At 34.1% G+C, this 116,941-nt stretch overlaps 4 protein-coding genes and 3 long non-coding RNA genes across 8 annotated transcripts in view; 4 read left to right on the top strand and 3 right to left on the bottom strand.

Annotated features, from left to right (window-relative positions):
- Window positions 1-174, top strand: part of LOC125053129 — a 9,990-nt gene extending 9,816 nt beyond the window's left edge. Inside the window, exon 2 of the long non-coding RNA XR_007117532.1 lies at window positions 1-174. This exon is cut by the window's left edge and continues 401 nt beyond it. This is a non-coding gene — a long non-coding RNA (uncharacterized LOC125053129).
- A 10,300-nt stretch (window positions 175-10,474) lies between these two features.
- LOC125053367 (ATP-dependent RNA helicase DDX54) lies at window positions 10,475-20,982 on the top strand. Its single transcript, XM_047654709.1, has 13 exons — window positions 10,475-10,792; window positions 11,035-11,214; window positions 11,371-11,554; window positions 11,853-12,199; window positions 13,138-13,348; window positions 14,204-14,322; window positions 14,802-14,915; window positions 15,184-15,375; window positions 16,021-16,134; window positions 17,524-17,660; window positions 17,788-17,923; window positions 20,085-20,226; window positions 20,782-20,982. Exons 1-13 carry the CDS (start codon window positions 10,601-10,603, stop codon window positions 20,955-20,957), a joined length of 2,244 nt encoding a protein of 747 aa, XP_047510665.1. The 5' UTR covers window positions 10,475-10,600; the 3' UTR covers window positions 20,958-20,982.
- Window positions 20,983-24,170: 3,188 nt separating this feature from the next.
- LOC125053366 (phosphatidylinositol 4-kinase beta) lies at window positions 24,171-81,756 on the bottom strand. Of its 2 annotated transcripts, none has more exons than XM_047654706.1 (11): window positions 81,233-81,756; window positions 42,983-43,871; window positions 33,787-33,987; window positions 32,989-33,255; window positions 32,094-32,264; window positions 31,495-31,584; window positions 31,110-31,253; window positions 28,766-28,944; window positions 27,470-27,581; window positions 26,376-26,517; window positions 24,171-24,691 (listed from the first exon to the last, which is right to left on the bottom strand). In XM_047654706.1, exons 1-11 carry the CDS (start codon window positions 81,319-81,321, stop codon window positions 24,510-24,512), a joined length of 2,466 nt encoding a protein of 821 aa, XP_047510662.1. In that variant the 5' UTR covers window positions 81,322-81,756; the 3' UTR covers window positions 24,171-24,509. The 2 variants fall into 2 exon arrangements, with proteins under 2 accessions (XP_047510662.1, XP_047510663.1); XM_047654707.1 differs by lacking the exon at window positions 81,233-81,756 and adding an exon at window positions 43,967-44,230.
- Window positions 50,216-51,284, top strand: LOC125053368. Its single transcript, XR_007117565.1, has 3 exons — window positions 50,216-50,517; window positions 50,849-51,023; window positions 51,268-51,284. It is a non-coding gene; the product is annotated as an uncharacterized LOC125053368 (long non-coding RNA).
- On the bottom strand, window positions 79,979-80,345 carry LOC125053369. The gene is made up of 2 exons (XR_007117566.1): window positions 80,184-80,345; window positions 79,979-80,099 (listed from the first exon to the last, which is right to left on the bottom strand). It is a non-coding gene; the product is annotated as an uncharacterized LOC125053369 (long non-coding RNA).
- A 397-nt stretch (window positions 81,757-82,153) lies between the features above and the next one.
- LOC125053189 (MKI67 FHA domain-interacting nucleolar phosphoprotein-like) lies at window positions 82,154-86,614 on the top strand. The gene is made up of 8 exons (XM_047654430.1): window positions 82,154-82,364; window positions 82,430-82,567; window positions 82,646-82,823; window positions 83,079-83,179; window positions 83,385-83,446; window positions 84,593-85,180; window positions 85,634-85,737; window positions 86,518-86,614. The coding sequence occupies exons 1-8, from the start codon at window positions 82,284-82,286 to the stop codon at window positions 86,598-86,600; spliced, it is 1,335 nt and encodes a 444-aa protein (XP_047510386.1). The 5' UTR covers window positions 82,154-82,283; the 3' UTR covers window positions 86,601-86,614.
- Window positions 86,615-90,755: 4,141 nt separating this feature from the next.
- Window positions 90,756-94,663, bottom strand: LOC125053202 (protein AAR2 homolog). The gene is made up of 5 exons (XM_047654449.1): window positions 94,368-94,663; window positions 93,722-93,924; window positions 93,004-93,225; window positions 91,961-92,087; window positions 90,756-91,358 (listed from the first exon to the last, which is right to left on the bottom strand). The coding sequence occupies exons 1-5, from the start codon at window positions 94,568-94,570 to the stop codon at window positions 90,938-90,940; spliced, it is 1,176 nt and encodes a 391-aa protein (XP_047510405.1). The 5' UTR covers window positions 94,571-94,663; the 3' UTR covers window positions 90,756-90,937.
- Between the last annotated feature and the right edge of the window lie 22,278 nt (window positions 94,664-116,941).

The raw sequence follows: 116,941 nt of genomic DNA on the forward strand, positions 1-116,941 counted from the left end.
GCATAAATTGGTCTAATATCTAAACCTGAAACAAAAGCGTAATTATTGTATACTATAGATTTTATATAAAAGTTATTAAATTAATTTTAATATTGCCATCCAAAGCTTTAATATTTATAATTATAGATAAGAAATGTAATAGTTAAGACATACCAATATACGAAATTATCAATTTCAAATTTTTTATTAACTTTCACTTAAATCTTATATCCTTACTAGCTGACCGGGCAAACGTCGTTTTGCCATGTACATCATTTTATAATAAAAAAATAGGGGTTGATCGTAGAGGGGTGAAAGTTAGGGGTTGTATGTATTTTTTAATGCTGTATCATAAAAAAAAACAGAAAAAAATATCTGAAAATAAAAAAAATATATTTAGGGGTGGACTACCCTTAACATTTAGGGGGATGAAAAATAGATGTTTTCCGATTCTCAGACATACTCAATAAGCACACAAAATTTAATGAGAATCGGTCGAGCCGTTTCGGAGGAGTTTAACCACAAACACCGCGACACAAGAATTTTATATATTAGATTATTCTATCGTATTCGAAATCGTTTATAGAATCTTTCAAATCAAACATCAATGCGAAATTGATTGGTTAACGGTCATTAAAATGGTAGTGTAATAGTGAGCAGGTTCTAGCCAGGAGTGGGTTGCGCATTCGTGAAGAAACTGCTAACTCGGTCGCGTGTAATCACGACCTTCATTAATTATACATACCTAAGTTTCTCTAATTCATACTATATATTATTACTAGCTGCCCCGCGAACTTCGTTTCTCCTTAATTTTACTTAGCCTATCTTTTTAGTAACTACCAACATGGAACATTTTGCTATGCTACCCCGGAGACTGTTCGATTTTCCGGAATGAAAACATTTTAGGTTTTTTTGTGAATTTTTCTGTAAGTATATAAACTTCAGATTTCAAGTCTTTAATTACAAAATAAAAAATAGTGATTGATCATAGAGAGGTGAAAATTAAGGGTTGTATGTATTTTTTTATGCTATATCATAAAAAAATTAAACAAAAAACAAAATTTTAAAAATAAAAATTTAGGGCCGTTTCGGAGGAGTATGGGAATGAAAATTGTGACACGAGAATGTTATAATATATTGTTGTTTTCGACCAAACACTAACCGATCATAATTTAATTAAGGATTATATATTATATAAGAAAATAATATAAACACTATTGAATATGAACTGTGAAAGACATGATACTTACAAAACAAGTAAAGTTTAACTGTGTCAAATTTCACATTCGCGAACAATTCTCTTAAAACGACACAAAGTTTTTGCCTTCTCGTATATAGATTACCATTATTATAATATTTAACGAATTATTATAATTTAGTTAACGAATTACATATGTTAACGGACCTTTTTCATTGTCCGTTGAGATATCAAAAGTTCTATTATTTGTTAGTGCCTATAGTGTAATTTTTTTTTTCCTAATTAATTTTGTATGTTTGCTTTATTGTTGCCCTGTCAATGTTATTCACTTATTGTTCACTCTTGTCAATTCAGGGTCGCCTGTTAGGTTAGTGTTTATATATAAATAAATAAAAAAAATATGTATCGTACGTCTTTTAGAGAAAGATTATATTTTAGAGAAAAAATCACGTTCTACTTAGGAAAAGAAGAAAGAAGAGAAGTCTCTTAATCGGGTCCTAGCAACTAGAACATTCGCCTCTAATGGCGAATATTTGATAAACATGTTCTCCAGATCGACTCAGACACGTCACACGGCACTCATTAAGATTGATTCGCTCACCATTCGATAACTTTCATACCTTTTTAGAGATGTTGCTTGATGTTGACTGGTTCAGAATTACTTGGTCGATGTTAAAATAAAACTCCCTAATTACTTGTAGAGAAGAGGTGAAGATGGAATAGTGAATGATGAATGATATTTATTTACAAAACTGTGTACAATTATACTTAAAACTTATCCTACGCTTACAACTAATATTGACATGTGGTGCCAAGATGCGGAGCGTTGATTGGTTGCGCAGGTACCAGAGTAGACGATAAAAATGCGGCGCGGCAAAAAGTTGGCCTTTTTCTGCACGCAGCCGTCGAAGCGTACGAACGTGTTCTTCACAGAACACTTCGATATCGTAGCCTTACGATAACGCTAAAAACTGTCCTTTTCAGGACAAATTATCGTATCACGACTAAACGTCTAACAACTGTCCTTTTCAGGACATATTATTCTTGTTTCACGACGAAAACGTTTGACAACTGCCCTTGTCAGGGCAAATTACCGTGTCTTACGACACGATGAAACTGTTCTTTTCAGAACACACGACCGTAACTATTCTGATATGTTCTTGTCTGAACACATCACTGTTTCAATACGACACGTTAATCAATCACCTACAGGATTCCCCCTCTAGCGAAGCGTACCGGCAGGCGTATAACGCGGCCTCGGCGAGTTGTCCTTGTAGGTATTGTGTTGTTCCCAATGTCTTGTTGTTTCAGGTCGTTGTCGTTTTGATGTTTCAGGCTGTTATCGTTTTGATGTTTCAGGTTGTTGTCGTTTTGATGTTTCAGGCTATTTAATGGTCCATGTGTTTCGTTCGCACTTGATGTGATTTGCTTGTTGCAGGTACTCGGTATTGTATCAGTGGGCACATCTGGCTCGGCGATTGTGTAGGCGGGTTTGAGTCTATCAATAGAGATCTTTGTTTCACGGTTAGGTAACTGCAGCGTGAATATCTTGCTGTCTCGTTTTAGCACGCGATAGGGTCCGTCGTAGGGTGCTTGTAATGGCTTCTTTACGGCGTCTATGCGTACGAAAACGTATTCACATGTTTGCAGGTCGCGGTGTACGAATATAGGTTTTGTGTTGCTGTGTGGTTGGTTAGGCATTGGTTGCAAGTTACGTATTGCGTCGCGCAGCTGATCGATGTAGGCAGAGTCCATAATGACGTCATCGCGGGTCGTAGATAAGAAATCACCGGGTAAGCGTATGTTGCATCCGTAGGTAAGTTGGGCGGCGCTTACGCCGGTGTCACTTCGCATAGCGGCGCGTAATCCGAGTAGGACGGTTGGTAGCTCGTTGATCCAGCTTCTTGCGGTCTGTAGTCTTGCCTTTAATGCGGCCTTAAGGACACGGTGCCATCGTTCGATGATACCGTTACATTGTGCGTGGTATGAAGTTGTACGCGTTTTTTCGATTCCGAGTAAGCGAGAAAGAGATGCAAATACTCTGCTTTCGAATTGGCGTCCTTGGTCCGTTGTTATTGTAGCAGGGCAACCGAAACGGGAAATCCAACCTTCGTATACAGCTTTGGCGACGTCTTCGGCTGTTATTTCGCATAATGGGTATGCTTCGGGCCATCTCGTCGCTCTGTCGATCATTGTCACGAGGTATCGATGACCGGTGGCCGCGGTAGGTAGCGGACCAACGATATCGATGTGAACGTGTTCGAATCGTTCGGTTGGTGAAAAAATTGATAATGGACTTGTTGTGTGGCGTTGTATTTTGGCGCGCTGACACTGTAGGCATACTTTTGCCCACTTGCCGACATCTGCGTTCATTGAGGGCCAAAAGTAGCGTTGCGTAATTAATTTCCTCGTGGTCTTTATTCCAGGGTGGCTAACGTTATGTACTGCGTCGAATGCGGTACGTCGGTATTCTTCAGGTAGGTACGGACGTATGCATGAGGTTGAAGTTTCGCAGAGTAATTTGATGTTTGACGCGGGCAGGTTAACTTCCTTGAAAGATAGGTTGCTCTGTAGACTGAGTGCTTGCATTGTATCGCTATCGCGCTCTTGAGCTATTGCAAGTTGATTGTAGTCGATCGGCGATGGACACGTGATCGCGTCAATGCGTGATAATGCGTCTGCGGCTGCATTTTGAGACCCACTGACGTGTCGTATATCAGTGGTAAATTCGCTGATATAAAGTAGTTGTCGGGTGCGTCTCGGTGATTCGCTGTTTGTATTTGATTTTGTATAAGCGAAAGTTAGCGGCTTGTGGTCCGTGTATATTATGATTTCTCGTCCCTCGAACATTTTTCGGAAATGTTTGACAGCCATGTAGATGGCGAGTAGCTCTCTATCGTAGGTACTATAGCGAGTCTGTGCGTCGCTGAATTTCTTCGAAAAATAGCCGAGTGGTTGCCATGTGTTGTTCACAAATTGATTTAGTGCGGCACCAGCTGTTTTGTCGCTCGCGTCGCTGAATATAGCAAGCGTCGCATGGTGAGACGGATGAGCGAGTAAAGCGGCGTTTTTTATGCTCTCTTTACATGCTTCATACGCTTGCGTCGATTCAGCGGTCCAGTCGATCTTAGTTTTGTCACGCTTCTTGATGTTGTGCAGGTAAGTATTTAGCGGCGCTTGTATGGAGGCTGCGTCTTTGACATTTTCGCGGTAAAAGTTTATCATACCGAGAAAACGTCGCAGTTCCTCTACGGTTTGTGGCTTTGGGAAATCTGTGATAGCCTGTACCTTTTCTTGGGGTGGCTGTATTCCTTCCGCCGTGACTTGATGACCGAGGAATTTGACAGTTGGCTGGCCGAAAACACATTTTGATGGGTTGATGGTAATACCGTATTCTTCTAGTCGCTGTAATACGGTGCGTAGGTGTTTTCGGTGCTCTTCCTCGTCGATTGACGCTATCAGCAGATCATCAACGAAAGGGAATACGAAGTCGAGTTCGCGCAGTACTTCGTGAATAAAACGTTGGAATGTCTGGCCGGCGTTCTTTAGACCAGGACACATGCGCGGAAACTCGAAAAGGCCAAATGGTGTGATTATGGCGGTTTTCTCCACATCTTGCTCGCTGACTGGCAGTTGTTGGTAGGCGCGGTTGAGGTCGAGTGTGGAGAAAATTTTCTTCCCTGCGAGTTGGTAAGTGAAATCACGTATGCGTGGTATGGGATACCGATCGGGCTTGGTTATAGCGTTGAGCCTTCGGTAATCGCCACACACGCGTAGGTCTCCATTCTTCTTTGGCACGACGTGAAGAGGTGATGCCCAAGGGCTTTTGCTTGGTCTGCATAACCCTTGATCAATCATTCTCTGAAATTCCTTTCTGACCATTTCGTAACGATGCGGCGCAATGGGGCGTGGCCTGCAGTGTAGAGGCGGTCCATTTGTTTCAATGAAGTGTTCGACGGAATGTTTAGGACTAAGCTTCATTGAAGTGAGTCTAGTTGTGCCTGGGAAATCTGCTAATATGCTGTGGTAATTTTGCCCAATGTCTATACTGCGAACTGTAGGTATGCCCGCAGTACTGAGTTGAGCGTTAGTTACCAGCTGTGTTTTCCCGTCGATCAATCGTCGGTTTTTTACGTCGACAATGAGGTGGTGGTACTGTAAGAAATCTGCTCCCAGGATTGGCTTGGACACATCGGCTACGACGAATTTCCATGTGTATGGTCTTCGAAGGTTAAGATCGAGTGTGAGTGACTTCTCTCCGTATGTAGGAATTACAGTGTTGTTGGCGGCGTAGAGTTGAAACGGCAGTGGTTTTTCGCGTGAGCCTTTTTTCTTTGGTAGCACGGAGATATTGGCTCCTGTGTCGACCAAAAAGGTAAGTTTCGTTACCCTGTCGGTAACGAAAAGGCGGTGTGATGATTCGGTAACGCCAGTTCCCGCCGCGGCCAGCGTTACTTTTAGTTTTCCGACTCGTTAATAGGCTTGACACTGCATGGTGGTGCGCATTTCTTCGCGTCCATACCGTAGCGATGATGGTAGTAGCAGTACGGCATCGGAGATTTTTTTCGGCTTCGGTCTTCCATCTGCGACTCTCGTCGGTTTTCATTGTGATGTGGAAATGCGTTCCGCGAGCGTGATAGGAAACGGTGGCGAGGGCGACGGTTGCGGTAGTTGTCGCGAGGTTGTGCTCGTAGCTCAGCAACTTCTGAAGACAATCTTCTTATTTCACCGATGAGTGTGTCGATGGTTGGCTGTTGCGGATGAGGTGGTGGCACGCGGAGCGACAGTGACATACCGGAGACTTCTTGGCTCGACGGTGTTGATGAAGTTTGACGCTCTGCACCGGAATTTTCTGTTGTCGACATCTTCAATGTTCTTGGTGTTCTTCTCGGGGTTGTTCTTCTAGGGGTTGTTCTTCTCGGGCTTGTTCTTCTCGGGGTTGTTCTTCTCGGGGTCACCACTTTAGAGATGTTGCTTGATGTTGACTGGTTCAGAATTACTTGGTCGATGTTAAAATAAAACTCCCTAATTACTTGTAGAGAAGAGGTGAAGATGGAATAGTGAATGATGAATGATATTTATTTACAAAACTGTGTACAATTATACTTAAAACTTATCCTACGCTTACAACTAATATTGACATGTGGTGCCAAGATGCGGAGCGTTGATTGGTTGCGCAGGTACCAGAGTAGACGATAAAAATGCGGCGCGGCAAAAAGTTGGCCTTTTTCTGCACGCAGCCGTCGAAGCGTACGAACGTGTTCTTCACAGAACACTTCGATATCGTAGCCTTACGATAACGCTAAAAACTGTCCTTTTCAGGACAAATTATCGTATCACGACTAAACGTCTAACAACTGTCCTTTTCAGGACATATTATTCTTGTTTCACGACGAAAACGTTTGACAACTGCCCTTGTCAGGGCAAATTACCGTGTCTTACGACACGATGAAACTGTTCTTTTCAGAACACACGACCGTAACTATTCTGATATGTTCTTGTCTGAACACATCACTGTTTCAATACGACACGTTAATCAATCACCTACACCTTCATGGGTTGGATGTCTGATACGAACGTACCACAAGGTAATATCCTTTTAGAATTATAGCAAATACTAAAACTGCCAAGAGATGTAATCTAAAAATGAACGCAATGCGTAGAAATTGATAAAATATTTTTACATGTTTTTTTATGTAAAGGACAGAGGACTCATCTGATGTTAAGTGTTACCGCTCGACACTTACATTTCCAGAAGGCACGCAAGTGCGTTGCCGGCCTTTTAAGAGTTGGTACGCTCTTTTAATGAAGGACCCTAAATCAATCTCTAATAGGTAATATCCTTTTAGAATTATAGCAAATACTAAAACTGCCAAGAGATGTAATCTAAAAATGAACGCAATGCGTAGAAATTGATAAAATATTTTTACATGTTTTTTTATGTAAAGGACAGAGGACTCATCTGATGTTAAGTGATACCGCTCGACACTTACATTTCCAGAAGGCACGCAAGTGCGTTGCCGGCCTTTTAAGAGTTGGTACGCTCTTTTAATGAAGGACCCTAAATCAATCTCTAATAGGTAATATCCTTTTAGAATTATAGCAAAAACTAAAACTGCCAAGAGATGTAATCTAAAAATGAACGCAATGCGTAGAAATTGATAAAATATTTTACATGTTTTTTTATGTAAAGGGCAGAGGACTCATTTGATGTTAAGTGATACCGCTCGACACTTACATTTCCAGAAGGCACGCAAGTGCGTTGCCGGCCTTTTAAGAGTTGGTACGCTCTTTTAATGAAGGACCCTAAATTAATCTCTAATAGGTAATATCCTTTTAGAATTATTGCAAATACTAAAACTACCAAGAGATGTAATCTAAAAATGAATACAATGCCTATCAATTGATAAAATATTATAAATGATTTCATAGTAAAATATGAACTATAAAAAGATATCATTAATGGCGTCCGGATTTCAATTTAAAAATTCGCCGACAAAGCAGCAATTGACTTTTTAAATTCTGCTCTAATAAAAAGAAAATCCATTTGATTGAAAAGACGATTAATTAAAATGTAGATTAGTACCCAGTTAGTTACCATGGTTACGACATTATTTTAAAATTAAAATAATGGTAACTATGGTAACGATATGGTCGACGATATTTGTAAATTCTCGTAATAATAATCCCTTCTGCTGGGCTGTGCCACTATAGAGCAGGGAAATCAGTGTCGAAAAAAGTGTTAGATACTAATGGTCTAAGATCCCGATATACAACGACCTTCACCGAGATGCTTATTTAATGAAACGTATTTTATATTTAATCTAATATGTCAATAAATATAATCCATATGGATTGCCTAGCAAATTTCAGTCCAGAGTATTTTAATTAATATTCAAAAAAAAATATTTTTTTGAACATTTCACCGGTATGATTATTAGATAAATTCTATACCAATCGAAAGTATGAAGCCCATAGACTATGCAAACGTTAGGTTATTGTTATTAATCAATTAATTATTTATGTGTATATTTTTTATGTGACACTAAAGTATACATACATCTTTAGTACAAAAGAAAGTTATAGTGATACATATATAATACTACCCTGATTAAAAATATTGATTGAAAAAAATTTAAAAAATTTACTACATGCAAATTATAAAAAAATATATTTTTTTTAAATATTAATTAAACATACTCTGGACTGAAATTTGCTAGGCAACCTATATGGATTATATTTATTGACATATTAAATTAAATATAAAATACGTTTCATTAAATAAGCATCTCGGTGAAGGTCGTTGTATATCGGGATCTTATACTATAAGATTATTGTCGATATGCGACAGGTTGACTGCAATTGCATATTACACACATGAATCAAGATGAGGCGAAAACTAAGTTCATAAGTTCTTATTAATTTATGTTTGGTCTTTCTAGTTGGCGAGCTCAAGAAGATTCTAAACTGCGTTTTTTAATGTTTGAAACAGTTTATTTTTCAAATCAATCCCCGTTTATTGTGTTGTTTATGCAAAACTTGTTTACGAACTTCCGTCTTAGAATTCCTCGTATCATGATTTGCTAGCATAATAAAATAATTTACGCACAGCAGAGAGGAAACCCACAAAGTATTATAACACAAATAATGTTGTGTCACATAATAAAATTATTTAAAATGAGTGTTCTAATATAATTAGATCCCAAAATGTTATATACTCCATAATTAGTAATGACAAAAATTTAAAACGCCTCGAGTATCGAAGTTTGAACTCGACGTCAGAGGTAGAATATTTATTATCTACTGCTATGATATGGTAAGTAGGAACAGTGCGATTATATCGTTTGATTTTTAATCTATAAAATATAATATGAATATACGCGGCGCAATTTTTTGCGCTACCTCCACTATTACCAACACACTGTATTTTGCAGCAACCGTTCTGGGACCTTAGTCAAGATGCCTTAACAGTAGTGTATGTAAAAAGTCAAAAACTAAATTTGTATGAAAACTTTTCCACACGAACTGTTATTTCCATACAAATTTTGTTTTCGACTTTCTACATATAGTGCTTTTCATGAAAGAAGTCCCGCGGTGATTTTTGGAACTAAATTTGACAGGTCGGCAATGTTGTCATTCGTCGATGTTATCAAGTTCGTTTGTTGTGGTAGATTTTTGTGAATTTTTAACTAGCTTAATGCATTTTAAAGATTGATTGCAATGCCAAAAGTTGTAAAAAGTTCGGCTCGAGAAATTATATTAAAGGTGAAAGAGTTCTGTGAAGCAGAACATAAGAATCAAGGTGTTTTAATACCACTAAACAATGTTCGGAAGAGAGTTGCCGCCATAACAGGTACTTTTTAGAGTTGCCATTTAATAATTTTTTGCTGTATTGATGGGACTTTTATGATATAAATTCGTTTTTGCGACAAAATTGAACAAATACATAACGTGATGAAACTATACAATTTCATCATAAACTTAAAGTTACTATTATTTTTAACTGTTCATAATTTAATTGCAGGTGTGTCAAAGAAAACTGTAACAAGAATTACAAACGAAGGTATAACAGCGGCGTGTATTTCGAAAAAAATTGTATCCCAACAATTATGCATTAAAACTCTGAATAAAAAATTGTATTGCTTTTCTTTACCCTATTTTCTCATCTTTTCCCTGTAAGTAGGTAGAACACCGCTAATATAAGTAAATAAAAATATAATTTTTACATAACATAAATATTGTTTGATCGAAGTGTGCAGAAAATAGTATTATTTGATAAATTACATCTGCTAAATGTAAATAAAATAGGTAAATTTTTTACTCATAAATGGCAACATTACGTCATGCGATTGCAGCGCCGCGTCTGGGGGACTTCTTTCATGAAAAGGACTATACACTACTGTTATGGCTAATGGCATCTTGACTAAGGCCCCTGGTTTAACGGCTAATGTCATAACTGTATGGGATTGACATTAGCTCAAGTGACCATTTTCATACAAAGTCAAATGCTTTCTGTGGGCCATCCATGCGGCATGCCGGTATTTATAGTCTAGTCCTTATAAATTTATAACAAAACCATAGACTTAGTATATACTGGCGTATATACGCCAGTATATACTAAGTCTATGAACAAAACATACCCATAAACTCCAAAAAATAAAATAAAATAACAAAACATACGATTGTCATAAATGACAGAAAAAACACTTAGTAATGACAGCAACGTCAACATCGATGTCGCTGTCACTGAACTCTCCACAGATGTCATTCTAGACAGACAAATGACAATAAGTCAACTATCAGTTGTCACTTACATGCTCGGGACGGTGGCGCACGTGTTCTATTTATTAAAATTTTAAAAACTATCCTTATTTCTAAGATCAAGATGTAATATGTTCTTTATGTGCCTTAAATAACTGCAAAATGTCACTTCCTAAAGAAGTAGAAGATGAACTGCCAGGGTTTGAAGCGCCCACGCAGGAGATAGAAAAGAAAGATGGCCCAAGCAGTAAAAAGAAAAGTTCAGGAGGCTTTCAGTCGATGGGATTTAGTTTTCCTATCCTTAGAGGTATTGCAAAAAGAGGCTACAAACAGCCTACCCCTATTCAAAGGAAGGTAAGTGGACATAATGCATAACATTCATAATAACCTTGCTTTCAGAGTGCCCAATTATATGCTATCTTTCCACTGATATTTTTCTTTTTAGCGTACAATAATACTAATATTTGTATACAATATTAGTATTATTGCTGAAACGCAAGGTTTAATTTGCTTTGGTCCAGCTAGTTATAGTTTTTTGATTGTTGTTTACATGAAACCTATCTTCATAATAATTACTGTGTTCAATCTGTTTTCAGACAATACCATTAGCTTTGGATAATAAAGATGTTGTGGCTATGGCTCGAACAGGTTCAGGCAAGACGGCATGTTTTGTTCTGCCTATACTGGAAAAGCTTATATCGCCTAATCATAAAACATTACCTGGTAAAAATTTAAGAGCCCTTATATTCTCTCCTACCAGAGAACTGGCTTTGCAGGTAAATATCTATTTTTTGGTCAATTGACTTCCTTAAAATACATGATGTAATCCTGAAAATAATTGTTTGTAAAATTCTAACCACTAATTTGTTACTTTCTAATTGTAAAAAGCTGGATATAGTAATAGTATGATCATTTATTTTATTAAATTTCAGACCATCAAGTTTGTGCGAGAACTAGGAAAGTTCACAGGGCTAACATCAGTGGCTATACTTGGTGGAGAATCAATAGATCAGCAGTTTGGTTTAATGTCAGGAGATATACCAGATATTGTAGTTGCAACCCCAGGTCGCTTCTTACACATTTGTATTGAAATGAACTTAAAATTAGACAATATAAGTAAGTATTATAGTATATGCTTCAGGATAATTTTAATAATAAGTTTGAGGAGATGTAATGTGATAATAATATACTAAAATGTAGTTGTGAATTTTGTCAATATTTGTAATATAAACAAATTAATAAGGTGAGAGGTTTTCATAACCTAGTTGTTACAGAGCATTATCTATCTATCTATATATGTAGATGTAAAAGAAAATACCCACCATCTGAATCTCCTACTTTTATAAAAATTCTAAAATGAACCTTTCAAATTAGTTTTGGGATTCCCTTAAACATATATCATCTTATATTTCAGAAACGGTAGTATTTGATGAAGCTGACAGACTTTTTGAATTGGGTTTTGGTGAGCAACTACGTGAACTTGTTGCCCGTTTACCATCAACTAGGCAGACATTGCTGTTCTCTGCAACTTTACCAAAAATGCTGGTAGAGTTTGCTCGAGCAGGTCTTAGCGATCCTGTACTTTTAAGATTGGATGTGGATTGGAAGTTACCGTCTACTTTATGGCTGGGTTGGATTATAGTCAGAGCGGAATTGAAAACGGCGGCATTGTTATTACTTTTGGATAAAGTGTTGACGTCTAATACACCTCAGGCTGTTGTGTTTGCTGCAACAAAACATCATGTGGAATATTTACATTTGGTGAGTTTGCAAGTAAATACAGTCGAATATTAGTTTATAGTTGGGATATTACTGCCTATAGCAGTGTTTCCCAACATGGAGCAATTTGATTGTTAAATACATAGGGGGCTATTTGAAAATTCCCTAAAAAAATTTGGTATTGGAATTTCAGTTTTTCGTTACATGTTTTAAAAAATTACTTACTGTAACGTTAACAAGAGAGTGAATAAGAGTTTCTTAAGTGAACAATACAATATTTTAATATAAAAAAGTATGTATGATACATAGTGGGGGAAAAAGTTTTTGAAAGACTAAGGTGGCATGGCAATAAAAAAGGTTGGGCAACACTGGTCTAGAGATTGTGGTACTTATGTAAATATGGCTGAGTTTAAAATAGTTTTGTGTAGATTGCAATAGAATGTGATTACTGATAGTGGGAATTCACAATTAAATTTCATTTTAAAAAGAATAATATAGATATAATATAGAGCTGCGTTCTTTTTGTTTCCATCATTTTTATTTGTAAAACCTATGGTTGTATTACCATAATTACAATTGGTTTATTTTAGATTTGTTATGACATATTTTTATCAGATATTCTAAATTATATGTCCTGGAACAAATTCAAATTCAAAAATCATTTATTCACGTAGGTAACACAATGTACTCTTGTGATTCGTCATTAAAGAAATAAATATTAATGCTTCTAATTTTACATTTACTGCCAGTTCTCAAATCAAGGGCGTAGAACGGAAGAGAAGAACTGGCAATAACCTCTTATAATAACTAATAAATTTATGTTCATGTAGTTAATAAAGGCCTGACATACGACTTCTATGTCTCAAGATATTTCTTAACGGTTTTTTAAGTATTTAATGAACACAAAAAGCCACTGCCGGAGTTCAAATTAACTTGAATGACAAAGCCATGCTCACAACTGAAACAGTATATTATTTCAGATACTCCAAAAAGTAGGTATATCTTCCACCTATGCATACTCTGGTCTGGATTCATCAGCTCGTAAAATAGCACTTGGCAAATTTACAAATAAGAGATGCTCAGTTCTCATTGTAACCGATGTGGCCGCTAGAGGATTGGACTTGCCATCTTTGGATACGGTCATAAACTACAACTTTCCAGCTAAGCCAAAGTTGTTTGTGCATAGAGTTGGTAAGTGATTTATTTGTAGCTTTAATCAAAATTCAGTAAATAATAAGTTAAAGGACTGGCAAGAAACTCTCCACCATTCTTTTTAGTCTCCAAGTTTTGAGTCATACAAATTGTTTGAACTGGAGCAAATCAATCCCGAGGATTAGGAACATTTAAATTTATATATTAAATAATCAAATTTATAATAAGCTTCATTGATTAATGTACGTTTAACGAGAGTTTTGAATTTATTCAGTGATAATTGGGTTTTTGAATAAAAAAAAATATTGATTTTTTTAATGTATTTTACAACTTTATTGTTAATAATATTGATGTTTAATGCAAAAAACTTAAAAAAAATTTTTTTTCAATTCATTATAAACAATTAAATATTGATGAAATTTAAATAAAAATCACGTGACTACGCGCCATGAATGATCGATCACCATGTCGTGACGTCATAATGTAAAAGCAATTTAACAGTACAGCGTTTACGGCTATTAATATATATATAGTATATTTAATATATTAAATATTGAAATTAATTAACAAAATTAAATAGATCAAAACACTGTATTTATTATTTTTCTATCAACTGCAATGAGTGAAAACTAACATTATGACATCACACGCGCTCAGGTTTGTTCGGCGTGTTTTCGGTACTGGATCCAAAAATTATTTATTATTTTGAAATAACTTTTGAATTATTGCGAAAAAAAATAAAAAAAATAGTTTTGTTATAAAACTTATATATGATCTTTCCCTTTATCACAAAAAAAATATTTTTTTCAAAAACCCTATTCTGTAATTCCGCTTAGAAGTTTGTGGAAACGAATACAAACATAGAGAAGTATCAAAAGTTCTACTAACTTCTAGGTAGAAGTGCGCGTGCTGGTAGATCAGGTCGCGCCTTCTCTTTGGTCGCCGCTGAAGACGTGGCACATTTGTTAGACTTGCAACTTTTCCTTGGAGCTGAACTAATTAATCCCTCACAGGTATTTTGAACCGTTTTAATTTAATATTATTTTTTAGCGAAATTAAGATTTTATTACAATATTAAAATTTGATGGTTTTTGATCTTATGTATTTCAATTTTGTAAATAATATATTTGCATTTCTGTAAATAAGGGAGCGTTCAAGTATTACGTCACGCAATTTTTGGACAATTTTTTAACAATAACGTGTAATTCAATCCCCGCCCCGCATCGGAACGTTTTACAAAATGACCCCAAAAAAATTCGTTACGTAATACTTGAACGCTACCTAACTATAACAAAAGCTGTTTTGTATTAAAATAAAAAAACCAATAACACATGCGACTTAGGGAGACACCGTAACTCGTTCATACGGTGAAGTAAAACATTGTGAGGAATGTCCTGCCTTAGACCCAAAAATTCGACGGTGTCACAGAAGGCCACCTACTTCCTACACTGGTTTTCTTTATATATAATATATTTGGCATTTAATCTGTTAGGTAAACGAAAATGGAACAGCTTGTCCAAGCGGTGTTTGGGGTTCGATGTCGACCACTGCCTTGGAACTGCGACACCAGGACGTCATGGCTTGGGAGAAGAATCACTCGGAAATAGTATGTTATTAATATCAATATTTACAGATCTTATTAAATATATATTTTTAAATTATATCTCTATTAAATATATCAGTGTTTGTATAATACCCTCAAGCTTGTGTGTTTTTTCAAAGTTTTTTAAAAGTAAAGCATCGTTTTTTCAAAGTTTTTTAAAAGTAAAGCATCGTTTTTTCAAAGTTTTTTCAAAGTAAAGCATCGTTTTTTAAAAGTAAAACATCGCTTTTTCAAAGTTTTTTAAAAGTAAAGCATGAAGTTTTTATTATAGGAAGATGCAGCGCGCGTGTGTGGTCGTGGTTGGCAACAATACATAAAATGGCGTGAACCAGCATCAGCTGACGCCAACAAACGAGCGAAACTCGTCAACTTACCCTCTTTGGTTCATCCGTTTCTGTTGGAGGAGGGACAGGATGCCGTGGTGGAGCTGGTTGACAAGATCAAGAATTTCAGGCCTAAAGGGGTAATTATTAAGGAACAATAATTTTAGGGACCGTGTTGTTCCTGGCATCAGACCCATCCCTGAGTACGTAGGTTCGAACCCCGGCTGTGACTTGAACCGATGGATCAACATTTAAAACTCGCTCGTACGGTATTCGAAAACATTGTGAGGAAACCAGCTTTAGACCAACGTGTCAGGCACAAAAGACTGCTCACCTAATAATTTTTTTTTAATATTATGAAATCACATATGAATGCAACAACAAAATAGGTTTAAAATTACGTAATTTTTTTCGAAAGAGATAATAAATTTTTAAAAATCACAAAAATGCACACAATAATAATATATTAAATGATAGTGTACACTAAAATACTGTTATTATTGTTGACTTTTAATTAATTAATTTATTTTTATTTAGATAGACAATGAGTTATATAAAATATGCCCTTGTAAAATATAATACTAAATATTCGTGTGTCTGTGCGTACGTATGTGTTTATGTGTGTGTGATTATTTATTTAATAAATTATTTTGTATATCATTATTGTAGGAAGCCTTTGTTATATTAATAATGTCAAATTGAGAATATATAATTTATATTTTATCTTTAACGTAAATATATTGCTATATATGCTTCTCGCATTTGACTTATGATTACCGTTTCAGACAATTCTGGAGCTGACAGGCAGAAACGATTCTCCGATGTACCTCGCTATGAAAGCCAAGCGACGGGTGCACGGGAAGACTGTTCAAAAGACGAGAGAAAATAAGGACGGAATGGTAATTTACCAATGTTTATTACATACTACGAACTTGGTTATCTGCCGCGCTGATTTGTGAATCTAAACCATCCAGGGCGACACCCAAACGCATACAAAAAAGTCATTTAAATCGGTCCAGCCGTTTAAGAGCAGTTCAGTGACATACACACGTACAGTAGAATTATACATATATGTAAAGATTAGTGGACCCCACAGACGTTGTCCTGCATGATATTACAAGCTATTAGGATATTAAAGTATGAAAGTACCGACTGCAGCGCCACCTGCCGGGCTGATTTGTGAATCTAAACCATTCCCAGATCCCCTTGAACACACACAAAAAATTTCATCAAAATCGGTCCAGTCGTTTGAGAGAAGTTCAGTGACATACACACTCACAGAAGAATTATATATATAAAGATAATAATAAATTCGAAGTTCCAAGCAAGTCAAAAAAGACAAAACTGGTCAGATTTTGTTGGGCCATACAGCCGTTGACATGCAATTGACCTGCCCTGCGATTCTGTAACTCACTTTTTGAACGACCGCCGATGCGAAAACCGCTGTGTGAGTTCGAAAAGTGAGTTACAGAATCGCTGTTAACTAATCGAGGGTTATTTACATAAATAAAAAAGTGCGTGCGTACAAAGTACACATGTCAGAAGTGAAACTTCTTTGGCAAACTAATTTTTAAGTCTTGTTCGTATTTATACAAATCTAAATGATTTTCGAGACTTAGAGGGAGGGAAAAAGGAAGATATGTTAGGAATTTAATGAATTTAATTATCATTATAATATTAAGCGTCGAAAATTTAATTATTATTTTTTTAAATTTATTTCTTCTATAATAAAAAAAGACGTGGCATTTTAATTTACAATTCGTCATTTGAGGTTTCAATAAATTATTTAGCATAAAATATAAAATACTAATATTTCATAAATTCTCTTTAAGAAATTTTAATTTTAAACGAAATTTTCTAGAAGGTAATTCACCCTTCTCACTCTCTCTATCTCAATCGCTCTCTCCCTTTTCTTCGACCAAAACGCTGCATATCTTCGTGACGTTCCGTAAAAATTTACCCTCATGCACCTATACAAATTTCACTTCAAAAAGTACCTTTTTAGTAGCTAATTAGTAAAAACTGCGGAGCTGTGTACGTTCTTTGGTCGCTTTATTGTCGTTAAAGCGACGTTACATGGAGTTTACACTGTATATTATATACAAAGTTTTAAAATAAAGGTTATATAAAAAGGTTCAAACATTTATGAAAGGAAAAAATCAATGAAAGTTGTTAAATACATTTAACTAAGTAATACCTAATATGGCTGTTGTGTGTTGGTTTGAAAATGAGGGTGTGCTCATGGTGCGTGTCATTTAGTTTTAAACACATTAAATATGAAATTACAGGGTGACAATGTTCTTCAAGAAAACTCTCTGACAACTGTAAATAAACCGGAGATAGGAAAAGGCAAGAGGAAGAAAGAAGTTGTTCGAGATGAGAATTATATTCCACACTTTGCAAGCGATCAACACACTGAGACCGGGTAAGATTTGATTGGTTCTAGTTCTTTTTGACGTAAATTCTTTTAATTATGACTTATGTAAATTTGAAACATTGGCGATGTATAGTATATGAAAAACCCTTGAAAATAATGTTATACTTGCTTTCAGTATGTCGGTGAACTTCTCTGCCGGAGCTTCTCAAGCCGAACTAGACATGGGTGTGGACTGTGGCGAGGGAGAAAGAGTGAGAAAATCTCAGATGCGTTGGGACAGAAAGAGAAAGAAGATGGTGCACGTTGATCCCGTACGTATACGTTTACTTATATGTTTTTATAGGTTTAGGTTTCATAAAATAGTATATGCTAAAATTTTCATAATATGTATTAATAAACACATTTCCGAATCAAATGTCTAGTCTCTTCTGACAATTGCCAACCATATTGTAGATCAGCGAGAAATTAAATAAAGGGATTTTAGGACCAAAGAAATGTGTTTGCGTCATACGATTTTAAAACTCGCTTATGCATATAATGGTAGGGGAGCCCACGATGCTAAATGGGGATTTACTCGAGCGTCGTAGAGACCTATTGGGATGCAAAGCTTAGATAAAAAGAAGAAAAAAATGTTATATGATAAATTCCTTTTCATCGGTGGGGGAAGCGGCTATAGATAGTTAAATATGTAAAAAAAAACTGTTGCATGGACATCCTCGAGCGCGTCAGATATTGATAGCATCTATGCCCTACGTATTTTTAATAATGTACGTATGTTAATCTGATCGTTTGCATGATGCGGGTGGTTGTATTTAAGGGTTGAAAATGAAAAAAAAAAAAAAATTATCGAGCGCGTCAGATTTTCTAAGGGAGTGTTAAGTGCACCAAAAAAAAGCTCTCATTCACTAATCTGACGATTTCGATGGGACGCAAACCCACAGCCATTTTCTTAATTTGCAAAAAAAAATCGCAATTTTGAAATACTCAAGCGCGTCAGATTTAGATATATGTGGTTCATCTTTATGTTCTAAACGTACTGTCTCATAATCTGACGATTATCTAGAGGGATTCGCCTGATCTGACAAAAAAAATTTAGAAAAACGGTTCACCTAAAGGGCCATCCCTGCAACTTCCCGCTAATTCCATTCCTGGGCGCTTAAAATTGATATTTTGAGCTCGCTGAGTTCAAATAAATAACATTTCGATGCATTTGAGCTCTCCCAGCTCGAAAGTCTGATAGAAGTTTCATAGAACACTATTTTTGGAATTTTCAAACCGCAATTTCTTTTGAATGGATCAAGCAATTTTCACGCGGTTGACGGCATTCGACGCAGTTTTATCATCCTCATAAGTAATTTTGCAATTTTAATTGATCGAACCACAAATTTCGGAGTAATCCCGAAAAAACACATTTTCGGGTTTCTTTCGTTCACGATATCTCTCGAACGAATCAACCGCTTTTGACCAGCTTGGTGGCGATCGACGTGGTTTTTCAAGCTCAAAGGCGGATTAGTTTTTGAAGTTGATCGATAAAGAAACCACTTTAAAAAAAAAATTTTCTTATTTTTTTAAGATTTTTCAAAATTTCTCAAAATCTATCGGTCCGAATCGGTTCAAATTCACAGGAAATGTAATTTTGAGGGAAATATTTAGAACGCCGTTTAGTAGATTCCGATCGGTTTAAGGAAATGTAGGCATCACGCAGCTGCACGCATTTAACTTTATCGACGAATTTTTGTTGCTTGCGGCTTGCGGAAATCGTCAGATTATATATTTTTCATTATTCTTGAATTATTTCCTTCAAAATAAAAAAAAAATTAGCTACGCTCGAGAATGTCGAGATGACGTTTTTTTTTTACAACTTTGTTGCCCTCCCCTTTTTTTCCGTCACTCTCAAATTGTCAGATTAGTGGAATATACACTTTTTAGGATGTAATTAACTCACCCTACCTTAATCTGACGCGCTCGGGAATTTCTGATGGTCAATTTTTTTTTACTAAACTGATCCTGTCTCCTTCACGTGCGGCTTTATATATGGGCCTCATATTTTGTGGAGGTACTTAACCGGGTACAAGGTATCCCCCTATATATTAATCTGCCGCGCTTTAGTAAATCCCGAAATCCCCTCTTGGGCTCCCCTACCATAAGCAATATGCTTGTGTGATAATCACTTGGACGTACATAATGTAATATAATTAAAAATGAATCGTAATAATATATTATGTAATATGTCGCTAAGGTCATCAATTCGCGTATTTAAAAAGATTTTTTTTTAACTCTGATAAAGGTTTTTATCGAACGAAGAGAAAACTTGGAAAAGTTGCAAGCAAAAACCTAAAAACCGGTTTTATTTTTGTGTAATAGGAAAAAGAAAAGTTTAGGTTTCGGATTACGGTTGCCCGTGCAAAGTCGGGGCAGATCACTTGTGTAATATAAAGTTGAATTTTTGTAAATGACTTATTTGTATTTAAGGACGGTGGTCGCAAAATGATTCGCACGGAGAGCGGCGGTCGCGTGCCCGCGTCTTACCGAAGCGGGAGATACGACGAGTGGAAGAGACGGAACCACACCAGCGAACACGACGAGGATGATACGCGTGCTAAGAGCAAACAACGTGAGTTGACAAAAATGTTATTTAATTTTTTTTTTAATTTTTGGTTCAAGATCAAAAAGAAATGCGTGGCACTAGGGGACTGATATTAACTCAAGTTTTTTTTATATTAATTCAATCTACCACTCTACCAGACTCAGACTTACACTCCTTTATAGTCTGTCTCACTCTAACGCGTACCGGCTGCACCGGCCGCGCTTACGCTACGTCACCGATCTCGTCAGAGAGATGCGAATACGCAATATGCGTTCTGTCCCACTCTAACGCACCTGCGCTACGTCACCGATCACGCCAGAACGATGTGAGACGCAGTATGCGTTTTGTCCCGCTTTAACGCGTATTGGCCGCACCAATATTATGTTATCGTGTGTTAGGTTTTTTTTTGTTACGGAATATCTTGATTCGGTCGCCGCGCTCAAAACCCGCGATCTATGCAATAGTTTAAAAATCCAGTAATCGAGTCTAAAATATCTAATGTTTGGTCCCTATGGCAATCGTACCATAAATGTTGGTAGCATTTTCTCGCTGTATTGCGATACTTATTGTTGTATATTTCAGCATCTGAATTCCGTCCCCGCTGGGTGAAGCACAACGAGCGCATCGCCAAGAAGAAAGTTGACTCCTCGTCACGAGAGATGAGGGACAAACAGCAGATCGTCAAGGAACGTCTCCGAAGGGACAAGGTCAAGCAGAAGCTCAAGTTCAAATCGCGTGGCAAGAAGAAAAAGAAGTGAAATTGAAATAAATATATAAATATTATATTTCTGTTTTATTTGTCTTAGATTAAGACATAGTTGTGATATTTTCGATACGATTTCAGTGTCTTACAGCCATAAGTTCTGTTAAAAATGAAAATTCATTTTTTTATTGAAGTTGTGTAATATTTTTTTTAAAGTCTCAGCAAAAAATAAAAAAAGATTCTATTCGAAATGGCCACCTTTAGCGTTTATACAGACTATCTGTTTGGCCACGAATCTATGGATTTAGCAGTGATTCCAAGGGAAATTTCGCCATTGCTTGGTCCAAAGATTTTTTAAAAGACTCAATGTCGCCGTGTCCTTTAGAGCCGGCTATTCCCTCTAAAACTGACCATAATTTGAACTCTAAAGGGTTGCGGTCTAGGCCAGTCTTCAGCTCATATAAGCCAGGCTTGGGAAGTTCGTGCCTTGTGACCAGGGAATCTTGCTGGAAAGTCCACGGTATATTTTTAAAAAGTGTATCATTTAACATTGTCAGTTTGTGTCCGCCACTATCTTTGGCGATTTATAAAATTTATCCTATTAATTTACTTTTATCTACGAAGCCTTTTTCTGTACATAAATTCGCTCCTTCAAACTAAATTCATGAGGAATTATACAAGGACTTCTTTCATCTCAATAAGGAAGTCTTGGTAAAAAGAGTAGACTTTAGCGTACCTTTTTTATCCAATTATGTCATTAAACCCATTTTCATCGATACAAAACTAGACCAAGTAAAAATAAAAATCCCAATTGGATAATTGATGTTTTAATAAAGGCGAACAATAAAAGATCTCCAAATTCGTAGTATAATCATTATATTAAAAAAAAAGATAAACATATTTAGTTATTTACCTACAATTATCTGTACACGGAGATAAATAACATGCAATAATCAAATTTCAGGAGAAACATTAAATTTGGACTGAATTTATTATTGAGAAAACCTATTTACAATTTTAAGACAAACATACAAGATTATATAGGGTCGATTTTTCAATCATGCCAATATGAAATTTGTATAGAAGAAATTTTTAACCTACCTACATAATTCATCTACCCGCATAATTGGAAAATCGGCTCTTAAGATAAAATATCGAAGGTACATACTTAAGCTATCTACTCGTCAGTCGACACATACATAACGATACATTTCGAGCACGCACTAAAAAAATTGTTCCAAAATTATTCTCATTTATAAGCGTACACTGACCACATTACAACAATTTAATATTCTCTCAACAAGATTTCACCTAATCACTAGTCCAGTCGGTATGTTTAGCCGTAATTAACGAACATATATACATTAAGAGATCGGGTCTTTCATACAGAACCGTAAAAGTAGAATCGAAACAAATGATTAATTCTACTGACAGAAATGTTACTAGCCGTTGTATTTGATGGGACCAAAGATTCTGTATGAATTTATCTAAAACCCGAACTAAAATCTCCACAGAAAATTTGTTAAAGCGGCTAACTATAACGCTCAAATCCCTTATAATTACAGACCTCTGAACTCTCCTAATACAATTAACATTAGAACCACAGCAACATTAATTTTTTTCTAGCGGCTTCAAAATAACTGAATAAATTCTAGGTAATATGGAATATTCAAGAAGTTTTCCGTGGCATTAAGTTCCGAGGCCAAGTATGGGTGTAGTCAACCATTTCGTTTAAATGCTGAATATTAGAATCAACTATCCAAAATCAGCCGTGTCAATATAATAATGGAATGATTGTATGAACTTCATGTCGAAATAAATCTAAAATTGGAAATTCGGAAACTAGTTTAAATAGCATTTTAAAGGATAAAAATCGAAAGGTTAATTGGTGTCTTGGACATATCCTATCTATATAAATATTTAAACTAATTCGCACATACAATTTACAATAAAAACTTAAAGATACGATGAAACTAATCTAAACCATTCCATGCCTGAAACAATCAGTCTTGTCATTGCGAAATATATTTACACTAACATTTTCAGAGGACTTTGATACAGAAAAATGTTGATTTTGTTCTAGATGAAGGGATTCTGACTTTAACAAAGACTCTTATATGGAAAATAAATTTTTTATTTTATTTTACTTTATTAAAGAATTTCAAAGACTTTTATATGGAAAGTGTTTTACTATTGACAAATATTAACATACAATATTTTCGCAAACAATTCTATTAAAGTAGGAGAATTGACGAACAATGTCTAAGGGAGCGTTCAAGTATTACGTAACGAATTTTGGGGGGAGGGGGTCTTTTTGTAAAACGTTACGATGCGGGGCGGGGATTAAATTACGCGTTATTGTTAATATTTTTTTTGACTCACACCACATAATAGTAACTAAATAGTCACTAGGTGGTCACGAAACGTTTTACTATACTTGGGTACTGAATAACGTTATGGCGAGTTACATGGGGGGGGGGGGGGGGGTAATAATTAATAATAATTTCCTAAAATTGCGTGACGTAATACTTCAACGCTCCCTAAAGATTAAGAAACGAATCGTGCTAATACTCCCGTACGTCAAAAACGATTTTGACAAATAGGAATCATATCGCGCTAATAATTAATATTTTTATTCACAATGACGTATGCATTCCCAAATTTGTATGACTTTTGGGTACACCACGGAACTATTCCGTGATTTTTACCAATCATTCTGTCTTTATGATCAAACTCTGTCGACGCAATCTCTATCTCTTTTCCTCGTACATCGGTTGATAGAGAGAACAATTACGCTCATCTAACGGAACTACGACAATGGACGGGTCAAACGATTCAAAAAAACCAGGTCCCAAGATCCAAAACATATTTTTATATTTACGCGCCACTAAAGCCTTTAAAACATCCGTTTTCATGTGATGACGTCATTCAAACACGTTCGAAATAAGAAATGCCATTAATGTCTGACTAAAGTTTAACAATCATAATGACGTCATTGTAATTGAAGAATTTAGGAATAAACGTCAATTAAAAATTGCAATAGGCCGATATTATGGCACAAAATTAATGCAATTATGAATCTACGATCATACGGTTAATTATTATGTGATACAAATTATTATAACTATTGGTATATAACTGGGTTAAAATAATTTGGTTAAATGTTTTTTGCAAATCTTCTACCTTTTTAAAAAGATTACGGAATTCTCTTGAATAACTATTGCTTTGAGTAGCATTTTCTTAATACATTGTATAATATATAATATTAAATTTAGATTTCTAAACAAATTATGACATCCAAACAATTTAAACATTCAAATTACCTATCATAGTCGTTATCTGGAGAAAAACATTAGCGCACGTCATTACGTACGCGCACACAACGACCGCGATTCAAAATTGCTATTCATACTAAATACGTACGTATACGTCAACATGACGCACTTGTACGTATACTAGATATAACGTATACGTACACCACGATCGCTATTCATATCTACGAATCGTCTTAAATATGTACGTATACGTGGACATAACGTACCCTTACGTATACGCGTATAAAACGTATACGCACGTACACAACGATCGCATGTTTAACGAATCAATACTAAAGTATCCCATTGGTGTAGTACTGGTAGTTGTCGTAAAGACGAGTCGAGAGCGAGTTGAGTGCGTCACTCACGAGTCGATCGACGAGTTGTCGAAGTTGGGGCTCCGTTCGACCCACGTGGAATCGGGAACGGAAGTTCGACACGGAGCTGCTGCTGCGAAGACAGGCTAACTGACCACCTGGAATGGACAGAAGCAAGAATAGTATAAGATCCCGATATACAACGACCTTCACCGAGATGCTTATTTAATGAAACGTATTTTATATTTAATTTAATATGTCAATAAATATAATCCATATGGGTTGCCTAGCAAATTTCAGTCCAGAGTATGTTTAAATAATATTTAAAACAAAAAAAAAATTTATAATTTGCATGTAGTAAATTTTTTTCAATCAATATTTTTAATCAGGGTAGTATTATATATGTATCACTATAACTTTCTTTTTTACTAAAGATGTACATATATATACTTTAGTGTCACATAAATAATTAATTGATTAAAAACAACCTAACGTTTGCATATTCTATGGGCTTCATACTTTCGATTGGTATAGAATTTATCTAATAATCATACCGGTGAAATGTTGATTTTTTTTTTTTTTAAATATTAATTAAAATACTCTGGACTGAAATTTGCTAGGCAACCCATATGGATTATATTTATTGACATATTAAATTAAATATAAAATACGTTTCATTAAATAAGCATCTCGGTGAAGGTCGTTGTATATCGGGATCTTAGACAAGAACTCTTATAAGGACACCACAGAATTATAGAGATTTACAAACTATGACTTAGCACTAATTTGATTGTGAATACACACATTACACATGTGTGATGGTAATAAATAAATCAGTGGCGCTACAACCTCTTTAGCTCTAGGCCTCAGATTTCTGAATCTGTTTCATGATCATTTTTAAATCAAATAGGCAAGTAGGTGATCAGCCTCCTGTGCCTGACACACACCGTCGACTTTTTGGGTCGGTTTCCACACGATGTTTTCCTTCACCGTTCGAGTAAATGTCAAATGCGCACATAGAAAGTCCAGTGGTGCACAGCCGAGGATCGAACCTACGACCTCAGGTACGAGAGCCACTAGGCCAACACTGCGTGTGATGGTAATGTGTATATTTAAAAACATTTTTTTTTTGTTTTTTTTTTATTATAATTATTATTATTTTGTGGGTTTCTATGTGTGTCTTTCGTTATTAATAAACGTTCTGTGTATGTCTATGTCTATGAATACAATTTCCTCACGATGTTACCCTTCATTACCGTTTGAGCTTGTGTTATCAGCTCTTTGATCGACCAGGGTTGAGATTCTCACTGTTATATCACTAAGCTAAGCCAACTGCTAGAGCAGTGTTGTGTAAATAATAATATAAAAATGTGGTATTTGGAATATTGTAATACCAACTTTGTGGCATCGAAAAGCACTCATAACGTTGAGTTATGTATTTGTGTTTTCAATATTATATATACCTTAGGGAGCGTTCAAGTATTACGTAACGCAATTTTTGGAGATTATTGACCCCCCCCCCCCCCCCCCCCCCCCATGAACTCGCCGTAACGTTACAGTAACGCCGATACAGTACTGTATCCAAGTCTAGTAAAACGTTTCGTGACCACCTAGTGACTCTTTAGTTACTATTATGTGGTGTAAGTAGAAAATAATATTAACAATATTAACAATAACGCGTAATTCAATGCCCGCCCCGCATCGTAACGTTTTACAAAAGGACCTTCCCCCCTCCCAAAATTCATTACGTAATACTTGAACGCTCCCTTATTTAAGATAAATATTCTTTTAAATTAATTTCTACAGGTTAAATTTAGATTTAGTATAAACTCTAAGTCTTACTCATTCTCATGGTGTCGACAAGATGCAATATCTGGTCGCAATGCTTCCTCGCCGCAATTAATCCACGCAGAATCAGAATCTTGAAATACGCGAACATATCTGAATTCTCGCCGTCCATTACTTCGACGAATTCTGGTGTCAGCTGAAAAAAATTGTATTTAGAATTAATAGGTCTAATCTGAAGTTTTAGAATGCAAACAGCGAGTACAAAAATCGTTAAAGGTATTGGCCAATCACAACGTTCCTTTGAGTCGACGTACGAAGCTCTGATTGGCTGATGATGACGGTCGATGTTATTGGGGCAATTTTTCTCTCCGAATATTGTAGCAGACCTTATAAGTCAATTATTGTCTATTCTCGCAATGTATAATGTAAAATTACATTAGGTTATACATTGCGAGAATAGAAAACTCCATGGGAATTACACTATGTTCAATTGTTATTACCCATTTAGCAGCTAAAATCACTTAGTATAATGTATTACTAGGTTAAAATAAAACATTTGACATATTATACTGACTTTTAATTCCGCAGAATTTAGACATTTCATAAGTGTTGCTACTAAAAAAAGTCCTCCACCGAAAAAGAGACAAATTTTTTATGTTTTACATACAAAAAGGTAAATCTAAATATTTACTTACTCAATGACCTAATACAAAAATAACAATTATTACAATATATCGAATTATCTTTAATTACCAGGTTTAGTTAACTTTAATTACCTTTAAAAAAAATGTTATATTTACTTGGGTGGTTTTTACTGTTTGTGATGAAACAGGACGTAATCACCACACACCATTAAACCACTTTTAATGTGGAGCACCGCACTTAATAAAATAGATACATTAACTAATAATAACATGTATGTATAACTCAGATGTTCAGATTCGTATTGAAATTGAAAAATGTGCCCGGCCAAAAAGGTTTGCTATCACTGAAATGTCAAATAAGGATAGCTGTCAGAATTCTGCGGGATTAAAAATCATAGTATAGTAGATTTTTTCACTTTCAATAAAAAATACGATATAAGGATACAAAACCTTCCTTTACATGTGTCTTAATACAGATTTTTTAAAAAGGAATTCCGTAATTACCTTAAATGGCGAACTCTCGAATCCCAAATTTTTCGGTGAGATGGAGAATATAAAGCCAAAATCAATGTGGATTATGTGTCCAGCGCTGTCCAGTAAAATGTTGCCATTATGTCTGGAAAAAAGTTAAATAATTAAAATAGAAGGCATCCATATCCACAGCGAACATATTACTATCTACTAACATTTAGCAAGTAAATACGAACATTCGAAATTGCACTTAAGGATATGAAATCAAAAAGGCTTTATTATTATTATTTAAAATAAATCGACTTTAGATTATTTGGATTTTACATCTCCCATTTCAACAGGCCGAAGTGAAATATGCACAACAAAAAAGTATAATAAATACTTTTACGGACTTAAAAAAAGATTATCATAGACTGTATTGATTATAGGTGACATAGGCTCCAAGCACGCGTGCTGTATTTCGTAAATATATGTATGTTTGTCCACATTTCTCGGGACTAGATGAGAGATGATCGTTTGATTATATCAGTTTAGAATTTAGGGTCAGACTAACGGTCTAAGTCTGTAACAAAATCTGTACTTTTGATATATATGTATATTTATTCATTTTTGAGCAGTGTTGGCAGTGACTTCAGCATACGATTCTCTTCCCTGAGGTCGTATGTTCGATCCCCGGCTGTGCATTAATGGACTTTCTATGTGCGCATTTAACATTCCCTCGAACAGTGAAAGTAAACATCGTGAGGAAACCGGCTTGCCTTAGACCCAAAAAGTCAACGGATTATATATACATACTTTTATTACGTTCTCGTCCTAAAATGAATGATAAAAAGATTATTCAATCTAATAGGCAAGTAGGAGACACGCCGTTGACTTTTTGGGTCTAAGGCAAGCCGGTTTCCTCACGATGTTTTCTATTATGGTAAATAATAAATGATATCGTTTATTTAAAAAAAAAATCGGTTGTCTGTAAAGTCGGTTTACTGACAATAGTTGAACGTGACAACGTCATAAGAAAATACTGATGGAATGGTTGCATTTTTCAAAAGATTTTTTTTGTTTTGTTTGATAAACATTTTGTATTATAGAGAAGGAGGTAAATGGAAATCACAATTAAATTTACATTTATTTGTACGCATAAATACAATTATGTCAAATCGTGCCTCTTTGTCGCTCGTTCTGCGCTCTCGCTTGCACTTCAAGCCTTAAATGGAACGCCTCAGAGGTAACGCCGCATGAGTCATGTATTTTCGTGCGTGCAGTCGGCTCCATCGAATTATAAGACGTTGTCACGTCAAAAATGCCTTCAAATCAGTGTTTAATGTTTACCTGTCCTTAAGCTGCAGAAGGTAGCTGGTGAGGGCGTAGGCAGCGGCCGAGTGCACGAAGTTCCTTTGCGCTCGGAGGAATCCTTCGCTGGTCCCGGGACCGTGCTCCAGCTCTAGCCAAGCCCGAAGCGTCTTCCCCGATTGCTTTTTTATCTGGTGTAGCGATACCGAGTTCAGTACCTGTTGAAAAAAAATGTGGTTTCATTCACCCTCCTAAGGTACATGACGGTATAAGGATATAACTATATAGAATAGGAATTCATGTTAAAAGGTTGCCTGAAAGAGCTCGTAAATGCGGTAAAGCCGCCCGTTGCTGTATTTATTCGTCATACGTGGTAGAAGTAAAACCTTCAAAAATTTTGATAAAGGTAATGAGACGAATGTTATTTTAATTTTTAAGTATAATAGCAATTATTAATTTTGATAAAAAACAAAAATATTAAAAGTTTTATACTTAATAATGTATAAATTAGTAATTTTTTCACTATCTAAATGTAGTATTAGACTTTTCTTTAAATTAATTTTGATAAAAACTAAAATAATTAAATTTTGAAAGTCGCTAAAAACTCATTTAAATAAAATACTGTTTTGACCGGATTGAAGTTATGTATTATTATAAATTTACAACTACATTTACATTTTTGACATTGAGTCACTATTTACAAACTTACCACTAAATGACTGCCTAGATATCATTGCAAAAAGACTTAGAGAACAGAACATGTCACCAGATTATGTAGATATTGTAAAACACTGTCTCACATCAGGATACTTAATGTGGAAAGATGAGTTCTATGTGCAGGTTGATGGAGTAGCCATGGGTTCTCCAGTGTCACCTATAGTCGCTGACATCTTCATGGAGGACTTTGAGGAGAGAGCTCTGGCCAATGCCCCGGTTAAACCTCGACTGTACAAGAGATATGTCGATGACACATTTGTAGTACTCCCCAATGACAAAATATCTGCATTTCTAGCACATTTAAATTCAATACACAAGAACATTAAATTTACTGTTGAACAAGAAAACAACAACCGTCTGCCCTTTTTAGACATTTTAATTATACGCAAAGCAGATGGCACACTAGGTCACACAATACACAGGAAGGCAACCCACACAGATAGGTACCTCAATGGTGAATCCCACCACCACCCTTCACAACTGCTTTCTGTCGGTAAATGTTTGTTTCAGAGAGCCCAACGTCTTTGTGATGATACCCACCTCGAGGAGGAACTACAGCATGTCAAACAGGTGCTACACCGAAACAAGCTGCGCATCCCCCGGCTACATCACAAAAACAAAAACAAGACACAAACAGTTCCCCGCCAGCCAGCCTACTTGCCATATGTAAAGGGAGTTACAGATAGAATTAGCCGGATCCTAAAACGAGCTTCTATTCATACAATTTTCAAGCCGCACAAGAAGATTCAGCAATTCCTAAGACCAATCAAAAGTAACACCCCATTGCAAGATGCAGGTATATACAAACTGGATTGCGACTGTGGCCTGTCTTACATAGGGCAAACTAAACGCAATATGTCCAGCAGACTCAAAGAACACATTGCAGACATAAGACATAGACGACACACAAAATCAGCAGTCTGTGAACACATACTAGATAGGCCTAATCACTACATACGCTTTGACCAACCGAAAGTACTTGCGAAAGAGAAAAGATTCTTCCCAAGATTGGTACGCGAAGCCATTGAAATCAAAAAACACCCCAATTTCAATAGAGAAGACGGCCTAAAATTGTCAAACACCTGGGATCCAATAATATCCAAATTAAAATCTCAAAAAGAAACACAATCCGCGAAAATAGAGGACACCGTGAGCCATTTTTGCCAAAACCCTCCATCTTTTAGTCGATACCAACTCCGGGGAAATAAATACAGATAATTCAACTTTCTCTGCAGCTGTGATACTTTTTGACATTCAACATCTTTTGTCTTCAGTCACCGTGACCACGCACGCTGTAAAGCACGCGAAACGTCGGATAAATTTAAAATTATGTTAAATAGTTGTAAATTTATAATAATACATAACTTCAATCCGGTCAAAACAGTATTTTATTTAGTCGCTAAAAAATTGAAAAATTGCATTTAATTTTATAATTGAATGAAATTAATTTATTATTAAATTTTTTTGCACATCTATGTTTATTTTTAATTAAGATCAAATACACACTTATTTAAAGTTTATACAATGTATAATGTTGCCTATCTCATTTTCTCCCTCGTTAAATCTTATAAATTTAAGTGTCGTTTCTTTTTACTGTCGCTCTTTTCACTTCAACAACGATCAAGAAACAAGAAGCAAGAACGCAGAGTTTCTTATAGTAACTCACCGGCTGTATGAGTCCAGACTCCTTATCGAGGCAAATGATTTCATAGGGCCGTAACGTCAACGGGACTCTCTCGAGATCCCACACGGCTTGAAGTCGGCGTAAGAGCTGCGCCGCCAACATCTCTTGACGTAAGTCGTCACCCACCTGGGAAAATTGATTTTTATTAAACGTCGCAAAAAAAAAATTATGTAAAATAATTATAAGTTTATAATAATACATAGCTTGAATCCGTTAAAAAAGTGTTTTGATGGCCTCGTATGTCCAGAGAACCAAATATTACAGGAAACGAAAAAAATGTTTCATTTCGTCAAAATATTATAATGTGTTTTTGTTAAAAATATTTGTACGTAACGTATACGTCTTCATTCAGTGTAAAATTATTCACCTTAACAATGCATCCAAGAAGCCTCCATCCAGCCAAGTAGCCGTATGGAGACGAAGATCGCATTCTAGCCAATTTGCTCTCCCAAGATTCCTGCAAATACAAACAAAATATTTATTTATACACGAATATGATAACTTTAAAATTTGTCCAAAAATCAAATTAACAAAAGATTAAGATAATTACACTTCGAATAAAAATAATAATAAATAACATATAATGAAACTAATGAGGTAACATTAAACCTTTTAACTTTAAACGGTTAAACCTACTTAGTTTTTGAAGTCGGTAAAAAAACTAAGCCGTAAAGAGAAAGTTTTCCGTAAGGAAATAGGATAGGAGATATTTATTGTGTGTTAAAATTTCTCAATGGATAGAAAGATAGAGACAGAAGTCTATTCGTAAAAAGGGAGGAGTTCTCCGTAATGTATAGATTAATTGAACTTATTAACAGTAATTAATAAGTTCTATTACGAATTACATGTCATTTATTTTACTATTACTAAAAGGTGACGTACGCAAAGCTGTGCTATGACAGAGAGACAGAGAGAGAGAGAGGGAGAAAGAAAGATACTTTCTCTATGAGAAGAATGTTCACCAACCTTAAGGGCCACAGCTGACGGATCAGCAGGGTCATGTTTGAAGGTATTCGGCGGAGCAGCGGCAGTCGCGTCAGCCAAACGACGCCTCACATCACCAGCACCCACGGCCATTGACTCACGAGATCCGCATGAGGAGGTCGACTGTATGGACGTCACTGATAACACTGACAGCTGGAACAAATTCATGGGCTTTAGAGTTAGGAAGCGTTCAAGTATTACGTAACGAATTTGGGGGGGGCGGGGGTCCTTTTGTAAAACGTTACGATGCGGGGCGGGTATTGAATTACGCGTTATTGTTAATATTATTTTCGACTTTCTAGTACTTTACACCACGAAACGTTTTACTATACTTGACTTAGTGTTACATGGGGGGGTCAATAATCTCCAAAAATTGCGTGACGTAATACTTGAACGCTCCCTTAGTCTTTTGACCAGATAATGATAAATTATTTTATTCATTTCTTTGTTTTAATTTGATGATTCAATGTTTGGTACAAACTTAACAAACTGCTAGGTAAGTATTGACGTAAATTAATGTGTGTAATTTGACCGAGTCTTTGGGTCATATCCGGCTCGAAGGACCAAGTATTACTAAAATAATAAACATACTCTGATAATTTGAATACTATTTCCTAATATAGTTTAATTATTGTGATCAAATTAATCGGAATATTAATTTTTATAGCATTCTCTATAATGTAATAACCCAGTATATATAATAAATGGTACTGTCATTAGATGGTGTTACAGTAAATCTTTACGTAATAGGTTTTTCATGAAATATGTTTCGTGCAACTTGTGTTGAGGCAAGTGTGGTCCAAGATTGTGATATCGTTTATATACATATGTCAGTAATGTGAAGATTGAATTAAAATTCTTGAAACTGCTTTAATACCTGGGAAACACAATCAGGCGCCGGTGCTCTCGTATGATACTGCGTGCTTAGTTCGTCATCATCATGGCTCCAGCAATCGCTATTATCAACGTCATCCATCGCCGAGTACATCGAAAGCACTGGCCACTCTGGCACTAAGTTCTCTTCGCTTTTCGTGTGACGTATTGGTGGCGAGTGGGGGGCAGGTGGCGCGGGTGGTAAAAGGCGAGGGGGCAATGGCTCGTGCCCTTCCGTCTCGAGTACTTCTACGTACATTATGTAGGGTGCCTGGAAAGTAACAAACTTTATTAATCTACTGCGTCTATGATTAAACTAGTTTTGTCTAGAGAAGGGACAAGTTCTCATAACCGTCGAGGATGTATGGAGTGTCATGAAAGTGGATGAAGCGAGAGAGGTATAGATGTCAGGAGACATACCTCTCTCGCTTCATCCACTATCAAGTGGTCACTGCCTACCCCTTTGGGAAAAATATTTATCATAATATCGAACGAAATGTAAGAGTTGATTGAAATTTGACCATAATTTTGATAGCTCTGTTAATATCACGAAAATTTCAAGTATCTGAAAATATAAATGTTGCAATTCTACCCAATACTACAAAACCACTAGTAAATTTTAAAACGAAATAAATGTCCACACAAAAAAACAAGCATAAAAAATGTAGAACATTTTCATTGAATATTGTTTCTGCCAATCCCCAATTATCCGTCACACAGTTTAAATTGATGGCCTTTAGTTCGTCCCTTAACTAAAACTATTATAATAATCTATACAGAATAACAATTTAAATGTCAGTACCTTGTCCTTGCTATTAAGCACTGCTGCAGCATGAGGCGGTATCCTAAGCACGCAGTGTGGCTTCTTATGCAGTGGCAGCCAAACTCGGGCCGGTAGGTTAAGGTCGAGAGTGGCCAGTTCAGCGCGAAGTCGGCCATTCCTTCTCTCTTTGTCTGCTACGCTTGCGAGACGACGACCTATGTTTGTAAGGGCCGTCAGGAACTGAAAAATAAATTATAACTTAAGTGAGAATAGTTTTATAATATTTTTCAATACCACCAAATAAACTGTAAAAGAACTTGTACGAAATAAAACTACAACAATGACATGTATGCCTTACTTAGGTGATGAGATCCTAGCACCGGTAGAAATAATACTATTATCAGTTGCGCTACAACCTCTTTAGGTCTGGGCCTCAGATTTCTGAATCTATTTCATGATCATTTTTAAATCTAATAGGTAAGTAGGTGATCAGCCTTCTATGTCAGACACACGCTGTCGACTTTTTGGGTCTAAGGCAAGTCGGTTTCCTCACGATGTTTTCCTTCACCGTTCGAGCAAATGTTAAATGCGCACATAGAAAGTCCATTGGTGCACAGCCGGGGATCGAACCTACGACCAACACTACTCCTACATAAATAATAACTTAGTGTTATAATTAAATTATTACATCACTTCCCCGTACAATATAATGTGTGCAATTTCAGCGTATTTGTTTGCCAAATCTTTTGTCACATTAAAAAGAATTGACGCATGCGGAGAAGCGAAAACTTATCAATTCTATATTCGAATTTGAATCATCAGAACGTTGAAAGATTACAAAAACCAAATCTATTTTGAATTAACCCTGAACATTAACTTTACGCGAATTCATAGGAAATTAATGAGGCTTACAAATATTTTGTCACGTTTCACTTTACAGCTTGCATGGTTGGTGTTGGTTGAATAATATAATTATGTATTTTACAGAATAAAATCAAAACTAAGAGACTCAATACATGTACTATATTAGCAAGATATAAAAAGAAATTCAAAGCCCTCGTTAGACGGAAATTAATCAATAAAGCGTTTTATAAATTTGAGGAACACTTAAATTATCCTAATCCTTGGGATTGATTTGCTCCAGTTCAAACAATTTGTATGACAATACTTGGCGATTAAAAAGATTGGCGGAAAGTTTCTTACCAGTTCTTCTTATCCGCTCTACGCCCTTGACTTGCGAACTGGTAGTAAATGTAAATTTACAATTAATTTAACTTAACAATTCAAAAGTGTACTTGGTTATCCACTTGAATAAAGATATTTTGAGTTTGAGTTTATATGCGAGATCATTCATAAATACAAATAACATTCAATGAATATTCGCAGAGACTAAATCAAAGGTGACGCAATGTTTAAATTAGCTGACCTCAACAATCAACAACTGTTTCGTGGGAAAAGTGGAAAGCGTGGGTTTGCTACTGAGAACATCTTCAAATATATTTTATATAACTCATTTGTTTTTTTAAGTATAACGAAATACTCCAAAAAATTATATCACTTATATTACGCTAGCCCTTATTTCTAGCCTCTAATTCTCTCGCGCAATTATTATTTATGTAGAATACATATTGCGCTTTTATTATCTTTTTATATATAATTCTACCGCACGTGTGTATGTCACTGAACTCGTCTTAAACGGCTGGACCGATTTGAATGAATTTTTTGTATGCGTTTGGGTGGCGCCCTGGATGGTTTGGATTCACAAATCAGCCCGGCAGATGACTCTGCAGTCGGTATCTAGATTATTTATCAATACTGCAACAACTACAAGTCTCGAATAGCTTAAGTTTCCTAATTATATTTATCGCTTGCAATATTATGCAGGACAACGTCTGTCGGGTCCGCTTGTGTATTTATAAAATGTAAAGTTAGAAGCATTTCATATACATTTCTCTTTGACGTTCATAAGTGTACATTGTGTTACCTATATGATTAAATGTTTTTTTTTAAATATTTCTCTGTGTACGTTTTTAGTTCTAATAAAGGTTAAAGGTTGGTGGACTCAGTTTCCGCACTTAAAATCTTATGGACTTTACGGTAGGTCCGTTGCGCGTAAAGTCCTGGCTAACTAAACCAGCCTAGCTCCTTCCAGAAGCACAGAAGTCTCTTGGACACATCGCAGGCTTCACGTAGCGACCTCACTGCTCCGAGGATTTCTATACAATTTGAATTCTCATAATTGTATAAAAATTAGTTATGCGGCTAAAGTTATTTTGTTAAGCTTGTGTCTATAACAAAAATCCAATACATTTTTGACCTACTGGAGTCAGATTGAATCTTACCGTTGAGGTTCAAAAGGTGTAAGGTTATTCACCTTAATTAATGTCACAACGATATTTTCAAGATTAAACAACTGTTCTTCCGCATCCGATTTCGATAATATATATATGTTTGTATATATTTTAAAATTATAGTTACATTTTTTTTTAATATTTAATGAACATATCAATTTTAAGTGTAAAATGCTTATGTTCCTATGAGCCTTTCTACAATATCAAGATTAATAAATTTACGTAAATAGAAATGCTTAGCCTCGGTTGAGTTATTATTTTATGTGCATACTAAATGAAGTAGATTATTTTAATAATTAATAATAATAATAAATGCCCGTTTATTTACCAATCATAACAATATACTTCTTAGAATTTTTAATACATTATTTCATCTTGTTATCCTGTATATTCTATATCCTAACTACCTTCGGTTCCTTCGATCTGAACTTCTTTACGGGTAAAAGCCTCCTCCATCTTTCTCCAACTGATTCTGTCTATGGCTTTCTTTCTCCATTCGCTTTCTACCACCGCTTCGATTTTAATAACTATTATTACTAAATCATAATTGAAGTGCTTTTAGTATACGTTATGTATTATTACTTTACACCCTGGCATCTTATCTAAGAGACGGGTATTGGGACTGCGGCAGAATTGCTGCATCTGGCACAAGACACACTACACGAGACTGATGTCCCACCTCCAGTAATGAAGAGGCACCCAAAAAGAAGATGCTATAATTAGGGTTCTAAAATATCCGAACCGTACTACGAATCGTAATCGCATTTGAAATTCAAAAAATCTACGAATCGTTACAATTGTTATTGGTATAAACGCGCGGGCGTTAGTCATGTCATGCTTGATTAAAAGCTCAGTACATTTATAATTCTAAGGTTAAATTTTCATTGCTAAGTTGCATTATTTGATAACACCAAGGTGAACATGGTAACAGACTAAATTAGTGATCTCATAGTGTGATATTAACCGGAACAATCGTTTCGTAAAATTGTTTGGGCATTGTTTTACGCCTGCAATCTTTAAAATAATATAACAACGATATACCAAGTTGTAGATCTCCGAAGGATCACCAACTGGGAAGATGTAATGACCAGAGCCAAAAGGCTTAAATGGTGATGGACAGGGAACCTGCTCAGAGGCCAGAGAGCAAAATGGTCGAAAAAAGTCACTCAATGGACACCTCGCTACAACACCAAGCGAAAGAGAGGAAGACCATGTGCGCGGTGGGCTGATGACTTTAAAAAATCCACTTGTCCTCTGTGGTTAAGACTTGCCAGGGATAGGAAGTACTGGAAACAGCTGGAGGAGGTCTTTGTGCCACAAAGGCAAGCTGTACGAGAGGACAGCTGTGCAACAAAATCTTCTTAAAAAACTATTTTTATATACATTTATATTTTGTAATCTTTCTCTTGTATTAGTTAAAATAAAGGCGTTGAAATTGAAGTTGATATAATCAATATAATACGCCGACATTTTCTCTGGTGCATATATGTAATATTAAATAACTATATAAAATTCCAGCAGCAGTACTGTGTTGGTCTATTGGCTTGAGCGTGCGACTCTCATCCCTGAGGTCGTAGGTTCGATCCCCGGCCGTACACCAATAGAGTTTATTTTATGCGCATTTAACATTCGCTCGAACGGCGAAGGAAAACATCGCGAGGAAACCGGCTTGCCTTAGACCCAAAAAGTCGACGGCGTGTGTCAGGCACAGGAGGCTGATCACCTACTTGTTTATTAGACTGATTAAATTATCATGAAACCGATACAGACATTTGAAGCCCAGACTTAAAAGGACTCGTGCTAAAGATTTTTATTTACTATTCCAATAGTTTTAAACTGCGTGCAAAACGTGAAGGTTGTTAAATATTCTAGTTATCTACGATTCAATTTGATAACAGAACATTATTTTTAGAAGTTGAATTGCTAGATGTGCAATTATTACTATCAAGGTAATTAATAAACAATGTTTTCATATGCCACGGTTTTTTATTCTATTGACGTCAATGTTATGGTTACAGTATTTCCTTATACAACACAACTAGAACAAGTGAATGATTTTAATTGATTTCTGTTCTAACTTCAATATTCTTTTCATAGTTTTTTGTTGAATTTTTCGAATTAACTCTGCATCTACTTTATATTATTTCTCAGCACTGTTCATTTAATTTTACATACAGCTATTTTTGTACTCTTCATTGTGGGTATGAAAAAGTTAAATCGGTTCCGATAATTAAACACGTATATTATAAAAAACCGAATTAACAATATCTTCAAAGTTTTTACCAAAACGTTCTCTTAAAACTGAAACTTCTTTTAAAGTCTTGTTCATATTTCTTCAAATCTAAAACTCTGGATTTTCGAGACTTAGAGGGAGAGAAAAAGGAAGATATGATAGGAATTTATGTCATTAAATTATTAAAAGTGTCGAAAATTAATACAATTTATAACTTTACAATTTTTTTTTATTTCTTCGATAGCAAAAACACGTCGCATTTTAATTTACAATGCGTCATTTCAGATTTCAATAAATTATTTTGTATAAAATATAAAATACTAATATTTCATAAATTCTCTTTACGAAATTTCAATTTTAAAAATAGAATTTCTATAGGGTAAGTCGCCCTTCTCACTCTCTCTCAATAGGTCTCCATCGCTCTCTCCCTTTTCTATCTCTGTGACGTTAATATTATTATGATTGCGTTTCATCCGTAAAAAAATTACCGTCATGCGTCTAAAGAAGTTTCACTTCAAAAATATTACAATTGTAGTATCCATATAAACCATACAAACGTTATCCACCATACATATTTGAGTTATGCCAAGTGTCCTAATTAATACTATAAACGGTATGACGTATCATTTCAACGGAAGTGAATTAATAACAATGATTAGAGGAATGTGCTGTGATTAACACTCTGTATAATACTGGTATCATTTAAAGCGAGTCTGACAAATGCAGTAGGTACATTATATCAATGATGTATATGTCACCGTAAAATTGTAAAAACCGTTAGATTGTAATCTATCTCGCGAGATTGTAAACTGTCGAATTCGGTAGTTATATGAAATTGTTGGGAAGTAAAATTAATCTGTAATTGACCAAAGAAGTTTGAATGATAACTAAGTTAGTGTAGTACAATCTACCGAATAATAATACGTTAAATTGTAAGCAGTACGCTGAGGTTCACAATCTTTTGACAGTTTATAATCTCGCGAGATAGATTACAATCTAACGGTGTTTACAATTTTACGTTAACATATACAAAATATTGTAAAAACGATTTTAAAAGTATAGAGTTTCTTACCCATTCTTCCCCATATGAAACTACCTTTTGGAAGGGGCAACTAGTCATTTTTTTAAATATTTTTAACTTGTCATTTTGACTTTCAAAAGTGCCTAATTGAAATAATTGATTTGACTTTGACTTTTATATGTCAAGTTTTTATATAAATGATTTTACATTATGGACATGAATAAAAAAACCTAGTAGCGGTACAACCGACAGATTTATTTATCAGCCTTCTGTGCTTGACACCTTCGACTTTTAGGGTCTTAGGAATTCCTCACGATGTTTTCCTTCACCGTACGAGCGAGTAACTAATAATCCCGATATCGAATTATATTTCGTAATTCCCCACAAATATGGAGCCTTTGAAATTACAATTGTTTTTTTTTTGTGTAATTTTTAACAGTGATAGGTATGATAGAGTAGCGAAATCTGTTCTTACATTTTCGTGTACCCCAGCTGGTGAATCCAACATTTGAGCGCAACGAATTGTTAGCGAATATAATCTACATATTAAATTATAAATAATGTTGATATAAAAAGCAGTTAATCAGACACGGAAAACGCTTATTAAGCGAAGGTTTTAGCTCTTTATAATTTCACTTTATCCAAAATACTGTAAAATTTGAAAGTCTATGTTTAATTTCGTATTATGTAAATGTATTTCAATGAGTATTAGCCTACAACACAATACATAAATGCATCTATTGATTTGCTTAGTAAGGGGAAAAGCCCGGGGAATCCCCACAAGCGAGGCTTAGTTATTGAACGATAGCCCTTACCACCAGCTTGAATATATATAATCCAGCAAGTGCTAGTTCAGCGTTCAGTTGCGGTTTAATTAAGGAAAGGTTCCAAAGGCACAATATGGAGTTCTTAGCTTGTAAGTTTTACACTGATATATCATGTACTAGTAGACTCGGCCAAGCGTTGCTGTGGCTAAGATTTTTGTTATATTACATAGTAGTAAACTATTCAAGAGAAACGGCAGGAGAACACCAATCCACCATGCTTTTTTTGGTGGTTATGCCATTAAATTGTAGCTTATGTGAAACGATGGTAATTATTTTGATAAGAATCAATACCTAGGTACGAATAAAGAGCCTTTTCTAGTGGTGGTATTTAAAAAAAATAATAATAAAAGGACGCTTATTGTGACGTAACTATAAAAGATAGAGACATGCTATCGCGACATTTTTTAGAGATAGTGATGTGTCATGAAAAATTGTAGTACATCATTTTGTTATATCATTAATAGTTTTCGCAGCGCACACGATTAAATGAAGTTTTTTGTTTATTTTTTACACCTTGGGTTAGATTATTCAAGTTTTAGTAAGCATCCCTAATTTTTTTGATAATGAAACATAGCCTATGTCACTCGGGAATAGTGTAGCTTGTTCAGTAGTTTCGGAGCCTATTCATTTCAAACAAACAAAAAATCAAACCTTTCCTCTTTATAATATTAGTATAGATGATTATCACCTTGAGAACTAGGGAATCGGGTTCGTTCCCGGTCGAAGCGCCAATTTTATTTTATGTTATAGTATCAAAACCGCCTTAGTGCATATATTTAACTAATACCAAGGACGCTTTATTTAAACCAGCTACATATTGTGGTGTAGTATTTAAAGTTAGCAATTTCTATAAAGTGAAAACATAATTTTGCAACAGATAAAGATTTCAGAGTAAAGCACGTCTTAGAATAAGAATTAGATAATGTATTACGCAAATTCTGTAGAACAATGTTTCTTGTAAAAAAATTGAGCGTTACTTTATTTATCATATTGTTTTTATTGATGGTGATCAGCCTGTGTCTGACACGTCGCTGACATGCTTTTCTTACTGTACGAGAATAACAGCGATCGTATCTGCTGTAATTCAAACGAGTAAACATTTTTTATTGAATTGTGTACTTCCATAAAAATACAGTCGACTCTCGATAATTTGACACTCGTTAATTTGAATCTCTCGATAATTTGAAAAAAAAATCCGGTCCCTTGAAAAACACTCGATAATTTGAATAAAATCAATAGAAATTGGTCCCTTCGGTAATTTGAAGTTGAAAAAGTATTATCTTGCTCGCCAACATGCGATAATTTGAAATCCAGTCTTCCCTACTCTCTATAATTTGAAGCGATTATCATGCATGTACCTGTCGTTTGTTTGCATACATGCACAGACTTGTCAATTGTTGGCGACACAAGTGACGATTACTTTGCAGCTCTCACCACTATCAAAATTTCTTTGGACAATGATAAACTGAAGTCACTCACTCAAAAAAAGATTACAGACTTCTTTTTGAAATAAAAATTTGTGAATAATGGTTATATGTAATAATAATTGTTAATACATAATAAAAATATGGAAATAATAAGTAACAAATTTTGATCAAATTCTTATTTCCTTCAGTTGCCCCTCCCCCTCGTGCTTATTCAAACACTTGTTATTTTGAACTCTTGATAATTTGAAATTTATCTCTGGTCCCTTGAGTTTCAAATTATCGAGAGTCGACTGTATCTACATTGATATATTTGATGCGATTTTAATACGTTTTAAAGTCAATTTGTATGGCATTACTCCACATTAAATTTGCTATACACTACTATACACTTATGTATACAGGAAATATTGTATTTCGTTACGACTATTTTTGCTAGATAATGTTCTATTCAAACGCTGGCATTTGCCACCATTTGGGCTTGCAGCATCTTTTGAGACTACTTACACTACTTAGAAGCTCCAACACATACGATTGGGATTATATCTGCTAAGAGTGAGCTGAGATCTAAATTATACTCTTGTCTACTTTCTGATCCTATCTACTGGTCCTCCTTATCTCGGACACTTAATTACCAAGTCTCAAATCAAACTATGTTACTGTTCAGAAAATCGGCCTCTAAATGATGATTAATGTCACATAATGTAAGAAAATAAACTTTTTTTTTACCAAAATCTTTTTAGAGTAGGCGATGGCCCCAGAGGTCATCGACTATGAAAACTATGTCTAGTGAAATCGAATGCCCCACCCAGTGTTGGTCACTGAGTTTATGACCTAATTATTGGTAGAGTTTTATATTTCATAATTGGGTCATTTATTATTATAAACGCAAGCCTTCATTAGCTATAGCATGTTTTGTCCTTATCACTCGTTTTATGAAACTGCAAGTGACACATTGTTTCCGTTAACAATTTATTATATTTTAATAAACTCGCTTTCTATTAAAATTACGATTGCTTTATCAATAAAAAGATACCGTTATCACTCACGTCTATTAAGGGATGTCATTGAGATAAGGATAATTACCTAATATGTATGATATTTAAATGAATTTGTAAACAAATACTTTAAACGTTCCGGTTCTAAATTTAGGGAAGGAATGTTACAATGTAAATCAAAACAAATAGTTTACTCATGGGTACAGGGAAATAACATTTAATTATTTGTACAGCAGTAAATATACTGGCTATTTTAATACATTATTTGCACCATTTGTATTCAGGATTAAAATAATATTTTCAAAGAAAAAAGACAAATATTTTACGATAAGTTAGGGTATTCTAAAGTTTTCAAACTGTCTAGACTAAACGCTAACTCACCTGTGTCTGTGGCGTTAGTCGTGGCGCTCCACAGGAACATTGTTCCCCGCAAAGACATCCGTTATCGAACGCCCGGCCAGACGCCAAATCCCCTAAATGTCTCCCAGATGGTGTTGCTAGTCTCAACGCTGAAGCATCCGATTGCGATCTATGGTGGCCTCTCCTCGCAGCCGGCCGTATCTCCTCAGCTAGTATCGAATCCCTTAGCTTCGTCGCTCTAGACCTCTTGACGTCACCTCCGAAAGCGGTCAACAGCCACGCAAGCCGAAGTGAAAAGTCAGCACTTTGTTTACACCGATGCACTAAATACGGTCGCAGTAGTTCAGCGACCTCCCCTAACTCTATGTACATTGTCGCTAGTTGCGGTAGATAGAAGTCGACGTCTTCGTGAGGGAAGGAAAACAGTTTGTTGGCTAGGTAGGTTTGCACACCCGGCTCTTTCGAGTTAAAGAGATATGATATCGCCATACTCATGTCGAAGAGTTTACTTTCGAATAGCCGCAGGAGAAAGTCTTTGTGGTTGGCCGTGTCGATTGCGGACACGGTTGCCGGAGCCTCGACGGCTGTATCAGGTGGATCGGGTGGTTTATCTGTGTCTTCTGGATTGCCGGAATCGAGGCTTTCTCGCGATCTGGCCGCAGCGGGGGTCGGTCTTTCTTCATCGTTGCCATCGGGGGGTGTGTGAATGCCTGAGTCATCGGATCCGGCGGGAATTTCAGGCGGGAGGGCGAGACGGGGTGCAATACGGCCCATGTCCCCCTGAAAGCGGGCGGGCCCCTCCGGCGACGTGGGTGTCATGTCCTCTGGTATCCGTTGTAGAACGGAATCCAGAGACCTGTTCCTCTGATGGCCGCATCCTGCCGGCGGCCCACTCGCGCCCGTCACATGCCTACGGACAAAATAAAATAATTTTAATCACATTATCACTAACACTTCACACTTCGTTCACGTAACTCAATTAATACTCTGATTATTGACATGTACCTATATTTACTATCAAGACTCTTATAGAAAGGGTCTTCATAATGACGTATACCGACAACTATAATCTTTTTCACCATTTGTGTTATTAATTTTTATCACACGTCCGAAACAGTCACTAATTGTTGATTAATCATATTAATTCACGCCCATGATAACAGATGTTTGCGTACTCTAAGCACTTAGAACACGCGAAGTACGTAATCGAATAAATAAAGCCGCAATCGCAAGTGAACGTCCGACTCGAACGCGAGCGTACAGTAAACTAATTTACGCAACAAAACAGGCACGCGGCGTCGCATACCAAAGAATAAAGAGCTTATTACACTACGCGATATTCAGACAGTCTTACTAAGATTTAGCATAATGTAATAAGAGTTAGCAAGTTAGCCTGTCTAATTAGACCGACCGAATGGGTTCGGCGGTGCTTACTTGCTTACTTGCTGAATATCGCGTAGTGTAATAAGACTTAGCACGCTTAACCGTTCAGTCAGCGCGTGGCAGCCGCAGAGCAAAGACGTTCGTACATGTTTGTTTTCTATGGCCGCGTGCACCATGGCATGTTCGCAAGAAAAAAAAGTACTTTTCAATATTATCAATTTGTACCGAGACATGCCATATTTATGGCTGAATTATTGATCGATTTATTAATAATTGATTTATTGATGACCTTAGGTCTTGATAGGAGTTGCCCGTTGCCAGGAATCTTAAAGTAACTACCAATCTTTGTTTTGTCAAACTGACACTTTGTCTAAGAACCGTATCTTCTTTTTGAATGTATGGAGTAACTAATTTCAATAGACATTCAAACTCGGCAACTCCTACTCTAAGGTAGTTTCTTAAGTCACATGGTTCCAAAACACTCAGTATTTGCATATTTGATAATTTTTCTCGCAAAAGTAAATACTCTTTCACCCATATTTTTCTTTTATTTTTGAAGTTATACTTCTTTAGGCGCGTTATGAAAAATTGATGAGAATGAAATTTTACGATGCGCGCGCACCGTGACACAAAATTAACAGAATGAAGTTGCCCACAGAAGATGCTACGGCATTGGACATAATTTAAAAACAACATTCGAATAATAATAGAATTTATGTTAGACTTAATGTAAGAAAATAATAATAAATATTTATTTATTAAATTTTTCAAATGTAAACTGAACTTTATTGACTATAATGACTCCTTTTCCAGTCTTTGATTACTTAATTGTAATTAATTATTTGTATGCAATAAAAAACTATTTTTAATAATGCCAAAGAAGTATAACTTCTTACGCGTGTACATAAGTACACGCACCCTTTTTTGTATTTAAATTAATAGACGCGGCAAGAGCTATGGCGATTCTGGTGCTTTGAAAGTTTTCCCATCGCGAGACAACCGTCACCGACTACGTACGCTTTGCAAATGAGTAAAATGAGTTAGCTTGCGATATTCAGTCCAGTGTAATAGCGAGCTTGACTAGTTAGATTTTAAGACAGTCTTACTAAGACTGTCTGAATATCGCGTAGTGTAATAAGCTCTTAAGGATCACCTCGATTACGTACTGCAACTAAACAAAACCAAAGTACAAATAAACAAAACATTAAGGTAATATGAATTGTAGACCTTTGCACTTGCCACATAGACAATTTCCACAGTCCAAGAAAACATTCATTTAATGTAATGTATATTTAAGTAAATAGTACATAGCCTTGTACAGACTTGCTCAATTTGAACGAATGTTAATTTGTTAAGCATATCACGTAGCAATGAATTTTTTCTCAGCTGAGCAACGGCTATGCAGTCATGTATGGACCTGGATTTCATACCACAAGATCGTATAAGGACTAATAAATTGACATTCATTGATTGAACTTGCAAATCGTTCTAAAACGGCTGCATAGTATTTATGTGATGAATATTAAAATATACAAAATATACTGTTAACTGAGTGTATCAAATCATTCTCACGTACAATCCAAATATAATTTATGTAAACGGGTAATAATAAAGACAAAAAACGTGTGTGTACTTCTTTGGCGTAACAAGATAAAAAATTTATTCTACGTTTGTAGAAAAAATGACACTAACAATAGAAAAATCAAAAATGTGGACTATAGCTAACTTCAGGGTGTCGGTTTTTTGTGTGTGCGTGCGCATAGTAAAAATTTACTCTCATACTTTTTCCCTAACGCGCCAAACGAAGTATAACTTCAAAAAGAATTTTCAATGGACACCATTCTCAAATCAAGGGCATAGAAGGGCCGAGAATATCCGGCACTCTTCGCCATTCTTTTTATCGTAGTATTTTGTTTTACAAGATACTTGTATGCTGCAACAATTACACCTCTATATAATAATATATAGTAATAGAACGGCAATGTTTCGATCTATTCTTAGCTTGTTTACGGCAGACATGACATAAGATTGAAGAAAGCACGGAGAAAGCGGCCAATGACCTCAAAATAATTTCAACAAGTACACTATCAAAGTATGTTTCTTGACCCGACCGAACTTAACGACCTAGGGGAAGTATTTAGGATGAGTTAACCGTCTATGAAACGAAGTGCTGTTTATATTTAGAACTTTATCGAGCGGGCATATGTTCTTCCTATGCACAGATGTGCTGATGACGAACTAACGGCAATCATTTAAATAATACAAACTGGTTAGTCATCAATTAAACGTAAATAATTTGTCATCTTAAGATTTCAGAGGAAATATATTTTGAGCTCATGACTTATTAATTATAATTAGTCGCCTAATTCGCCTAATAATCGGTTACCAATTAGGTCAGGAAAGTACTTCTGGATAAACCTTGACAAAAAAGTTTGAACCGTTTCTATATAACTGATAGTTCTATATGAATTGCTCATTATTAAATTTATGAGAAAACGGAAATTTACTCAAAATACATATACTTTTATATAATTTATATACCAGTGTTGAAACTAGAGTGAAGGGTACTATGAGTTGTGCAAGAAACGTCGGTTTTCATATCCTGTTAAATCAAATATTTGTCGTAAACGTAAGAAATGCACATACAACTTTCTAGAACATTCAAAGAACCTACTTTGCATTTATAATTTAAATCGAATTGCGTTGAATTTTATTAATTATTAAAGATGTATTCCTCTACTCGGTATTCTGATAAAACGACACCACTTTTACTTTAAACTTACATAATTTAACATCGGTTTTAAATTTCTGCATACCATGAAGATCACATCAAATTCATAATAAATGTACTCTAAATCCACCCATATAAAATTAACTGGATTTCTTTTTGTACGGTGTCATTGTGTGTTATTTACTTTCGCATCGGCGGTCGCTCTCAAATCAGTCGTGAAGCAGTCATTTTATGATTTGGCATTCTGATAAGGTGGGAGCTTGTTGTTAATTGTTTATCAGTATTATTTAAAAGTGTTATTATATAAAAGTGAGTTACAGAAACGCAAGGCAGTAAACTCGCTTTTTCTCAAAGACTAAAACGATTACAAGTACCACAAAACATAAACTAAGCTACACAATGGTGTATCAAAAAAAAACCTAATAAGAAATCGTGACGCTTAAGAAAAAAGCTTCATTAGTGGTAATATAGTCATATGCAACCTTCACGTTGCGTGCCAAACAATAATATTCGCCAATTTCATATACATACATAATGCGAACGAAAATTATGACTCTATCCAATTAATAGAAATAATTAAATTAGAATTCCAAACTAAACAAAGGACAACGGCCCAGACAAAATCGTTATAGTAACAAATGGAAATGATATTTTGACGACATATGTGATTATAAGTCGGAATAGCTGTCTAAATATTAAATTACAATATCGTAGAATTTTACCATGTTTTTACATTGAAAATATAACTGTTTGATGAAGTACATAGCATTAACAATAACGCGTAATTCAATCCCCGCCCCGCATCGTAACGCTTTACAAAAGGACAACCCCCCCCCAAATTCGTTACGTAATACTTAACGCTCCCTTACGAGCTGATACATTTTTTATCTGAAGGGATTTCCAACTATTAACTTATTACGGTTTTAAATTATTGAAGCAAACAGTTCTATCTTCTTATAGTGCCATCTCCTTGCGAAGGTTGGCGATTATCATGGCTTGTAACGATGGATGCGCTTCTAAACAATGACTTGGTGCTTTGACCAAACCATTGTCTAATGTTTTTCAACCAAGAAATGCGTCTGTGGCTAGATCTTCTTCTACCTGCCACTTTAACTTATATGATTAATTCTATACATGTACTAAATATACGAAACATCTTTTTCCTTTAACAAAGCCGCAGTCCATACCCAATTTCCTATATAAAATAGAACATTATATAATATTCGATAAATAGTAAATAAATAAGCGACTTTAATACATTTAGGTGGACGCATTTGCGCGACGTAATCACAATCGTAAAAGTATCAATACTTTTTATTTTAAATATTGCCAAAAAGAAATTCGAAACAATAGTGTGCTATGAGAGATCTGACCCTTACAAAAACATTGTTATGGATTATTAATTACATAAAAATGAATTGACTACAATGGATGACATTCAAAGAATTGGCTCAGTAAACGATAACAGATGGCATATTGATTTCAATTAGATTGTTTGCGCAGGGGCTACCAATGGGGGTTCTAAAGTTTTATAATAAATTAATTATAATTTATATTAAAACTAGCTGCCACCGCGAACTTCGTTTCTCTTTAATGTGATTTTATTTCTTTGCCATTTCCTGCCATTTTTATTATTACCCAGGAGACTCTTCGGTTTTTTTGAATGAAAATTTTGTAGGTTTTTTTGTGAATTTTCCTCTATATAAACCTCATAGTTCAAGTCATAAGATTTTAAATAACAAATAAAATTAAGGGTTGTATGTATTTTTGTATGCTGTATCATAAAAAAATAAAAATTAAAAATTTTGGGGTGGACCACTCTTAACATTAAGGGGTTTGAAAGATTAGTAGCCTATTCTCAAACTTACTGTGAATATGCATTAAAAAATTCATAAGAATCGGTCGAGCCGCTTCGAAGGAGTATGGGTAACGAGCATTGTGACACGAGAATTTTATTTATTAGATAATTTGTACACATACACCAAATCGTGCTGCAGTTATAATACATGTATGCAACAAACGTGGCTTGTAAGATTTTATCTGATCTAATCATATTGTTTACGAACGACAAATCGATTCTTTAAGACGTACATCGTAGAGTATCATTCAAAAAAATGCGTTATGACATCAATGTTTACAGAACAATGTTATATACAGAAATATTTTAATATAGGTTAGTACAAACGATGCAATGATATACTTAATAAGCAACCATGACTGCATTTTATTATACTAAGGTACGAACACGGTACAAGCGCGTGATCTTATGAAGGGACAAATCACCTTTAACGGCAAAAACCGTTTAATGAATTACTGCCGTCAAGTTTTCTAATTGAAAATTTAACGATTATATACAAACCGAAGTCAATTAATGTAAATGATTATTTAATTATAAATTTGACGCCTAAGATGAAAATAATAGTGTGGCATTAAAACAAATGAAGAAAACTCTCAAAATTTTAATATGATGTCTTTGATTTTACATAAATAATTAAATAATATATATAAACACGAATTTATTGCATTATTTTTATAATTATGTAGTTGTTTCGTGTGTGAGGCATTGTGCTCAGCCAGAGATACATCAAGTTGAGAGATTCGATATTATTATAATAATCAGTGGCGCTCTTTGGGTCTGGGCCTCAGATTTCTGAATCTGTTTCATGATCATTTTTAAATCTAATAGAGGCAAGTAGGTGATCAGCCTCCACTGCCTGACACACGCCGTCGACTTATTGGATCTAAGACATGTCGGTTGCCTCACGATGTTGTCCTTCGCCGTTCGAGCGAATGTTAAATGCGCACATAGAAAGAAAGTCCATTGGGGCATAGCCGGGGATTGAACCTACGACCTCAGGGATGAGAGTCACACGCTGAAGCCACTATGCTAACACTGCTCTTTCCATCATTCGATATTATTGATGTTGATAATATTGAAGTTGGTTTTTGTATAATTTCGCTGTTATTGACAATTAAACGACTTCTTACAGTCGAGTGGTCAACTAGAAACTGCAGGAGTCTTTCGAAATTCTACCGAATCTTCTTATTGGTATTCGGGGTCTCGCAGTATATCATTCAACGTAAGCTAGGGCCAGGCCATTTAGAAAATTCTCTTTGAACAGAACAATTTCTTGTGTACAAACCATAGACTTAGTATATACTGGCGTATAGACCAACAAAGCGAGCGAGGGAGAAGAAAATCCCTTACGGAAATTTGGCAAGATAGAAAAGGATAGCGAATCCAATGAAACTGTGACTGGTTTTGAATGACAGGTCATCACAAGTCGGCACGCGGAGAAACAACCCTTTAGTATTTTGGATTTTTTGCGTACATCGTGGTTTATTTTCAGTAAATCTAATTGTATTCAACAATGGTTACATGTTCTGTGAGTAATTGTGGTGTTAATAATAGAAATAATCCTGAAAATTGCACATTTCACAGGTAAATACCCAAATCGTCATCACTGGCATGACGCGTTTATTTTTGGTTAAAATTTATCTTTTATCCTATATAAAATATAAAATAATGCCAATGCTTTTGTTTACTTTCATATTTTGTATATGTGGAAGTCCATTTGTTGATAATTTACATGATTTTAGTGGATAAATATTTCATCAATTAATTTTACATGTACGCTAGGGATTGACTCAAAATAATCGATAGAATTATCGATATTTTATCTTGAATGTTACTTATGAAAATAAATGCTTGCTTACGTTTACCGTCTCGTATCTGAACCATTTTGCCCAATTTTGTATTATTTGTCCAACAGATTCCCTCTAGATACTATACTAAGAGGAAAATGGTTGAGATTAATTGGGCGCGTTGGTTGGAATCCAAAGAAGAACTCTACCATTTGCAGCAAACATTTCCCGGACGAATATAAAAGAAAAAGACGAATAAATACAGTTTTAGTTAAAGGAGCCATTCCAACTTTATTTGTACCAGTAAGCATATTGCTATTTTACGAATATCAATAACACCTATAAAAACATTGATATACGCTAGAATTGGTGAAATTTTACGGCCTATTGCGCCAAACGCGTTGCCGGTTTGTTGGCGTTGATCGCCTGGTTCATTTTAAAATAATTGTAAAAAATACCAGATTTTCATCCAATACCTTTTTATTCTAATTTAATGAAGTTTATTTTTTTATTAAATAATTATGTATTTTTTTCTTCACATTTTCAGGGACATATAAAAGAGAGCCCGTCATCGTATATCAATCGGGACATAGCTCTACCTTCGATATCACAAGCTCCAGAAAAAAGTGTTCAGCTCACACCAAGAACAAAAAAGCTTATTAGCAAAAACGACAAACTGAAACAAAAGCTACAAGAAAAACAAAAAAAAATACGTAGATTAGCAGCAAAAAATAAAAGACAGGCTCTAAAAATAGTCACCCTGAAAGACGTTCTACATGAAATTCATTCAAGACCGGGATTGAAAGATCACTACAGTGATGTTACTATGGCATGCAGTAATGAATTAATACAGAATTTAATTTACAAAATTAAAATAAAAATTTCTTGCGAAGAGTGCTGCAATGCGTTACAGTCCTCCAGTCAATGTAGTAGCCAAGAATCCTTCATAAACAAAAGAGACTTTTCATCTAAGGCTGATCAAGGCTTTTTAACATACCCTTCAAAAGATGTGATACAACTTTGTCCAAAAATAGAAAAATTTATTCGTGAAAATAAAAAAATCACTCAAGCTATTGGGAAATCTACAATTTGCAAAGCGGTACTTCTTATATTAGAAGATAATTCCGGCTTATTTTCGAGTTTGGAAAACCACAATTTGGACCAAGATATTTTAAGTGGTCATAGGTATTTAATAATGAAATACGTTATAGAAATTTACTTTGACATTCGACTTAAGTATGAATGTAAACTTAATAATTTAGGAAAGGAAACTGTAAGGAACCAGTTTAATAAGATTGTTCTGTTTAAAGGTCAATAAATTAAGAAGCAATGAAAAAAGTTGTTTTTTTTATTAATGCATTTTTTTTTACATAATGTCATAATTATAATCTGGACAAAAACAGTATATGGAACAACTTTCTCCAAGGGTTGAACATCTAACTTCAATAAGTTATCGATAGTCCTCCAAAGTAAAAGGTACATCACTAGCTAATGCACACACTGACAAATCAAAATTGGTCACGCTTTATCGAGCTGCCAGTTCGTCTATACGCCAGTATATACTAAGTCTATGGTACAAACATTACCTGTCCACATCGTATCCCTACCTTCCGTACTAACTACAAACTGACGTGAGACTGATCTTAAATTAAATAAATTTCATTATTGCCAAGCAAAAGCTTTAATCCTTAACAGTTAGGTATTTGTATTTATTATATGTATTATTTCATGTCTACGCGTGACGCTAAACTTAGATTTATTTAGGTGAATAGCCCTGCCAGTATTAGTTCGCGTCTCAGTCTAGACTGCAGTCCCTAGACACATTTCGTGGAACATTTGAACAAACATACGTAGGTACCTGACGTCAATAATGAAACAATGGTTGTTTGATTGAATTGAGGCGGCTTTCCACGTGTACAAGAAAAACAATATGTTGAAAATTTCTCATGCATTAGAAAAATGTTTATAGTGAAAGTAGAGCAGAATATCGCTGTGTGAGCAGTCGGAAGTAAAACACAATGCAAAATTTAATGTATATAAATATTACAGGTAAATGTATTTTGCATATAATATTCCATTGGGAATTTTTTTTTAGTTTAAATTTTGTGAGACTAAAACCCATAAAAAGAAAATAAGAATAAACTTCGTCATCAGCATGCATATTGCATACATTACGATTCAATACTTATAATTCGAATTTGCGATAAGTTTCAATGGTTAAACTGTGTGTTATATTCTAAAGTTCTGTGAGTTACACCGTCCTACGGCGCGGCTTATACAATATACATATTGTGTAAATGTACGTCGTAAATGCATCATACAACATACTCAACAAAAACTGTATTCTCTGTGTACTTCAGCATAAAAAATAGTTTCCCACATAGCGTTCCGGTTCATGAGCCCGGCTTTGTCCTGCAATGAGAGCCGGCCCTAACCATATAATAGGAAGTCATTACTACATAAAACAAAAACCTCGACGAGACGCCTTCCGCAATGCACGTGCGCGTGCGTTGATTTACAAATTCCCTTTGCTATTTACCAATATATATCTATATATGGAAGGCATTTAATTTTCTAGAATTGTTATGGTATAGTTTACACAACAACAAACACTGTGTTCATCAATAGTTATGTAAATACGAACAAAGAATTTCCTAAACATAATGTTATTTAATTAATATTTTTAAAACACAAATATATAGGTACAGTATTTACAATATTGTTAACCTACATAATAATAACAATAACTAAACATCGATAAATAGAAAATTAAAACGACTGTGGCAGTGTACCTTTAATGCTGGCACTATTTGCTCGCGATACTTATTCGTTGAGCGAGGAAAGTACCAGTCTTAGGTCAACGGTACTATCTCCCAGGCGCCAACTTTATTCTTTAATTAGCGCCTGCGTACTTGAACCCCACGGCCCAAGAGTCTCTACTCCAAAGGGAACAAAATCAAAGTTGGAGGATAGACTCTTATATTTGAGCCGTTTTTAATGGATAATTGTTTGTAATTATAAGTATAAGACTTAAAAGGACAAAACCATTTGAACTAGTGAATTAGTGTTAGTGCACGTCAGTACTAAATACACAGTGAGTGAAAGAAAAAAATAGAACACAAAAAAGAGTGTCTTCCCTTTAATAGAGACTGTAAGTAGTGTTATTGGACACTTTCTTATGTAAAAATCCTTATTAGTAAATTAGGTTAGACTTAAATTACTTATTAGTCTTAAGTTAGGCTAGATTGTAATGTTCCATGATGTCTTATTAAAGACACATGTATATAAAAGTTTCATTCCTTCTAGACTTTCGTTCGATCGTCAATACATACATAATAATCATACAAATTGCAATATCATAGCAGCAGTAATAAGAATATCATAAAGAAAGTGAGAAATATAACAATTGCTATATCAAACATAAAATATCTTGCCCACTAGCTAGCCTCTAAATGTAATAGTGAATGAAATTGCCAAATCTACTTTCTAAGGCCAAGAAACAACGGAATACGTAAATTCAGTGATCGCAACGGAAACACCCCAATGACGATGACCTTGTGTTACGTTGTATGAATTATGACAGATTACAATATTTCCAATTTAAATACTTCTTTATAGAACGGGCCGACGAACGGCCGATATTAATACCGCGACAGGCAGCTGATTCCAGTTTACTAACACTGGCAAAAAGTAACTGAGACTTCAAAAACCTTGTTACAATCTGTATGGATTTGTCAGATCCCTACTCATATTTCATTATGGGTTAGCCTAATAAGTAAGTTTGTTTTTAAGTATGATTCACGTTTGTCATAAATTTTGATGACATAGTTCGCGCAAAGTCTCAATCTTGCCTTTAACAAACCCTTTGTTCACGATAAATCTTTCTTAATATAGTTGTGGTATTGTGTTTCTAGATAAATTCCTTTTTATATGTTTCAGGAGGCAAATGGGCAGGAGGCTCATCTGATGTTAGAAGATACCGCCGCCCATGGACACTCGCACTGCACTGCAAGAATTGGTAAATTAATAAATCCTTTTGCTTAATTTCAATTGTGTTCAAAACATGGTGTATTGATATCAAAGTTTGATATTTTAATTTTGATAATAGTTGACGTAACGTTCGAACGGTCAAATTATAATAAAAGTACTGCACATTTAAAAATTTGGTACCTTATAAAAAGGAACGTAATTTCTAAAAAAAATTACGAATAGATTGACGTCGTAACCTTTAACTAATACTTATTATTAATTGTATTAATAGATACCTATGTAGGACTGTTATAGATCGGATGTATAATGTAGATATAATGGAGACTGGGTATGCGGGTTCAAAGCAAGAATCTGAGGGGGTCATAACTGTTGGAAGTAATGCGCGCTCACACAAACTAAGCGAGGCGCCACCCACGTGATACATGTAATTAATAAGCTTTATATGGAGGTCGACCTATTTGTGTGTAATCTGGCTGACTTCACAAGCTAGTTTTATTATTAGTTATAAGATATTATTTTTAATATTTCCACATACTCATTCGCGCGTGTGTGCGTGACAGTGTATTTGAGAATGTGGCTGTGTGTGTTATTAGCGCGCGTGCGCTGTGTCTGGGTTAGTAAAGATATAATAATTATGTGTAAATAAATAAACATTCTAAATCCATAAAGTATTAAGCCTCAAACAACTAATGAATGTTTTGTCCTTATCACCCTCATTACACTTTACAATTAACAAACAAAACGTTCCAGCAAGCTGTAGTGAATTCTACGTTTATAAATAAAACCTCTTCCACAACTTTCCAGCCACGATTAGTAATAGTTTCGCAAAATCCACGGAAGTTTGATGATTGTAAAATTATTTAAAAAGTGTTACAAGTATCGCGTTCAAATAAATTAATATGCGGTGCGCTATGCCAATTTACAGAAGATTGGCTAAGAAAATTCTTGAAGGCTTCTGGACCGTGACGTCTTTATTATGTAAGTGGCTGTTACAATACATATTCCATCTATATTAAGCAAGCCATACGCGATTGTTTGCTTAAGTCGTCAACAGTTACATAAAAATTCAAACTAGGAAAATCGTTTTATTTAAGACAATTCCAAAAAGTGCGTACTTTTCCGATGGCGGTGAAGGTCATTGACCCGGGTTAACTTTTCTCAAGTAAACACTATCCGGGCTTTCTGGTTCCTCTCTCTCTCAACCCTTTGTATTGATATTATAGTTATAACTAACAATACAATTTTACTAATATATACGGTTCTGACAAAGCAATACCTAGCGTATACTCTATACGAGAGAGTATATTTATTGATTTGTACAGTATCTGTACAGCCTTAATCAATGCTCGAGTTACAGTGCAAGTGTACTCAAAGACCTCGATGTCTGCCTACTGTATGAGTTTAAATGTTTTTTTTTGTTTCAAACTAATTTTTATTTAGTAAGCCAACTTTAATAATCGAATGTATTATATTATACCATTTCCTCAATTATGCATTATTATTAATATTATTTTTGACTTTCCAGTAGGTACTTTCCACCACATAATGGTAACTTTTAGGTATAAAGAGTCACTAGGTGGTCACGAATCGTTTTACTGTAGGTACTTGGGTACAGAAAAAACGTTACGGCGCGTTACATCGAGTGTCAATAATCTCAAAAAATTGTAACGTAATATGTACTTGAACGCTCCCTAATAAAATCTTTTTCACAATACAGTAAGTCTTATAATTGAACGTTATTTAAAATATTCATATTTTTTCATTTAATTCCAGACGTTCGCAATGTCATTATGGTAATCCAATAAAAACATGAGCGTGCTAATCTTGTTTGGCTTCATTGGCACTACGTTTTTAATATGATCTAGCCTTACACAGACTAGTGCAGGTCACGATTTAGAACGTAGTGTCTACATGTTTGTTGATCCACTTACGGCTTTCCCTTGAGAATTTAGACGAATTAAAACAGTTTCATGAAAGAGATTTTTGCGCTGTTTTGTGTTTATTTTATTAGTGAATTATTTGTAATTTTGAGAGACAGCGTACCGATAATTTGTAGATTGATTTCCATGAGATTGATTAGTATCACTACGTAACTTGGCGTGGCGAAAGTTAGCGTAGTACTTTCTTGCGAAAATAGCTTAAATACGATATCTCCGTATACATAACGATTCTTTTCACCATACGAACTGTCCGGTACACTGAGATATGTTGTTTAAAAAGAGAATTAAACTAATAAATAATAAAATTATGACATTTTAGTCCATTGAAATGTTACAATTTCAGAGTCAAAATGAACATTTGATAGAGGATTTGATAAACTTGGGTTTAAGCTTGTATTGACCCCCCCTACATGTCCTATAAATAAAATTGCGTCCTCTATCAAATGTTCAGCCCGCCCATGTAACATTTCAATGGAGGATTTTATGGGATCGCGTTTGGCGATTTTTAAAAGATCGGATACACGTCCAATCCGACCGAATAACCGAATAGTCTAAGTATTATTTATCTTTGTTATTAAAATATCCGATTATAAATTTAGTAAGCAGTTATCCTTAAATTATAGGGATGTAGCAGAATGTAATATCGCAATTTGAATTTTATTTATATCTTCACGCCTTTTTCGCGAAGGGGTAGACAGATTTCCTCTATGTCATTCACCATGCATGCTCGTCGGTTATGGGTACTTAACTTTGGTCCAGGTATGTACAAGACGTACCCAAGCCAACTTCACCCATTCACAATTTGTATACCTATCCAGATCTAAATATGTAATACCATCAGTAGGTAAGATATTCTACACAGATAATTGTATTAAACTCGCAATTCGTTTAGTATCGTGCTTTAGTAAAAGCCTGAAGCCCTAACCACATAAATAGCAGCTGCGAGTTTCTTTCAAAATCAATGGTACTTGAAAACGGCGTACGCTGAAGTTCGATAGGTATCATGAAAGCCTCGTAATGAACCACGAGTTTACAAGTTGGAAATTCCATATTTATATCTTTGAATTCTAAAATTACACCGATTTTTATGGTTTAAATGAGCCACCGCAGTTATTAATAATAATATAGCTCAACACATATACGACACAACAAATTAACAGTAAGTAATAAAATAAAATGTTGTATTCATATTTATATGGACCACTATGGTAAAAGCCTCCACCAAGACATTCCACAATTTTCTATTTATTGCTATATACAGCCATCATTTGCCAGTCGTCATCGAAATTTCGAGTGTGTATTGTACTCATTGCCCCACGTAAATAAAATTTAGTTTATTTTTAGTTTTAAACTCATCCTTAGTTATTTTGTAACGTCTCTTATTACCGCTGAGATATCAACTAATATTACCAAGATTTACAACCTTATTTATAAAATAATTAATTACGCCGTCTTAATAAATTTTTGAACACAACATAAACACGCATTTTATCTGTTGTCAAATAACGGGATTTAAAATGTAAATTTGTGTGGAGGGCCCGATATATTTTGTAGTACTTATCAAACTGATAAGACATGTTTCGACATCCGGGACTAGCATACAATGTATATTTACAAAGAGTTCAAAGTCAAGTGTATAAATCTTCTTTCTTAGTAATTAATATAAATAACCACTATTACGGGATTGAGGCCATCGGTTTGACTACAACAGATAGTGCTTATAACATAATTAACAAATGAATATTAAGCACTTGTATCCTATACTTTAAACTCCCTTGATTTCTCTACGCTTCCATCATAAGATCCATGATCATGAGACCCAGGTAGGACTTAGCAGGTAGGTTTTTGACAAATCCGACGAATGTATAACCTCTTCTCTTTGAAAGCGGATTTAATATTTTATTACAAGAGTAGATAGGTGGAAATATTTTTGACACTTATAACTAGAAAATTTGAACTTTTGAAAGCTATATTTATTTATGATCACGTCGCATTCACGTGATATTACGTCTACATTACACGATTGGATATACGTCGATCATGTAAATGGTCGATTCAAGATGTATCGCTATTTACTTTCAACGTTATGCAACAAAACCAGTTGTAAGATTGCGTTTTGATGGTGAAAATCACATTCTCAAATATAAAAGAAAACTACGCTGGGTGATTTAAACTGGAAACCTTTTTAATGGAAATATGATGGTCAACACAGCCTGATAACACAACACGACTGATAAAGCAGATAGATATGTAAACAACTATCAGTACTACAAGATTAATACAATGTTACAATGATTAATTTAGGTTTCATAAATTGATGTTTATAAATTGAAAATCAAATTCAACAAGCATTGTGTAAATAGTACTTTACACAATACAGTTGAACTTATATATTTTGAGTGCAAGCACTAACGTGTAAAAGCCACTGCATCGTACCACACGCTGTTACGTATTGGTAATGGTAATCCTATAAATATATTTAAAGAGCAAAACTAACTACTTAATAACAAGACTGGCTACTTAGTTAAATCTATTATATATAAAAATGAAACCCGTTTTCCGTTGTCACGACATAACATGAAAACGTCTTGACCGATTTGTCTGATTTTTTTTTAATAATATACCTTGAAGTACGAGGATGGTTCTTACGGAGAAAAATTAAAAAAAATTGATTGAAAAACTCTAAAAACAACACTTTTCTATATTCCCATACAAAATATTCGTAATAATACTTAAAAGTCAATTTGAACTTTAATACCACAGCATAAAGTTCAAGTGTTAGTGGAGGGGTTCCGGGAAGGTAAATTTTTATTTTTTGACATAATGTATTTGTTGTCTTATCAATTTTATTTTTTTTATCTTACTAGCTAGACCGGTGTCCCGAATAGCAGAATATGTATTTTAAACATATAAAGAATCGACTGTTAGGCGGTACGATGTTCGCCAGGCCAGCTAGTATTTTATAAATAAAAGAATTTCCTATGTCAAATCTTAACACAATGGTTTCCTTATCATTTATCACAGGTGAGTAAACGACCTTGTTCCGATTAGTGCGTGGAACACATTCACTTTAAAATAGTAATTAACCATACACATTACTTTGGGCTATAACATTGAAATAATATTTCAAAAGTTACTCGAGAAATACTATGAAATATTAACAATTACGCTTTGTAATTGAACAGGTGCAATTTTAAGAAGTTAATATTCATACGATAAATTATTATTATTAATATTAAATTTAAATTAATTATTAAATTATTATTAGAAAATTATTCTTTCTTTGGATTGTCACGTAGCCTGCTACAGTATTGACTATGATTTAGCGGTCCACATGTTGATTTTAATTTATTTGTTTCGTAATCCTACAGCTAACAAAATTATATATACATAATAACAAACAATTACACTAAAAATATAGCCGGAGATGGAATACATACTATTAAACTACAAAAAGTTTCAAAAATTTACAAAAGAAAATAAACTATAAAAATTATTCAATACATCTAAGTGATACCTTAAATATGGCTGTGATGTGTGATGGTGTAAAAGTAAATGTGTGTATATGGGGTATGTTCATGTATTCCGCGATAGCTTAAACTAGTCAAGGCGTATATTGGTCGTTGTATGTCCGGGCTGCGCGATACAAAGCTGAGTTTTTTGCATAGTGTTGATGTGAGGAACATGAAACAAAACACGATTACGAATCTGGTAGACAGGAACAAGCAATTCATTTTATTTGAGATGATGTCATGTTGTAGCAATAAATCGTATTGTTTCCGTCGTAAATCTAAATTATGCAAAGATTAATCTATACTAATATTATAAAGAGGAAAGATTTGATTTTTTGTTTGTTTGAAATGAATAGGCGCCGAAACTACAGGACCGATTTCAAAAATTCTTTCACCGTTGGCAAGCTACACTATTCCCGAGTGACATAGGCTATGTTTCATTTTCAAAAAAAATAGGGATGCTTACTAAAACTTGAATAATCTAACGTGCGCTGCGAAAACTATTAATGATAGAACAAAATGATGTATTAAAATTTTTCAGGACACATCACTATCTATAAAAAATGTCGCGACAGCATGTCTCCATCTTTTATAGTGACGTCACAATAAGCGTCCTTTTATTAATTTTTTTTTATTAAAATACCGGTGGTAAAAGAAAGAAAGAAAGGCTCTTATAAAGGCTCTTTATTCGTACCTAGGTATTGATCCGAATCAAAATAAATACCAACGTTTCACATAAGCTACAATTTAATGACATAACCACCAAAAAAGCATGGTGGATTGGTGTTCTCCTGTTGTTTCTCTTGAATAGTTTACTACTATGTAATATAACAGAAATCTTAGCCACAGCAACGCTTGGCCGAGTCTACTAATCAAGTATATAAAACAAGTTCAGTCTCATACACCACAAACACAAGATCAATATAAAAAAAAATTGGTTTATGTTTGTCAAGTGGTTATAAATTGTATACCACGGTAACATAACCATGAAATTGTTTTCATAACTAACCTTTCACTATCTCGTATACCTACAAACGAAATAACACTTATTCCTCTAGTTTTAAATGCTAACATTTAAGTAAATGTCAAAAACTAGTTCCCAGCTATAACTGCCGCCTCGGTCCAATTTAAAAACTAGTTATTTTTTATGAGTCACTCATGACAACGAATGTTTGCACTTTATTATGTCTTACATAAATATTTTTAACATCACTTATCAAATACGTAACACGATAAAACAATTTGCTTCGATATATGATTCACTTCACGAATGGAGAAAAAAATGCTCCATGGCGGACAGAGTTAGTTGGAAACCTGTGAAGGGGCTCTGATCGCCGACACTGAAGTTAGCTAGGATATTGGATAAGGAAAATAAAAATGTATAAAATGTAAAATGTAATGATTGGAAATTAAAAGGGCTTTGATTATCATTTATATGATTAACTTTGTTATTTGTGAACATATGTCATTTTGTGGACAACAGTTGTTACAGTTACTGTAATCAATAGATATACATAAGAGATCATCAATTCCTCTATTAATTACTTAATTTTAAAAAAAAACAGAATAAAGTGTTTTCTTTTTTATATTAAAGGCCTGTACCATCACAGCAACTTTGGTTTTTGCCGGCATGAAAACTCTTAAAAACACGGTATCTATCTCTCTTTCTTTCTCTTATAAAAACAAGAAAAATCTACTTTAAATAATCAAAAAGCCTTATCTCTATACTATCGTTATTTAATTCTTATCATCATTTATCATGGTCATATCGCCACGCAACGATTCATAAACATTTCGTTGTACCAAATAACGTTGAATATAGGGATGAACGACCGGGCTTTATTAAAAATTAATAATAACCCACTTTCACTAGGGGCACAACTATGGATAATGACTCATAGCTTCCATCAAAGGTTAACCGATAAGAGCTAATTGAAATATTATCGATGAGTAATGTACGAGAAAAAAATTGTATTTTCATACAATTAGTCACACAATTAACACTTTAAAGACTTGTATTACAGTAGAGCATCGTTTCTCAACTATTTATATACCATAACCATATGTCGCGACCCACGAAAAAGCAAAAAAAATAAGTAAAATGATAATAGGTAATAATACAATATATATAATTTAACGAATCCTTTGTACCTTTGCGACCACCTTTTAAAACAAACTACAGCCTTAAGGGTCGCGACGAGGTATGGCAATTGAAATTCAATAATCCAATTTTTTTTTTAATCTATACCGTACGTGTTCTTAAATTATTTTATAACAATAAAAAACATAACTTGTAAAAAAAACCTCGCAACGCAATTCTTCTGCCGTAAAAAGTAGTGAGCTCCACGTCCACCAAGTCGGTAAACTTGTTCAGTCACTAAACTCTATTACAACTTCTATGTCTGCTAGAAGTGCCTTCAATTCGGCCTTCGTGCCCGTTTTGGCCAGTCAGTGAATGAGTGCCAAATTTAAGAAAATGGACTAGGGGCTAGGTCAAACCCTGCTTGGTAACTTAAAAGGCTTATACAACGATGTTATAGGGGGTCAAAAATGGCTTGAACTGCTTCGAGAAATGGATAGTACAGTACGTCCGTACCGCTACACGACTTGGCCGGAGTAATGCAATGCCCCCAGTATTCAGTCAGTCAACCCATGAATGGGGTTCAACATAATTTTGCCAAAGTATGAGCATGAGCATCATCATTAACAACTGCCTAACCTACCTATTTATTTACAAAATATAACATTAAAATACAATACATAGTGCAACGGTCGGCCTTAACGCTAATAAGTGATATCTCCCAAGCATACATCGTTTTAGTAAATATATATATATATATATATATAGGGGTAAAAAACATCAGTCACTAAGATGATTTTATAAAGACGTTAAACAAGATTTACTGATTATACTCATTAAAGAGGCTGTAACAGTATCTCCGGACTCAACATTCAATAAACGCTATTAAAAAGTCAAAAATCAATAATCATTTATTCATATTGGAATGAATAAATTATTTTTGATGAAATATATATTAAATGCCTCTTACGTTAAATTTATTGACCGTTCTCAAATCAAGGTCGTAGAACGGAAGAGAAGAACTGGCAATAAACTCTCCGCCACTCTTTTTAATCGCCAAGTTTCTTGTTTTACACTATGTTTGTAAGGAGCTGCAACCATTACACCATGTTCCACATGACACCTTAAGTAATGAATAAAAATAAATTAAAAACAAAGATGTGTCCTCTGTCAGCAGGAGGCATGGTGAAATAGGAGCGCGCACTTACATTCTCGTGGGAACAACACGCGCTTTTGTTAATATCGCTATTCGCTAACTTATAAGTAAATACTAAACCAATACGGGGTCAGGTGGTCAAAAGATAACTTACCACGACTTGAATAGCCCTAATTTGATGTCATTATACTATCGTCTAAAGTAGAACGGGGAATGGCAAACTGACACAGTTATGGATAATTAACAAAAAGAATTTCGTAACACGTGTAGCACGCAAAAGGGATTGTCATTCGAATAATCTAAATTCTAAATTCTTTACGCTTAGCCACGGGTGAATTCGCTCAAATTATAACAACAATCATGTAAAAATGTTCTTTATCACGAATACATGATTATCAAAACATATTTTAAAAGCAAACGAACTACAACGTTATATTCGGGGTGTGTTTATTTACTTTTGTATTATAATATCAGTTAAGACTTAAGTATCATTTAGCCGAAATATACGATAATAACAATACAAACATGCGTTTACCGCTGCGGGTGTAACGGTGATTAGTATCCACTTTCAAAATCACCATAAAATAATAAAAATAAATAGTCGTTGTTTTAAAGCTATAAGATAAGATTAGACATAGATATTGGAAGCTACATTCTTAGAACTAGAAAATCAATCAATAGGAAAAAAATCAATAAATATATAGGGACCCCAACGTAGTATTACGCGATCAGGCAGATTTGTGGGCGAGAAGATAGGCTAGCAGGGGAGTGTCAATGCTTTAGTTTTAAAGATGGGTTAGATAAAAGCAAAAATTAGCTAGATCTAGCTGGGCATTATCACCTGTTCGATGTCCCCATTCGATAGGAAGCTGATCGGAAAAAAATAGAGGCATTAAACTAATATAGCACCAGGTAATAATAATGAACATTCTAAAAAAAATATTTCCAGCTATACAGACATTATAATTACAACTTTCTAGAAAGTGGAACAAATCTTAAATACTAATATCTGGTAACGAAACAATAGACGATTCAAAAGTGTTGTAAAAAGTAATTTGAATAAAGAATATGAAATTATGTTCATTTACACATGTACACGCGTTAGCTGGAAAATATAGAAGTTATTAAGCAATTTGTCAACCCTTGCAAAACAGTTCGATTTACTTGTGAAAAAAAAACTGATTGCGAACATGCTCCACCTTCTGTGATCCACTCGTAAACATATTTAAAACAAGACTTTTAAAAAAAAGGGGACAGAAAATGAAAATTTCGTAGTATTATTATTAGTAAGTATTCACATGAAGACAGCATATACTACGTGGCAACAAATCTATAGGAATCATTTTCATCAACACTCAAAATGTATAACGAAATAAATTCACGTTTATATAAAAGGTATTTGAGTGCTCATGTCGGACAATATACAGGGTTATTGGTAATTCAATGTATTCCCGTGATATGCGATGATTTAAACTCCATTTGCATCATGTAAAAGTGAAGCATTTTTCGTGCTTTTAACTTTCTTCAAAATAAATCATTTGTAGGCCCCTATCATACAAAAAAAATATCTTAAATGATGTTGTGTGGCCCATGGACGCTCACATATTCAGGCTCGCAAATGCGTTGCCGGCCTTTCAAGAATTTGTACGCTCTTTTCTTGAAGGACCCTAAGTCGAATTGGTTCGGAAATACTTCAGTGGGCAGCTGGTTCCATATTGTGGTGGTGCGCGACAAAAACTGCCTTAAGAAACGCTCTGTTGTGGAACGACGGACGTCGAGGTGATACGGATGGTAATTTGTATTCTGCCTTGACGTCCGATGATGAAACTCAGCCGCATTATTAGTCTGAAAATCTCTTCTGAGCACTCTCCATGGTAAATGCGGTTGAATTTACCAATAACCCTGTATATTTCCAATTGCAATATGAAAGCAAAAGAAAGTTGATCTCTCAATCCGACCTTGAATTTTCTAGCATACTTTCAATAAGAATTATTTGATAAACCAAGTTACTCATTACTCTATCGTCACGCATGTTTGTTATTGCAATGGTTTCGACATTTTATAATGGCATTGTTTCTGCCATGCGCTCGCGTTACAAGTGTGTTACCAGTATCCATTGTCATATTTCAAGGAAATACTTGGACTCATTCAAGCGTGGGTCTATCTTACTTTATTGTTTTTGCGATAACTTTATTACCTCAATGTCATATCAATGTTAATAATCACAAAAATGCGCGAAGGCGTTTTTTAATGTGGCAATAAATCATCGCTTTTTGCAGGTAAACCTTCTTTTTAAGGTTTATCCGAACATGCCATAGGTACATACATAGCCTAAAAAGTGCTTCTATGGTCTTAACTACGAACTTTTAACTAAAAAGGTTGATGATAAAACTAAAACAAAACGATGAAGACATACCTCCATTTTCCTATTATATACTGTTGGACTTTGATAATTTGTAAGTAATAAATACTTGGTGCCTATTATATATAGTAGTTTTATTATAAGAGTACATTGTCTTCACATATAATTCTTTAACTAACCTATACAAGGTATTGTAAAAACTATTTTAAAAGAGTAAGTGTGGAGTTTCTTGCCCATTCTTTTCCACACGAAACTACCTTTTGGAAGGGGCAACTAAAATCATCTTTATAATTTATTTAATATTAAAAAGTGCCATTTTAGGAGGTCTAATTGAAATAAATGATTGGACTTTTCTGAATCTGGCTGTCTTAGATGGAAAACTTGTCTGAACGACAGTAGCACAGTAATAGTTGTACATATCACTAACTGCTAGGGCATCCTACAGGGGGATCCCAGGCAACGGAACAACCAGCTGTTCAATGAAAGCACCTAGCACCAGCCTTATACGGGTTGCAGACCAAGAGCTAAGCTAAGTTAGTTTAGCTTAGCTCGCATAGCTGACGCAGTTTTCCATACTTGTGTGCAGACCGCAAACTGTGCGAACTAAGCTATGTGAGCTAACTAAAATATGCGAAGTTAAGTTAGTTGTGTATGCCGATGCGCAGCTACCCGAGCTAAGCTAAGACCCTCCCGCTACCCCGCACACCATTTGCACATCCTTCGCCAGACTGACTGAGCTTTGGCTTAGCTGTTGGTGTGCACGCTATTTATTTCTAGCTTAGCTTAGCCTAGCTTGCTTGGCATAGCTTAGTTTAGCCTTGGCATAGCTTAGTTTTAGGTCTGCAACCGGCTTTACACTAGAAGGTACAATAAAACTCTTTATACCTAATATTGAAGTTTTATTAACACGACGGTAGATACGATCAAAGGCCAAATAGAATTGAAATGTCCTCGAATTGTCAGTGCCAATTTATTTACTCACGGTATGCCCGCATACCAATCTTATTAAAATGCTTCAAGTTATTATTTCAGATCATAAATCAATTTATTTTAATTGCAATTGTGCCGAATGTTTTGTAGCGTCTTGAGCTGTTATTGAAGGTAATTTGCTTGATTGTCATATTATGAAAAATAGATTGGTTGGCAACAAAATATAAATAAAAACTATGAAACTTTCAACTTATTAAAGATTATTTATTAAATACTTATTGACATAAGATACTTTGATAGCATTACGGCTCTACCATGGGTGGGTAATTGGCAAATATATTAAAAAAAGGATTGCGTAGTTATTCATAAACTACCCGGCGTCCCTGCTTCGCACGGGTGTATTTTTTTTTTAATTTATAGATATTGATATGTTCTTTAATATTGTGGAACATTTTTTTGTACTATCATCAATACTTTTCGCAGCGCATGCGATGAAAGATAATTTATAGGCATTTTTTTGGGTAACAATATTGTAGTGTTATTTTTTAATTGCAATTAAAATAACCTATATTAATCAGTGATGATGTAGCATTCAAATGGTCCAGTGTTTTAAAAACATACTTACATACAAATCTTCAAAATACTCTTTATAATATTAGTATAGGTAACAGATGAAACGAAATAGTGATTTTAAAATAGCATACAAATAAAACATTAACAAACCAAGTAGCAATTAGGTACATAATAATATGCTGATGATTACCGTAGAAGCAATGCTTTCAATTCGAACAATGTGATTTCTTAAGCGTTCAAAAAATGTTTTCCTTTTGTTGGTTTAGAAGGCAATTAGACGACTTCCTCTGCTAACAATAGAATGTAAAAAGCAGCTGACGTGCATGACTTAATTGTGAATGAGGAGGGCACGACTCAATGACATTATTGACCAATACAGACTATGGGTGGTTTAGATTGTGTTTAAATTAAACTATCTTCCGCTCTTAGAGCGTATTACGTCACGCAATTTTTGGAAATTCTTGACCCCTGTATCGTAACGTTTTACAAGAGGAAAGAATAAATTGAACGCTCACCTTCATACATAGTGTATTTTGGCGATTGCAAACAGAATTGCGAACTCTTAAGCAATTATTTACTTTACAATATAACAAAACAGGAGAAAAATAAAGGAAGAAAAAAGATGTAAATGGACGGTCTGACTGTTAAAAGCAGTTTCGATTGCAGACGTGAAAAATATAAAACAGAACTTAAAAAAACTTAATATAAAAAAAATACACAGGATAACAAACATCAGGTAAAAATAAAAGTTTATTAGTACAATTTTGTAAGTTCCTTCTTAAATGTATATTTACTCTGCCACGATTTTACTTCAGTAAATTTTCATAAACAATTAATTATACACCTAAACTTTCCTAAATCACACTATCCACTGGTAAACTGTATAAAAATCCGCTCGAGAGATTATGAAATTTTCGTGTTTATACTAAAATTGGGACGGCTGATGGCGACGTGTATCTCGTTCGTATATTAAGATTCTCATGTAAATAAAAATACAGTTTTTGTAATTAGAAATAAAGTTCTTTAAACATTACTATTAGATGTACAAATGATGATGAAACAGATACAGAAAAAACTGAGACCTAAAAAATTTGTAGCGCCACTGATTTATTTTAATTTAATTAAGAGCACAACTAACAGCCTTGAGTTAAGAATCCTATTTATCCAATAAAGCGTCAGCACCAATAAGTTATAAGGCCAATTAAAAGTTATCCAACTGAGAACGAATCTAACATAATTTACACCTTAACAATGGAATAATTAATCCGAGCTGTAAATTAGAATCGTTAGACGTTTTCAACTTGAATATCGCGTGTAAATTATAATATTGACTTTAGACTGTTCTTAATTGCATTTGGTTTTGGATTCTTAGTACAAACTTTATAAAACAAATGTTCTGTGCATGTTTTTGTAATTAAGCGTCTGGTCCGATTTGATTACATATTTAAGTGTTCAATTTACAATAATACCAACTCTGATTTTTACTTCCGTAGATTTTTTTTTTTTCAAATATTATTGGCAATAGTTTTAACTTTATGCCAGTTTCAAGTAATTCCGTAGAATTCTGACAGTTATAATTTTTTGACATTTCAGGGATTACAAACCTTTTTGGCCGGGTACATTTTTCAATTTCAATACGAGTCTGAACATCTGAGTCTATTCATACATTTTATTTGCTAGTGAATGTATCCATTTTATTAAGTGTGGTGCTCCATATTAAAAGTGGTTTTACGGCGAGCAATAATTGCGTCCCTTTTCAACACAAACAGTGAAAAACGCACAAGTAAAGATAACATTTCTTTTTTTAAAGGTTTACTAAAGCTGGATTTAGTAGGCAGTGATTATGTGGGTTAATTCGATATGTAGTTTATTTTTGTATTAGCTCACCTGAGTAGGTAAGTAAAACATAAAAATACAGAGCATTTTATTTTTAATTGTCCTCAATTGGGTCAAATTTTTCCCTTTTTTGGTGCAAAACTTTGTTAGCAACACTTATGAAATGTCAGAATTCTACGGAATAAAAAATCAGACTATAGATGATTTTTTTGAAAGTTTGAAATACATATTTACAACACACACGTAAGTGTACAGGACAACCTCTGTTAAGTCCGCTAGTCTCTATGTAATGTATTGGATTAGTTACTTTTCAATTAAGGCTAATAGGCAAGTGAAAGTTAATCCAATAATGATCACACATTAAGTTACTGCTAACTTTGAACTGAAAATTAGTAAAGTTAACACTGATCTGAAGATCACTGAAAAGTCTCGAAATATCGTTTCTTTTTAATTTATGACACTTAATATTTAAATAACTATATATCTAATAATATTTTAATGACTGTTAAATTCATTAAATTCCTAACATAATATCTTCCTTTTTCCATTCCTCTAAGTCTCATAAATATAAAGTTTTAGATTTGTAGGTATAAATATGAACTAGAGTTAAAAATTACTTTGTTAAATCCAAATCTGTATATATCTTATAGTTGCTTATACAAATGTATGAAATTATAACAACAGCTAAAATATTAATTTAATATTCCAATAAAAAACTAAGGCGAGACAAAATTTAGGTTTTTAATTATAGTTTTTTACCTTTAAAACGACATTTCGTTTTGTAGGATAAAAGTGATAGTTAACTAAAAAATGCTTGTAATCGTGTTAAACAAAGAACCTTTCACACAACACAACTCATCATTAAAGCTCGCCATTGTATGAAAATAGACTACGGTTGAAGGGAGTCAGCCCGACTCAATGCCGAATTACTAAAAGCAATCACGTAACAGTCATAATAGACTGAGATTTTATTAACAGTATTTAATACACTTTCAATTTGAAACAAGAAATGGTTATAAATCAGACATTATTGTTGTGTGTAGGCGTCCAATACGATACATTTTAATTAGAACAGTACGATAATACCATCCATGATCGGGCTACCCTTTTCTAAAATATTTAATAAAACGTTAAGTAGCATGTCATAAGCCCTTAATCTTAAAGAATTTAATTTGCAGAATTCAACCAACTCTAGACGGACTGCTAATTAAAAAGCTATGTCGCAACCACATAAACCACGGCCTATATCCTACCTTTTGGAGCCCCGAATAACGCTTAGATAGACGCGGGAGAAAATAAAACAATAATTTATTTAATGCTATACGTACTGTTTTACTCATTCTTTGATAAGATACACCCGGATACCACGTCCATGATACGAATACACGACACGTTTTACCAAGCAAATAATAATAAACTTATAAATACTGAAGCAAGTGTATAAAATTAAAAACTAGATATTTTATGTTTACAGGATTTTATTTAAACAAGGTAGGTATTAACCGTTTCTTGATAAACTAATTTGAGCTTACGACCAACCAGGCTCCAGAAAATAAACCACTCCTTATATGGAAATTGTATTCGTTTTTACAACAAACTCCCAAGCGAAATTAGCGAATTATCACTAAATAAATTCAAGGCTCTCGTTAAATATAAATTAATCAATAAAGCTTTTTATAAATTTGATGAATATATAAATAATCCTATATATATATAAATAATCCTATCCTATACTTGGGATTGATTTGCTCCAGTTCAAAAAATTTGTATGACTCGAAACTTAGCAATTAAAGAGTGGCGGTAAGTTCCTTGCCAGTTCTTCTAGCCCTCTCTACGCCCTTGACTTGCGAACTGGTAGTAAATGTAAATTTAAAATTAATTTAACTTATTTTCTGACGTTCATAAGTGTACTCGTTTACCTATATGAATAAAGTTATTTTAAGTTTGCGAATTAAGAATGACCTTTTATATTTTTTATGTTTTACAATTTGTATGTAGGCAACACGACCTTGCTATTCACAAGGCGATATGTGTAAAAAGGTACCTACTTCCGAAAGTTACTGAGGCCACGTATCCAGATTACATAATGATGCATATAATTATACACATACCTATTTATCAATACATAAAGTTTTTTTTTTAAATATTTTATAACGTTTTAGTACTTTCCGTGGAACTAGACAATAATTTTCATCCGTCTTTATTGTATGAGTTTAATTTCCATTCTACGCCATAATCACGGGAGACAAGAAACCTTCGTCATATTAGTTAGTCGCAATAATATCCAATATATACATTGTTTTAAAGGGCGTGGTTATCTCATAGATTATAGTCCCAAACAAAGGTTAATACGGCTTAAGCTACATACCAAATATAAGCGGATAAGGCTCTGCTGTTACCGCATCCCGCCTAAGACGATTGTTAGTGGCGCCTTGGGGTTTTAGTGGGTATGCACATTCGCGAGTCCCACATAACCCTCCCGCACTAAGCAGTCGCACCGCGGTAGGGTATGCGCAATGCATTTCCCCAAGTAAAAAAAAAAAAACATACCAAATATAGTCTATGATAGTCTCTTTCATGTTAGGGAAAGTGAAAAGGACGTGTGAAAAAAAATAAATAAAAAAAAATAAAAATTATTATAATAATATATAACATTATCTCTATCTATTAAATGCTGTCCTTATAATTTCAACTAAAGAATCAAAAGAGACTCTTTCAAAGTCAAAAGAAACAAATCCGCACTCAACCTAAAATTAAGTAATTAAACGGCCAATGAACATCTCAAACTCTCGGCAGATGTTTTTGTCACGTGTGCCTGTTTTGGTTTTCGAACCTCGGCAGGTGCAAATCTTTGCAAAAAATATGAAGCATCTGGGTTGCAACAGCTTGCTTCGACATGTGCATTTTGATACTTGATTTAACATTGACTTAAGAGAATGTTACTATTTTTGTATAATATCATGTCATACCATTTTATTTATTGAAATTGTAACATATAGCAACACTCCTTGAATGAAACCCCGTATAGGTTATGGTAGCTATCGTTAGAGTGATGTGTCTATGATCATATGTGTCTCAAATAAAGTATTCTTGCCAACTACTGCAAGACCCTAAAGGAGTGTTATAACCTAAGTTCCTACATCGTGGATATTGAAGGTGTCTTAAAAAAATTCCCGACAAATAACTACTAGTAACAAGAAAAAGCCAACCATTTGCAACAATTTTGTTTGTAAAAGAGCGAATACGGGATTTAAATAACTTGAAAACAGGAGTCAGTGCTATCAATCACTTCTCTTATAAAGCCCGACTTCAATAGTGACAAAAAATTTAATAATATTTCAAAATTGTATTTATTGGCCGAAGTTTATGTAAGAAGTTTAGTTTAGTTGAGCAATGAAGATTTTGTTATGCAAATTATTGATCGGTGCCAAAAATCTAACTTATTATTACATAATATGATTTAATTATGTAGTTACGTTTTCTTTTTTAAGTTAATACATATAATAAGTTAAGCGAGCAGTGTTAGTCTAGTGGCTTCAGCGTGCGACTCTCATCCCTGTGGTCGTAGGTTCGATCCCCGGCTGTGTACCAATGGACTTTCTATGTACGCATTTAACATTCGCTCGAACGGTCAAGGAAAACATCGTGAGGAAACCGACATGTCTTAGACCCAAAATTCCGAAGGCGTGTGTCAGGCGCTGGAGGCTGATCACCTACTTGCCTATTAGATTGAAAAATGATCATGAAACAGATTCAGAAATCTAAGGTCCAGACCTAAACACATTGTAGCGCCACTGATTTATTTTTATAATAAGTTTAATGTATGATTAAAAAGTCGAAGAACTCGGAGCTATAAATACTGCTAAGACTTATCAAAGAGCGTAAGTTGGGGTCTGTCACTGGCTATTCGAGATACTTGGTCCCCCATCGTGGGACATGCTGATTGATCGTTTCCGTCTATTGTACGATCCCTTTCAATGGTAAAGTTAGTGACCCACGTTTGCTTAGCAATAATAAATATTTCGTAAATGAATATTGAAGTTTGAAACTTTAGGTAATAAATCTACAATAATATTACAAAGAGCGATTATCTGTAACTTTAAATATAGCTTGTTAGTTAGCATTCCATAGGTTCAATATATACTGTATCAATTTTAAAAAAATCCTTTACCATTTGAATCCTTCATTATCCCTGATTAACACAGATTATAGAATATTCTCAAAAAATTTATGGATCTGTATGGAAACTTCGATAAAAAGTGTGAAAAGGAAGACATAAATATTTACAAAAATACTTCGCAATACTGTCATTATGTATTACATATTTAAAATAAATAATATCCAGTCGTGCGAAACCTGGTCTGAAAGTTAGAATATATTTATATTTAACTCAAAAACTACCTTATTCTAAAAAAAATATCGCACATGGTGTAAGACGGTAATTAATTTGATTTCCGACGGAACACTAAACCGTTGTGCCCCCTACATTAACTGTACAAATGAATTAAAGAATTTAATGGCTACCAAAGAACCATTAAATTCTTTAATTACCAGCTGCGAAGAGTAGCTGGCCCTACGTAAAGCTAGAAACAGAGAAGAGTAGAAGCCCTTAGAGGAGGCCTATGTCCAAGGACAAGCTGTACAACAGAAATCAACCGGCTTGCCGATTAATTATTAGTCTTTATTGTTTAGTATTTCACATTTTTATGTACTAGTACATATAAGTAATTACAGCAATAAAGGCTTTTATTATTATTAATGGCTACCAAACGCTCTTACGATTTTAAAAATACTGAAATATTTTAACTAGATTTTCATATTCAGTTCACCACACCACTTAGCCTCATAAGTTTGTACTAACTGCAAACAGCCGAGCGCAATTTTAAACGCCTCATTTCCTCTATTATTCAGAGTACAACTATGAAAAAGAGGTGAAGTGATCTTCAGTATGATTGTATGCATTATTAAAAATTTTGCCAACTATAAGTTTGACCTTATTTCATCCTTAGACTTTTTTTTTAATTTGATCTCAAAGAATATAATACTAAGGGTTAAAATTGGTTAAAATTTAGCGGTTAGTATGACTTGTATGACAAATACTTGCCGCTAATAACCTAAATAATAATAGGATAACCTAATATAATGATCAAACTTATTAACTTTTTACATACAAATATTTAAGGAAGATATTAGTACCTACCTACGGCAGAGTTAAATACTTTTCCGAACTTCTATACATTATCACTTTTTCTAAGATTACACTAATTCGGCGAGAAGTCTAAAGATAAGATTGTGACGCAATAGGATTGATATATTTTCTGCACCAAACAAAGGAAAATTAAATTACGCTGTTTCAAGTTAATCATCATATTTTTATCACAGCGTAAAGATAATTTGGTAGAGAAAGTGTAATATTTAATTAAAACAGTTCAATTTACTTTGTAGGACGGGGTTAGTGTGTAGTTAGATTGAAATTAACAATTTTTTTTGTAACCATCCATGATATCTTGGTCTATAATATAATAATCATATAAAATATTGTATTTTTTAATAAATATTATTTTTAACATTATGTAGTATATAGGCCATGTTATAATCAGTTTTCTTAAGTAGGCTTGGCGAATGGCGATAACCCAGTTCGTATGGGAAAATGAAATGGCTAGGATTTAATGTGTTCCCATTTTCTAGGGTAATGGTACGATGTTACATTGGTTTTATCGCTTTATGTGTTTAGTACTCAATATGTATGTTATTTCTTAAATTGTACGTAAATATAAAAATAATACAATATCGAACTACTAAAATACGTGCTTACTTTATAACCTATATAGTATATATGTAACTAATAAATCATTCTACTTGCTTTGTTATCCCATTTAAGAAAGTAGATTTTCTACTGTAGCCTGTAATAGCATTAGCTCGTAATAGCAGCCTGAGCGTAGGCATAATGTAATTTACGTGGTACAACTTACATCAGACATAAAACCATAGAGCCCCAGAAGCTTAGATAAATGTAGGTTTACTAAAAGTATTTGAACGAATTAGATATTTTTACTTTTTTGAACTTAATTGAACACTTTCACTTCTTAATAATTGTTAAGCCAATTTGTTCTACATGGCATATAACAAGGAAGAAAGCCAGTGCAGATTTAACTTCCGAACTATGATTATTTCGAATTGAAAGGCACAAGATTATCTTCTTGCCTATGAAAAACTTTATGTATTGAACGCTAATATTATGACTCCGAAACCGTAATAGGAGGTCAACGGGCAGGAGGCTTACATTGCCAGAAGGCTCGCAAGCGCGTTGCCGGCCTTCTAAGACTTGATACGCTCTTTTCTGGAAAGACCTTGTCGAGTTGATTCGGAAATACTTCAGTGGACAGCTGGTTCCACTTAGTGGTCGTACGCTCAGTTGTGAAACGACGGACGTCGAGGTGCTACGGATGGTATTTTATATTCTGCCTTGACGCCCGGTGATGAAAATCAGCTGCAGGTCCTAACAACTATTTGTTTTCGGGACTACATACTAAGTCCAAGTAATCATAGCATCCTCACTGTTTCAGGTTAAAATTAACTGCCACACAATTGCAATTATTCTCATTATTAGAGTCAGAAGATATTATACGCATTCTGAGACTAAGACACGTCATAATATTTATCAACCACACCACGAAGGCGCCATAGTAACCCGGTTGACGCTTACGCATTTCCGAACCAGAAATATCTGTCTAATTCACAGTTTATTAATATCGTCTGACCAAGTGTTAACACGTATAATTGATAATAATTATTTGTGTCAAAAAGTTCAAGAATGATTAAAGATTTACTTACAGTAATAAGAAAAGTATTTTCCCTTTTAGCTTCTTTAGTAAATTGAAAAAATTGTGAGTACAGAAATTTACTACATGTATAGTGTAAACAGTTCCGATTAATGATAACATACAAAATCATCTACCTTTTTACATTGGTTATATGGGCCATATCATATGGGTTATTATATTGACAAAGGGTAATAGACTTTAATTGGCATTACATGCCTGAGTAGAAATTCTTCACCTAATATAGTCACTAATTGGGCTGGAAGTATGAATCATTTGTGACTATTTTTGTTAGTATGTTTTTAAAATACTAGCTCTATATAACAAAGAAAAAGGAGGCTGTGTCCTACACACATTTGGGAATTAGAACATTTTTGCCATGTTTATACTGTCAACATTCAATCTGACATCACAAATATTTCTTTGTGATTAAATAAATAACTTCAGTCATAATACATAATATAGATTTTCTGAAAATCTATTATTACTAAGTATCATATTTATTCTATTTGATAAGGTACATTTTATCATTTAATTGTAACTGATAACTAGTATAACAAAGATAGTTACACCAATACAATACTAAAATTTTTGTGAACCAACCAGGAAAAATTTACATAGTTAGAAACTTTCAGGTATATTAATAAAAAATAAAGCATTAAAAATATAAAAATATAGTATAAATAATAAAGTAGACAATTTGTATTGATATAATTACAAATTACTTGAATACATAATGTAAAAATATAAATAACAAAAAAGAATTACTATTTTGTATTTATAAACAAATATGAAAGCAATTTATTTACAGCTTTACTGAAACAAAACCTTGTTAAAATGTATACTGGTTATATTGAAGGCCAAGCCATTCTATTCTAAAAGTCAATTGTTTTGATTGATTGCTCAGAAATAGTTTGCACATTACTTCAATTCAAGCAATTGTACATTAACTATTGTTTACACTCTTCTAAATCAAAGAACCAGCTATTGGTTTACAATAACAATTGGGATCCAAGTGGGTTTTGGTGCTTGCAATGCTTACTTAAGTTCAAACAATTGCCTTTAAAAACCTATAGTTATTCACTTAAGAATTTTAACTAGGCATTGCCCATGGATTAATTTATATAATGGTAGCCATCATAGGATAGGACAATTTTAGATTCTGTCTCTGTACTTTTTCATGAATTCATTGTAGGATAATACTGACACATATCGCGGGCTTCAAGCCAGAGGGGCGTATAAAAAAAAATCGTTTTTTTTTTATTACGTCAATTATTTCTAAGTTTATCGATACACCACCTCTGTTTTTTTCATATTTGTAAGTTAATTACTTTAGAAGATATTAATAAAATACTTTAAGGCGTATAACTGAAGTCAGATATTATTATAACCACTAATGACGAATTGTGTAACGGACCACAAAGTCGTACGTACATACGATTTCATACGATTATCGATTTTCATATGACCTACCAATATATTGTAGGGCCATATAGACGTATGTTCATACGACTTTCGAATTTGTTTTGATTACCAATAAAATGTCATGCCAAAAAGACGTATGCGTATACGACCTTGAATTCGCGCCGCGCTCTTTCCACCCGCGCAGTCGCAGTGTTCAATAGTCGGCCGTATAGAGTGGACAGGCGGAACTTAGAAACGGACACAACAATGAATCGGACCAAAATCAAGTCAAGGAAAAAATGTACCGGCAAAAAAGTGTGGCAATGAAAATTGTAAGTGTCAACGAGCTTGTCATACAAAAATTGATAATAGTACGAGAAAAAATATTCATTTGTCATTTTGGGGTTTGGGTAGTATTGAAAGACAAAGGGATTTTATAGTATCGAACGTGGTTTCAACTGAAGCAACAGGATCACGTGTGACAAACTCGAGAAGGAAATTCACTTTGAATTACAGTTTCAAGATTAATTCGGAAACGGTAAATGTGTGTCAACCTTTTTTTCTTCGTACACTGGATATCAGTGACAAGATGGTCCGTACTGCTTTGAAGAAAGCGCGCCGAGGAGTGGGTAATATACCTTCCCCTGATAAAAGAGGTCATCACATACCTTGCAACAATTTTAGCGAAGACAACATAAAGTTTGCTAATGATCACATAGATTCATTTCCAAAAGTGCCTTCTCATTGGTGCCGTAAAGATACAAAAAAGATTTATTTGGAGACCATTCTTAATAAAGAAAAAATGTACGAATTATATAAGCAGCAATGTTTGGAGAACCATAAGAAACCCATTGGAAAAACTTCGTATAAAGAACTAATTTTAAATAAGAATATAGGTTTCCACAAACCAAGAAAGGACCAGTGTTGGTGTAACAAATATGAGCATTTAACTGAAGAAGAACAAAAGGCGAAACAAGAAGAATACGAAGAGCATGTTAACAGAAAATACTATGCACAGGAAGAAAAAACATCGGATAAAATTAAAGCAATAGAAGATAGTCGCTCGCATGTTTGTACTTTTGACTTTGAAGCAGTGCTATATTGTCCTTTGGTTTTAGGAAAACCTGTATTTTATAAACGGAAGTTAGGTAGCATGAATTTCACAATTCACAATGCAGCGACTAAACAAGGCTATTGTTATTTTTGGCCGGAATATGAAGGCAACCGTGGATCAAACGAAGTATCAACATGTCTCTATAATTACATCTCAAATCTCTCCAATGTCGATCACCTGATTTTATTTTCTGACTGCTGTCCAGGGCAGAATAGAAATTCTGTGCTTGTTGCTATGTTCAATTATATCATTACATCACCTGACAATGAGATTAGAGTCATTGACTATACATTTCTTGAACCTGGTCACACCTACATGGAGTGCGACAACATGCACTCGACAATTGAACGAGCTTCTGAGTATGCCAAAATCTACATCCCTGATGACTGGCAAAATGTCATACGACTAGCTCGTAAAGACAATCCATATAATGTTCAAGTTATGGAACACACAGACTTTTTGGATTTCAAATCACTGCGAAGTACTATTATTCCAAATACAATGAAAGCCACTGATGGAACTGTTTTGCAATGGGCTAACGTAAGATGGTTACGATTTAATAAAAACATTCCCCATTCGTTGTTTTTTAAATATGATTACTGGGAAGAATTCAAAGAGGTAAAATTAAAGGAGAGAGTGACTAGATCGGAACATAATTCGAATCTTGCAAAACTGTACCCAGGACAAATTTTGTTAAAACAAGCAAAACATAAAGATCTGATGGAAATGTGTCGAGATGGGACGATAACCAAGTATCATAACTACTACTATGAAAAACTTCCTGTTCAGTCTGTATCAGGATCGTTGCCTCAGACTAGGCCTCGTCAAGATGATGACGAATTGGAATTATCTGCAACACGAGCCTCATATTTAAGACGTCGGTCAGGGAAAAAGAATTAATCAGTTCATTTGATAAGAACCTACATAGATGTTTGAACTTATTACTTTTGCTTGCTCAGTTGGATCTAAATAGATTAAGTCGTTTGCCTGTACCTGCTCTAAATTTAAATGAGATTGCATGCAACTAAATGGAAAGTACTTACTATTCATGTTTTTCATCTTTATAGATATTTTTATAGATGTATTTTTTTTGTTTGTTTATTTTGTTTCTATTTAGGTAAACATCTATTTTTTAATAGGTAACCAAGTTTAATACTATTCATGTTTTTCATCTTTATAGATATTTTTATAATTAGCAGTTTTTTTAGTTTGTTTATTTTGTTTCTATGTAGGTAAACAACTTTTTTTCAACAGCTTTAAGATCTCTGCAATCGTGAATGCTGAATACGACCAAAGAAACAATAATTATCTTTGTAGTACTAGAGTGTTAATATACCTATGCTAAGTTTTTCTTTTAAAAGTTTAATGGTTCCAAGTTCCTTTTTAAATAATAATAATTTTAAACTATTTTTGCCTTTCACTGCCATCGAAATTAACCCTAAGAAGCCCTTACGTCTGTCTTGGAACAAAACTAATTTTATATTTTTGACAAGCCAGACGGACGTGTAATCTTCAAAAATGGTAGAAATACTGCATTTAATTATATAAAAAATATTTATTTATGATATTTCACGATACTTGAACTAAGTTCAGATGTTTTTTTAAATATTTCATTGCGTAAAAAGCTTTTGTATTTTACGTCCATCCGATAAAAGCGTTTTCTGAGAAAAGAAAACATACGGTTTGCCTACAACAGTCGAGCCAAATGGAAGTAAGTGCAAAATTGCAAGTTTTTAAATACTTACAAAGAAAATAATCATTTCACGTTATTAAGAAAGTACTTTAGTAGACACATGTACATTTTCAGATAAAGAGATACATTGCAAAAAAACTTATTAAGTTTTTTTTGTCTCCTGAAAAGTAGGGGTATTGCTTATACGCCCCTCTGGCTTGAAGGCCACGATATAACTATTGCTATTGTCTGCAGTTGACTTCGTCTAATTAAAAATACGACTATAAAAATAATATGAGATATTAATGTACTTTAGCAAAGGTAAAAATATAACGCATATAATTACAACTTGTATTTAAATACTACAGAAACAAGTTATGGTAAGCAAAAGTTGAATTTTCCTGGTTTATATCATCAGGAAACTTCTATTGCTGCTTATACTTTCCCTACCTGTACTACTTATGTAGTATGTTATTTAGATCTTGTAGATTGCTAATTACAGTAATAAGTCATTAGAAAATAAACATGTACAGCATACAGTCTAAGAAGATGTATAATACTATTGACAACATTAGTAAATTATGTAAAGACTTTAAACTATGTTAACTTTTAACTAGCTTAATAATTTCAAGAAACAAAATAGTTCACTAGCATAAAAAACTAATTAAAGTAGTAAAAACCTGGTGATACTGTATAACATGAATAAATTTTCTTATTTAATTCCTACAGCTAATATGGTGGATATCTTTATCTTGTATCTCCTGATATAGAATTTATAAATCTGTTTTTTTAAGTCATGCATACAATTAAGTCACAAGATGTAATGCACTAACTATGAAGTATTTTATGACTCAATTGATTGTGTATTGTAATCTTAATTACTTAGTGATTTGTATAAAGTTCATACTTAAATGTAAACATATTGAAATACTAGTCTTGTCAAGATTCAGAAAATAAACACCATGGAGAATATATTCCCTATGTATTTAGAGGTTGAAAGTGATAAAATAAAAACACAGATAGTTTAAAATAGGCACTTATCTTTGGAATGAAAAATGTTTTATTAGATAGAAAAAGAAAGGCATAAAATTATACTTAGGAATAAAACATCAGATTACTCACCGAAAGTCCAAACTGAGGTTTCTTTGATGCGTTGGGGGTTTATTACTTGCATCCAGGCGACTACCGTGTATTGGGACATCTTCCAACATGCTCACGCACTGATGTTTTCACAACACAACAAAACCCATAACAAAACCAGCGTAAAATCAAAGAGTAAATAACAACATGGCGCCGTCGACACAGATATTAAAGTCGTTACGGAAATTTGGAGTAAACGTTAAATATTGGTATAAATACTGCAATGATGGTATTCTTGCACCCAACAAATTTAATTAGTCGACTTTATAACGTAGGGCATCTAAGGTTTTACGATAACTTGTTTTCTGTATTTACTTTCCCGACTATCTTGATAAGACCACAATCATAGATTTAATTTTTAAAAACGTAACAAACGACGCGACACAACATTTTCAATAAAATTAATATTACTAAATAATAAAAATGGTAAAATAAACCAAATGAAGCAAATTTAAATTATTAGAAATCGATGAGTCTCCCAGTGAGACGACATTAAAAATTCATTCGAGTTTGTTTTTTTTTTCTATCCTTAATCTTATTGCTGTCAACTGTTAGCTGTCAGTTTTTCATTTGTGTTATTTTTGCTGGATAATTTGAAATGAAAGTAGAAAATAAAATCCTAAATATTTTTATAAAGAATAGGATGGCATGTCTTGCAATGTCACTTTTTTAATAGTATTGTTTAATTGCATGTTTTTTGTTTAACCTATTTTTGTCTGTTGGGCTTAAAACACATCTAATGTTTCTAACCACTATTATTTTTATAGAAATAAACATTCAATAATATATAATTCTAGGTCCTCTAAGTCAGAGTAAAATAAAAATTATCCCTGATTGATAGCTGACAGAGAACACCTGACGATAATTATCATGTGTCATTTAAATTTGAGATTATAACCGATTTGGTAACTGCAGGCTTGACATTGACATCCACGTTTGAATATTGAAAATTTTGCTTTAACTTTTAAAAACAAAACTAGAAACCATTATTTTATACTTCTAAAGTAACTACTTTAATTTAATACTACTTACAATGGAAGACAGTGTAGCGTTAGATTCAAGTAAACAGAAAGAATTTGTAAAGTCGGTTAAGGGAATAAAAAAATTGTTAAAGGTTAGCGACCAGGATTGTGATTTTGTTTTGGATAGGAACTGTTTTAAATCATATATTTATTTCAGAAAAAAGATAAGAAAGATGACAAAGAAGACAAAGAAGTAATCAAAACTCCTCTCAAGCGCGTGAAACATGGAAAGATCAAGAAACGTATTCCAAGAGGACTCGTATATTTATCTCACATCCCACATGGTTTTTATGAGGTTAGTTTAAAAGTATCATTATACTAAAAGATCAATTATACATAATTAATCTAAATTTACATTTAATGTAATTTACAGAATGAGATGAGTCAATACTTTCGTCAATTTGGAATGGTTACAAATGTACGAGTTATCCGTTCTAAGAGAACGGGTAACTCCAAGGGATATGCATTTGTGGAATTTAAGGATCCAACAGTAGCACAGGTTGTTGCAGAGACTATGAACAATTACCTTATGGGAAAGAGACTAATCAAAGGTAAAAATAGCTTAAGGTTACTAGAGAGAAAATAAAAGATACCAGTGATTATTTATTTAGTATGATACATTTAGAAGCTTTTCTTAGTAGTCAACCATTAGTGTAGATTTGTGTTATGAAATGTGTCAAAGGTCAAAATCTTATATTATATCGCTATACTATCAAAGAATTTAACAACTGCATTAATTGGTCAAGACAAGCAGTGCTATTTAAGAATGAACTTGTGAAGCTTCTTAAACAAATATTTTCTTTCAGCTGTGTATATACCTCCAGAAAAACAAAAAATTAGTGCTAAAAGAATGCATTGGACTCCCCAAAATAACCCAACAGCTAATAAGAGAAGGGCAGAGAAAAAGGTATATCATTTTAATTGAAGTAAAACCTTTAATGCTTACAGAAATTTAAAGTATTGTGAATTTTGGATTTTGAACTATATGAAAATATTATTAAATTTTATGGTTATACATACTTACATACATTACATCTTGCGAAATCTTTTGAAATTTTATTAAAATTGTAATTTGAAAAATGCTAACAAACTCAATTTGTTTTTTATTTTAGAAAATCAATGGTCCAAAATCAGAAGAGGCAGATACTAAGGCAGCAAAGAGTATGTTGAAAACGTAAGTAGTGAATCATCAATTGAAGCATATTTATAGCTACTAATAACAAATAAAAACGTAATGCTTAATCAAATTTTTAAATTTACTAATTCTACTGTTTCACAGATATTAACAAAATTTAATCCAAACAATAACCCAAACAATTTTATTTGTTTAACACTTCAATGTCAAACAAAACTAGTATAAACTTAAATAACACAAGGGAACAGCATGTTTGTTGCATCAACAATTATGCCTAATTTTATAACTTAAAATTTGAAATTGGATTCTTTGAATCAGCTTTATTAAAGATATAATTAAAACGCGTTACGAAAAATCTATTTTATATCAAGAAAACTATTAGAAAAACAACTAATACTTAAATCTTTTATAAGGGTTTTTTTGCTTGGCTTATTTATTGATATAGGTCAGTTTCTAATGCTCCATTAATAGACTGCCTTCATGTTAGCATTCCAGTGACCCTGGTAATGTTCCTCTATATTTTGTATGTCTTGATGGAACCATTTCCCTCCAACCACACCCCTTCTTCACTCAGTTCACCAAGATTTATGGGTCTAAATAGCTGCGAAGGTACATTGATGCTCGTATCACAACAAAGCTGCTGGAAGTATGACAACATCAGTTCAATATGCACCGCAGATTTTCTTTTTGTTTTCATGAAAATTTTGTCCAGTCCAAACTAATTCATTTCTGGCATATTTTTCAATGTCAGTCATGTAACTATTAAAGTATTTATTGTTTATCAAATTCTCATTTATAGCCATCAAAAATTCCGGCTTTAATTTTCTCTGTGCTCTAATTATAGAGATGTATTTAAAACAATTAACAATCTTGTGCCCACTCCATCCTAGCTTTCACAAATTGTTTCATAAATTCTAGTTTTATATGTAAAGGAGGCAGTATTATGCAAACCTGGGCATGGGGTTCATTTATCACATTCAGTTTTCCTAAAATATCATCATCTTGTGTAATTATATGCCTTTCTACGTACAAGCAACCTCTTTCAGGCAAATCCACAAAAGGTATTAATGAAAACTATGGAGAATTATTATTTTTAAATGATATGTACATATTTTTCATAAGTTTTTTATAACTAATATCGCAAATATTTTGCATTGATAATTCGATTTAAGCATTAAATTTCAGTTTACAACAAACAAAAAAGAAACTAAAGGAAATAGGAATAGCTTATGACTTTTTTAAGCCAGTTGATATACCAGAAGGTATTAATTATGTACATGATAAAGATGATACAGATGAGAAAAATGGTGACATAAAGAAAGAAATAAACAAAGATGACAAGAAAGAAGTAAAAGTGGCATCTAAAGACAAGGTAGATGTTAAGAATACTGGTAAAAAACCAAAAGGTAAAAATATCAAATTGAATGCTACAACTGATAAGTCTAAAGTCACAGATAAAATAAATAATCAAGATGTTAAGAAAGGCAAACAGAGTGATGCTCTTCCAGTAAAGCAAGAAGAGGTTAAAAAAGAAAAAAAGAAAACTGACAAAAGTCAAGCAATAAAGAAACAAAAATTAGAAGATTTAAAAGTTGAATTGTTGGAAGACTTCATTAATATACAAGAATCTGATGGAGATAGTGATGGTTCATTGGAGTTTGATTCTGATGAATTTGTTAAAGCAATGGGCGAAGAGTCCTTTGATTCCGAGGATAATTCATCAGACGATGAAAGTAGTGCAAATGAAGAACCAGCAAAGATAGTTATAGACAGGTTAGTAAACATAGCTTTCATGTAATGAAATCTTTATATTGCCTTTCTGATTAAACATAAATTAATTTTCCATGACATTTATTGGAATTTTTCAGCACATTATTTAAGGATGTAATTTCTTGATTTAATGAAATGTGTGCCTTTTTTATAAAAAGTAATTTCACTTCAGATCCAGTTGAAAGTTAAAATAGGTCTACTAGATAAGGGTCGTATTCAATTGACATTCTATAAGTTTTTGTCTTTCCTTATTAATTATTAAGTTTACGTCTTTGATTTAGAAGCAGTATAAGAAAACATAATAGCTATAGTTATTACGTGAAAAATATATTTTTCTGAGTTATTGAAGCTGACTGTGACAGCCAAAGTACCAACTTTTCCCCCACAGATTAGAATATAAATGTGAAAGTTTTTAGTTTTAAGAGTGTCGTGTAATGTATATTGGTATCATTTCAGAAAACGTCAAGGTAAGAAAAATGTCAAGGCACAACCAACTGGTAATAAGAATATTAAAAAGCAAGAAAAGCCGGTTGTAGCTCCTAAAAGGAAAGCGGAACAGAGTAAGTAAACAATGTGTAATATGTATTTATTAAAATGGTTTATAATTATGATCTTAATTGAGACTTACGCCATAGGTGGAACTAAGCGATAGGCGTGCAAGTAAGGGTTCAACTTACATATAAAGTTTGTGTAATCGGGAACAGAATATAAATAAAACAATAATTTAGAAGAAACCGGTTTATTAAATTTCAGATTATAAAACAATTTACATTACTATGAAGAAAACAACGTAAACCGAAGTTATTTTGATGTCTTCGACATCTTTAGCTTTGTTTATTCTAACATATAGACGTTTTCCTTCTCACGTAATTTTCCCGTAAGCTACGGCCAGTAGCTATATGGCTAAGCATGAAAGCACACTTGTTCAACAAGACACTTTCAAGTCTTAAGATTATTTCAATCTGAGCTATAATACCTGTGAGTAATAGGTGAATTCAATGATTTTATTGCTTTACCATAATTTTATCCTTTTTGGAAACCGTTCGCACTGTTGATTCCGGTAGGTAGGTTTCTATGCCAAATTTAAAAAAAAAATTGTTTTTTGTTTTAAGTGTTACGTAAAAAATAAAATGTTATGTATAAAACTCAGTTTACTCAGATTTAAATAACGTACGTAACTAAAAAATGCAATATATAATTAAGTAATATTATTTGAACTTAAATAAATATATTAAGCAAGTCCTTTACTGGTACACTTCAATAAGTTTATAATGAGATATAAACTCATATTACTATTGCACACGTCTTATTTTAGCTCTAACAATTATGTATTGTTTCAGAACCCGTACAGACTAAGAAAGTAAAGTTTGAGAAGCAAAATAATAAGAAGACTTTAAACAAAGTTATTAAAAAGAAAAAATAAAGTGTTTAACCATTTTACTGTCTTTTCATGTTGCTCGGAAATCCTCATCTTCATAGATCATAGAAATCATAAAGTATAGAGTTTAACTATTCAGTATTCCTATTCATGTTTTATACACAGAAAGTTATCCCTCCTTTGTTATTATTATTTATATTATCGTCCTAATTTAAATTCGAAAGAGTTGCGTTGAATTTAAAAATGGCGCGAAAATGAGATTTTAACGACTACGAGTTGTGGGAATGTAAGCTCCGTTTCCTATGCTAAAGAACAAATTTCATTTTAGGTTATACTACTATATTCGCCTGATATAGGTAAGTACCTTTATAGTTTATATACATAGTAATATCGAGACTGGTATTATCAGTAATCATGGATATGATTCAGAATGACATCATCTGGGGAAAAATAAACAGTTGTTTAGACTCACTGTACCAGGACTCGTTAGCTCAGTAGGTTAGAGCGCCGACACGGCTTGGACCAATACATCGGAGGACGGAGGTTCAAATCCTTCACGAGTCAGTTTTTTTTATTGACAGTAGAACCTGTCTGGAGTCTGTCTTGTCTTTTAATCAGGTTTTGCTACCTACCAGTATCAATTTGTTTCGCCATAGAACTAATATTTAAGTGGTATTCTGGCATTTTGATTCATTGAATGAACATTAAACCACGCACTTTAGTTTGCTAGCGACCTAGCCTTTTCTTCAGAACATAGCAATTCTATTTTATTTACTCTCAAATAAAAGCATGTAGCTAACGGCCAGCTTTAGAAACTGACATATAACTTTAGGTAGGTCATAAGTGATATAGTTATGGACCAGTTAGCATCATAATATTTTCATTTACTAAGCCACATTCATGTATTTAATTTTTAATCACTTGTCATTCAAAAGAAAATACTTTTACACAAATTACAAGGCAAATACTTACCATCATTTTATCATTATTGAATTTATTTATGTGTTTGTGTATAGCAATCAAAACGTCTGTCGAAAATTCAAATACTCAGAATTTTTTTTAATATGGCCGGGAAATATTGCCAAATGTATTATGTATGTCCGATGAACGTTTAAGTGTCCCAGCCGTATGGCCGGAACATTCAAAACCGTTAAACCTCGGATTAGAGTTACAGTGAATGAATTAATATGATCGATGTGGGATATTGTTTTTTAAACTATAAATTGCAATGTTTACCCAAAAAATTTTTGTGCAAATTAAAAAAAAAATTATTATGAATAATTAATGTTTGACCATATATTTTCACTTTAAACAGTATTTTATTTTATTTATATGTTAAATCTTACCTGAGTAGACATATAGGAACATTTTTCAAAGATACCTGTACAAAAAATAGCAGTAGGGATCTCGAACAGCAGGAGAGCGGAGCGACAGCTGCTATGTATAATGGAATTTCTCGGCCAGTTTAGTTGCAAGTAACACGTGTTCTGTGAATATTGTGCTTCTATAGCAGTGAAAATTTGGTTTTTTTGTGAAAAATTCTTGTATGTTTTTGTACTGGAAGGTGTATTGATGACGACGTTTTTATATTGAACGTTTTATCTCACACACTGTTTTATTGTGTTTTTTAATATTATTTTTATTACTCTTTAATGTATAATATTCTACGGATTCGATATTTGTAAATATGTGAGGAACAAGTATACTATTTTTTTTAGTAAGTATAGTAGTTTTATTCTAAGAGTACATTGTCTTCACATATAATTATTTAACTAATGTAAACAAAATATGTATTGTTTTTTTTTATTGGTTATTAACTGTTGCAATGCAAATTATGCATGTCATGGTACCAAATAATACAAAATTATTTCAAGCAGACTTTATTTAGGTACTTTAAAAGATATTTAATAAAAATTTAATTTTCTTTAAAAATATAAATGATTTATACGTAAAGGTACATATGATGAAATCATGTGTAATGTGCTTTACATAAATTAAAGAAAGGAACTATTTACAGAAAAAATATATAAAATGTACACAGTACACAATATACACATCACTTTCGAATGACTGAAAAGTTCATAAAACATTAAAAAATATCTTTTATCTGGTAATCATTGAAATAAATATCAAGTGTATATCAACTGAAACACGTTAAAATATTTCCGCGTGGAAATGAATGATAAAAAAGCGGAATGTGTTATTATTCCGTTTCTCACTTTCCCTTTAATGACATAAGTTTTGTTTTCGGATAAAAAGTTTACAAGAGCTTTAAACCATTAATTTTTATATAATCTAGAAGTAAGTTTGAGTGTAACTCGTCTGTTTGGGCTCCGCATGAAGCTAAATACTGTCTTACGTTGGAGCGCTTACGGAATAAGTTTACACGTGTTCTTTATTACAGAACGTATGGCATCTATCCCTACTATCCCTTAATGTACCCGACATTATGTGTCATAGGGATGGTGGCAAACAAGACGGGACTTACAGTTGGTATTGTCTACTTAGTCTTGCAGGAAGTGGTGAGCAACCCACCTACCTAGGGGATATGTGCGACGGGGAAGGCCAAGGTTGTCTGCGATACCAAGGGCCAGAACCAATTTCTTGCAAATCCGCGTTAACTAAGACGTTGCGCGTACTGAATGGTGTCTCCGACACTATTGGATATTAATAAATAAATACATTTTGTACTCGGTTACGACTTTTAGTATCGGTAAGGTATTTGTAGACTATTTAAACTGGTAAACTATTTATATTATGTCCATTACTCCATAATTGATATTTCAATAGAATTTAGAAATTAATTATAACCAGCAAAAATTAAACTATGTTTTATCACGTTTTATTTTATTTTTAAAGTATTATAAGGGCCAAACATTCATTACATATTTGAAATTAACGCCATTCAACTTTTAAAACACTTTATATTCACCGAAAATCGAGATGTTTTTTAAACACATCCCAAAAATTTTCAACCCGAAAATCTATCAATAGACAAGATGGCGGATGTGCATCACGTTAAGAACAAGACGTCATTTAATATAGTCCCTCTAAATCGATGTCGGAGGCGTGGTGTTTATTATTAATGTGAGAAAATGTGAAAAAGGAAGTTGTATTTGTATGGAAATAATATAAAATCACACATCAACTGTCAGATACTTATAACAACACATCGCATTGCTCTCCTTAACGCATGTGTCAAAATATTAAATATTTTTTGTATGGCAATTATTGTAAATCATGGTGCGCTTACACGAGAGCAATAATTGCTCGGCGATACGAATGGACCGATCTGGAGCAATTTCAATAAATTTTAATACATTATTTCGGCGATATTGCTTCTAATTGCTCCAGATATTTCATATCGCTCAATGTCGCAGATACGAATTGACGAATATCCAATGGACTTGGAAATTCCTAGCAATTTTTGTATATGTCTCATTCGCACTTGTTTGTTTTGCGGCTTGCCGTCTTGCTTCCGCGGGGACAGCGAAAGGTCTAAATAATAATAATTTCTAATTACTTTATTCAAAAGTAATTCAAAGTATGTTCGTGACATTCTAGTAAAGTTTTTGAATAATATATTATCTAATTCTTGAAAAAAAAACAATTAAATTAAAGAATTAAAGAAAAATTAAAAAAATAATAAATTAAAAATTTAATTAATTAATTATTTTTTTCTTTAATTGTTTAATTTTATTTTCACAATGAAAATTGCGGCCTCTTTGCCAAAAACGATCGCACCCAGATTTGACGCACCAGACGCCTTTTCCTTTTCTTTCTTTTTTGTTTTTGATTAATAATAAAAAAAGCGCTACAAGAAGAATGTCGTCCATAGCGAGCGAATACTGAAATGCTCGTGTAGGACAGTATTGCCTAGTTGATGAAGTTGTGCCATATCGCTCAATATTGTATTGCGCAGTATTGATGCTTGTTGCCGTTGCCGTAAATTGCTTGATGTAGTCGTGACGTCATAATTGACGAGTATTGACTGGAATTGAGCAATTTTAATTGCCCGTGTAAGCTCACCTTCAGACATTGAAAATACAGAAATGTCGTTGGCGTGGCAACACTTTGCATTTCTCAATATAAGCCTGACTTGTATCCTTCATGTAATATTTTTTAAAAATCTCTATGGTAGAGATTATTTTGTTTCATTTAAAAATACCTTACTATAAAATTATAAAATTGAAAAACGGTATTTGAAACTATGGTTACCATTTAATTTTTAATAAAACAGCATCGTAACCATAGTAACAAACACGGTTCTTCTTCAACTTCCATGAAATACTATATTCTTAAATGTTCATGGCAACACTCTCGCCTTAAATTAATTGGCTCTCGTTCTTGAGTTAAATGGTGTTCAATATTTTCTTGGAAATCTAATCATCCTCTGGTTCATCAATTTTGACTATCACCGGCCTCTCATCTTCTTCATCTCTGTCCAATCCTGTAAAATCCCATTGTAATTTGTCGGTTAAGTTGTCTTTAAACCGCTCAATCATTGTCAAGAGTCGGCCATCAACTTTGCTCACGTAGGCTGTTTTAAAAAACTCCCGAAGTTTCTTGTAAACAAGATTTTTGTTCATAACAATATCCGCTAGAAAATCCTCCGGCATTTCTTCTATTTGCACTTCAACTGTGCGAATGAAATGGAAGAACACAGACCGATATTTGTGTATTGCTTCATCGCAGGAGCAAAAAAGTATCACTAAATTCTTCCAATGTTCAAATGCTTCCAAGGAATGACCGATAAGGAAGCATAAATATGCAAATTGGAGCTCACCTATTATGTGAAGCGGTCTGAAAAAGTTGGCAAGTTTATAGATTAAATACTTCGGGCAAGTCAATCTATTAATCTAGATAGGTAATTTAAAATATTAGTTACTTAAGAAAGTCTTAGTTCAATTCAATAAGCAGAGAACAACGGTTTTAACCACTTACATTCTATGTTAATCTTGAATTGAAATTAATTTTAATATATACCCCTTTATTCATATACATAGTAGGACTAAAAGCTATTGTGTGCCATAAATTTAAGTTTTAATTAAAACTAAATACTATTTGTAATGAATAATATTTTGAAGTCTAGAATTTCCAAATTATTAAGCCAACAAGCTTGCTTTATCGTGCGACTGACATCCTTGTAGTCGTAAATTCGAACCCCGGCTATAGAATTCTTTGAATAAGTAAACCAAAAAGTCGACGACGTGTGCGAATTAAAAAACAAATGTTCATGAAACAGAAATCTGAGGCCCACATCTATAAGTATTTTCTTCTTCAAACTAAAAATCGAGCACTATCCTTGAATAGCAGCGAATCGTAAATAAGACACACACACAAATTAATATTCCAGATCATTATTCTACAAACTTGGATGTTTATGATAAAATCTTCAAACTTACTCAACATGTTGTGCAATCATTAGTTCAAGTGTGTATGACTGGTCAAGGTAGTGTTTGGTGACTTCTTCTGGAGTCGAACCTGGAGGAAACTTGTCATGTGGTATCTCCGTGAATCTTAACGATGCTCCTGCAATCGTTGTTTTAAAATATAGCTTAAAATTAGTGTACACACTAAACAACTAGACCAAATTAAATAAACCGATAGAACATCTGTTGCATTCACTATTACATATAAGCAAACTTAATTCTTTTGCAAGTGCCTAATATATATTTTTAGTTACAATTACAAAATGAAAAGAAGTTAACAAGAAACATATTCTCCACTTCGTTACAACTATAAAAAGAATTCTAATAACTGCTTAAATTCTCAGCCCTAGCACATGTTGCGTAACTTACAAAGATAGTTTGAAAGTTAAACAAACTTGCTACACATATACATTCCTAAGAATAGGAAGCTGGAAAATTATGCACATAAAATGTTTAATTCTCCCTAAAACATTACTTTTGCTCCATTTGTGTGTTTAAATCACATTACACAACTGTGTCCTGATATTGAGAAGTAGAAGTACTATCATTTATATGCTATTATACTTAATACAAGGTTTAGTAAGTTAATCATACTAAATTTTATTCCAAACAGTTAAGATTCAAATATTACTTGGATTAGAATACACACATGATATAAATTATTGATAGAATAAGCAGTTGCTGCATCACAGAGATAAATTGCCATAATTGACCATATTAAAAGTCAAAAATCATTTAGTCATATAGGTAACACAATGTACACTTATGAACATCAAAAAAATAATAATGAAATAAACTCTCCGCCACTCTTTTTAATCACCATGTTTTCTTTACACAAAGTTTGTAAGGAGCTGCAACCATTACACAATGTTCCACATGACATCTTAAGTAATTAATAATAATAACATAAATTACAAACAAAGACTTGTTCTCTATCAGCAGGAGGCATGGTGAAATAGGAGCATGCACTTACATTCTTGTGGGAACACGCAAACACATAGTTGAAAAAAAATTACCTGGCACTGGTTGTAAATTTGGCAACATTGAGGCTTCCTTCTCAGCAGCTGTGATGCGTTTGGCACGCTTTGGATCTGATTGCCCTGGGGTTTCCTGATTCTTATCTTCACTATCTATTGTTGTTTTTACTCCTCTTGGTCTGTCTTTATCGGAAGTTGATAGTAATTCCACAGATGCTCTAATCAGACCACTCTCTGGTGAAAATCTGTTAACCAAGTCCTCTGTAATATTTAAGATTATCATTTATAACTTTATAAAGTGAGTTTTATCATTTAAATTTATTTTCCAGTTGTTTTAGTTAGCTGCTTGGAAAAGACACATTTTTGCACTTTTTTATCACTTTTCTCTATAGACAAGTAGGCAATCAGCCATCTATGTCTTGGCACTAATTATTGACCTCTGGATTGAAGACATCAGAATTTGATAACATAAACAATGACGAAATAAAGTAATTTTGTGCAATTGCTAATTTTAAACAGATGTCATTTTTAAATTAGATTCTTTCAAAAATTTACTTACAGAAACATAAAATCCTATACAAATCAGAGTTCAGGGTATGCAAACTATGATTTTTATATTGTATTCTTAATTCTTTGTTATCAGAGTGACGTCTTAACCCTAAGTGTGACTTCCGTATTTCAAATAACATATTGGGTTTGACATAGGGTTCATTGATCTTAGTGCTATGTCACAAGTCTCTACTACTCCTTATATTACCTGTAATCTGTGAAGATAGTAGTTTCCACTTTTGCCAAATATCATAAGGATAAGGACCTAAATGCCTATCCAATGTTAGCAAGTTATCTTTTAAGCGCTGAATGCTTTCATCTGTGACCTCATCTTTACTTATGTCCTCAAGATTTTTGTCCCACAGCTTTACAAGAAATTCTTTCTTTTGAAAATAATGCATGAATCCTGACCTGGAAGATGCGAATTACCCAACAATAAAGAGAAAAATATCGTATAATATTTTAAATCTAAGGCACGTGATGATTATTTCAAATATTCACTATTCAACAACAATAGGTTACTATTAGTGAGACCCACTCCAATGTGTTGATAATAGATCTTGTATATATTTTAAGCTGAAATTTAGGGGACATATCACACAAGTTAGAAATTCTAACTTGAAAGGTATAAGATTCTTAAAAGGCTAAATACCACATATATATTATGGTAGTTATATACCTTAAATTTATTGGTGTGCGTGTTACAACCTGTTAATATGTGAAATCAATGTGTAATATATAAGCAACCCAACATAAAGATCAAAGTATCCTATCTCCTTGTATATTTTAAAACTACGGCGGTAAAAAAGCAACCTTAAGCAACGAACTTGGACTGAGTTTTCTACTTTATTTACCTCGGGGAGACATCGCCGGTGCCTTTGCTAACGCCAGAATAGTGGATGTAATGCAAGCCAGGTGGTATCATTTTAATTCCACGAAAGTCTTCATCGGTATTCCAACATTGCATATCGATTCCAAATTGGGTCTCCTGAGGAACACCAAGAAATACAAACGTGCCAGCTTCTATAAGAAGTTTCTTTGCAGTCTCCTGGTCCATTTTATAGTATTGGTCAACCTTGTGTTGTGATAACAATTTACAATATAACTATAAACTAATCAATATGTTTACATTTAGATTTTAGCATAACATCCCCATTCCCATACGGCTTACCAAATAGACTTTGACAGTTGACTTGATAAATGACAATGACAATTGACAACGGTGAATAGTGAATACAGTAACGAGTACTTAATACATGTATATGGATATTTTAACAGTGTGGACTGTGGTTGATGCCCTCGCCGCCAAGTTTTTTTTTAGTCGTTACAATTTAATAGATAACATATGACATCTGTCATCTTCATACTGTCGAAATATTGTAACGATGATCAAATCACTCTTGAACAAAAATTGTTTGTCATGAGTAATATGATCATCAACCTAACTTTAGTGAAAGTTACATATAAATATTTTAGTTAATACTAAGTGTAATCAAAATGTAAACAATCATCGCACACTTGAAGCCAATATTGAACCCTTTAGTTTTTAGCACACTCATAAATTGTATTTTAACATTCTCGTTTCGATAATGTCCAATAAAATTTGTATCATGACCCGAAGCAGCGTTTTTAAGTCCAAGAAATAAGCCACACAAATGCAGCCAGTCAGAGACAGGCTAATAGGTGCGCGTGAATATTGAAATTACTCTTCAATACTTAGGTATTAGGTACTTGTTTGTCAATAAACAGTAATTTTATTAGTAGCTTATTGGTTTAGTACTTTGTTCTCTTACGTTACATGTAATTTTTTTATACAGAACTAAATAAACGATAGGCCACAATCCCACCTGATGTTAAATAAGATGTAGCCTATTGGAGGGCACGCCTGTCCAGGAGATGCCTACTAACCACTAAATTAACCCATATTAAACTGTCTAGGGGAGATGAAATGGGGCAAGTAGTTCCAATCCTTTGCTGTTTTTACAAAAAACTACGAACTTTAACAACTAGGTGAAACTCTAGCGTGCTTCATCTTGTTTGAAAGGCGATGACGGAGTGCAATCTGAAGACGCCATAGCTATCTAATCGTATGGTCTTGAAAGTGTTTCAAAATATTTATTTTTATTTATTTATTAACACTTCGTTGCAAAAAACAATAAATCAAACACAATACAAAAAAAATTACAAGGGATGCAACGGGCGGCCTTATCGCTAATAAGCGATCTCTTCCAGGCAACCCTAGTTAAAGAAAAAACTAAAAAAAAGAAACATGATTCGTGCGAGAAGTGCAGAAACAAATGTTATATAAATATATATATATATACATAGTACCTTAATCTAAAGTAATACAAAAAAAATATATTAACAACAGACTAAAAACTTAAAAGCTAATCTTACAAATACATGGACAGCAAATAGTGATGTAAAAGGAAACATAAGATTTATACAAGTCACGATTGATCAGGATAGGATAAGATTAAGAAATGATTATACAGAAGAGTTTTAAAAGATGACAGAGAGGTAGCCAATCGTACGGAGTCGGGCAGCGTATTCCACAACTTAATGGCGGAGATCGTGAATATTGCTAGCTGTACTTTGGTTATCGAGTATATTTTCAACTTAACTTGGGGTAAGTACGAAATATGATTATCAAGCAATTTTCGAAATTCAAATTCCCTTACGGCTCACTGGGAAAATTTCGTTGAAACCGCATATTTTCAGTAACCGTCAAGTGCATATAACACAGCAAGCGGCAGGCTTAACAGCGATGTTAACAGCACCTGATTTTTTGTTTTCGGTACCGATTTTTTTGCCTAATTATTTTTCAACAGGTGACGAATTCCTGTCTCGAGCACCACTAACGTTGACGTGGCGAGACGTAGTTATGTTGCGGTAATCATGAATGATGAAATGCGCTTTAGTTTTGCCGTATGCAATTAGTGGATCTACTGAGTGCATGTCGTGAATACGAATTGTCAAAAATTGAGACCAAATTAAAATGTAGTGGTGTAAGCACTTTAAATTAATGAAGTTACCCATAGATATAAATTACATCTCGACGGCGTAAGGGACACCTTTGTTCGGTAATGTCACAGACCATAGACGATTTCTAGACGAAATAATATAATTTAGTACTACGTAGTCTGTTTGATTGTGTGCCACCACTATGTGAAATTCGAACTAGGGTCCTTCAAAAAAAGAGCGTACCAATTCTTAAAAGGCTGGCAACGCACTCGCGAGCCCTCTGGAATTGAGAGTGTCCATGGGCGGCGATCACTTAATATCTCGTGACTCTACTGACCGATTGCCCCCTGTTCTATAAAAAAATATAGTATAAAGTTAATATAGTGAAAATGGCTCTTAAACCAGTAGGTATATATATAATATATTATAAAATCAATGATGGTAAACATACGAGAATGCGTATGTTTTTTGTTAAATCGTATTTAATTATTTCAGTCATTTACCATTTTATTTTGCTTTTCAAGAGTATTATATTTCAATGCAGCTTAAATATTAAAGCGGAGGCGAATGAGAAATGAAAATTTAAAATAATTCTGGTTTTTTGTTGAAAGTACTTAATGAAATTGAAATCAAAATAAAAGTTTTCATAATTAAAAACAAACTTTTCTTACATGCCGATATTTGTCTTAATACGTCAGGTAAAATTAGCAAAATTGTATGACTATGGCAACCAAGAGGCCATAAAAGAAACAGAGGCAATTTAAAAGGTGGGCCGATGAAATCATCGAAATGGCTGGAAAGACTAAGACCTGGACGAGATTGGTGTACAATATGGAAAAATGGACAATGGGGGGGCCTTTGCCCGTATGCACACAGAATCGGTTATCGTACCTACATTATTTAAGAAAAACAATAACTATAATGTATATATTTTCTATTCTGATATAAGGCTATAAATAAATAAAAATTATAAGTATAAGTTACTAACGTAAAATATAGAGCATTAATTTGGATATCGGAAATGCGCTTTAGTATTAATTGAAATTTAAGGATTGTTTGCTCGAAAATAGTTTCCATCTCTATAGAAATCGAGACAGCATATCGATATTCCCGATTTTTGTTAACACTGACGAATAGAGCCTTACTATAGGATACACTTGGGAAATTAGGATGTAAATTTCCATTTCCCTCTCGCAAACCTATATTCAGAGATTCTTTGTTTTCGTCAGAAATTTAAGGATACGAGATCTCATGGGATACTCGAGTTTGCGAACGAAAAATATTATATTCTGTGAAAATCGCTCAGTCATGAATCGAGTGTATTGGTAAGTGAAAAGAATTTCAGTTTTCAAATCTGTACATGAAAAATACCAATAATATTTACACGTAAAATTCAATTCTTCATAACGAATCCGCAACGATATTTTTAGTTGAATAATATTGTTTATATATTATTAAATGTTTCGAAAACGTATTTTTTAAAATAACGATACATAATAATATGTACCTAGTCCAGAAAGTTCCTTGAGATCTTAAAAAAATTACTATATAAATCACATGTTTGAAAAACAAGTTTTGGGAAATCGCGTTTAAAGATTTCGATTGGTTCCACACCGGTTTGTTTTTTGAATAAAATGCTTTTTATTAAAGTTTTGAAACTATATATATTTGTTCCTTGATCATGTCACTATATAAAACTTTGAAAATTTATTAAAATTTTAATAAATACTATAAATTGCGATTGATTAAAATAAATTAATATGAGCAAAAATTATGTAAGATACATAATATATCGAATCAAACATGATTGTTCTTTAGAATTCTAAACGGTTGTAACGAAACTCATCTGTTTTTGTCTCAGGGTACAAACCAAAATTGCGCAACATTTGAACAGTCTAACATCTTTAAATATGGACACTTTACTAATTAGTTGCTTGTAGCAGTAACATCGGGGGATGAGCGGCAAGGATGTGAGAGAGGCGCAAATATGTTTACAGAGTTATTATTGTCCTTTTTCTTTCTCTCTGAGCTCTAACCGCTAGAGAATTTCACTTCGTGCCTTAAGTATTTAAAATTTCACTATCAACTATTTTAGCTACGGGGACCGAAGGACGAACCAAGGAGGATTTATATTTCAAACTTTTTACACATGACGTATTCCAATTTTAAATTACATGGCAGCATCCGCCTTATTATTTATGCTGACTTTTGTCAACAATTAATGGTTTCTGTGTCAATAAAGAATATTAACTTCATATTAAACGTTCATTTACATTAATATACAAGTGTATCTTTTAACATATTTTTATAGCTTTGTCGGCTTTGTTCTGAATCGGGAAGTTTTTTATTAGACCGTTTCAGTTACAACAAACGAAAATTATATGAATTATATAAGTTACGTTGAAATTAAAATATAATATAAAATTAGTGCATTTCACTCCATTAAAAGTAAACAATTTATTACAAAAACAAGTCTTTATAGAGCAAACACAAACTCAAAGTTGAGTTGGCAAACTTTTAATAGTGTTCTTGTCTCTAGTGAGCTCCAAGACTTGTCACGTATATATCGGTTTTCTTAGAACTTAAGGCTATTATTTTGTGCGATAATACTTCTTAACTCTATATATATAATTTAAACTCTACCCTTAAAATAAACAGCAATTGTTTTTTTGACTACGCAACACTTTCTGTCAATTATGTATATGGTGTGTAAACAATTAAACTGACTTATTTTCTATCAGTAATAGACGATTTTTGAATCGCGTTCGCCCTTGATACACAATCCTCAAACAATATTGTATTGGCCTCGCATTATATCTATGTTCATAAAATGTTGGAAATATTAACAATAAAACCAAATTCCTTTGGTGGTAGTGGTAAACGCTTGTCGAAATTGATCTTGTCTCAAGCCCCTGGACGGGTTTACAGATAATAAAAAAAAAATTGTGTATCTACTGCTGTCAGACATGCAGAACGATAAGAGGTAGACCATAATATAATACGAGTATGTAAGCGATTACATATACGACGACGACAAAGGTACTAATAATTATAACAATTAATATTTCAAATAACTCTTATTTTTTTTTTTTTTTTTTTTTTAACGTTTCCAGATTATTCCCCGACTATATAGTCGTCGGAGGTGTTAAAAAGCTTACATAAATGTATTGGTAACCCGAATGTTTACTTTCTATTACCATATTACTACTCTACTACTACCTATTTCTTTTGACAACCCCCTGCATGACCCTCACAGCAAATCCCAAAAAGATGCCCCTCAACCTAACATTGAGCATTATTCCCTTCAAACTCGTCTCCGTTACCCTCATGCCCATAGCTTGCTCAGCGTTATACCTGTCGTATCCATACATGGGACAGTCGGTCAGAACATGCAACACTGTCTCTTCAGCTGCATCGTCACAAGGACAGGCAGCACTTTGTCTAACCCTGAACCTGTGAAGATACGACAAGAAGCCACCGTGACCTGTCAACATCTGAGTAATCAGTCCCGTTGGTTTTATTTGTTTAATTATCGAAAAGGCCGAAGCAACATTTGGAAGGAATAACTTGGTTATTGCAGCTGTTTCACCGTCTCGATATCTGTGATTCCATTTTTCTATCGTGTTTCCACGTAGACAGTTCTTCAAATGCGATATGGGAAATCTATTGTACACGGGCGCCTCTTCTAGATGCGCAGCTTCCTTTGCTAGTTGGTCTGCTCTTTCATTCCCCTCCATGCCCGAATGCGCTTTAACCCAAAAAATATCAATTTTTTTGTTGAGTAAATGCGCTTTATTTATGTTCTTACGAATTTCAACTACAAGGGGATTGAAAGAGCGACCACCCGCAACACTTTCGAGTGCACTTCGGGAGTCACTATATACGCCGTAGGTTGTTTCTGGGTGACAAAGGATCCTTTGAGTCGCTTTAAGAAGAGCCACCAGTTCAGCTTGATACACGGAACAGCATGAAGATAGTTTCAATTTAAAAGTCTCGAATTCGGCACCATTTTTCCATAAGGAAACGCTGGCACCGACCAATTCGTCTACTTTACTTCCGTCCGTATATATCTTTACTGCCGGTGCATCTGTTCTAGGACGCTCTTGTTCTCTATAGGCTATAAATTTGATATCAGGTTCTTTGGAGGGGTGAGGAATATTCATCCACGATACTCTTTGCTCCAGGTCACCTTCCAATTCAGACTGAAATAATCCTCTCTTTGCTTCGTATAGCACAGCGGCCTCCTGGATTCTAAGGTCTAAGGGCAATAGTCCAGCGAGGATCAAGCTGGCATTCAGTGATACGGTTCGGTAAGCTCTGCAGAGCTTCAGCGCGAAGCTTCGTTGTACTGAATTTAATTGCTTCCTAATTCCTAGCTTTTTAGTGGCTGGAGCCCAGACTGTTGCCGCATATAAGATTATCGGCTCGATGACTGCTGTATAAATAATATGAATTACATCTCGGTGTAAACCCCAGCCAATTCTCGCCGCTCTTGCTAATTGTTTGTAAATATTTGTTGCTTTCCTGCATATATTGGAGATATGTTTATTAAAGGTCAATTTAGCATCGAGAGTCAAACCAAGTATTTTTATTTCATCTGATAGTTTCACGGACACTCCGCCCATTTTCAAATGTGGTTTGTCATATTTTGTTTTTTTAGTTATAATCATAGCTTGGGTTTTTTGTGGAGCAAATCTGAGTCTATTTTTGGTACCCCAATCTATTACATAGGCAAGAGCAGCATTAGCATTTCGTTCTATTTCAAATGCTGATTCTCCGACAAACACCATGATGACGTCGTCTGCAAAGGCTTGACAATAGTACCCCTTTTTTTCCATTTCTTGCAGCAATGGATCCAAAAGTAGGTTCCAGAGTATAGGGCCACCTATGGATCCCTGAACGCATCCTTTCGACGTATTTCTATTTACCTCCTCTCCCGCATATTTTAGCTGAACCTTTCTTTCTTTTAGGTAGCTATCTATTATCTTTCTCAGGTTAATCGGGACCCCTAGTTTAGCCAGCCGAACCCGTATCATTGGCCACCAGGCACTGTCAAAGGCGCCCTCTATGTCCAAGGAAACTATCGTTATCAGTTTTTTCCCATTTAGTTGGTCTCGTATATAGCCGACAAGGTCGTAGAGGGAGTCTTCTGTGCTCTTTTGTGGCATAAAACCGTATTGACGGTGGCTTAGTTTGGGTATCACATGCCATTTTAATCTAGACACAAGCAACTTTTCTAGAATTTTTCCCATCACGGGCAGAAGACCTATTGGTATATAGGACTTTGGACTCGTGTAGTCATCCTTACCAGGTTTCCTGAGAACCACTACTGTTGCGACTTTCCATAGTTTCGGGAAGTATCCAAGTTCTAGACATTTGTTTGCCATTGATAGGAACACTCCCGGATCCCGCAGGATAGCTCGTGAACAAATATCGAGAGTGAGGCCATCTGATCCAGGTGCTTTTTTGCAGTCAAAGCTACCAATCACCATGTTGAGTTCAGTAATAGTAAATGGAGGATCATGGTTGTCATCATGGTCCTGTTCATTTACTGTTTCAGCGAGCTGTCTTGTTTTCTTATGTTCCTGATCATCGTCTTCCTCTTGATCGCGCGGATAAAAAACCTCTGCAAGTAGCTCAGCCGACTCCCTTGAACATAGAGTTTTACCTTGATTATTTAGCGGTAGGTCTTCATGCCTCTCAGTGGTTTTATTTATAATTTTATATATCCCCTTCCAGACTCCTTCTTTATCCTGTTTTTCACAGTACTCTTTCCAACTATTAATCTGTGCTTTTTTTGCTTCTTTCTCATATATATCCTTAGCCTCTAGATATTCTTTTATCACTTTCTGTCTTCGAACCGCGGCAGCGCATCGAATCCTACGCTTTTTAGTCACCATTATCCGTTTAAGGTTTGCCAGTTCTTTGGTCCACCACGGTATGGTAGGGAGTGATTTATTTTTTATTTTAGGTATGCATGCATTACTGGTTTCTGTTATAATATTTATATATGTTGCTATAATGTCTTCTAACTCTGTTTTATCGGTTATATTATCTACGTTTTGTTGATTTATTCTATTTTCCAAAAGTAACTGACCGATTTTCTCTAGAAAATTAGTCCAGTTAGCTTTTTTAGTATAATATATCCTTGTTGTTTTTAATTCTGTGTTATTCTTTGTTATTTTCTGTTTTATTGTAAAGGTAATAGCATTGTGGTCAGAGCTAATTAAGTTTTGATTTACTTGCCAATTTTCAATTTTTTGTAACATATCTAATGTGCAAGCCGTTACGTCTATAAAACTGGTATATTGTTTATTGGCTCGTATGGTATAATATGTGGGGGTGTCTCCCTGATTTAAAATTTGCATTTCTAATTGCTCCAGTGTTGCAGCCATATCTTCTCCCCTTTCATCAATTACTGAGCTGCCCCACCAGACACTTTTTGCGTTTGCATCTCCTCCAAAAATTAAGTTGCGTTTAAATTTGCCTTTGATTTTAATTAGTTGGTCTAGGTATGGCACCAAGGGTTTGGGGTAAGGTTCAAAGTAGTAAGAGACGGCTACCATTTCCCACGCACCTGTGTGAATTTTTACCACCACAATATTGTTTGTGGTAAGTTCGGGGTACTGTTCAACTTTTAAGTCGTGGTCAAACACTGCTATCGCAGCTTTTACAACCCCCTCGTTTTTTGCGGTGCTTTGGTAGACTCTAGCCCCCCTATACTGCCTCACCCTACCTCTGGCGCCGATGTATGGCTCCTGTAGTAACGCAATTGCTATACCTTTCTTCTGTGATTCAATTATAATTTCGTTAGTGGCCAGGTTCTTCTTCTGTAGGTTTGCTTGAACTATTAAGTATGATTTTGAGTTTTTGTCTGTTGGGCCAACTGAGGCAACCTTAGCAATATGCTACTGAGGCCCTTGCCAATAAGTCCCATCTTTTCCTCGTAGGGCACTCAGAGTCAAAGCTGTTATGATCTGTAATTTCCAGGTTCGCACGTTTACAGTTAATACAGGATGGGATCCCCCCAGCCATATATTCCGGGCAATCGATCTTTTTATGAGGCCCACCACAGTGTGAACAGTTTTCTTCTTCTGCTGTACATAATCGCCTACCATGCCCGTATCCTAGGCACTTCGAGCATTGTATCAGGGGTGATTGATCCATAACTTTAACCCTTTGCAAGTCGATGTGCATTTTACCTTCAGTTGTTAGTATTCCCCACAATGGAGGAGAAACTTGTACAATTATGTGATTCGTATGCAAGTTCCTAGCTCTTCTACGATACTTTACTGTAGCCCTTATGTCCTCTTTATTTAAGTGTTTTATTAGGTGTTCATTTTGAGTATTAATTGATGATATAATATCGTCATCCGTATTGGTTTGCAATACATCGTAAAGAATTATTAAAGGGTCTTTGTTTTTGGCAGTCTGAAATGTTAGTGTCTTGTCAATCTTTAACCGTTCCGATACTTTTTGTAGCTGTTGGGTGGACTCACAGCCTATAATTACTTTTTGATCCTTAGCTTTTCTTACTTTATCTACGTTTATTCCGGTCTTTTTTGCATTTACTGCCGTTTTAATGCGCTCGATAATTTCATTGCTCGTCTCTTGTTCTGTTGAAGTAACAATTAAAGAGTGAAGTGCGGTAGGCTTTAAGTTGGATGCAACCGTGTTCCTTTCTCCTTTACTTTTCTGACCCGCAACGATACTGGCATATGTGGACTGTATCGAGAATGTAGTTGTTTCTATCTTATTTATAATCTTTTTTTCCCTTATTTCGTCTGTTTTATCCTGTTTTTTGATTAGTAGTTTTAACTGTTCAATTTTATCGTTATTTTTTCTTATAAGAGCTCCTTGTTCCTCTATTCTCATTAAAATTTCTCTAGCGTCGCTGCCACATTCCGTATTTAGCGTGTTTTCTTCTTTTGACTGCTCCCCTCCAACTAGTTGACTTGTATCGACCCGTGCTGTAATGTCACCGTTCGTTTTTTCCAGTTCCTTGACAAGTTCAAAAAGTCTTTCCGCGGCACTTACAATTTTATCTTTTAGTTCCATTTTTGTAAATTTCAAACTGCTGATTGTACTCTTGATGGTCGTGTATAAGATTTTCGCCTCGCTCGTAGGGGTCTTCGTTTTGGGAGACACTTGAGAATTTAGGATCCACGTCTTTATTGAGTTGTTGGCTGAAGCTGGTGTCTTTCTTGTCATTTGTTTAGCGTCCAACTCAATTATATTATTTTCTTGTTCCCTCACGCTGCGCAGAACCTGCGATTCTTCTGTTGACATACCTGCTTCATGAGTGCAGTCCTTGGATTTTACCATGCCTTTAGGTGGTGTTTTAAACATGTTAGCGTATATGTGTTGACAGGTCGTGCGTCACAAAGAAAAAAAGAAAAAAGAAAAATGTTTTTCAAAATAATAATATGTATATATATATATATATACTGTCAACTATCAGTATATATTATCAAATAATAATGTTATGATGAACGCGATGCATTAATTTGTTATAGGTACCCAAATATTACAATATAGAATACCGTTCGTCGAGAAATGATTAGTAATTCTTTTAATTATATTTACCGTACCGACATCGTACCTGTTCACGTTAATTCATACAAAACCTTAATATCCAACACTAACCCTATGCTATATTCTAACAATATTTATTTGTTATGATACAAGTATAAAGATACGAAGATGTACATAGTTAGTTAATGTTTTTATATTATACTATAATTAACTAATGTCCTAAATTAACTAAATCTAATGTCCAATCTCCTATTATTTCGGCGATGTTAAACTTTGTAAAATAAATTGCACAGCAGTTATTTTGTTTTCACTAACAGTTAATTATATTCTGATAATTTTAAAAAGTTTATTGCATAAATGTTATCCTCAGGTAGTTTACTGTCCTCCGATGATAATGTCCACTTCTTTTCCTTGTACGATTTTAGTAATTGGTATTGGTAACGCCCTCTATTGACGGACCTCTGAAGTACTTATAAAACTTGACCGTCGATCGATCGAGACGATCAAAGTGGACTTTGTTGTTATGGTACAGGCACTCGATACTAGATGGCGTTATCGACTATGCGCTATTGTTATCTTTTTGCATTCTCATTTAGCAAAAATAGGTTATATTTTTATTGATTTTGTTGTAAAAGTTCACAAATCTATAATTGATCGACACTTTAAATTTTCAGTAACTAATTTTGATAAAACCACTGTTATTTCGCTTCGACTGGGTGTCTTTTGTTAGCACTTCGACTACTTTTTGATATTGCACTTTTTCACAATTTAGCACTGAGTCACTGAATAAAAAGCTTTGCCCACACTGTATGTTAATAGATGATTGATTATTTTCCACTTTTTGGTCTATAAACTGGGTTAGGGTACACAATTATTTTTTAATGTTTCAATAAATACGGAGCTGATGTTGACAGCGGCATATGCGATCTACCCTCTCATGCGTTTTCAATAACTCTTATTAATTATAGGAAGTAAATGCAATATAAACATATAAATAATTTTATTTGATTTCAGGAAATTCTTACTGCAAAAATTGTCTAGAAAAGGCTTAAGAAGCAATACTATAGAGTAACAAATACGCAGTTGAAATCAAACCGTCATACGGTGCAGATTGGCGTATCAAGAAAATTCAGAATAAGCCATGCATGAAGAAAACCTCTCAGAAGACAACCCTTTGGTTGTCTTCGTGTCACGGCATTTTGAACTTTAAGCCGTGTCTGAGCACTCTTCAACGAAGGATTAGGTTTTTTGCCGCCGCAGAGACAAGCCAAGAGTTAAGAGGTCTACAAAACAAAAACTAAAATGCAGCCAGGACAAAATGAATATTAATTGCAAGCAGAATTACGATATATTAACATATAAGAACAATGTTCAGTTAACATAGCCTTAATTTGTTCAGAAAGTGTGTTCAAAATTCACTTTATTTATTACTAGCTGGTGCCCGCGACTTTGTCTGCGCAGGATTAGTATTTAGAGTAGTATATATTAGAGCAGTGTTGGCCTAGTGGCTTCAGCGTGCGACTCTCATACCTGAGGTCGTAGGTTCGATCACCGGCTGTGCATCAATGGACATTCTTTTTACATTTGCTCGAACGGTGAAGGAAAACATCGTGAGGAAACCGACATGTCTTAGACCCAAGAAGTCGACGGCGTATGTCAGGCACTGGAGGCCGATCACCTACTTGCCTATTATATTTAAAATGATCATGAAGCAGTTTCAGAAATCTGAAGCCAAGACCTAAGAGGTTGTAGCGCCAAAGATTTTTTTATATTAGCGTGGCGTAGAAAAAAACTACTAAAGATATTGACTATTTAAGATAAACATTTCTATCACACATTACATATTACGTGTAACGCTAGCGGTTTTGGGAGCGCACGTCATAATAGCTCGCAGATTAGATTTTGTCCTCAATTCAAAACACAATATCTATATAAATTGTAGCCTAAGTGTCATTATAATGTATTAGCTATATTATTGTACAGTTTCATTAAAATCCATTCAGTAGTATTTAAGTGAAAGAGTAACAAACATCCATCCATACTTCTAACTCCTACAACTTAAATAACCAAATCCAATTAAGACATTCGTGTTCAACTTCATTTAATAAGATATAAACACAGTCTGTGGAACAATCGCGGGAAATTTACGTTCATTACATTGCAATGTTTAGCGAAATCCGAGTTCTTAGTTCCTACATCGCCTGCGTTATTGTTTTCGTTATTGGCGAGAAGAAAATTGAATTTGTCCACAATCCGCAGGATTGCAATGCAGCGTGTGTATCTGGATCAAACAAACATTCAATTTTCCAATCTAGTTTTAGATTTTCACTGTTGCAAGCGTTTCCACAACAAACTAAGGTGGTTCTGATTGCCTGTTTTATATGGATGTTGCAATAAAAACTTTTTAAATAAAACATTCGTACGGTCTGTGGATTGAATGGTACATTCCAGCTTTAGAGTAGCTACGGCAAACTGCCTCCATTATGTGTCACGTGTGCACTGATCTTGGATGTTAAATCCCTAGAAAATATATTTATTTATTAATTTACACTTCGTTGCTAAAAAAAAAATAAGAAACACAATGCATAAAAATTATAAAGGATGCAACGGGCGGCCTTATCGCTAATAAGCGATCTCTTCCAGGCAACCCTAGTTAAAGAGAAAAACTAAAAAAAAAGAAACATGATGCGTGCGAGAAGTGCAGAAACCAAATGATATATAATATATATATATATATATATAGAGTACCTTAATCAAAAATAATACAAAAAAAATATTAATAACAGACTAAAAACTTAAAAGCTAATCATACAAATACATGAACAGCGCATAGTGATGTAAAAGGAAACATAAGAATTATACAGGTCACGTTAAGAAATGATTATACAGAAGAGTTTTAAAAGATGACAGAGAGGTAGCCAATCGTACGGATTATTAAATGACTCGAATCATTTTCGCAGTCATTTTAGTAGTCTGTGAACTATTTTTTATTTCTATACTCTATGACTCATCATATCATCACTCATAGTATGTATAGAATATTTTAGACGTTCGTAATTAAAATACGATTTATGAAAAATGTATGGAAATTTTATCTCTACCGGTTACAGTACATATTATTATTATATGAAATGAAAACCAGCCACTGACTTCACCGACAAAAGAATCTTTATGGGTACCAATTTCTGTGACCACTCGATGTAATTCAAGCTCAAGACAGTCCCTTTTTTGAACTTGACATATCGAAGACCTTAGTCGTATAGTAATAAGCATCAGATTTTAGATTCTCAAGTATTCAAAAATGGGGCACAAACATTTTACGTAGTTTCATTCATTTCAACCAACATTAAACATTGTTATTCCTACCCTGTTTAATTGAGTCACTATACATTTTTCTAAATGTTTTAGCGAGGAAATTTACATTTAAAACGAATGGGAACTAACACCTAATGCTAAATTCTTTTCAGTGGGACGTGGGTGGAATGTAAAAAGGTTACGAAATAAAACTCGATCAAGTTAATTAGGGACAACGGTCGGAGTACTAATTGTGACTTTTTGTCCGAGCTCTTTATTGGACTGTCAAAGAGGTCTTGTTACTAGTCTTGAGGTTATGTAGCTTTCATTTAAATTACCTTTGTCTTAGATGCTATTGTATCAAAATAGATTTTTTTCCCTTTGAGTTTATTTTGCCTTAAGGATTTGCGACTTCGCTGTTGAATTGTAATTCTATATTTTTATACGAATCGAAATTTTTCTATTTTTTTATTTTCATCATTTGGGCTAATATTGATACCTATCAAGTATCACCTCTTAATAAGCATATTTTGCCTTTAAGAGTTGCGACTTCGTAGTTGAATGTAATTATTATTTTTTTTAATTCCATTATTTGGACTAATACAGGTGTATCAAGTATCGCTTCTTTATAAGCCTACAAACAAAATATACAGTATATTTTTCAATGCTCTATTTTAGTTTCTGGTAACGTTTCAGCGTCTAATATAAATCCGTGACACAAACCTTTGTCTTGACTTAAGATTTTTGTAACTGTTTCGTGATTGATCACATACAAAGAAAAGTTAATTGGTGGACAACCGGGGTTTGAATCTACGACCGCAAGGTTAAGTCTCACGCTAGGCCAAAACTGTGCCAAGGATCTAATACATGTTGGTAATCATACTTATTTTATAGTGTAATTATTTAAATTTATTACGCAGACTTTAAAGTATGAAATAATTAACGCCCACACAAAATTCTTATTGTTAAACAATAGTAACTATAGTTTAGCATAATGTGTATGAAATTTTTAAAAATCGAACCTAATTCGAACAAACCAGTGCAGTTGGCATGTCATCCACTCAGCTTCAGCGCTTAGCTTGAGAGCCTTCTCACTGATAGAGCACAGACCGTACTTAACCCTCCTTTGTTCCCAATACCAGGTTCAAATGTTAGAAATTAAAATTGTATTTAGGCATATTTTACATTCATAAGGGCCTGTTGACTCGGCTATTAGTTTCGAATAGGGAATGGAGTATACTTGAAGATCGCGAATAATGTAATTAAACTCGCTAAGTTTGTCATTAAGAGAAGTTAAAGTATTTTTGTTTACAATAATACTTGTAGTACTCAGTCCTTACCTTTAGAGAGTTTTGTTCTAGCACAAAATATACTTTAAATTTTATTTGTGTCTAATCCACAGATTGCATCCGGTTCATTAATTATTTTTATTTCATAGACAACTAGGTGATCATCTGTTTGTTACATGTTGATTTGTTTCAGACATGCTATCGTTGGTTTCCTCGCGATGTTTTCCTGCACCGTACGAGCGAGTAAATGCGCACATAGGAAGTCCATCGGTGCCGCCGGAGACCGAACCTACGACCTCAGGGATGTATAAATAAATGGTAGACATTGACATAGACATAGACATAGACATAGACATAGACATAGACATAGACATAGACATAGACATAGACATAGACATAGACATAGACATAGACATAGACATAGACATAGACATAGACATAGACATAGACATAGACATAGACATAGACATAGACATAGACATAGACATAGACATAGACATAGACATAGACATAGACATAGACATAGACATAGACATAGACATACACATAGACATACACATAGACATAGACATACACATAGACATACACATACACATAGACATACACATAGACATAGACATAGACATACACATAGACATAGACATACACATACACATACACATACACATACACATAGACATACACATAGACATAGACATACACATACACATATACATACACATACACATACACATACACATACACATACACATACACATACACATACACATACACATACACATACACATACACATACACATACACATACACATACACATACACATACACATACACATACACATACACATAGACTTAGACATAACATTTATTAACACATTCTAAAGTATGCTTAAAATTAAGTTTATTATCCGTTTAGATAGCGACTGATTAGATAGATAGCATAGAACAGAACAGTGAGAGCGTTTTGGATCTTGTGCTTGAAATGTTTACCAAATAGACTTTAAGTATGTAGTTATAACTGGGTCAAAGAAATAAATAAATAAAATTTTTGATATAAAATACTCAATGCAACCTTAATTACATTACACTGGTCACCTCAGAAGGGTTTTCAAGTATGAGGGTAATCTTGTTACGGCGAGATGTAGCGGTCTCTTAGTATCCAAGGCCTTTCTGGGCATCTACATATTATATTATGTAGTGGTAAAATTTGTTCCAACATTTGAGCTTTGACTGTGTATTCTTTTACTATATGCAACACTTTTTTCATAGCCATGCAAGTCCCAAACCTGACTTGCGTTAGTTAGTTTATACTCGACTATAAAAATGATCATTAAAAATGCAGAAATGTTTTTTCTTTTTTGTTTTGCGACTGAGGCGCAAACTAGCTGCTGTGGTCTCTGGCAGAATGACCAGCGCTGTGGAACATTGCTCCTCATCATAATGCTGAACCAGGGCCAATTACAACCACAGCACACACGCATTAGACACATGAAACGAACCGAATGGGAAAAGGGAAACAACTCTCATTATATTTTTTATTTTATTTTTTTCTTTGATTATTGTTATTTTGTGCGTTTATGTGTGTGTGTTTTTGTTAGTAATAAATGTTATGTCTAGAGCAGTGTTGGCCTAGTGGCTTCAGCGTGCGACTCTCATACCTGAGGTCGTAGTTTCGATCCCCGACTGTGCACCAAGGAACTTTATGTCTAGCAGTAAGGAACACATCGGTGAAACGGGCATGCCTTAGACCCAAAAATTCGGCACCTTGTGGCACAGAAGGCTTATCACCTACTTGGCTATAAAAAACAAATGAAAACGGAAAGATGCACGAATCTAAGGTCCAGACCATAAAAAGTTGTAGCGCTAATGGCTTTTTATGGGACAGTAGCAAACGAGTGCTTATCGCCGTCCATGGAGCTGTGTTGCCGACCTGTAAGTGTCGGTTTACTGACAAATCATTCGTAGGAATAGTTATACTATATACGTAAATTCAACTTATGATATAGGTCGGTTATCGAAAGCTGGCGGGTTCACAGTACGCTCACTAATGCAATTTCACATACAGTATGTTTCAAAATATAATTTTTTTGCCATGCTATACATTTTAGTCCACTCTGGTTTTAGTAAGGTTGGGTGGGTTGTAAATAAATAAAAATGTGTCAAATACATATAAATATTAGGTGCATACGAGGGTGGATCCAAAAGTTCTAAGCCAGACCAAGAACGTGAAAGAGTAGTTCGTGTAAATAATTTTTCATTTTTCGACATAAGCTCCATCTAGCTCAACACACTTCACTTTTACTTCACTAACTATTCTTTCAATTAGAAAAGAAACCCCAGTCGGATCTGATGTCAAATTAAATATAACATTTTTTCATTAAACTGTTTTTATTAAGATGCTTAAAATAATTAAAAACATTGTGCACCATTTCACGAGATTGCCCTGGTAATGTTTGAAAAAAGATCAACATGTATAAAATAATAATAATATAAAACAGTAAAGATCAACATAAACAGTAGCAAAAGAAAAACAATAACTGTCTCTTTATCAAGCTTGACCGAGCGCGAGAGAGATGGACAGTCTTTTCATGATATATTTGTGATTGTATTTCAGTTTGACATCACGTCTCGCGCTTATTCACAGACACTACACAAGCACAAAGTGTAAAGCCCCATCCACACGCTTGCCAAACAATGGCAAACAGCCAACAGCAAACAGCAAACACGGACGTGTGGATGGGTGTTTGTCGTTGTTTGCCTGTTTGTGTTTGTGTTGGGCAGTGTTCGGCATCGGTGTCGGTTTATCTTGCCAGATCAAAGGATGTTTGGCAAACAGTTTGCAACGTATCCACACGTTTGGCTGCGATCAGTATGCGCGCGAGCTTGCGGGAGGCGGACGTATTTACTTGATACACTTTTTCGTTGGCGCGCAAAGCGTAAAAAATATCTGATTGGTCAGCACCTACGATTTTGACATTTTGGAGGCTTATCAAAATGAGCTCATTAAATTTTTCTTCTATAAATTGTCTGAAACGAATAAAAACTTTTAAGTAAAATTAAAATAGGTCTAAAGCAGTACCTTGTACGATTTTTATGTATTTTAATCATCAACCATCGTCTTTACTTTCTTCTTTTTTTCCTTTTTTCTTTCTCTTGCTTTAATTTATAATAAAAATATGTCAACCCGAAAGTAATAGCTGCCACAAGCTCGTCGTCCGCCATGTTTGCCGATTCGGAATGTTATGAACGTTCGCCAAGCATGTGGATGGCTGTTTGTGTTGGGTGATTGTGGTTGGTGTTTGGTATTTCGTTTGCTGTTTGCGGTGTTTGTGACAAACAGCCAGCGTGTGGATGCCCCATAAATGTGTTGAAGCCGCCAGCTTTAGATAACATACCTATAGCGCAGTTCACAACGGTAGGTACTTAATCGATAAATTTAAAAAGCGCGTCAACAGAAATAAATTCGTAATTCCGTATACACAAAAGGAGTTTCTAACTAAATGTTTCCTTACTAGTAAACTTGATATTATAACCCAACCCCTAGAACCATTCACTATCTTTTCAGATTCGGTTTTTATTTCACCTCGTTAATTCCACTGACCCAATTTTCTTGTTTACATTTTCGAGACTGTACTCTTTAAATTAAGTATTTTTAATAATGTTTTTTCATTTGCTAATTTGTCTTTCAATGGCGCTTGAATTATCGGATACAACTTTCTTCATTTCAAAAGGACTTGTTTTGTAAATGTAAAAGCATATTATGTTCTTAAATTTTAATTTGGGAGCTCTTTAGCCTAGTGGTTGAGCAGTTTTAATTAATGATATATATAGATATATATATATATATATATATACGGAATGAATACTCCCAGAAGGGTGACATAGAAGTCAATTCATGAATCGTTTATTAATATTTTGTTTTGTATTATTTTGATTATTGTTCTATATTTTTTATATGAGATTTATGCACTTCTTTCACTTTATGCATCATATTTTTATTTTTTAGTTTTTCCCTTACTAGGGTTGCCTGGAAGAGATCGCTTGTTAGCGATAAGGCCGCCCGTTGCATCCCTTATAATTTTTATGTATTATGTTATTTGTTTTGTATAAATGTAACGAAGTGTGAAGAAATAAATAAATTGCATTCACTATTTGAAACTACGTATTATTCGTTTAGAGCGTTATTGAAAGGTTCTAGCGCCTGTATCTTTTTATTTCTATCGAAACAGACAAATTGATTAGTCCTTTGAAAGATACCATGTTAGATGAGGCGATAATTGAGAAGGGACGGGCTGACGACAAACTTTGTACTTATTCCCGAAGTATTTCATAAATAACACGCAGTTATAAGCCTGAATAGTTTGTAATAGGAGCTAAAATTGACTGAAATACAGGAGATTTGCTGGTAATGATCGATTTCCGTGTTTCGGAAGTCGAATTCGTGTTTAATAAACGAGAATGCCGACTTACTTCAATTATAGAGGGCGCCGTGTAACAAATTATTAGATTCGATTTCGTCTGTTGACGGTGCAGCGATTAATTGCTTCATAATTATTGCCTTTTAAAATTAAACGTTTAATTGACAAATTTCGGAGAAGGAGAACTATAAACAAAGGATCAAGAGTGTTTCTTGTTCTTACTGGAAAGGGTTTTAAATAACGTTCAACCTTAATGAAGGTTGAAATTATCCGAAATTTTACAACTACCTACGACTTAATTTTTTTTTAGTTTTTTTTTGGATATGTTATCCAGCATGCATCATACATTTTGTAAGTGTTATGGAGAAAGACAAATTACACTGGCCTACAACCATTTTGGTGCCGGGGATTTTAGACCTGATTATAAGCATGTCTTACATGGTGAAGTCAAAAATGTTATCAGTTTTTTTCTATCAGCTCTAGTTTCCGAGATACATAAAAAATCATTTTTTACAATAAATATATATTTTTATGGCATTAAACATCAAGAAATTGTCTTTTGAGCGATTTTCTCAAATTAAATTGACTTGGGCAATCTCGCATGATTCCCCTACAGTAGTCGGCCTTCATATGATTGTCCCATCTTCCTTGGTATATGTTCTCCATTGCTTTTATGTCTCGGTAATCTCGTTCTCCTTGTTCTTCGCTTAGGTCTCCTAAATTGTGTTGGAATTGATCTAGATTACTTTTGAGATAGTGAAATTGACGCCATTCATTGGACTGATAAATCGGCAAACTCATGAATGTCAGCAAACCACTGACAATACAGCAATATACAACTATTTCTTCAGATGAAAAGAACTGCAATAAGTTTTGTTCTCTCGTACGATATGTACACACTCGAACGTCTGAAGAAAGGCATTTGTTTTCTTTTAATCTTGAAGCTAGTAACTCAGCACGTTCCATCGAAAGCCCTAAGTCTTTGATGAGGCCATTCAGCTCATTCTGTTAAAATGGGTTAGGATTTGATGATCTCCCGCAGTATTCAAATTCGTCATCTATTTGGGAAGAATAAGGTATTTCAGATTGATACTCCTGAGATTGCTGCACTTCCTGGTGAAAAGCTGGTACTGGAACATTTTCTGGATGAAGAATAGGTCTTTGTGCTGAGTGAAATTTAGGGTATTTCCATTTCTTTATATAGATATAGATTTTTTTGTTGTTGCCCACTATATTTGTCATACAAAAGTAACAGTCGCCATAATGTTTTTTTTTTTGTTCTCGCCATGTCATAGGCATTCCAAACTTTAAAGACTTCCGTGTGCCTTTCTCCCACTGTCGTAGACGTTCAACGCATATTGTGCACACATCATGTGGCTCCCACACTTTATATTGGTGGTGAATTTTAATACCGAAATAAGCAAAATACAAACGATTCACAGTGTTTGTCATCGTTATACGCTGATCTTTCAGTATGTATTGATCACAAACATAGCAAAAAGTATCAGAATCGTTAACACAACATCTGGACGTACTAGTCATATTGAATTAGTAATAGAAACTTTATCGATATGAATGTAATAATCACTATTTACGACCAAGGCGGGAAAAAAAATAAAATAAGGGTAGTGGGTAAACTAGAGCTGATGGGTTAAAATGACGTATGCCAATATATTGTACATTACCTATTTTATCGACAATATATACAAAAGGAGCTGCACCATAAAAAAATTTTTTTTTTGTAGGCCTGTGTTATCTATTAAATCTCTTGACGAGGTCCGTCTTGAAGCCGTCATTGTGCTGATACGATGGAAAATATATTTAAAAATTTAAGTAAATAGCAATAGCTACTCTACTACAGTTTTTGGAATTACTCCTTTATACAGGATGGCCAAAAAGTCGTGGATCAAACGCAACTAGGGGATGGATGAGGTCATTAGGTGCAAAAATTGTTCTACGGGAGGTCCCTAAGCTCAACCCCTGCAGAGTTATAATTTATTTTGCGTTTTTATAAGAAAATTGACTCTTTTTAATAATTCTTATTAAAATTCGAAAAATCTACACCTGTATCTTTTTCATAATATCCACTAGATTGGTACTGATAAGTCCTTGCGTTAGACATGCTATTTATAGTTGTTTATTAATTGTATTGAAGATAATATTAAGTTGAACGATCTAAAAATGTCTCATATCACAACTTTTTGTTCAAGATCACGGCCTCAGTGTTGAAGATTTTAGCTAACATTTCTATTAAAAATCAAACTTAAACACCTATTATTTAAAATCAATATTAATTACAACATAAAAAAAGTTGTATGCGACATTGTACTGTATCTGATATTTCATAGAACTGAAGTTTTTAATTTCAAAGAAAAGCAGAATTGAAATTGCAGCTAGGTAAATTGCCTTCCTACCTTTGACAATGCGCAAGCATTTGTCCAGGGCGGTAACTACTTGTAATTACATCCGTTCGAGACGATCCGCTTCACGCCACCTTTATAGCGATGTAGTGGGATAGGACTAGTGATAAATTATGTAGCCATTCAAGTTTTTTTCAAAGCTTAGATAGTTCGGTACGGTCTAGACTTAACTTGTCAGTAAAACACAGAAATGTACCTTATTTACATCATCTAATATATAAAATTCTCGTGTCACAATGTACGTTCCCATACTCCTCCGAAACGGCTTGACCGATTCTTATGAAATTTGTATGCATATTCAGTAAGTCTGAGAATCGGGTACTATCTATCTTTCAAATCCCTAAGTAATAAGGGCTGTCCACCCCAAAACCTTTTTTATTTTTTAGACAATTTTTTTTTTAATGATACAGCAAACAAAAATACATACAATCCTTAATTATCACCCTTCTACGATCAAACTTATACATAGCCATATATTTATTTATATGGCAAAACGACGCTTGCCATA

The sequence above is a fragment of the Pieris napi genome, chromosome 10, assembly GCF_905475465.1.
Source record: "Pieris napi chromosome 10, ilPieNapi1.2, whole genome shotgun sequence".
NCBI classification, from domain to species: domain Eukaryota; kingdom Metazoa; phylum Arthropoda; class Insecta; order Lepidoptera; family Pieridae; genus Pieris; species Pieris napi.

Excerpts from the sequence above, each read along its gene's own strand:
- LOC125053367 (XM_047654709.1), top strand. The coding sequence starts at position 10,601 with ATGTCACTTCCTAAAGAAGTAGAAGATGAACTGCCAGGGTTTGAAGCG. Across the intron at positions 11,555-11,852 it reads CTTAAAATTAGACAATATAA|AAACGGTAGTATTTGATGAA; the intron begins GTAAGTATTATA and ends CTTATATTTCAG. Across the intron at positions 20,227-20,781 it reads GCGTGCTAAGAGCAAACAAC|CATCTGAATTCCGTCCCCGC; the intron begins GTGAGTTGACAA and ends TGTATATTTCAG.
- LOC125053366 (XM_047654706.1), bottom strand. The coding sequence starts at position 81,321 with ATGTTGGAAGATGTCCCAATACACGGTAGTCGCCTGGATGCAAGTAAT. Across the intron at positions 31,254-31,494 it reads TTCTTGGATGCATTGTTAAG|GTGGGTGACGACTTACGTCA; the intron begins GTGAATAATTTT and ends CAATTTTCCCAG. Across the intron at positions 28,945-31,109 it reads AGTCTGGACTCATACAGCCG|GTACTGAACTCGGTATCGCT; the intron begins GTGAGTTACTAT and ends TTTTTTCAACAG.
- LOC125053189 (XM_047654430.1), top strand. The coding sequence starts at position 82,284 with ATGGAAGACAGTGTAGCGTTAGATTCAAGTAAACAGAAAGAATTTGTA. Across the intron at positions 82,568-82,645 it reads TCCCACATGGTTTTTATGAG|AATGAGATGAGTCAATACTT; the intron begins GTTAGTTTAAAA and ends TGTAATTTACAG. Across the intron at positions 83,447-84,592 it reads GCAAAGAGTATGTTGAAAAC|TTTACAACAAACAAAAAAGA; the intron begins GTAAGTAGTGAA and ends ATTAAATTTCAG.
- LOC125053202 (XM_047654449.1), bottom strand. The coding sequence starts at position 94,570 with ATGGACCAGGAGACTGCAAAGAAACTTCTTATAGAAGCTGGCACGTTT. Across the intron at positions 93,226-93,721 it reads ACTATCTTCACAGATTACAG|AGGACTTGGTTAACAGATTT; the intron begins GTAATATAAGGA and ends TAAATATTACAG. Across the intron at positions 91,359-91,960 it reads ATGATTGCACAACATGTTGA|ACCGCTTCACATAATAGGTG; the intron begins GTAAGTTTGAAG and ends CAACTTTTTCAG.